Source organism: Notolepis coatsorum (assembly GCF_963971535.1).
Source record: "Notolepis coatsorum genome assembly, chromosome: 1".
NCBI classification, from domain to species: Eukaryota; Metazoa; Chordata; class Actinopteri; order Aulopiformes; family Paralepididae; genus Notolepis; species Notolepis coatsorum.
Genome location: NC_140165.1, coordinates 233569467 through 233692409, shown reverse-complemented (window position 1 = coordinate 233692409; position 122943 = coordinate 233569467). Strand labels below are relative to the sequence as shown.

General features: G+C 45.8%; 1 protein-coding gene across 2 annotated transcripts; it reads left to right on the top strand.

The window, feature by feature from the left end:
- The first annotated feature begins 1379 nt into the window (after positions 1-1379).
- LOC311238291 (alpha-actinin-4) lies at positions 1380-99627 on the top strand. Of its 2 annotated transcripts, none has more exons than XM_084326318.1 (22): positions 1380-1769; positions 66450-66564; positions 71367-71486; positions 76296-76382; positions 76988-77075; positions 77453-77531; positions 77775-77856; positions 80574-80659; positions 81722-81814; positions 82317-82442; positions 83472-83576; positions 83778-83925; positions 86387-86537; positions 88617-88725; positions 88860-89000; positions 89936-90118; positions 91119-91253; positions 91688-91867; positions 92592-92738; positions 94429-94509; positions 96305-96463; positions 97271-99627. In XM_084326318.1, exons 1-22 carry the CDS (start codon positions 1629-1631, stop codon positions 97427-97429), a joined length of 2715 nt encoding a protein of 904 aa, XP_084182444.1. In that variant the 5' UTR covers positions 1380-1628; the 3' UTR covers positions 97430-99627. The 2 variants fall into 2 exon arrangements, with proteins under 2 accessions (XP_084182444.1, XP_084182443.1); XM_084326317.1 differs by lacking the exon at positions 80574-80659 and adding an exon at positions 79157-79242 and having other exon boundaries at positions 1382-1769.
- The last annotated feature ends 23316 nt before the right edge of the window (positions 99628-122943 follow it).

The window sequence follows — 122943 nt, the reverse complement described above, 5'->3', positions numbered from 1 at the left end:
ATAGCACCGAACAAATGAATGGCAGGTAGCACGGACACAAAAATGGCTCAGTGGTGCACTTCTCATGTTCAGAGGCGTAGTCCCGCTGCATCGTCTTATTGGGTATTCATGATCTGGGCGTGGCGTGTTATATTTACTGACATTCCATAGAGTATAAATAATGTATCGTTTTTATTAGGGAAACAGGTCGCAAATTGTTGACCAATAACAATAAGGCAGAATTCTTGATTTTTCATATCGCAGTCCGCAAACGTCTGCTTTCTGTATAATCATATAAGAGTGGAAGCACTGCGTCATTCATTCACACTGTTCCACATGTGTAAGGATTAATATATGAGACTGTAGCCACATAATCAAACAACGTGTGTATGTGTCTTTGACTTTGTATGCACGTGCCTGGCAGGCTGGCACACTTGATCAGAGTCAGAATCAGAAAGGTCTTTATTACCAAGTAGTTTTTTTGGTGGCAGACAATTACAGTAGAATAAAATAAAAAGGTGGAATAAAATTTAATGCGATATAAACCAAATTTAAATATAAGTACAATAGAATATAATAGAAGTATTAAATTAAGTTTCAAGTTTCAAGTTTCTTTATTAGTTGTCATACAGAAGTACAGAATACTTTTATATAAAATGTTTGGCTCCAGATATTGTGCTAGATAAAAATAGATAAGTATAAAATAAGTATAGTAAGGTTAAAATAGAAGTCAAAGTACGTAGACAAAAGTGTTCAATATATACATATATACAATGTACAATTCAGAGTAGAAAAGTAACTGAGTTACAATACTATATATACTATACAGTACAATGCAGAAATGGGATGAGGTACAATTTAGGTACAATTTACAGTAAGGTGTAATGAGGTATGGGTTGTAGTGCAAATTCTTTGCCAATAAATATAAAGTGTTAAGCAAAAAATTAAGCAAAGAGAGTATTGCACAGCCCTGCTGCTAAATATTCCATACCACTGTATTGTTATTTGATTTATTTGTATTCGAATGAGTGTATAATATACTTGACCACATCGGGCACAGTTGTGTACAGCCCTGGCGGCCTGGCCTAGTTTTATTTGGTAAAACCTGCCCTCTGATATGATGAAACCCGAGAGTGAGGGAGTAATGGGGAGGGTAATACAGTGTGGAATGGTTGAGCAGTAAAGTATGAACAGTGCATTAATGTGTATAATGGATGACGTGTGTTTTCTATAACCATTCGGGGGCAGTGTTCTGTCGGTTTTAGGTGGATATAGTTTTTGTTTGAATATTCATGAGCCAGTCGGGCCACTACGTAGGCTGGCGGAGCTTGTAGGAGCGGCTCGTCCCTCTGGTTCCTCCCCACCACACCGTTCCCTCCCCGGGTGGAGAAAGCATTCTTCCTCCCAGCAGCAGGGGGTTTCTCGCTCTCTCTGCGCACACCGGACCGGATATTCCTGACCGATAAAAAAAAAAAAAAAAAAAACGTTGAAAGCGAGCGAAGGAGAGTCGCCGCCGCAGTCGCCGCGCTCAACCGGGACGCATCCCACTCTCTTATCTTTTAGTTTTGTTTTTTTGTTTTTCCCCTTTTCAGAGATCATTATTTAGGCTGTAGCTCTCCGGTTCCGCGCACTCTGGTTTTCTTGCTGACATGGTAGATTATCACGCTGCCAATAATAATCAACCTCAATATTCGGTCGCCGAGCCACCAGCGATGGAGCTCCATCTACAAGAGAACGACTGGGACCGGGACCTCCTCCTGGACCCGGCGTGGGAGAAGCAGCAGCGGAAGGTGAGGCGCCGAGCCGGGCGTGAGGGAGAGCAGCGAGGAGGGCGAGGGGAACGGCAGGGGAGGGATGGAGGAGAGGTCGGGGACTGACTATGGGCCCTGGTTTTACTGTCTTGGTTGCTCTGTGTTACAGTTGTTACTTACTGCCGAGGTATAGGGGGATGATGATGTGATATACAAAACATATTCGTGTAAATAAATGTGTAGTTATGACAAAAACACCCACGCCTGGCTTGGACTATACTCACAATGGGCGCGTGTGAATGGGGTCGTTTTCCAACAAGCCAGGCGTGGATGCTTTTTGTAATAACTACACATTTGCACTAATGTGATAAACCTGTATTTTCAAGTGGATAACCCCCCCCCCCCCCCAGTTATGAATGAAACAAAGTATCCACTTGTCTCGTGTGAAGCTGCTGTTTTATATTCCAGACGCTCGGTTTCAGCACCTTCTGAGCGATAACACACAACGCCACAAACATAGCAAGTGAATCAGCTCTCGTTATCAGCCCCCTGCTTCGAGGCCGATAATCATAACACTGAGCCGAGTTGCTCTGTTCGGTAGGAGCGTGGAGCTTTTGGAGTCTACTAGCCTACTTCCACTGCAGCTGCATCGAGGCCTTTTCTCAAAACACAAGGCTAACCCGAACCCTCTTGTCCACTCTTTGCTTAAAACCTGCCCTCTGACATGATGAAACCCGAGAGTGAGGGAATAATGGGAGGGTAATTTGAAGTAACATTGCCTAACCGTGTGGAATGGTTGAGGGTGTGTGTGGTGCTAACTAGGCTACGCACCTTATCTATCTGACTAGCCAGATGATTAGCATTCCTTCTAGTGGAGTGACGGCATACCAGGGGTTGAATAGTGCGTTTTCCTTTTATCAGGCTACTTCTATGTTTCCACAGACAACGCTGGTTGTTCCAGTGCCAACATAATGCAACAACAGGTTGAAACTTTCACTCTCCTCCACCCCAGAGCGGCCTACCCTCCTTTGTACACATCATGTTTGTCCACAGAGGACACGCACGGGACAAAGTCCCCCCCCACCCACCCATGGCGAGGAAGGAAAATCTGTCCCGTCAATCATTAACAAATTACAGGCTTGTTCAAACCGGGCCCGTGTTAATTCCCTATGATCTCTATTCTCCCAACCCCACACTGCGGTAGAGTGTTCTAGACTGGACATATAGCACACTGGGCAGTGCCACTGCCATGACATACCCAGAGCCCGGGGACGTTTACCCCAGCCAAATGTGAGCTATGCCGGGTGGGGCGGGGGAAGCAAGGGCAAATTCCTGTGGTGTATTCACCCTTGCCGTGCCAGTTATTGCATAAAAGTTACTGAGTGCCTCCCTTGAAAAATGTCAGAGGGCCATGTGTGTAATGAGTGTGTGAATTTGACTTCTCTTTGTGTCCTGTATGAAGAGGGGGGAACACACGGTCCGTAGCCGTTTGTCTGAGACAGGAGCGCGAGTCAAGTTTGTCCTTTTTTTTTTTTTTTTTTTTTTAACTGTGTCGAGGAAGCTGCCAGTTGTCCGTTTATTACGTTGAGTAACACTTCTCGGCAGCTCCCGGGTGTAACTCGGGTCAGTCCTGCCTCCCTGCCCCGTTAAGTCCAGTTGACTCTCCACCTCATCAGCCTCCCCCAGAAGCAGTGAGTCGTGCCTGACTAACGTGTCATTAAGCTGATCCCCAGTGCCAAGGCATTGACCGCACGTTGAAACATGTCGAGGTACGCACGGCGCCTCCGAGTAACGTCACCGCTTTTTTAAAAGTGTTTTATTGTGACTCTCGGTCGAGGGCTCGAGGCGGCACAGTCCATGCAAGTCCACCGCTCTGACAGTTTTACTGCTGCAGCATTATAGTTCTCATGGCAAAACGGGAGCTGCAGCCCAGTTAAGCGGATAGACACTGTAGTGGAGTTGTGTAGATGCTATGGTAGAGTTAAGTAGATGCTATAGTAGAGGTAGGTAGACTATAGTAAGTAGAGTTGGGTATAGATAGTAGGTTTGGGTAGATAGTATACTATAGTAGAGTTAGGTAGATAGTTACTATAGTAGAGTTTGGTAGATAGTAGAGTAGAGTAGAGTTTGGTAGAGTTGGGTAGATACTATAGTAGAATTGGGTAGATAGATACAGTAGTAGAGTTGGGTACATTTTATAGTAGATACTAGTATAGTAGAGTTAGGTAGATAGATACTATAGTAGAGGTAGGTAGTATAGTTAAGTAGATAGATACAGTAGTAGAGTTAGGTAGATACTATAGTAGAGTTAAGTAGATATAGAGTTGGGTAGATACTATAGAGTTAAGTAGATACTATAGTAGAGTTAAGTAGATACTATAGAGTTGGGTAGATACTATAGAATTAGGTAGATACTATAGAGTTGGGTAGATATAATCAAGATAAAATGATTATTGTGCTGCATGCTGTGTTCTTATTTTGTGTTGTAAACGCAGTGCACCCTTCCTTTACATGTCACATGCTGTTGCTTACTGTATCTTTTCTCTACAGTCGTCATGATAACTTATGTCATTTTAGGATACGGTCCAGGATTGTGTCTGACGTATTCTTCTCTAAACTGACCAGCAACACGCATCGCAGCAAAGAGAGATGCACTGATACGAGTTGTCTTAGTCTCTTGGCAAGTGACTTGAGTTAAGAATCAGCAGGACAGTGTTATCTTGTGTCATTTCCCTATCGTAATGGCTGGTTCAAAGCCGCCGGCCTGTTTGCATAATGCATGGCTATGATTTGTGCTGATCTGTCTTCCGTTGCACACTATTTTAGGATTTATGATTAACACATTTTCAATGGGTTAGGTGTTAGTGTTCAATGTCACATTTCAATCACTCCTTTACCTGTGTTCAGACCACTAGTCTACTCTAGATGACTGTGATCAGACCACTAGTCTACTCTAGATGACTGTGATCAGACCACTAGTCTACTCTAGATGGCTGTGATCAGACCAGTAGTCTAGATGGCTGTGATCAGACCAGTAGGCTAGATGGCTGTGATCAGACCAGTAGTCTAGATGGCTGTGATCAGACCAGTAGTCTAGATGGCTGTGATCATACCAGTAGGCTACTAGGCTAGATGGCTGTGATTAGACCAGTAGGCTAGATGGCTGTGATTAGACCAGTAGACTAGATGGTTGTTTATTTTATCTATTTATTTTATTTAACCAAGTTTGTCCCATTTAGATCCAGGATCTCTTTTACAAGGGAGACCTGGCCAAGAATAGCAGCAACAAAGAGTTTCATAATAAACACATACGACATTACAGATAAAAGTAACATTACAACATGATCAGATAAAACATTTGCACACAGAAAACCTGGTTACAACAGCCTTCACCACCAGCCTTAAATACATGCAGGCTTACCAAGCTTTGCATTTTAAGATCAGACTCAACATTGTTCCAAGCAGTGGGTGCATAAAACCTAAAAGCTTTCATTCACATTTCTGTTCAGACTTTGGGAACAAAGTGCAGAAAGTCCTTCGAACAGAGATGACATTTCCATCGTTCAAATTGAAGAGAGACGATAAGTAAAATCGCCGGAACCATAGCCAAGAATGGCCCTGTATAGGTCAGAACATACCAGTGACTTGAGCCGGCGTGCTCATGAGGAAGACCAGTTCCCTCTTAAATATAACACACAATGGTTGAGTAAGAGATCCACACAGTTTGTAATGCATCTCAGAGCCCCACACAATACACGCTATCCGGCACGTGGACGGTGAGCATTCAATATAGAACACTATAAACGATCACACGCCAGTTTCCCCTTTTATACTTCTGCTTATTTTATGTTTGTGCTTCTGCATAATAAGCCGGGCGGATGACAACATTAGTTGATACAGTTGTACTTGTCTTGCACACAGTGTGGAGGTGCCAGAGTGGTGTTATCCCCATTCTCCTGACACACCCTGCCACTGCCCAGACTTGTAGCGCACACACATGAGCGTGCGCACAGACAGACAGACAGACAGACAGACAGACAGACAGACACTTGCACACACAACCCAGCTTTCCACTGCTGCCAAGGTGGGCAGCTCGGCACAATGTTAGTTTGTTTGGTCCCCGCCCACTTTCACATGCTTTTCATCTGACTGGCACACTGACTCACTACAGATGGCCCAGGTCTGCTTCTGTTGGGATGTGCAGACACACAGTGACACAACTGTGCATTGTTCTACCGTCGGCGCAACAGCTTTGGAATCTCGGATCCTGATTTACCAGTGAGGTTGAACAAGGTTGACCAGACGGCCCGCTCCCCAAACAGGAAGAGAATAAGGAGGCCCTGGAAGTGTCTATATTCTCTGATTGGCTATATATATATATATTCTATTGTCTAAAACGTGATTGGTTGATACCGCATAGCAGGACCGACCTGATTGGAGGGTGTGGTTGATATGGCAGGAATTCGCTCCTCTCCAGGAGTCAGACCTGTAGTCATAGCAGGTGTCCTTATCTATCGGGTTTCTATGGGCTTGGCACTTGTTTGGAAAGAGAATTGAAGATGGTAAGATACCAGTTTTACATGGGAACCATTCAGTCATTCAGATAACACCACTCTGGCACCCTCCCCCCCCCCCTCCTTTCGTCATTTCCGTAGTGACACGTTACAGATTAACCTAGTTCTGTGCCTCATTACTTAGGAGTAAGGTTGCTCCACCTTCAGGATACAAAGTAACTAGCCCCCCCCCCCCCCCAACCGTGAATGAACAATCCTGTGTTGTTGATCCCAAGACCCTCTTCACACAAGATCACTGGATATATCAAGCATGGGTGGTATTATGGGGGGTGGGGTGGGTAGGGTATCGATGGATCATAGTATTGAAATTGCAAAACGATTGACAATCCCATTTTGCTGCAATAAACATTATTGAGGTGAACAGACTAACATTATCACACTAGATGAAACGGATGTTGACAACGTTTTCAATATATCACAACATTGCAATACTACTGTATCGTGACTTAAAGTATCATCATGGTGATATTGCATCATGGGGCCTCTCGTTCTTAATAGCCAACAGTTATATGGATTACAATAGTCTGTATGAATTTAATGAAGTTTGCGCTCAATCGTTGCATCATGGCCACTGCCTGTGTGCAGTTTGGAAGACGCGCCGATGGGGAAATGGTGGTGTTATGTGGTTCCCCCGGCTCCCAGCTGTTCCTGGGTCAGCTGTGGACCAGACCTCAGCCCCACAGCTACACAGCTGACCCTTATCCAGAATCAGCTTGCGTACAACTAACCCGTCAGTCAACCAGCCAGGCAGTGAAAGGACAGAACAGAATGGAATGCAGCCCCTCTGTTTCTCTCTCTCCTCTCTCCCTCTCACCCTCGCCCCCTCTTTCTCTCACTCCCTCTCTTTCTTTCTCTCTTTTCTCCCACAGGCCACAGTGAGGGAGAGTATGCAGGGGGAAACATTCCATTGGTGGCCCATTTTAGCCTGCTAGGCCAGGGGGAGGGGGCTTTTACAGAGGGGCGGGGTGTCCTGTTTTTCGCCCGACAAAAAAAATTGGGGGGGTTTTGCCGGATTGCAGATGTGGAGCTGGCGGGTGGAGCTGGTGGGTGGAGAGAATCTCCTCTGGGGCAAAGGGGGGGGGGGGGGGGGGGGGGGCTGTTGGGGAAGTTGTGTAGTGATGCATTTCCAGAAGGATACAACAGAGATAATAATGTAATGCATCTATAAATCCTCCCGGGAGGTCTCTCTGTGATTGGTCGAATGTGTCTGCCCCGCAAACAAGTGGTTTCAAAGGCGCAAACCTCACCTCAAAACGCCGCGCAGCGGAGGCGTGGCGCGAACACTGAGAGCGTTTAACCCCGGGGTGCGTTTAATATCCATCCTCTGTCGTCCTGCTTGTTTGCGAGGTGTAGGACATGAAGGAGGCAGGCAGGCTGTCCATGTGTTTCTGTGTCGAAGGGATTGTTTCCGGTCTGTTTCTCCCTCACTCTCTAGTCTCCACCCCTCCACCCCCTCTCTCCTTGTGCGCAAGGCGCTATATTTCAGGGGGGGGGGGGTGAGAGAGAGAGAGAGAGAGAGAAAGAGAGCGAGAGAGAAAGAGAGCGAGAGGGGAGAACGAGGTCCGTAAGAGCGTTATGAGAGCAATAAATCCCTTGATGCCCTTAATGGTGGACATGCGTAACCTCGGTTGTCTAGCTAATTGTTGTTGCTTCCTTGCCATTATGCATAGCTGTGCGGATTACCGAACGGCATTTCCCCACTGATGCATTGAAATTGGCGACAATAGGGAACTAAGAATTTCCCCTTTGTGCTTCTGCCAATAATGTTCGAGGGTTCAACTTGAACCACAGACCTCCCTCCTCCCCCTCCTTCCCTCCCCCAATATTTCCGCCTAGTTAAACTCCAGGGCCCTGTGCGTATTATGTTAGAATAGCAATGCTTTACCGTCAACAGTTTGGCTATTAACCCTTTCACTGCCACACAGCAGAAGGTTAACCCTTTACTATCGCACAACTGACGCTCACCGTCGGTTGTGTGATGGTAAAGCCGGGTTAACCTTCTGCCGTGTGGCAGTGAAAGGGTTAACCGGCTGTCGTGTGGAAGTGAAAGGGTTAACTTTCTGTGTATTGTCACAGTGAAAGGGTTAACCGTTTTGGCAGTGCGGCAGTGAAAGGGTTAAGTCATAGTGGAGTGGATGCCGTCATGTCACCCCGACCAGTGATCCTAGATCGCTTATTATGGCGTTCTTCAATACCGGTGTGTGTGTGTGGGTGTGCCGGTGTGGGCACGGTCCCGGTGATCGTACCGGGTCGTTTCACGCTCCTTGCCGGGCAGACGAGTGACTAAAAGAAACGGGAGTGCACGTTCCGTCACCATAGCGACGCTGGTCTGACCGCATTGTTGGGAAAGTCGGCGCGGCCCACAAGAAGCGCGATACAAGTTTTGTACCCTCTTTACTCTCCTGCTGGCCTGCGATTAAACGCCCCAGTAGACCGCTATGGAATTAATCCTGATCCTCGAGTGTGTTTTTTGTCCTCCTTTTACCTGGTATGATGTCCTTTACGCTGCAGAGGAGAGAGAGAAGGGTCTCCTGCTACTCTGTATCACCTGCTGCTCTGTATCTCATTCTACTCTGTATCACCTGCTGCTCTGTATCTCATGCTACTCTGTATCTCCTGCCTCTCATTTCCCACGACGCCCGACCTTCTCGCACGCCTCGCCTGCAGGTGATGGACCCCGCTGCCTCGTTGTGCTTCATCCTCTGCTCTACTTCAGTTTACACACAGAGATGATGGCGGCTCGGCTCGGCGCCAGCTGTTCTCCTCGTGGCTTGTAGGGCAGAAACATTTACGTCATCACACTACGGCCAGGCCATTAATCACATTTTTCCGATTACGATTTTGGCTTCCCACGATCATGAAAACAAGATGATCAGGATAAAATGATAATTGTGCCGCACGCCGTGTCGCTCGAATTGTCTTGTGTTGGAAATGCAGCGCACCCTTCTTTCACAGTGATGTGCCCCCCCCCCCCCGCTCAAGCCCAAACGGTAGTTTCAGCTCGCCTCGTATTGAGACGGAGGAGGGAGCGAGCCACGGTGCGTTTCTCCAGTTATTTTGAAACGTCTTTGGTAACTTGTAGAAGATGACAGAAAGGCAGCCTTTGTTCGAGAAGGAAGGTAAAACTAATTCAGGCGTCGTCATGATGTTCTCAAATCAACGAGTAAGCGCGTTTAATAATCGTGATTTCAATAAAATAATTGCCACTATGATTCTTGCCGTAATCGAGCAGCCCTAGTGGGTTGTGAGGTGAGTCAGACCTGGGTTATCTTAACCCTCCTTTTTGGCATCTTTCAAAAATGCCAGAAATCAAACCCAGGTTGGCCTCTGCCAATAGAACCTGGCGTAAATGCTCTCTGTGAAGGCGGCATTAGAAAGTCTTGACTCATATGGAGCCAGGCAGGTTACATTTTTTTTTTACAAGCATCTGGAAGGAGCTGTAATAATCACCACTGCCTTCTGAGTCGTTAACGCGTTCCACGGATGATGCTGGAAGGGAGACTGTTGGTGATCTACCGCGTATTAAGATGACGGACGCATGGCGATCACGGGGGAAGAGCCGAGAGCACGGCCCTTGGTGCTCGCTCTCCCCTCGGAGCCCATGTGGTTCCTATCTGCAGCGGCGTGTGTCAGCGTTTTGTATACGTAACTTTGGCATGAAAAACTATGGCTGTAGTAAGTGTGTACTTGTGTACATGGCATATGCATGTGTGTGTGTGTGTGTGTGAACATTTACAGACTCAGGGTTTGTTGGAGGAGGAGGGGTGTGTGCTAGCATCCAGGCTATGCTTTGGAAGAAAGGAATGTGTGTTTAGGTGTGGTGGAGCAGTGTGTTTAGATGCCTGTGTATGTGTGTGAGGGGGGGGGGGGGGGGTTATTATATTGTGTGTCTTGTCGAGGGGGTGGGGGGGGGGGGGGTGGGGGGTGGTATTGAGTCCTTTCCACTCATTCACATGGTGGTGGTTCCTCTGCCTGGGGCAGCTGGTAAACACCGTTTGGTTAAATAAACACGGCCCTCCCTCTAGTTGCATGTTTCAGCTTACGGAACCAAGTGTGTGTGTGTGCGCGTGCGTGCATGCATGCTCCGGCCCGTGTGATTGTGTGTGTGGGACTGTAAGCTGTCTGTCCAGGTCCTTCCTCTGTGTCGCAGCACGTTGCAATTCTCACAGTGGTGTCACCGTGGTCGTAGTGTGTGTCTATGTGTGCAGGTAGTGTGTGTCTACAGCGTGCAGGTAGTGTGTGTCTACAGCGTGCAGGTAGTGTGTGTCTACACTACAGTGTGCAGGTAGTGTCTTCTGCAGTGTGTGTGTGTGTAGGTACACTAGGTACTGGTAGTGCAGGTAGTGTGTGTAGTGTGTCTACAGTGTGACTGTGTAGGTAGTGTGTCTACAGTGTGTAGTGTGTGGCTGCAGTGTGTAGTGTAGGTAGTGTGTGTCTGCAGGTAGTGTGTGGCTGCAGTGTGTAGGTAGTGTGTGTGTAGGTAGTGTGTGGCTGCAGGTAGTGCGTGGCTGCAGTGTGTAGTCTTAAGTAGTGTGTGTCTACAGTGTGCAGTTGGTGTGTGTGCAGGTGTTGTGTGTGTTTCTACAGGGCTCTGCTACAGTTCTGGCCTCTGCAGGTGGTATTTCTGGCAGCACTGCATCAGAACAGTATTGTTATTCAGCACCTGAATGAGGAGAGAGTGAAACAGACGCTGAACGTACGAGAGAGGAGATGAAAGGGCAGAAAAGAGTGAAAAAAAGGCAGGAAATGAAAGAAGAGTGTTCCTCTGAAAACCTCCTCTACTGCCGTCACCTCTGCTAATGCTTTGACTCAGGAACCTGACACCAGATAGAAACGTAGCCTGTTCCATTACTAGAGTACCTTTTATTCATCATGTCATAGAAGATCCAGTCATAATCATGACTCAGGTAGTCCGTGTTCTGCTTTCTGTGCAGAGACTTGTTGTTAGAAATGTTAGATTTTTTTAATGGAAAAATAATTAGGCTATTATTTATATTAATTAACCCTTTCTTTGGTCAATCCTCCTTCCAATTTGCTGCTCCCAGCAGTTGGAACGAGATGCCAACGATTTTGAAAATGAACAAATTGATGCCCCTCACTACTTTTAAGTACTCTATCGGAGTTGTTGACACACACCTGCAACTGTCACCCAGCCTTTTAACTATAATTTCTCTGTTCTGCTTCATGTATTGCATACCTTGTAATTTTATTAGTTTGTTTGATGCATGTTTTAATTATTTCCCTTACCTCTGATGTATGTATCGTCTTGTCTCTTTTCTATTTTTCTTTGTCCCTCTTCCCTGTTGCCCTTCGAGGGGATCAGGGGACCCCTTGTCCTCTCACCACACTGTCATTGTAAATAAGAATTTGTTCTTAATTGACCTGCCTGGTCAACCATTTTAGACAAAATTGTATCTTAAGAATCCCATGATTCAATAATGGATAAGTAAATAAACAATAAATATGAGTATATTACGCAGCCCTGTTATACCTCTCGGCTCAGATGAATGGAGAGTGAGATGTGCCTCACACACAACGTTTGTGTAGTTATCTTTCTTCCAACATGGCTGCTTGTTGTAACCACTGGCTTTCAAAAGGAAATGCGGCTCATTTCTATGCAGTGGTGGTACTCTCTCCAGTGGACTCTCTGGTGGCACCTTGAGAGGCAGAAGGCTCGCTTACGTCCGTATGACGACCGGCACGCGGCTCTTATCCCTCACTTCCACACACCGACTTGTGATTTATTAGTGATTCAACAAACTCTCAGCGCTCGTGATTCAGCGCTCTCTCAGATTTATTACCGGCATGATAGATATGATGCCCACCGCTGCTGCTTCCTGTATGATAGTCTTCTCTGGAAGAGAGGCGAAATAAATATTGGTAGCCGTTTATCTTTAAGGCCCTTGCTTCATCAGTTCAATGCTACCGTTACCCCCTCCAGAGGGTTACTGGAAAAGATTACACTCCTCCACATACAAATTTATTTGGAATAACAAACCACCACGTATAAAAAGATCCACCGCACAGAGAAATAAAGCAGACGGTGGCATGGCAGTTCCAGATTTTTTCCAATATTTTAAGGCGTACACATTAAGACCATTGACAATATGGTTTGATCCCCAAGCATTAGTATTAGGGATGCCCCGATCACGTTTTTTGCCACCGATACCGATCACCGATCGTCGTGAGCCATATCGGCCGATACCGATCCGATACCGATCGTTTTTGATTAAAAAGATTTTTTTTTTTCTTTTTTTATAAAATATATATATTATATACCAGTAATTAGACTTGTACTTGTATTATCTGCAAGACATCGCCACCACGCAACAAGCTCCACTGTCTGTGTGTACTCTAGTAGCCTCCAGCTACGGCCAGGATTCTCCGGAGCTGCAGCTAGACCCTACATACTCGAGTAGCCTGCAGCTACGGCCAGGATTCTCCGGAGCTGCAGCTAGACCCTACATACTCGAGTAGCCTGCAGCTACGGCCAGGATTCTCCGGAGCTGCAGCTAGACCCTACATACTCGAGTAGCCTGCAGCTACGGCCAGGATTCTCCGGAGGTGCAGCTGGACCCTATTGATCAAATTCAACAACATGCCCTCAGCTCGAATATGCATCGAATGAGTGTTATAAAACATTGATATCAGGAGCTATCTGTGGCTACTGCTGGCCGGCTATATAACGTTGATACAGCGCCTCTGTGAACTATTTAGTTCAGTGGGACATTTCGTTTTGAACAGTGAGCTGGCGTCAGCTAACATGAGCTAGCTGAGGTATCAATGATACACGTCTCTATACTAGACTTGCTGGAGAGTTTGTTGATGTCAGGAGCTATCGGTAGCTGGCCGGCTAGATACCGTTCGGTTAGACAATGCCTCATCATGTATTGGACTGGAAGTGAATGGTTGACTGGGTCATTTTGTAACGGTAGCTAAGCTAACGTTAGCTAAGGGAGACGCCGTCCTCCCGTCACACGAGACTAGACTAATAGACCCGTGTTTACATGCGCGCTGGAGGGAGGAGCAGACGCCGCACAGCTCCCGGAACTCCGAACTCAGCGAGACGAGCGAGTGAGATCGGTTTTGACGCTCGGTGAAAATAAAGCATTATCACCGATCACCGATCGCATATTTATACTGATTATCGGCCGATAACGATCGGTGGCCGATCGATCGGGGCATCCCTAATTAGTATCCTGGAGAAAATTGGAAGAAAACATAGTAGCCCCACATAGACTGAAGGACATAGCACACACTAAACTACCAATCAAGCATTGTGAGCGGAAATTTGGCCCCATAATTACCCATGCGATCCGGAAATGGCGTGAAACACAAAAAAAAATATCCTAACCCACAAAAATGGCACAATCACACTCCCTTATTCAATAACAATGCACTCTTAATTGAAAAACGTCCTATAAGATTCCCTATATGGGAAGAGCAAGGCATACACTCATTAGGGGATGTTTTTAACAACCAGGGTTTTTGTAGTTATGGAGAAATATGCACAAAATGTAATCTCACAGAGTCCACATGGCTTTTTTACATACAGTTACAGCTATGTTTGAAGTCTCACGGTGTTCCATTAGACATACCAGTTGAACACCACAGATACCACAAATTCTTCTATGAAAGAGACATCGAGAGGTTTTGTATCAGGTTTTTATTATCAATTACTAACGTCCTCGTATGAAACCCTCCAACTAGACTCTGTCTGGAGGAGGGATATACCAGACCTGGAAAGTGACTTTGATTGGCAAGGAGCCTGGGCAAATGTCCGTCTTACATCAAGGAACCCGGACCATCAACAAATCAATCTGAACTATATTCACAGGACATACTTGACTCCTATAAGACTGAACAGAATGGGTCTTAAACAAGACTCAAAATGCTCCCAATGTACAAATGGAGACGAAGGAACATTTATGCACATGTATTGGGACTGCCCACCAGTTAAGGCATTCTGGAAAGATGTGACCCATCAATTATCAAAACTCGTATCTTGGAATATACCAGTACACCCCTCTGTATTACTATTGAATGATGTTTTTGAGTTTGCAGTAAATCCACAGCTAAAGAGATTGGTTTTATCGGGTATCACAGTAGCTAAAAAACTGATCGCATCACGCTGGTTTCAACCGGAAAAAATGTGCCGGAAGGTTTGGTTTCTTACATATCTCGATGTGATTTATCAAGAAATATCTACAGCAAGAATTCTGGGACTCAACGAATCCAAAATGTCAATGTGGTTAGAAGTGGTGGAGAGAATAAAAGCTAGCTTATAATGGTGGTGTCTGGTTAGGAGTGGGGGATAATGGAGGTACTATCCAAGGAGGGGTCCGGGAGGGGGGGGTTCGAGCTGGAGCATATGTGTGTAGGGTTTTAGATAATAGGTATTAGGAGTATATCGGTATTAGGAGTATATCCTGTATAAGACATTGGTACAATTGGTAATTTCGTTGGATATACACTGTATACGGTCAAATATTATTATATACTTTTTTTTGTTTTCTGCTACTGTACTTGCATGTCATTTTAGCCACCTTAATTGTTAATTTCATTATGCATTGTGTGTTGAGTACTGACTTTTAGCAATTTTGTTTTGCAATAATAATAATAAAAAAAAATAAAAATAAAAAAAGGCCCTTGCTGGGAAATTACCACCTTATATCACAAGATTGGATTGGATCTACGGACTCCTGAGCATGACGTAAGAGCAAAATGGCTGCCGTGCACTCCATAACTAACTACGCCGTCTGACTCCGCATATCCATAACATGACTTCTGTGTCCGTGACGGCACCGTCTGCAACCCTGTCATTACTCAAGAAAATAGACTTGGATATAGGCTACACCTACAGAGCCACACCTAGACGGGTTCCCCCCCCCCCCCCCGCAAGCTTCACTTACTGAGCTGTATGAGTAGCGGAGTGTAAGTGACAGGCCATGACCCATATCCCACAGCACACACACACACACACAAACATATATATATATATATACACACACATATACATACACAAGCTGTGTCTCAATTCAGCTTAACTGGGAATCTCCGTTCAACATGAGGTTTAACTATCGTAAACCAATCGTCCTGCTATATTCCTTCATCTGACATCTGACATCTGTAATTTATCAGTCTCCCCAGTTAGTACTAGCTAGATTAATACATTTAGTGGAAGTGGCAATAATCTGGTTAAAATCCTTGCTTTATTCGTCTGATTCAGATGACGGCCATTTTGAGCCTCTTTTGGTCCATATTTAAGCATTACATCACACGCAGGAGTGGTTTGTGACCAATAAACCATGCCTAGGGGTGGTTGTTAGGCCCGAGGCGCAGCCGAGGGTCGTTAGACCCCCCTAGGCATGGTTTATTGGTCACAAATCACGACTGCACGTGGTGTAAAGCTTTTATACAACTGCCAGATTCATCCAACCTTATTTCTATACAATAAACACACATTAATCGAAGATTTATTGAAAAAACCATCCGCCAGAAAAAGTTGTTCCCACAACTCCATGTGGAAGCAGCTTGAAGTGCATCCAACCAAACTAACACATCCAACTGTGTATTATTGGAATGATTGAGAGAAGTTGCCTCATGTGGAAGCAGCTTGAAGTGCATCCAACCAACTAACACATCCAACTGTGTATTATTGGAATGATTGATTGAAAATTTATTAAAACGTTTTCTTTGCCCTATAGGAAAAAAACGTTTTCTTCGCCCTATTTTTTTATTTATTTCTTTTAGCCTAAACTTAACCAGTTGGAAACCAGGGGTACAGTAATAAAATTAGCAATCAACCAATCAATCAATTCAATAGACCATGCTCACTTAAAACAGCGCTGCTTCTCTCTCAGTCTGACTCCCCCGCTGTTGCAGACAGGAGTGTGTGTGTGTGTGTGTGCGTGTGTGTGTGTGTGTGTGTGTGTGTGTGTGTGTGTCACAGTGTGTGTGTGCGTGTGTGTGTGTATGTGTGTGTGTGTGTGTGTGTGTGTGTGTGTGTGTGTGTATGTGTGTGTTTGTGGGTACGCCAGCGTCGGACAGTGTGAGAGAGAACGCTGCAGTCGGAAAGTAGGAAGGAAGAAATTTAAATCAATCAATTAATCTATCAATCAATCCGCGATTTTTCTTTTGTTCTAGATTGAGTCAAGACCCATCAATTACATCATCCAACATTGTTTAAAATACTAACACGTTCCCCTTGACAGAATCGCTTTATATTTAGTCGTTATGACGCTATCAACATATCCATTTGTTAAAGATTATTGTCCGCCATCTTGTTTTTTCCGACGGAGTGATCCGGCGGAGTGATGTGATTCGGTGGTGGGCGGGTCCTGGGACCAGGAGCGTGGATTATGAAGGATACATACGTGTAAATGGACTGTTTCAGCCAATCAGAATAGAGAAATTTGCATGCCGTTGTATAAATGGACATACGTGTGTGGCGTGATGCAAGGGCTTCCCCCGACCCTTTGAAATTTTGGCACCAAGAGGATTCCTCCTTTTTTAAATGGGCTTGCGTCAGCCCCAGACCGTCTCATTTAACGACGCTCAGTTCAACCTTCGCTCTCCACAAAGGACCGAAGGATAAGGCCCCTGAATTGAGGGAGAGAGGGAGAGCGACGGAGAGAGCATCTGGAGTGAGGGGTGGGCAGCTGGACCTGGGGCTTAGCATGGTACAGATGTAGCCTTCATCCAGCCTCAGCCTTTCCTCTCAGAGTGGATTAGACTGGCATTAGCCCTGTGGTGAGAGGGCCAGCCACAGTCTCAACCAGAGGACTAGTAGGTGCAACACTGCACTGTTCTGCCCTCGCATAGCAAGACCCCAGCCCCTCTCCACCACCATACAACATCTGCTAGCTCACTATTCAGCTGAAAGCACTCTTCCATACTTTAGCAACCTTTGACCCTGCCTTATTGACATTAGTGTGCTTTGTCCTTGTATGAATATTCAAGATCTTCTAGCGTCCAGACTCCAGACACACGCTTGTAGAAGTCATACACCAGTCAGTTTCTTGTCTATTAACCCCCCCCCCCCCCCCCCCAAATTAATGACTATTCAGCTAAAGTCATCAGCTGCTGTTCAAAGTTCAGGACCCAACATGAAGTAGTTGTGTATATGTTTGTAGGAACATCTCTCACGTGACCCCAAACGGGCGTACGCCTCGACTGAAGCCGGGTAACTGCTTGGTTTAGTGTGACATCATGGCCTCAGGTGTTCAGCCCACTGCTTGGCTGTGGAAATGAGGGGTATGTTGTCGTAGGCCTACGTACAGTCATGTCAGCGCTATTGGCTTTAACCCAATGCTTATTATATAAGCCCAATGATATTACATACACGCAGCCACTCTGTGAGATGAGGAATTGGAGTGGGTATTTTATTGATCGAGGTGAGTGATGATGCTTTTCACAGCGCACTTCATCAGCAGTGCGGGGTAGTTGGACTCACGGTGCATTGAATTGTGTGCGTGCGATGCGTGTGTGTGTATGAGAGAGAGAGAGAGAGAGAGAGTGTGTGTGTGCGTGCGTGCATGTTTCCTCCAAAGCATCTCTGATTTCCTCATTGAAGTTGTGTTGTATTATTAAACAGTAGGCTAGCAGGGCCACTGTGGTGGAATGAGGTGAGGAGGCTAAGGCCTTGTCCAGACTAAAACGATTTCCGATCTCTTTCGCTTTCGTTTTGTTTTCATTTAAAAAATGAAAAAACGATTAAGTGCGTGCCACAAAGCTAGGCCCACTAATGCACACGCATACACTCAAAAACAAACAAGGCACAATAGCAAACAACATACATGATACATAGGCCTGCCGCGATAAGCAATAAATCGATTAATTGCTGCGATAATTAAAATGAATGCAATGATTTTGACGGGCGCGATTAATTGCTATTTGCGCGTTTGTTTTAATGAGGCGGAACCAGTGCCCCTTGCAGTCTCTCTCCGTGTGGGTTGGCCGCTGGCTTTACTACAGAGCACAGCACGGGAGCTCCGTGGGGCAGTAGCAATGCCACATATAGCTTAACTACATTTCTCAATAGTGTTGCTCCTTTTAACCAAGTAGCGTTATTTGTAGTGTAACGTTAGAATAACACAGAATAACGTTAATACAATTACATGCATCATTGTTTACAATGAACGGGTGGGGCTAGTCAAAGCACTGGAGACGGGGACAAGTTAAACATGAATTAATTTATTATAACGGGTCGTTTTCGAGTCGTGCTGCAGTGCCTACGCACCACAGCTATTCTATTATATACTGCTTTGACGCTTCCGTCTCATCGTTGATTGCCTGTAGTAGCTGCATCTAACGTTAGTAGCTAACGTTAAAACTAAAAAACACAACCGGACGAGACAAGTTGTCGGCTAGGATAATCACAACAATACTTCCGGTCCGGTCGGTGGGCTTCAAAATAAAAGTCTTAAACCGGAAAAGACGGAGCGGTGGGCTTCAAAATAAAAGTTTTGGGAAATAAATTTCTCAAGAAAATTCTCTAACCGGTCGCAATAATATCGCTTATCGCGATATTTTCGGGGGCAATTAATAGCCCAGCAAAATGTGTTATCGTGGCAGGCCTAATGATACATGTTTGTTCAAAGACGGATACAACGCATGAGACGGCAGAGAGGCCTGTACACCTGATGCTGGTTTTGGTCGCAGGGTTCATACGGTTCTATTAAATATTTACTGTTTCTGCCTGGTAGCCTCAAGGTCCCAGTGCGCTCAGAACAAAACACACTCTATACTCAACCAGCTCTCGCTCTCTCTCTGCGTCAGCGTTTCCGTTAGCCGGTAATTACCGGTATTTGTCCGGCAAAATCTCCTGAAGTCCGACATATTTAATTTCTCCGGTCTTAATGTCCGGTGAAAATAATTCCCTGAGTCTAAGCACAATTTGATTATTTGAATTGTATTAAAATAGGCTAAAATTAAATAGCCTATGCGATGAACGAAACGATCATTACATTTGTTTCCTCGTTGCTTCTAATAATGACAACGACGTTGTCAGCGAGAGCTTTAAAAACGTAGGTCTCGGTTCGCTTCATCGGACCAAACGCGAACCAAATATAGGAAGTGATTATTATTACCACTGCTCGCAGCACTCACTGCAAAACAAGCACACTGCATCTAATCTCTCTATCTATCTATCTATCTATCTATCTATCTATCTATCTATCTATCTATCTATCTCTCTCTCTCTCTCTATGTCTGTGCATCTTGGGAAGAAGGAAGAAAAAACGCGGCTTATTATTATTACCGAGGCGCGCGGCTTATTATATTATTAAAACGGCTACTTGTGGGCACTCATAAAAACACCGTGGTCTACAAGTTGTTTAGCGAGAGGATGGTGGTAGGTAATGTGCTTCAATAGAACAATGGATCAATGCCATGTCAAAACTCGGCTCCGCTGATCTGGGCTCCGCAGTACACACACAGACACACACACACGCGCGCGCGCACACACAGGATCGCAGCCACACACACATTTCCACTGTCCAATAGACAAGCGCCCTTTTCGACCGCGTGACATTGAGGTGGAGAGAGTAGTCACGCAAACCACGATAATGTTGCAGTCTCTCTGCTTTCTCAGTTCTTCGCTTGATATAATTAATACAAATGTCCAATATAACGGAATTCGTTAGCTCATAAAAATGTGATTATAACAGACTGCTGTTCAGTGTCGGACCGACTGCCACATACGCGGTCTATTTTATTTCAAGTCAGCAGCAGCACGGAGACGGAGTATCGAGGGACTTATTTTATTTGGAATATATTAATGACTGTATACGCAAAAGTAGCCTAGTTTTAAGTAATAATATTATAAATCTACATGCCTTGAGGATGACATGAGCCTGCCTATCAATTGTTTTAAAGCTCAATAAACTATGACCGGAATTAATCTCATTTGTCCGGTAGTTGAAATCTTGCAGGTCACGGAGACCGGCAACAATTTTTTCTAACGGAAACCCTGCTCTGCGTGTGTCTCTCTCTCTCTGTCGGTCTCTCTTGCTCTCTCTGTATTGGTCTCTGTCTCTCTCTCTGCCTTCATCTCTATCTCTTTCTCTCTCACAATCTATCTCTCTCTGTGTGTGTCCATCTCTCTTAGTCTTTCTCTCTCGCTCTCATACTTTCTTGCTTTCTTTTTCTGCTTTATTTCTCGCGTCCTTCCTTTCTAGCTTACACTCTCTTTCTCCCCATGTGTCTTTGTTTGTACATCAGCCCAACGTGTGCAATGTGAGCCATTAAGAATACCGGCTCAGACAAAAGGGGATTATTGTTTTGCCTTGTAGAGCAACTATTTTTAGGGTATGTTTTTCAGTTTTCTCCCCAGTGGCGGTGTGGTGTAGAATAATTTGTGTGGTTTAGCATTTCAGCTGCGGTGTTCTTCCCTGTATTTGTGTGAGACCAATAGTATTTCTAGTCAGGCACGTAGAGGGCCATCCCAGGACCAGTCGGGCAGCTAAAAGCACCATCTCTTTGCCTCATCCACCCAGGGGCCGTTGCTTCAGAGCTGGGCCCTAAGAGAGGCCCCTGGCCTGCAGCACAGACAGACGTCCACATACTTTCATAAAGGGTGGATTTATGAACTTTCCTCAGGGCATTGCAACGCAGGGAGGCACTCTGGAGAGGATTACCTTGCTATATTATGATGGATGGATAGATGGATACCTTGCTGTAAGATTGATTAATACAGATATTTAAAAAAAAGAGATGGAGCCCTTAGAGATGAGCTCGGAGGACAAACAAAGAGCGAGCCATGAACAGACTGCTTTAGGCAGAGAGATAGATGGATGGATGGATAGATAGATAGATAGTTGGATAGATAACAGACCTAACTTTAGGTTGAATAGCAGCTTATGCGGCTGAATAGAAAACAAGATCTAAACATGCTGTTAGCCTCGGGGGGAGGGGGGGGGGGGGGGGAGGACCAGAGAACAGCAGTCTGTACCAGGCCAGTCTCTCTGCTGCTACTCGGGCCCCGATATAGACTGTTCACACACATTCTCACATGAGCATCTTGAGTGTCACGGAAGGACTGTGTGAGTGACGAACCTCTTGAGAGATGACTATGACGAGGCAGAGGAGAGGAGGATGAAGAGCAGAGGGAGGAGACTGGGGGGACAGGAATAAAGTGAAGGAGAGAGGGAGTTGAGCGAGAGGTAAAGAGAGGAGGGTGCAACAAAGCGGGGATGGGAGACGAGACGATGAGGCATCAGGGAGTGATGAGAGCCGTGTTGCCTCGTCTCTCTGGCGAGTCGTAACGGGCCAAGAGGAAGGAAGGCTTTGAGGTTTCTGTGGTTTTTCACTCCTTCCCCTTTTTCAAATAGAAAGACGACACACACACACACACACTGACCCATGGGACCCTCACTGAGTCAGGGAGAGACTGTAGCGTTGTCACCCATGCTATGTCTGCCAAGCGGTGGGTGAGTCCAGGAGGGAAGCCTCTCATTCGTGGGGCGGCTTTGGCTCAGGGGTAGAGCGGGTCGTCCAATGATCGAAGGGTTGGTGGTTCGAATCCCGCTCAAGCCCATGTCCATCCCATTGCCGTTGTGTCCTTGGGCAAGACACTTAACCTACTTGCCTCGTATGAATGTGTATGCATGTGAATGAATGTTGGTGGTGGTCGGAGGGGCCGTAGGCGATGATTATTCGCCACGCTTCCGTGAGTCTGCCTCAGGGCAGCTCTGGCTGCAATTGTAGCTTACCACCACCGGTATGACTGTGTATGAACGAATAATGGACTCTGTAAGCGCTCTGGGGTCACTGGGGTGTCATGAAGAGTGCTATATAAATCCAATCCATTATTATTATTACACACCAGAGGCCAGGGTTTAGTGATCCCCCCGCTGTTCACCCATCCTCACAACTCGGGAGCAGCGGGGCAGCGGGGCGCCCGTGGGACCGACTCTGGTTGCGATGCCAGTACCGTGGTCATGAGCAACGGCAGGAGTGTGTACTGTACCTGGCATGCTGCTGGTGTGGGAGGAGGCGGGACTCTCCCCCCCCCCCTCCCGAGAGGAAACCCACACGAACGCAGGGAGAGTTAGTAGCAAGCGCCATACAGAAAGGGCAGACGTGCCATATGTACCTCACCACCACACTAAGGGAAGGACCGCCCTCTACTAGTAAACCTCACAACAAACCGCTTCTTTCCACGTTCAGAGTTTAGGGAAGTCTGGAGTGTCGCCGGGGATACAGATTTCCTCGATCCTGCGCGACGGCATGGGCACGGTGACGTCACGTACCGGACGGTATCGGTCCCCCCTGATGTGGGGGTCGGGAAAGCACTCCCATCTCCTCTCGTCCCCATTGGCCGGCGGGGGAAGTCAGCGAGACTACTATCCTGTCTGATCCAATCGAACCCGGCCTGGGGGGATTATTTAGCGAGCGGGTCTGGTTAACAAAGAGGCCTCTGTCTGTCCGGCTCAGCGCCGACTCCGTGCGGAGTGCGCGTCACTGTTGTGCCCGTGGGGTCACCTTGCGCCCTGGTACCCTGCAGCATCACACTGCCTCAGAGCCGCACAGATGTGCAGAGGGCTGTGTGAACTGAATAGCGTGTGTGTGTTTGGACGGGTACTACTACTATATTTGTGAGGTACAACAAAATGAATGTCCTTGCGAAGATGGAAATATAAGGTAAATCTGTTTTTTAAAATGGGTATTTTAATTATGAGCCAATAGGGCTTGGTTTGGGGTTAAGGGTTAAAGCGGGGAATGAAATGTACTTCCGCTATCAAGGGAAAATTCAGATGCCAAGAGAAGGGAGCTGACTATTAGCAGAAGTCCCATGTCATGGTAGATTGTCACAGATAATTCATTTAATACCACGTTCTCTATTGTTTTGGCCCTCTGTCAACACATCTGTCAGCACGGTTGTTGTACACTCGGTTGAATTAAAGAGGCACGACATGAAACAGTTTATGTACTGAAGGAATGCATTCATCTTACACAGACATGGGCAAAGTTTAGGTCGGTAAGAGATTCATAATCTGTACATTTTCGGTATATGGCACAGTCCTATATGGTGCCTCTTTTGGGTTAGAATTCAAGAAGCCACTTGAAGGGAAAGCATGGCCAGCTCAATACACACTTGTTATGGGGATGCGGACCAGAGAAAGACTTTCGTCTTGTTTACATCAGGGTCCCCCTGTTTATCTAGCACCATAATTGCTGATCTAACATATAGCTTACTCTGAAAACAAGGATTTAACTTTGTCTAAATATGCACTGGATTTTGGCTGTACAGTAAGTCTACTAGGCTAGTGTGCATACTAAATATTCACTGGTTATTTGCTCTTGACTAGTACATTTCTATTGCAGCAAAAGACATCGATACTTATTGACTAGTGAGCTAGTGTTCATGGCAAATAGGTTCTTGGTATTTAGCTTGACTAGTGAGCTAGTGTGCATAGTAAAGATGCTCTTGGTATTAGCTGTGGCCTAGTAGGCTAGTGTGCATAGTACTGCAGTGCATAGTAAATATCCTCTTGGTATTAACTGTGGCCTAGTAGGCTAGTGTGCATAGTAAACATGCTCTTTGGTATTAGCTTGACTAGTAGGCTAGTGTGCATAGTGATAGTACTGCAGTGCATAGTAAAGATGCTCTTGGTATTAGCTGTGGCCTAGTAGGCTAGTGTGCATAGTACTGCATAGTAAAGATGCTCTTGGTATTAGCTGTGGCCTAGTAGGCTAGTTTGCATAGTACTGCATAGTAAAGATGCTCTTGGTATTAGCTGTGGCCTAGTAGGCTAGTGTGCATAGTACTGCATAGTAAAGATGCTCTTGGTATTAGCTGTGGCCTAGTAGGCTAGTTTGCATAGTACTGCATAGTAAAGATGCTCTTGGTATTAGCTGTGGCCTAGTAGGCTAGTTTGCATAGTACTGCATAGTAAAGATGCTCTTGGTATTAGCTGTGGCCTAGTAGGCTAGTGTGCATAGTAGGGTTGCACGGTATACCGGTATTGGTATAGTACCGCGGTACTAGAGTGTTTGAAATGATACTATACTGCGTTTGGGGAAAAACTGTACTTTTTTATTTATTCATTTATGCATGCGAATGCCTTCCTATTGGAGCACAGCGCTGCTGTCAGTGGTGACGTTGCGCTAGTTTACCGGAACCAACCTTCTGGAATGAAGAACAACAAACTAGTTCGGACGGGAGCTGGCATGGCTCGTCCGGCGAGTGTTTGCATCGGTGGCACGACTGCAGTGCTGATGGGGGCTGCTGTGGCGTGCAGCGTTGGTTGTCGTGGCCATCGGCAGTCGCGGTGAGGATCTTTGTTGATTGGCGGTGGCTAGCTGGCTTTGGCTGGAGTTGTGGTTCGCTAGCTGTGTGGGCTAACGTTGGCCGAGTTTACTCTGGCAGCGTGTGCTGGCTAGCTGGCATTGGTCAATGATCCTCACTGCAATTAGTTAGTTATCATAACCATCGGCAGTTGCAGTGGGGATCTTTGTTGATTGGCGTTGGCTGGCTGGCACATTATGCATGGGGAGGAACTCGGCTGACGTTGGCTTGTGTAGCTGGCGAGCTATGGTTCTGGTTGGAGCTAGCTGGCGTTGATCAGTGGAGATCCTCGCTGTGATTGCAGATGGTTGTGGTGGCTGGCGTTGCGTGCTGCGGCGGCTCCTGTCGGTGCTGTGGTCGTGCCGTTGATGCCAACGTTCGTTGGATGAGCTATGCTGGCTCTCGTGACTACAGTTCCTTATACGAGCATTAGAAAATTTCCACAATGCTAGTCGCAAGAATAGAAAATAAATTGAAAAGCCTAATAAGCTATACATAGCCTAAACTGCCGTGCTGAAAGCTAGTAAACGCAGCATGTCTATGGCTTAGTCACAAACGTGATTTATACAGAGACATTTGACAATTGCCCATTAATGGTTCATACATACTGTATAAAGACAACGGAAATCTATTTTATTTGTTAAACAGCTAGATTATGATAGGCTATAATCAGTCTCACTCATCAAAAATCAAAATGTTCTAGGTTATGGTATCTCAAACTAATTAGGCCCTCTGCTATCTATGACAAATGTATAATAATACAACCATACTTTTTCTACCCCTTGAATGTTTTTTTAACTACAGAAGTCTGCTGCATTTGGCTCACAGAGTGACTCCCCCCACTCAGAAGCAACCTAACCTCCGCTTTTTTTTAGCAGCATATAAAGTACACAAATTAGTCCAAAGATGATAAAAGGCTCAACAGGGCAGTCGCAGAGTTCATCTGTAGGGACCAAGTTCCAATATATATAAAGTTGAGAAAGCTGGGTTCAGAAACCTTGTACAGCAACTGTTGAGTGCAAAAAAAGTTCTCCAGCATTTTGAATGCCTCCTCTTGGTATTAACTGTGGCCTAGTAGGCTAGTGTGCATAGTAAACATGCTCTTTGGTATTAGCTTGACTAGTAGGCTAGTGTGCATAGTGATAGTACTGCAGTGCATAGTAAAGATGCTCTTGGTATTAGCTGTGGCCTAGTAGGCTAGTGTGCATAGTACTGCATAGTAAAGATGCTCTTGGTATTAGCTGTGGCCTAGTAGGCTAGTTTGCATAGTACTGCATAGTAAAGATGCTCTTGGTATTAGCTGTGGCCTAGTAGGCTAGTGTGCATAGTACTGCATAGTAAAGATGCTCTTGGTATTAGCTGTGGCCTAGTAGGCTAGTTTGCATAGTACTGCATAGTAAAGATGCTCTTGGTATTAGCTGTGGCCTAGTAGGCTAGTTTGCATAGTACTGCATAGTAAAGATGCTCTTGGTATTAGCTGTGGCCTAGTAGGCTAGTGTGCATAGTAGGGTTGCACGGTATACCGGTATTGGTATAGTACCGCGGTACTAGAGTGTTTGAAATGATACTATACTGCGTTTGGGGAAAAACTGTACTTTTTTATTTATTCATTTATGCATGCGAATGCCTTCCTATTGGAGCACAGCGCTGCTGTCAGTGGTGACGTTGCGCTAGTTTACCGGAACCAACCTTCTGGAATGAAGAACAACAAACTAGTTCGGACGGGAGCTGGCATGGCTCGTCCGGCGAGTGTTTGCATCGGTGGCACGACTGCAGTGCTGATGGGGGCTGCTGTGGCGTGCAGCGTTGGTTGTCGTGGCCATCGGCAGTCGCGGTGAGGATCTTTGTTGATTGGCGGTGGCTAGCTGGCTTTGGCTGGAGTTGTGGTTCGCTAGCTGTGTGGGCTAACGTTGGCCGAGTTTACTCTGGCAGCGTGTGCTGGCTAGCTGGCATTGGTCAATGATCCTCACTGCAATTAGTTAGTTATCATAACCATCGGCAGTTGCAGTGGGGATCTTTGTTGATTGGCGTTGGCTGGCTGGCACATTATGCATGGGGAGGAACTCGGCTGACGTTGGCTTGTGTAGCTGGCGAGCTATGGTTCTGGTTGGAGCTAGCTGGCGTTGATCAGTGGAGATCCTCGCTGTGATTGCAGATGGTTGTGGTGGCTGGCGTTGCGTGCTGCGGCGGCTCCTGTCGGTGCTGTGGTCGTGCCGTTGATGCCAACGTTCGTTGGATGAGCTATGCTGGCTCTCGTGACTACAGTTCCTTATACGAGCATTAGAAAATTTCCACAATGCTAGTCGCAAGAATAGAAAATAAATTGAAAAGCCTAATAAGCTATACATAGCCTAAACTGCCGTGCTGAAAGCTAGTAAACGCAGCATGTCTATGGCTTAGTCACAAACGTGATTTATACAGAGACATTTGACAATTGCCCATTAATGGTTCATACATACTGTATAAAGACAACGGAAATCTATTTTATTTGTTAAACAGCTAGATTATGATAGGCTATAATCAGTCTCACTCATCAAAAATCAAAATGTTCTAGGTTATGGTATCTCAAACTAATTAGGCCCTCTGCTATCTATGACAAATGTATAATAATACAACCATACTTTTTCTACCCCTTGAATGTTTTTTTAACTACAGAAGTCTGCTGCATTTGGCTCACAGAGTGACTCCCCCCACTCAGAAGCAACCTAACCTCCGCTTTTTTTTAGCAGCATATAAAGTACACAAATTAGTCCAAAGATGATAAAAGGCTCAACAGGGCAGTCGCAGAGTTCATCTGTAGGGACCAAGTTCCAATATATATAAAGTTGAGAAAGCTGGGTTCAGAAACCTTGTACAGCAACTGTTGAGTGCAAAAAAAGTTCTCCAGCATTTTGAATGCCATTGCTTTTAATTTTATTTATTTATTCTTGTCATTGTTCATTGTTGTGTTTTAAAATAAAGAACAATGACAAGAGTTTTCCCCTGATTTTGAGAAAGTATCGAAATTAATATTGGTATAGTATCGAAACTAAAATGTTGGTATCGTGACAACCCTAGTGCATAGTAAATATGCTCTTGGTATTAGCTGTGGCCTAGTAGGCTAGTGTGCATAGTACTGCATAGTAAACATGCTCTTGGCATTAGCTGTGGCCTAGTAGGCTTGCGTTCATAGAAAGTGGATCAGAGCAAGAGTCAGTCACTGATACACTGTGTAATACTTGCACTGGATTGGTCCATATGGCCCAGAGGGGGGAGGGGGTGGGGCCGTGTATTAATTTAGAAGGGATTACACTGATCTGGCCTTATGATCCACCTGCACACAGTGGTACCCTCCATCACTTAGCCCCAAGGCCCTCAGAAGGGGGAGGGGTGTGGGTGATGTCTCTGCAGGAGTCCATCTGGGGCATCAGGATCACTGCATTGAGTTGAACTAGGGATTTAGGGGTGGGAGGCGGCATGCATGTAGAGGTTGAATTTTTTTACCATGTAGAATGTGCAGAAGCAGGCAGTGTGTATGTTTGTGATGGGGGGGCTGTTTTGTGTGTGTGTGTTACATCTCTAGCAGTGTGTAGCTGTGTCATTACAAGTGTCTGGGTGTCTTCAGAGTGTCTTCTCTGTGGCTCTTCAAGGCCCTCCTTCATCTCCCCTAGACCCCCCCACACACACACACCTCACTCTCTACACTAGGCCAATCGCAACATCCCTGTGTCCAAAAATCTGATCCCGTCAGTCCGTCTGTCTATAGTGTGTGATAAGACAATCTCAGTGGTTAATCGATGTCCATTTGCATGCTAATTTGCCTCTGCATCCATTTAGTGTGTGCGGACTGCGTGTGTGTCAGACAGGCGTTGGGCCAGTGAGTCATAAAACCATAAAGGGCAGGGGGAGCTGTGGAATGTGCGACGGAGATGTGTGTGTGTGCTTCTGCATGGGCCATCAAGAAACGGAAACTCAGAGGAACAAACAAGAGTGTCGTTGCTGCTGTCTGGACCCTCAACACTTTTTATTTTTTACAAGCCGCCCCCTCCCTTCTCTCTTTTCTCTTCCTCCTTTCCCCTCTGCTGTTCTCATACCCTAATGACACCCAGGGCAGTAGAATTAAACTCTTATAGAAGGCTATCTAAGTCCACACACACACACACACACACACACACACACACACACTATTGGACCTGAGTAGTATTCTTCAGAGGCAGGAAGTTGGGTGGTCTCTCGCTCTCTCCCTCCCCCCCCCCCCCCCCCCCACCAATGTGAACCTGGTTCTGGCGCCGGTTCTCGGTTGGTTCAACATGCTAACCTTGTAGGAACCAGTTTGTTCTCCAGGGGCCCGAGAGCCACGTCACTGTATAATATTATGTCTCCATCCTGTTTTGCCAAAAAACTGAACATTGGAATTACTTCACCTATAAGCACAACCCTGCTCAGTTTAAGAGATTTACTGGAAAAGATCATCGATTTTGTGCATAGATTGCTAGATTCATCATTGGCTTATAATACGCATTTCCTGGTTGAGGAGAAGATGACCGAGGGCAATTGGACAATAGTGAACATTAAATACTTAACCTACAAACGCAAGACTGTTCTGACAGCACAATATTGATGATATTGAGATTCGCTGGGGATTCTTTTAGGTAACGTTATATCAACAACAATCCGAGGTCTGCATCGCAGTGTTAATTTTGGCAGCTATTTTAGTTTTAGTCTTAGTCATGTGTCAAATGCTCCTTTTTCGTTTTCATCATATTTAGTCACCTTCATTTATTTTTCGTTGAGTCGGTTTTATTTTTAGTCTCGATTTAGTCTTTTTTGTTTTAGTCTAGATTTAGTAGCAGAAAACTTATGCAATTCTTCTTATTCTTTAAGTATAGTCTAGCTAGCCAAAACCCTATCAGCTGATTAACAATAAGTTCTGTATAAGGCTAGAAGCCCAATAGTAACCAAACATTCCTTGAAATGGTCAATAGATTTAGAAATAGTCAGACATGGAATGGAACATATTCTGATTTAAATTGCTTATTTAATTTTTTTTAACCAACAAAGCAACAATAGGATAGTGTAAATACACAGTACACACTGATTGCAATTCTCACAGGGACCTACTGTACAAATCTCACGCACATCACACACGTATTCCCTTTTGTCCATCGAGTCAAACCGTAGATCGCTGACGTCACTTTAAACTTAAAACGGCGACCTCCATCAGAGCATTCGGCTAACAACATTAGCTTAGCGAACCTGCCACTGCACTTCTATGTGCATAAAGTGTGCTAACAAAATATCACAGCCCCTAAGACTGGGAGCGTTCTAACTCTACTGAGCATGTACCCAACATTATATATATATTTTTTTGATCCACTTTTTCTCCCATTTTCTATTTTTCTCCCATCCCAATTTCGTATCGTCCAATTCAACCCTCCCCTGTCTCGAACGCCGTTTCTTGCCTCCCACAAGCCGGCTGCAATGTGGACGAAGCCATACATAGCACGAGTCCCCTCCGATACTCGAGGTAGCAGCCGTCGCATCTTTTCACCTGCGCGGCACGATCTTTCAGCGTCAGGGGTCTGCGCTTTGGAGCGGCGCCGCCCCCATCGCTTCTTGATTCTACTGCACAGGCGCACCAACCGACGTGTAGGAGTCGCTGTTCACAACGTCCGATCCCCACCCCTCAGTTTTCCCTCCCCCTAATACTGCCAATTGTATTAGTACGGACGACCAGCCAAACTGAAAACAATGTGGAGAGCTGGGCTCGAACCCAGCGTCTCCAGCATTGGTGGTGAGTGCCTTGCCCACTGCACCACCTAGCCGCCTACCCAACATTATATGAAAAATAAAAAGTAATTACGATGTTTTAGTGCGCTTCAAGCACTAAAGGGATTCATTAACAATGTATACTAGTAGGGTCCATCTCACTCTGTGTTAGTACTTGTCTGTGTCTTTTCATACCAACATTACCTTTTTAAGTGAACGTGGTCTTGTCCTTGTATCCATGTGTAATGTTGATAGTAGTGGGTGTACACAGACGAAAGAGTATCTAGGGTGGAGAGCAAGTCTGTGTCTGGGATATAGGTTCCAGGCTATTAGCTCTTCTTGCAGCCTAGCCATCCTCTTTAGCCTCCGTCGTCTTAAATGCTATGTTCTTTTGGTAGAACTGTTCGGCTGAGTGTTGAGAGAGTAGCAGATTCCATTCATGGTTATTGGTATAAGCTGTAGTCACGAGAGACCTGGGACGCGGTTTTTAGCCTCACGTAGCTTGGCTTTTAGTAAACTGTGCGGAGCTTAGCTATCGATTAGCCGGAAATGCTGAAATAATAACGTGAATTATTCTAAAAGTTATAATTATTTTGTCATCTTGTTTTAGTCAACATAAATTAAGAGAATTCATCCTGTTTATTTATTTTTTTATATACTTTTTCTTCCATTTTCTATTTTTCTCCCATCCCAATTTCGCATCGTCCAATTCTACCCTCCCCTGTCTCGAACGCTGTTAGGCCATGCCTCCCACAGGCCGGCTGCAATGTGGACGAAGCCTTGCATCACGTGTCCCCTCCGGTACACGAGGAGGCAGCCGTCTCATCTTTTCACCTGCACAGCGCGATCTCTCAGCGGCGAGGGTCTGCGTGGGAGGGTCACGCCGCCCCCTTTGCTTCCTGATTCTGCTGCGCAGGCGCACCAACCGACCTGTATGAGTCGCTGTCCACAACGTCCGATCCCCACCCACCAGCTTCCCACCCCTAACACTGCCAATTGCGTTAGTATGACGGACCAGCCAAGCTGGTAGCAATGCCGAGAGCTGGGCTCGAACCCAGCATCTCCTGCATTAGTGGCGAGCACCTTGCCCACTGCGCCACTTAGCCGCCCCTTCATCCTGGTTTTTGTAAACTACATTTTTGTGTCCTCAGTTGTGGTCAACAATAATTAATTAATTAGTCACGTTAGTGTCACATGGTCCGCATTAACGTGACGTCTCGTTGCCGTCGTGGGGAAAAAGCTTTGTTGACAAACATATTTAGTCATAATTTTTGTTGACAAATTTAACACTGCTGCGTCGATACTGAAGCTCTGTTTTTAACAATGGCGTCCAGTGGGTCTTGTTGTTCTTGATAATCCCGCCCCCCAGCCCCTGATGGACTCTCTGCTCGGTTCCAGACCAGAAAAGGGCCGGTGCTGCTCTGGAACCAGTTGGCCGAGAGCCGTTTTTTTTTTTTTTTTATATATAAATATAAATCCCCCCCCCCCCCCTTGTTCCCGATTTTTCTCCCATCCCACTGTTAGTCCTTATGCCAATTCCCAACCCCCTTCCTGGTTGTTGCGCACTCCCATCCCACTGTTGGTCCGGGAGGCCGGAGACTGTCAGTGTCACATTCTTTCCTCCGACGCATGTGCAGCCAGCCTGGCAGCGCAGATTCTCACCGGGAGAGTGTAACGTGTGGAAGGTCACACTACCTCCCTCCAGATCCTACCCTCGCTGTGCAGGCGCCCCGACCGAACTGTAGGGGTCGCTGTCCACAACGCCCAGGACCCACCTATCAGCTTTCCCACCCCTAACAGTGCCAATTGTGTTAGTATGAACGACCAGCCAAGCTGATAGCAACGCTGAGAGCTGGATTCGAACCCAGCGTCTCCAGCATTGATGGCGAGCGCCTTGCCCACTACACCACCTAGCCGCCCCCGCGAGAGCCGGTTCTTTGGCGATCAAAACGTGAAGAACTTGTTGGAGATCAGGCACCGGCTCCGAACCGGCCCTCAAACCGCCTTGGTGCAAAAGGACTATCTTTGTAGCTTCCTCTCTCGTCTCTGGTGCCGGTTTGTTTCTGCTGCCTCATAGGAAGCTCCCTATCGGAGGGGAGAAGGGTGGGGAGAGTCGCGTTTCACATTCCTGCATTTCAGAATGAACAAACACACACACACACGCACGGGCACGCGCAAACAAACGCACACACAAACTCGTACAGGACATAGATGCATAGCAAGGATGTATGCCACTAGCCAGGCAATCTATAAACTAAAGATGTGGTTCATTTCAAGAACCAAACTCTCGCTCTCTCTCTCTCTTCTCTCTCTCTCTCTCTCTCTCTCTCTCTCTCTCTCTCTCTCTCTCGTGCTCGCTCTCTCTCTCGCTCTGGGACAGAGGTGTACTCACTATCGGGTGATGACGACAAACAAATGTGAGCAGTTTCATGTGTTTGTCTGTGTATGTAAGAGTACTTCTATCCCGGTGTCTTTCCTAACTGTGCCTTTTCTCTATATTTAGGGTGTTACTTTTCTTACTTTGTGTACGTGTATTCTGTGTGTATTGTGTGTGTGACTGCAGGGGGTGCACCTTACAGCTCTGTTACATCACCGTAGTCGCGGTGACAGGCAGTTAAGTGCGTTGCCTTATAAGGTAAAAGCGCACCAGGCGGGTGGGGAGGGGAGGGGCAGGAAGAGCTTGTTACCGTGACAATGCTGTCTGCTACTGGGCTACTGGGCCGTCCTGAAACACCCGTTTAGCCACATTGTGACACACACACACACACACACACACACACACACACACACACACACACACACACACCCTCTATGATTTATTTCTTTTGCTCTCCCTCAAAATGTCTTTAATTGTTTAATTATTTAATTATCTCATTTCTACTTACTGTAAACTCAGACATTCAGAGCTCATTTTTCCAACCTAATGGTTTTTAGTGACTTCTACTCCTTTCCTGTGTGTGTGTGTGTGTGCATCACTTAAACAGCCCTGCGTCCTGTGCATACTATCTAGGTTGTATATTTATTGGCCTACATACTGTATAGTACATACAACTGCATAGTATCTAGGTTGTATATTGGCCTACATACTGTATAGTACATACTGCATAGTATCTAGGTTGTATATTAGCCTACATACTGTATAGTACATACTGCATAGTATCTAGGTTGTATATTAGCCTACATACTGTGTAGTGCATACTGCATAATATCTAGGTTGTATTAGCCTACATACTGGATGTGTGATAGATCAAGGGCACATTACCCACTCCTGCTCTAGTTGGAATGTAGGCTAAGGAAGTGAGTCACAGCTGCAGAAAGTACTTTATACTGATTGGTGAATGTCTACAGTAGTACTTTATACTGATGGGTGAATGTCTCTATAGTCTACTACACAGTAGCACTTTATACTGATGGCTGGGTGAATGTCTATAGTCTACAGTAGTACCGTACTTTTCGCACTATAAGCCGCACCTGAATATAAGCCGCAGCAGCTAAATTGAATGATGTGTACATATATAAGCCGCACTGGACTATAAGCCGCAGGTGTTTTAATGTTCAATTACCATATGTAATTAGCATTGGGACACAATACTGTCAGACAAATAACAAGAATTAACTCATTTACAAGTTGTATTAAGTTTAGCAAATAAGGGAACAGATGAATAACATTTCAATGCAGTCAAAAAAGCAATATTTTGATTTTTACATTTTCGGGTTTGGTCACGTCGAGTCACATATAAGCCGCACCGTTATATAAGCCGCAGGGTCGAAAAATGGGGGAAAAAGGTGCGGCTTATAGTCCGAAAAGTACGGTACTTTATACTGATGGGTGAATGTCTATAGTCTACAGTAGTACTTTATACTGATGGGTGAATGTCTAGAGTCTACAGTAGTACTTTATACTGATGGGTGAATGTCTATAGTCTACACTCTACAGTAGTACTTTATACTGATGGGTGAATGTCTATAGTCTACAGTAGTACTTTATACTGGTGGGTGAATGTCAATAGTCTACAGTAGTACTTTATTCTGATGGGTGAATAATGTCTATAGTCTACAGTAGTACTTTATACTGATGGGTGAATGTCTATAGTCTACAGTAGTACTTTATACTAGTGGGTGAATGTCAATAGTCTACAGTAGTACTTTATTCTGATGGGTGAATAATGTCTATAGTCTACAGTAGTACTTTATACTGATGGGTGAATAATGTCTATAGTCTACAGTAGTACTTTATACTGGTGGGTGAATAATGTCTATAGTCTACACAGTAGTACTTTATTCTGATGGGTGAATAATGTCTATAGTCTACAGTAGTACTTTATACTGATGGGTGAATGTCTATAGTCTACAGTAGTACTTTATACTGATGGGTGAATGTCTATAGTCTACACTACAGTAGTACTTTATACTGATGGGTAAATGTTTGTCATTAGTACTTGTAGAAAATGATTGTAAAGTCATGTCAGCGCTCGCTCTCTCTTTCTCTTTCTTGTTCTCTCTCCCTGTCATGTCTTTCTCTCTGTCTCTCTCTGCCCCCTGTTTCTGAAGAATTTCAGCAGAGAGGCGTATGATTAACCGTAAACCTTGTGTGACCTTGTCTGTCTCACTGGACTGATAGTGTGTGATGCGCTGATGATGAAGCGGATGAGGTGTCTCTGCTAACTAAGCTAGTTTTGTGTGCATGCGTCGTGGGAACAAGGCTTTCTGATGATTTAGAAGAACCAAGCAGTCGAAACTGCCCAGTTTAGCAGTTTCTAGCATGTCCTTCTATTATCAAGAGTGCGGTGTACACACACACACACACACACACACACAAACGGACACTAGCCTGGCTACCACTGCAAAGTTTTTGTGAGAGTGTGTGGTTTCGCTAACGGGTGTGTTGTTGCTGAATCCCACTCGGTTGATCGTTAGCCATCTCTTGTTCGTTTTCTCTCTAATGACTTCCTCCAATACACTCAGTCATCATGGCCATAGAAGGACAGAGCGGTGAAGCGTGACGTTTAGCCTGCTGGCGCTCTGCTGTGACCTCTGAGGGAAACCTGCTGTGGTTCACGTCGGGCTCCGCTCAGACCGCTACGCAGGCTGGCCGGAGTTTCAGTGCGATCGCTGGTTGGGAGCTGGGCTGTAGACTTCACGGTGAATTAGCGCACGCCTTGAGCAGCTCCTACACTCGGTGTAGCTTCCACTGTGTGTCAATGACCATGTGCCAGTAAATGGGGTTCCTTTTCGAATGTAGAAATACCATGAACACTTCTCCAAATTGCACCAGCGACTTTAGGTGATGATCAAATGGTGAGAGCGGTTAGGTGATGATCGTAATGGTTGGTGATTGGTTAGGTTTTAGTTGGGTTAGGGGACGATCGTAATGGTAACGGCTAACGGGTTAGGTTTTAGTTAGTTGGACAAATGAGAGCAGAGGAGGTTGATCAAAGCCACTTCCTGTAGTTGTGAGTTGTGCTTTACTGGCCTACATCTGGTTCTCTGCCAGCAGCTGTTTCACTTTGGGTGTCATTAGACAGCATCCTAGTGACCGGTTCCATCACGGCTTAGACACCCACGCGCACATGCACATGCACACACAAAGAGGAGTATATATGCATGTCTGGACAAAGGTCGGAATACATTTTAAGAACCTAAATTAGCTTTCCCTAAACTAAATGAGCATTTCCTTACTAGCAATGTCATATCAAATACTCCTAATGTTTTAAAAACCTATTTTCATGTAGTTATTTCTCCAATTGTGTAACAGCAGCCAACGCGGGATCGATAGAATACACCGACAGCTCTGATACACACACCTCAACTCCGGACCTGAGCCTGAACTTCTAGAATGATTTAACCAGAAAAGAGTTAAAGCCTCTCTCCCTGCCAACCCACTATCTGGCCTATACGCACACACACACACACACACACACACACACACACACACACACACACACACACGCACACACACACACAGGCGTGTAATAATGACCTCAGCTCATTCAGTGATTGGGCTGTAGCTTTGTAAATGCAAGGTCAGAGCGTGCTGAAATGAAAGCAGCTTCTGGAAGGGAACCCAGACTGACTGCTGGCTGACCCTCGTCTGGATATTAAAGCGCGTTATAAATGACTCAAAAGGCCAACCGCGGTCACGCCATTGTCAAACTCAACACGTCAAGGTCGCTGGAGACATGATTGTTTTGAATGTTCCAGGCCCTGATTAGCTAATAGTCGTCGTCACTTCTCTCACTTCTCTCCGTGGAGACTTTTGATAAATCTCAGCTTTGACTCGTCAAAGTGTTTTACTGTTATCGCGGGTCGTTAATGGAGAAGTTGTTGTGTTTTAAACTACTCCCCCCCCCCCCCCCCCCCCCCTCTCTGTGAACTATGGTAATGTTGTGGTTTGCATTCGGGGCCATACATGTACCTTACTTCCCCGTGGAAGTATTTCACCTGATACTGACGACTAAAGTCAGTTTATTGAGAGTTTTTTCCTGAGAAACCATCCCTTCAGTAAGTTCAGATTAAATCAGCAGGTCAAACTCGGTGCGCTTGTCTTCACTGTAAATTGTACATTTTATCTGTATGTCTCCCCTCCCCCTTGTCTATGTGTTTGCTATAGAAAAGGTCTAGTAGTTCCATTGTGTGGGATTGAATGGTCGTTTCCAGGCGTTATCCGCGACCCTGGCTTGGTTTCCAGGCGTTAGTCTGGTCTGAACAGGCGCATGAATAGGATCCTTATCTAGGCAGCAAACCCACACTGCCATTTACACAACTAGGATAAGAAACAGACCTGTCGGTGCTCGTGTGTGTGTACACACTGTGTAGAGATACAGTACAGCTGTGTGATATGTTTCTGTGTGTATGTGTAGATGTACAGTACAGCTGTGTGATGGGGAGTTTTTAGGGAGTTGGAACAGAATCAAGAGTTTGTATTTCCTGTGTCATAGATTATCAGTGTCATATATTATAGCCCCCCCCCCCCCCCCCCAGAACCAACAAGATAGCGTGGACTGACCTGACTGACCTCACCTGAATGATCTGACTGACCTGGCTGATGATGATGGGAAGAAACCCACAAAATTGCTATTAGATATTCACTGAGAACTATTTGATTAATATTAATCAAAACCCCCCTGCCCACGTTATAATATGATTTCACTTTGGATGCCATGGGTCCTGTGGTTTAAAAGCAAGCGTATGCCACCACCCACTTCAATGATAGAGCACTCGCATTTGTGAACGCATTTACTATATCTTAAATTATGGCTGTCTAATCTGGCCGTCGCTTATCAATGACTTGTTTGCAGTCAACATTGTCGAAACCAGGTTTCGAAATTAACGGGGGCTTGGGGCAAAATGCCCTCGAAAATTGACCAAATGCCCTCGAAAATCAGTTAAGGGGGGCAATAAAAGCCCCCGACAGTTTACTAATTATATATATAATTATATATATGCTCTACAGTGCGAGCATTTCCCCCGTATTTGCCCCTAATAATATGTGTGTGTGCGCGAACCGGAAAAATCATTTACTTGCAGAGTGAAGATTACAAAACAGCTCCGCTGTTAATAGTTAAGAAACTGGACTGAAATTCAGTTTTTGGGTGGAATGCAAAGAGGGAGGGAGGCGGGGCCCGCTGCGTGTTAAGGGTGCTTGAGGTGCGAACACAGACAGACGGAGAGCTCTGCTTTTCAGCAAGCATGCATAGTGCTGTGTAACATTAAGTTACACTGCTATCTTAACGTTAGCAAGCTAAGCATCTGCATAGCGCGACCTGTGTAACGTTAAGTAACTTGTGTTCGGCGGGGAAAGACCGTTCCATTTGTAACACAACTCCAAAGAATAACATCCAAATGATACCGATGCGCATTTCCTTCATTCCACAGCACTGAGCGCGCAACGTATTTCATTGATCGATCTGACAACAACACAACTTGCCCTCAGGGACAATCATATTTAATCTATTTATAGAGTATGTATGTATTATTTACAGATAATTGAAGGTACCTCAAAACATGAAACCAAGCCATGTCACACATCGTGTGTGTGTGTGTGTGTGTGTTACTTGAACAATTGTCACTCTGCTCCTAAATTTCTGTGTGCTCCTAAATTTGTATTTAGATTTTATTTATTAACATTTTATTTAGGAGCACATGTGCTCCTTGGGAAAAAGGTTAGCGTAGAGCCCTATATATGGAGACATTAACATTACGTTATCAAACATAGGGACGAAGACTGTAAAAAAAAGTGTCAACAATGTTTTATAATCTTTATGTTAATTTTCATTATAAAAATGTTGTGCCCCCGAAATACAAAAAAAAGCCCCCGAAAATCAATTAAGGGGGGCAAAAAAAGCCCTTGAAAAAAAATGTTAATTTCTAACCCTGGTCGAAACGGATTGTTTTGTAATCGGTTCATTTCCGTTTTATACCATTTTGAAAAACGCTTGTTTCTTGAAACTTTCAGAAGATTCTGTGATAAACGCCCTTTACTGTAATACACAAAACACGTTATTTTTCGGCCTATTTATGAATCGTTTTCAAATAAACGCTAGATTATCGATAGTATACTTGTGTACTTATGCACGTTATAGAAGCGGGCTGAAAAATCGAATCTCTTATTTCCTGATCGCACACACACACACGCATAGGGCCCACGTTGATATCTCTGTGAAAAAAGCTCTGATTATCCTAAGACTGGTAAAATAGATTCCTTACCTCAGATCAGATGTTCTCCAAAAAGATTATTCCAATTCCTGATCGCCATTCCAAATATCGATCGTGTTTATTGATCCAACGCTGGGTGGTCGAAACACAGATTCCACGCTGTTCTGATTAGGGATGCACGATATTGATTTTGACACCGATAACTTTATGCTCCTCAAGCCGATAACCGATATCGATAACCGATATTTATTGTATTATAATTTTTTTTTAAATGTATATATATATACCGGTATATATATATTTTTTGATCAAATTTTAATTTTTTTTTGTATTTATAAGCTTCGACGTCATCGGTACTGCTATCGGTACTCGAGAAATTATGGAGTTTTTTTTTGAGGAATTTAAACGTCGCAAACTAATCTTGTTGGCCGTTTTCTATATCTCTCCTGCCTCTGTGTCTCTGCCTGCGCGAGGAGCGGGCTGTGCTCACACACACACACACTCACACACACGCACACGGTTGCTGCCGAGTACAGACAGCTCTGCTCTCATCATGGCGGACGGAACGAAACGTTCAAAAGTCTGGGTCTATTTTACTAAAGTCGATGCTGACAACGCTCGTTGCCACAAGTGCAACAAGACATTTGCCAGTAATGTATAAGCGCTGGTACTTGTCCATGTGGCTGGCGGGGAGCTAACGTTATTAGCCTGAGCTCCGAGTAGAATAATGGCCGACAATCCGGAGGTAAATAAACGAACGAGAGCTTCTGATTGGTGGTAAGAAGAGGTGGGTGCAAGCGGTGGGACGTAATTGGCAGATCGACTGTCTGCCTCCGAATGTAACGTGACTACGTCACGGGCCAAGAAAGGGAGCGCTGGATTTGTGAAAAACTCCCTGTTCCTAAACCACACGCTGTCAGTCGTACCACAGTACTGGCAAAACGGGAGGAGGCTATAATAAAAACAAGCGCCCTTCATCCAAATCCACCCACACCGGATTTCTTTTAACCAAAAAATGTATTATATATTATCGGAGCTATCAATAACGTTATCGGGATGACGTCATAATTGCTGATATCGGCCCGATAATTATCGTGCATCCCTAGTTCTGATGGTCCAGAATGAATCCGATCGTCTCGGGCAGGGTTCGAAATTAACGGGGGCTTGGGGCATAATGCCCTTGAAAATGGACAAAATGCCCTCACATCAGTTAAGGGGGGCACTTAATGCCCCCGACAGTTTACTAATTATATATATATATATTTATCCGGTAATGGAGTGTCTGTGTATCGTACGGTTCAGATGACGCGCAAATAAAAAAATTCATTTGGCGGAGCCATTCTGCACTGGCTGCAGGCAGCAGCAGCACTGCAGCCAGGTGCTAGTCAGTTTGTGTAAAAATGGCACGCACAATATAAATCAATCTTCATTACGACTTTAAAAACATAGCCATTAACATTACATAGGCCTACACACATCTTGCCATAGCGTTAGCAGTTTGTAAACACAACGCACGTTTTAACTATGGTAGCCCGACGCAGCCCGCAAGCTAATACTGTACAGTCAATGAAATGTCACCGTAGCTACTGTAGCAGAGGAGGAAATGGGAGTCTGAGAGGCGGGGTGTTTAAAGACAATGATAGGCGTTTATTCAACATCCAAGAAGGCTAACATACAACTGTGTTTTACTAACTCCAACCGGGACTATTGCCGCTGTCCCACTGCATGTTGATGTTATGAACTTCTCCTAACGTTACCGGAGCTGATAATAACATTGCCTGAGCTGGTGGTCCGTGACGCTAAAATGTCCGTGGGGACCCGGCGCCAACCCATAGATAGTTCCAACTCACCGAATTACGTAATCCACCACAGTTGCACTCAATATTTAAATAATGTTAGTCCAGGGCTGTACACGGCGAAATATTATTTGGGAGCAACGTTGCGAGTTGTGATTTCAACCCTTCATTCGCATTTCACTCCTAAATTAATCCATACAAATTGGATACATTTTTTTAAAAACATTAGCCTACAACCAAGGCTGTACAGTGCGACACAATGTCGTGGTGCTATGAAAGAATCTGTCGGCAATGAATGAACTTACTGCGATCACCGATAGCCTGAGTGAAAAAAAAGATTTGCGTGTGGAGTGAATCTGGGTCACGCTATATACTTGGTACTTGTAGTCTATCGTGCGATTAAAGACCATGTCCCTATCTGCGTAGTCTATACATCCAACACCAAATCCCATAATTCCTAGCAAAACGAAACTGAATGTGGCCTCTCTTCCTTTCAAATATGGGCTATTGCATTGCCAAAGAAGCACCTCATTTCAATACATTTAAGACGCAAATTTTGCTCTGCAAGAACAACGGAGTGGATATCAGTCCATCTTATGACAACCACGTCCGATGTGGAGAGATGATAAGATGATGATGATTGACGTGATGATTGATTGACGGGGACACGGACACTTCTAACCTTCAGGTTCAGCTATGCATTAGGTGAGTAGTCCTACCGTAAGAGCCTCATACGGGTCAATTAAACCTTTTTGATTAGTCTTTCCTTCCAGCTAAGTTGGACTGAACATTTCACTGTCAAAAGCGCAAATGTAAATAAGGTTGCGTCGCAACACGGTTTTCAAAATAAAGGTCACATATACAAATACCTCTCAATTCTTATTAAAAAAAGTCCCGGATATACATAAACATTAATTGGCATAGATCTCTATAAACGGCCCAACACATTGATCACTTTAGGCACACACTGAAACCAGTAACATCACAAATATAAAGCAGGTAATTACCCATACAAATAATAAACCTTTCATGGGGTTATTTACAATAATAATTCATTTGATTTCTAAAGCACTTTTCATTGTGAAACAAATGTATGCAGAGTTTCTTGTCCTCCTGATTAATGCAATGGTGTGTGTGTGTTGTGGTGATCTCATTCAAGGAGCACTACACAAGCGTGCGCACACACACACACACACAGTTTGTTGTTTTTGTTCTATTAGTGATTTACACACTTTCTCAGTTGGTTCATTATAAAAGATACAAACCTGAAAACAAACTCACTTAAAAGGACCACAGTAATGAGGCAGGAGGAACATATTTTTTTAATAATGGTAAAATTGTTATTTAAAAGTTGCCCCTAAAAAATATTTTTTGCCCCTAAATTTCTCATTTAGGGGCAAGTGTGCCCCTAGTGAAAAAGCTTAGCGTACAGCCCTGTAGTCTAAATAAATGTAGACAGAAACATAATAATTTCAAGCAGAAAACGAATCTTTCCATTAAGAACTGACAATCAGGGAATTTAAACATGGTTGACATTGTTTTTGTGTGTTTATATTAAAGAAAGGAAAGTCTAGTGCTGGCTGAGCATATTGTTTGTTTGCACTAAGTTAATACTTTGACAAATGTAGCCTATATTTTTCAGTCAGTTCGGTCTTTGTGTGCCAAACATTATTTAAGGCTGTAAACACTGTAAACCTTTTATTTTATTTTTAATAAATGAGAAGCATGTTTAGATTTGAGTGTTAAATTTTTTTTAATAAAAATTAACGTATATCGAACTGAAAACCGTGACCCCAAAATCGTGATACGAACCAAACCGTCCATTTTGTGAACCGCCCCACCCCTACCGTATATCGTAAAAATGCAGTGCCCCCGAAATACAAAAAAAAGCCCCCGAAAATCAATTAAGGGGGGCAAAAAAAGCCCTTGACATTTTTTTTTAATTTCTAACCCTGGTCTCGGGTGACTTGTCTGAGAAGTAAAATGAGGAAGCAGGATTTTTTCCCCCCATGCTTTTCATTCAGTCTAATCCAATGGGGTGCAGTACGATAGGGGGCGGTATTTTTCCAAAGGAGCTCAGAGAGTTCCAGTGGTAACGGGAGGCTAGATTGATGAAATATGAATGGAAATCGCTAATAAAAAAAACGATTAACGAGATCTCTCGTCTCTCTGGCACTCAACGGTTGGCATGAACTAACGAGAAATCTCGTTGTTGGCACTCAAAAGTGTTAATAGCGAATGTGAGACAATCAAACAAGCAAGCTAGCTGGCTACTGTCATTTCTAACGGCTAGATATTTAGGAGTCGCAGCAGGCTAACGTTATTTCCACGAACAAAAGCATTCATTATGAAAGTTACATTGTTGATGCTTGAAATGTCTGAACTTCCACGTTAATGTGTGGTTTTGTTTTTACTTAATGGCAAACATGATATAATACAATAAGCGAGCTAGCTGGCTGCTGTCATTGCTAGCGGCTAAAGCTAGTGTACCAGGTGAACGTAAAGCATTCGTTCTGAACGTTACATCACTGATGCTTGAAATGTGTGAACTTAGTGAAACAACATGGTAAATGTACAAAATGTTGCTACCATCTTAACACCTCCAGTCTCTTTCTTCATCTTTCTTTTCTCTTCTCCCAGCTACCTGGCTAGCTACCTGTAGCCTACCCAGCATGCCGTTCAGCGGTGAAACGGTTAATGGGGTCCCCTCTCAAAAACAATACACATTGTAGGTGCCGGTAAAAATTAGGGAAAATGTATCTTTTAAGACTAAACCATTATTACATTTAAAAATAATTGAATGACTAGTAAAAAAAATCAATGCCCATCCCTACTGGCTGACCTGACTGACCTCATCTGGTGTCATCGAAATGTATTACATGCTGTATAGCGGTACATATTTCAGCCACCGTAAGGATCTAGGGATATATTGAAAATGGGGCACTATAACCCCCCCCCCCCCCCCCTTTCTAGATCTAGCGTGTTTGTTTCGAGTCCCAGGGTGTCGGGGAGGATGCGTTCAGTTGATGACGAAGCAATTATTTAGTCTGGAGATCGGTATCGGTCTTCCTGAAGAAGCTGGTTTACGTTAACAACCGCCTCGCTGAAAGTGATCAGGAAGGGGACGGTGGTGTGAGCAAGGCCTGGGTTTAGTCATCCGCTTCTGGAACCTGGAGACACTGGGATTCTGGAGAAATTAGATTGGAGAGTAAGAAATGGTATGTCTTTTTTAAAGAGTACACATTGTACCGCCAGTGGCTCAGGTGGTAGAGCGGTCGTCTGGTAATTGGAAGGTTCCCGGGTCGATCCCGCTCCTCCGCTGTGACATGGTGACTGTGAGGCACGAGCTGTAAAGCGCTTTATAAAATGCAGTCTTCATTCTTCAACCGTATCACTTCATAAGATGAGATATTCCTTTATTGATATTGAGGAAATTCAGGCGTCATAGCAGCATGGGGGAAAGGGGAGGGGAGGTACAGGTGTATGGGCAGCGTAATGGTGGAAAGACGTAAATATAGGCAATAACGGCACATAACTCAAATAACGATATAGTTTTTGGTATCCGTATAGAATCCTGGGTATTGGTATTGGCACCGGTATCGAAATTATTCACACAATACCCAGTTCTAATTTATATTTCTACTGCCGGTTATAAAATGACAGCCTTTGTCAGTCGTCCAGGTGCTGTTATTTGTTATTGGCTGTTGATTGCTCTGCTCTGTAAATCATTTCAACACCTGGACTTGTTGAAATCTTCAACTGCCCTTTTATCTGTGTTGGTGGAGGTGTGATAGTTGGTAATCAGGAATGTATCGAGGGAGACAGAAGTGCTACTTAACATTGTTATGAAACTGTGATGAAAATGGTTAGTGATGGAATGATTACTCTTGTCTGTCACATCACGCCGGCCCTACTGTGTTTAATTTGTTTTAGACGGGACTATCAAACCATGGACGAGGAAAGTGGATAGACACGCCCGCAGCATTCAAAACCACTCTTCATCTAGTAGGCAGACTATTGAAACAACACTGGCCTATTCTTCAGTGTGTTGCTGTGATCGTAGCCAAAAGCCATTGGTTTTTTACAGAATCAAAGGGTTTCCTCTTTACTGCTCCTTTTCCAGCTGCGACTGTATAATATTTCCATTTGTTCACCAACTGCCGCAGGGCTTTCTTAATGCGAGTGGAACGTGTGGTGGGTCGCCTATGAGCTCATCAATGTCATCATCAACTTTGGATTTCTTTTTAGTTTTTTTTGTATGTTCTAGCATAATCTACTTAGAAAACGATAAGAATGTAAGTATAGGCTGGACTGGAAGGCTACTGCTACCTTCTGGAACATACCAAACGACACGCAGCCTAGCCAGCCCTCCGTGTACTGAACCCAGTGACCCCTCGGAGCAGATTCTTATCGGTTCGCTGGTAACCTCTGCGTGAGTTGTCGGAAAGTCAGCCGGGCTATTTTTGAACCATTCTTCCGAGAGAAATGGCGGGAGATCAGGTTTCTGTTGACATCCTGTGTAGTTGGTTAGTTTCCTCGTTGAATCGTCTTTAGTAAGCTGCGACGTCATCCTGGGCGGATGGCTGCTATCTTGATGATTCACTTTTATGACTTTCCTCTCATGCCAACCTTTAACAAACAACTGTGCCACGTCCGGCAATCTGGTTGAGTTGGTTTGATTCGCAGAGCGGCTACATGGTAGATGTGTCACACAGTCTGCATTCCTGAAGAAATAACATGGACTTCCCCTCCCACTCCCACCCCAACTACCCCCCCCCCCCCCACACACACACACACACATCTACCCAACCGCTCTACACCAACCTCATGCTCCGTTTCCTATCTTGTGCCTCTAAGGACAGGAAGTGGATTTACTAGCTTCTGCTGATTGGATATTACAAAAAAACAGCGATGGGTGGAGGGAGAGTGGTTCCTGACTACTCTCTCTACCTCTCTTTGTCTCTCTCTCTCTCTCTCCTCACTGTCTCTTTCTCCTTGTCTCTCTTTCTCCTTGTCTCTCTCGCTCTGTGTGTCTCTCTCTCTGTGTCTCTCTCTGTACAGTGTCCGTGTCTGATTGTCTCTCTGTACAGTATCTCTGTGTCTCTCTCCTGTCTGTCTGTCTATCTGTCTCTTACTCACTCACTGTCTGTCTGTCCTCTCACTCGCTTTGCTTTGTCATGTTTCTGATGGAGGAGGATGATGAGGATGGCAGGAGGAACGGGGTTGAGATGGAGAGCGAGAAGAGGAAGGAGAGCAGAGGGATAGAGGGATAGAGTGGTAGAGGAAGGAGAGCAGAGGGATAGAGGGATAGAGTGGTAGAGGAAGGAGAGCAGAGGGATAGAGGGATAGAGTGGTAGAGGAAGGAGAGCGGAGGGATAGTGGTAGAGGAAGGAGAGCGGAGGGATAGTGGTAGAGGAAGGAGAGCGGAGGGATAGTGGTAGAGGAAGGAGAGCGGAGGGATAGTGGTAGAGGAAGGAGAGCGGAGGGATAGAGTGGTAGAGGAAGGAGAGCGGAGGGATAGTGGTAGAGGAAGGAGAGCGGAGGGATAGTGGTAGAGGAAGGAGAGCGGAGGGATAGTGGTAGAGGAAGGAGAGCGGAGGGATAGTGGTAGAGGAAGGAGAGCGGAGGGATAGTGGTAGAGGAAGGAGAGCGGAGGGATAGAGTGGTAGAGGAAGGAGAGCGGAGGGATAGAGTGGTAGAGGAAGGAGAGCGGAGGGATAGAGTGGTAGAGGAAGGAGAGCGGAGGGATAGTGGTAGAGGAAGGAGAGCGGAGGGATAGAGTGGTAGAGGAAGGAGAGCGGAGGGATAGAGTGGTAGAGGAAGGAGAGCGGAGGGATAGAGTGGTAGAGGAAGGAGAGCGGAGGGATAGAGTGGTAGAGGAAGGAGAGCGGAGGGATAGAGTGGTAGAGGAAGGAGAGCGGAGGGATAGAGTGGTAGAGGAAGGAGAGCGGAGGGATAGAGTGGTAGAGGAAGGAGAGCGGAGGGATAGAGTGGTAGAGGAAGGAGAGCGGAGTGGTAGAGGAAGGAGAGCGGAGGGATAGAGTGGTAGAGGAAGAACATAGCAGGCATTCCTTGCATCCCTGTCATGTTTCACTTAGATGCCACTCATTCCATTATTCCCTCCCTCCCTCCTTCATTGTCTTTCATTACTTCCCTTCCTCCCTATTTTTCTCACGGCGACGGTCCGGGTTACGCGCAGCAAACGGTGGTCACTCATCCGCTCACTCTCTTGCCCACCACCCGGCGGGGACGTGTTGTCAGCGCTGTCGCTTCAGCGTTTCATTCCTTCAGGGATCATTCGCTGAGCATGTAGGATCTTCCTCGGCAACGCCCTGCTTCACGATCCTGCGGTTCCATACATTCACACCTGGCGGGTGCCTGGTGGTACGACCAGTCTTTTACTGTCTGGTCACTGAATAGCTCCCCTGGTGGTTGAGTGCCTTGCTCAAGGAGAGAGGGCTTCTTGTGCTTCTTGATTCCCTGCCTGGTTCAGGGAAGCAAACCGCTGACCTTCCGGTCACGAGCTTTAGGCTCCAACATCTCCATCTTTATAACCTCTCTCGGTCTGAATTCACCACCTCCTCAGCTCTGCCCGTTTTCTCGCTCCCTCCGCACCCTCTCTACTCCTCCCTCCCCCCTGGTCCTCCTGCATCCATCTATCCTCCTTGCCCATCTTCCCTTCTGCCTCTCTGTTCCAGAGCCCTGATCAAAGGCTTCAGACCCATCTGGGTGACTCTCTGTCTCCCCCTCTCTCTCTGTGGCTCTCTCTCTCTGGCTCTCTCTCTCGCCCCCTTAAGTAGCTGACAGGCAGAGGCCTCATCATTCCCTTCCCCTCCTCCTCTCCTCCCGGTACACTTCACTGAACTCCCCGTGACTCCTATTAAATCCCTCTGCCGTCGAGTGTGTACATTGACATTTAGGCGTTGAGCCTGCGTCTCGACGTCCAGGGTAGCGGCTCGGCCCTCTCTCTCTCTCGATTGGTGACACAAAGTGTCCTTATAAGGTAGCGAGTCTTCAGGAAGTTCCACGAGCCCTGGGAGTGCACGCATACCTCCTAGGATTAATGGTTTTAATCTGCGAGAGATTTTCATTTTGATCATATATAGTCTTGTAGGAATGTGTGTCTGTGTGTAACAGGTTACAACATGAGTCCTGCGACACATCTGATCTGGCTTCTGCGGTTGCGTGTGTGTGTGTTGTGGCGCAACTTGTCACAAGATTGACAGTCATTATTGACACACGGGAGGATGACAACATAGACGCACAGAGTTGTCTTTTATGTTTGGTCAGTGAGAAAAGACAAGAGGACAAATCATGTATTCGTGTCTAGTAATGCCTTCCTTCCTTCGTAAGTGGATCTCACTGACCCCAAAGGGGTTAACCTGGCGGGTTGGTTGTGCAAACCACACACACACACACACACACACACTCCCCCTCAGGGGCAGTGCAACCCGACCCAGAGGTGGATTCTTTGAGCAACAAAGACAGGAAAAGACGTAAATAAATGAACAAATGGCCACATTGCCTCACACTTCTCCTCTCCCTCCATCTCTCCTGCTCTCCCTTCATCGATCCCCCCACCCACCGCTCGGGCGAAGACATGACCGTCGCTCATGTCAATCTATACGTTTAGCTCAAGGCACTGTGTGACCCTGTAGGAGACACCGATATGCAACAGTTGATGTTGGTTTCATGTTTCCTCCATGCTCACACATGCACACGCACACACACGCATCTCTCTCTCTTACACACACCTCACACACATCTCTCTCTCTCACACACACACACACACACACACACACACACACACACACACACACACACACACACACATCTCTCTCTCTTACACACACCTCACACACACCTCTCTCACACGCACACACACATATCTCTCTCTCTCTCACACACACACACACACACTCATCTTACACACACCACACACACCTCTCTCACACACACACTCATCTCACACACACAGATACACACACCTCTTACACACACTCACCTCTCACACACACAGATACACACATCTATCTCTCACACACACACACACACACTCACACACGCTCATCACACACGCTCATCACACACACTCATCACACACACTCATCACACACACTAATCTCACTCACAGCTACTTAGTGGAGGTGATGGGTTGATATGAGTGATCACCGCCGTGTCTGTGTGAGCGAGGGAGGAACACGGTCACTTTTCCACTCCTCCCCCCTCCTCTCCTCCTCTTTCCTCCACTCTACATTCTACCACATCCATCACCCACTCCTCCTCCTTCTCCTCCTCCCATTTCCTCTCCTCTCCCCCTCCCTCCCCTTCCTTCATCCTGTCGTTCCTTTGTTTTGTCTGTTTCTATATTAAGCCGGCAGTAGAACCATGGTGGTCTGCCTCCTCTGTTTGGCTCCGTTGATTACAGCACCGAACTGTTGATGCATGATGATGGCATGTTTGAAAGAAGCATACAATGAATTGCACTTTTCTTTTTAGCTTCCATAGGTCTCTGTGTGCGTGCGTGTGTGTGTGTGTGTGCAGTACACGGTGGTGAGAAACTCTCACATTAGAGTTCAAATGTAGTTGCTGCCTGTTGCCACATGAAGAGGCGGGCTCCTTTACACCGTGTGTTTGTTTTAATGATCACCTGTCCAGACTTGAGAGGATAATGAGAACAGTGACCTCAGCATCTTCTTCTCTTCTTCTCTATACTGTCTTTGTTCCTATAGATGACTGCAGTACTCTATATAGTGACTAGTAGGAGTCCTCACCATGTCACTGATAATTTGTGAGTTAGAGATGCTACTGTGTGTAACTGTATGAGTATGACCTTGAAAGACTGCAGACTTTGTCCAAACAGCTGTTTATTCACTCTGCTGGAGGTTTCTCTCCCCTGCTCTCTCTCTCTTTCAGCTCTGAAACTCTTTAGACACACACACACCACACACACCCAGGTGGGAGCGAGCCTGACTGGGTTTCACAGCCTGCCTGTGGGACCAGTGTCATGTTGCTGTGCTGGTCCGTGCCCCTAGACCGGCTCTCTCTCTCTCTCTCTCTCTCTCTCTCTCTCTGCTGGTAGAACCCGTCTCCAGTTCCATTCGAGGCCTGTATGAATGGAGCCGTTTGAAGCTGAAATGTGTTGTCTGGCTCTAGAATTACTTGTTGTGGTCCTAGATCGGAGTTTCTAGATGTTTTCTTGCAGTTCTAGACATCTCTCATTCTGGACGTTTAGTGTGGTTCTAGGCATCTGTCGTTCTTGATGTTTAGTGTGGTTCTATAGAGATCTCTCGTTCTAGACGTTTAGTACGGTTCTAGTAGAGCTCTCGCTTTCACATGTAGTTTGGTGGACTCTGTCCGATTCGGGGGGGGTGAAGTTGCAACATTGTTGCATTCTTCATTTGGTTAGGTTTGCTTTCACACTGCAATTTGTCAAGTGCACCAAACTCTCTGAACAATGTCACACGATCGAAAAGGGCGCTCTATTGGATATATAGAATCCCAAAAACAGGCTTCAGGGACAGCTCTACAGCGCACAACACACACACCACATTATGCTGCGAAGCAGCCCAGCGCACGCACATACACCACATTATTCTGCGAAGTAGCCCAGCGCACACACATACACACCACATTCTGCGAAGCAGCCCAGCGCACACACATACACACCACATTATTCTGCGAACCAGCCCAGCGCACACACACACCAAATTATTCTGCGAAGCAGCCCAGCCCAGCGCACACACATACACACCACATTATTCCCCCGGAGCAGCCCAGCGCACACACCAGCGTTTCCGTTAGAACATATTCGTGCCGGTCTGAGTGTCCTGCAAGATTTCTATCCCCGGACATATTCCTGAAATTCCGGTCAGAGTTTTAAACAGCAGTCTGTTATAATCACATTTTTATGAGCTAACGAATTCCGTTATATTGGACATTTGTATTAATTACATCAAGCGAAGAATGAGAAATTGATTTGCAGAATCAAATTACTATCTCTCGCCTCCCAAGTTAGTGCGATACGCTGATCCAGCATCAAGCTCCCGCGCCGCAGGCTCGCACTGCAGCAGCTGTCACACGCACCCCCAAATGAATCTCGAGTCGACATCGCTTCACCTTGTTGTATCAGACACGTCACGCATATCATAATGTTCAACTTCACACACGGCAAACTGTAGTTGATCATCACATTGCCTCGTTTGCATGCAGAGAGCGAGAGGACGAGCCACATGCTCGTAATGCGTTTGTTGATTTCATTATAGCCTACATTTAGTTATAATCAATTATATGCATTACTATGTGACACGGCAGTCAACCAACAGTTGCATTAAGATTAAAAAATGTCAACACTTACTCACCCCGTCTCGTTCTGCCTATCCGTTTTGTACCTGCGACTAGATCCCCATTGCATTGGAACAGGTGGACTTCTGCGAGGCTCGCAACGGTAGCAGCAGACTGGGGATGCTCTTTGTGGTTCAATCAATAAAGTGTACTTTGTGTACGTTCAATCAATGTTATCTCTCGTACATCATAGACGCTAGACTACTAGACTATAATGTCGTACCTCAGCCAGGAGAATTTAACTTTCCACTCGGGCCGCCGCCTGAACGCTCGACATTTGTTTATTTTCCGCGGGAGCATCGGCGGTCTCTGTGACTTCAGAAGACTCATCTTCGTTGTCAATGTCATTATTATTAGACCTGCTTGTGCTTGGTTTCATGAAATATTTGTTAAGTTTAGCTTGTTTGGCCATCTCTCTCTCTCGCTCGTATAGCTGTTTGTCGTTATTATGGTGGCCAGACAGGCTCAAAAAAAGAAAAAAAAAAGATTCACATCCGAGCGGCGCCATCCGCGCTTTATTAGAGCGAAGCACAATGAAACAAATGTAATGATTGTTTCGTTCATCGCATAGGCTATTTAATTTTAGCCTATTTTAATACAATTCAAATAATAAAATTGTGCTTAGAGGAATTATTTCCACCGGACATTATGACCGGAGATATTTAAATATTCGGACTTCAACATATTTTGCCGGTCAAATACCGGTAATTACCGGCTAACGGAAACGCTGGCACACACATTATTCTCATATATTGCTGAAATGCTAATCTCTGTCCTCGAGACATGTTCCACGCATGCTTGTTTTGCATTTCCCGCCGCAGTGTTTGTTTTGTTTCCTTCTACTCAAGATGCAGTTTATCGGGTCACTTCCTATATTTGGTCTTGCGTTTGGTCAGATGAGCATTCACACCACAAAAGTATGCACCAGGGTTCACTTGGAAGCGAACCGAGACCTACGTTTTCAGGCGGACCAGAGTTCGCTTTTTTGGTCCGCACCAGAGTTTGAATGAGCTTTCACACCAAAGGCCCAAACCAAGCAGAGTAGCGGACTATCCGAGGAAACGACCTCTGGTGCATTTAAAGCGTACCAAACTGCTCTGGTGTGAATGTGACCTCGTTCTGGATGTTTAGTGCGGTTCTAGAGATCTCTCATTCTGGACGTTTGGTGCGGTTCTAGAGATCTCTCGTTCTAGATGTTTAGTGCGGTTCTAGAGATCTCTCGTTCTAGATGTTTAGTGCGGTTTAGTGCGGTTCTAGAGATCTCTCGTTCTAGATGTTTTAGTGTGGTTCTAGATGTTTAGTGTGGTTCTAGAGATATCTTGTTCTAGATGTTTAGTGTGGTTCTAGAGATCTCCTTCTAGACATTTGGTGCGGTTCTAAAGATCTCTCGTTCTGGACGTTTTGTGCGGTTCTAGAGATCTCTCCTTCTAGACGTTTGGTGTGGTTCTAGAGATCTCTCCTTCTAGACGTTTGGTGTGGTTCTAGAGATCTCTCCTTCTAGACGTTTGGTGTGGTTCTAGCGATCTCTCGTTCTGGACATTTAGTGCGGTTCTAGATGTTTAGTGTGGTTCTAGAGATCTCCTTCTAGACATTTAGTGCGGTTATAGTGATCTCAGCCACAAACCTTTAAATGGTCTTGGAAGGAAAAGGTAGAATGAAGGTCCACAACTACAGTGGGAATTGTGAACCCCTGATCCTGACTGCGTCTACGCCTTGCTCTGGTTCTGTGGGAGTCGATGCATGCATTTCTTGTTTTGCCATAGTCACTAGGCGTTGCTCGCAGCCAGGGGGCAATATTCAGTGTCATAAAGTCCCAGCTAATGCAGGATTGTGTTGAGCGTGTGGCTGGCATTTTGTTTGTAAATCTGGTTAATACATGAATAATGTTGTTAAATCAGGTGTGTTAAGAGGATTGCGGTGTGGCAGGTGTTCACTCCCCTTGTTATCCGTAGCTTAATTGGATCAGACTGTCTATTTGCCTTTTTAATGATCTTCTTGGCAGCGTTGATTAGCAATTACCAGACCCCCCCCCCCCTTGTTTCAAACCCAGTTGTGTGATGTCCTGCATGTGCACACAATCATAATCTGTTGACCCGTTCGGCCTGTTCTCACTGCAGCTTTCTCGCCCCTGGGTTGTGTGAACGTTTCCACCATGACGTTGCAGAGAAGTCCTCTGTTTACGCACGGCCCGGGTGTTCAGTGAAGTCGAAGCGGTCAAACTGATCGGGTCGGTTTGATGGACGAGTTGTGTTCCTGTGTGTTTGAAGCAGAACTGTGTCGCAGACCACAGCCCTTTCTAATTGGTGCGTCTAAGAATAGGTGGCCTTGTGTCGAGCCGGGCCAGACCAGACCAACACACAGAGCTTCATTCACACGGCCAGGGCAGCATGGTTTTGGCCCATCCCAGTCCCGCACAGCACAGCACAGTCAGCCCAGTGTAGCTTGGCTCACTCCAAGTTCCTTGAGGTTGTGCATCCTGCCAACAGGCCCTATATAAATGTTTTTAAACAGCTGCTCTAGAGCAGCAAGGCATCTTCTGCTGGTTTGTGTGCTTCACCCTTTCTATCTCTCGTTCTCTGTCTCTCACACTCTCCCTGTTTGACTCAGTATTTTTCCTCTTCTCTGCCTTCTGTTTCTCATTCTCCCTTGTATGCCTCTTGTGCAGTAGCCTAACCATTGTCCCTTAAGGCCTAATGTCTTAATATAGACTACATAGTAGTAGGAGGTAGCAGCAGCATCTGTGCAGTAGCCTAATTACTATTACTAGTCTGTCTCAGCCTCATTATCAGCTAATTACTACCACTAGTAGCACCAGGCTATTAGCCTGTCTCAGCCTCTATCAGCTAATTACTACTATACCTGTCCTGTACCAGGCTACTAGTCTGTCTCAGCCTCATTATCAGCTAATTACTACTATGCTACTAGCCTGCCTCAGCCTCAAATATCATCTAATTACCACTAGCACCAGGCTACTAGCCTGTCTCAGCCTCATTATCATCTAATTACCACTAGCACCAGGCTACTAGCCTGTCTCAGCCTCATCATTATCTCCCTGCACTGGTCTGAGCTGCTGCATGTCTCTGCCTGCCTGACTATCAGTTTAGCTGCTTTACTGGCCTTCTCAACTGGGAGAGCAACCGTGAGAGAGGGAGAGAGAGAGTGTGGGGTGGGTGTGTGTTAGAGTGTGAAAGTGCAACTGACGGTTATAGATTGCGTAAAAAGCATGTATTTAGGTGTGACTGTCGGGTGGGTTTGAGATGCAGAGCGCGATGCTGCGCGTACAATTAGCATCTTTTAATCTGCAGAGTAAATTCTTTGCATACATATCTTACCAGGAACGTACCCTGCATGTAACCGTCCTAACGATGTAGTGGACGACGTCCAGCTCTAATGCCTGTGCTGTGCATGCAGTTCTACTGTCATGCATGTGTTTCATGGTGTGGGAGGAAACCGGATCACCTGGAGGAAAGGAAAGCCACTCGGACGCGGGGAGAACCATGCAAACTCCCACTCCCGTCAGATTAGAACCCAGGACCTTGCTGTTGTGAGGGGACCGTGTTAACCCGTTCACTACCACACTACAGACGGTAAAGGGTTAACCTTCTGTAGTGAAAGGGTTGACACAGGGGTTTTAGTGTCTACTAGATATATTAGTGATTATTACTGCATGGTGAGACTGAGTTAGAATTGTGTGTCAGGGGGGTGTGTTCTATGCGTTCTTGACTTGGCGTGTCGTGTGACTAACCTGTGATGAAAGCGATTGGTTGTGAAGTGATGGTGAAAGAATGAGCTCATCAGTGTCAGGAAGAAAAAGGGTGTGAACTGGTGTGTGGCAACACGTGCACACACACACACACACACGCACACACGCACCATGATGAAGTCATGTGGAGAATGCTTGGCAGTTGAGCAGTAACATTGTCTTCAAGCCTGGTTCATTCTTTCCAAGTGCATAAAGACACACCCTTACCTGTCAGGGCTGCTGAAACGTGAAATGTGCACGTGTGTGTGTGTGTGTGCGTGTGTGTGTTCACGCTTATGTACATGAGGCAGTGAAGGTGGCTCTGCAATTAGAAAATTGTACATGCTTGAAAACATTGTGTCAGTGTGTGCGTGCGTGCGCGTGCACAGTTGGTTCTTGTGTTTCTTAAGCATTCCATTCCTTTCCAAGGAGTGGTATTGGTTGGTGTGTACGTGAGACGGAAAGAGAGAACGACAGACCGTCTGTGCTGTTGGTCTGCATGAGAGACAGGTGTGTGGTTGTTGTCCCAAGACAATGGCTTAAATCTCACGTCTTGGGGATACCGATAACCGATATTAATATTGCTGTTCTGGCCGATACCGATATTTACCGATGTCGATATCTCTGTATCTAGAAAACGCTTTTTTATGAGAATCTAATAATAATAATAATGATAATAATTTATTTTCCAAAATGCATTTTTACTTTTGTAACTTATTTTCAGAAATGATTGATTATTTAAGGCCAAAACATGTAAAAAGAAAAAAAAAGATTAAAAAAAAAAAACTGCCCTATCTTGATATCGGACCGATACCGAAAAAACTGCCATATCGGCCGATATTATATCGGCGGCCGATATATCGTGCATCACTAGTCTACAGCCCTACTCCTTCCTGCTCTTCAGGCCAGTGTCTCCTCCTCTTCCTCAGCGTTCTCCTAGCTGGTCAGAGTGGAAGCTCTCCTCTTCCTCAGTGTTCTCCTAGCTGGTCAGAGTGGAAGCTCTCCTCTTCCTCAGTGTTCTGTCTCCTAGCTGGTCAGAGTGGAAGCTCTCCTCTTCCTCAGCGTTCTCCTAGCTGGTCAGAGTGGAAGCTCTCCTCTTCCTCAGTGTTCTGTCTCCTAGCTGGTCAGAGTGGAAGCTCTCCTCTTCCTCAGCGTTCTCCTAGCTGGTCAGAGTGGAAGCTCTCCTCTTCCTCAGTGTTCTGTCTCCTAGCTGGTCAGAGTGGAAGCTCTCCTCTTCCTCAGTGTTCTGTCTCCTAGCTGGTCAGAGTGGAAGCTCTCCTCTTCCTCAGTGTTCTGTCTCCTAGCTGGTCAGAGTGGAAGCTCTCCTCTTCCTCAGTGTTCTCCTAGCTGGTCAGAGTGGAAGCTCTCCTCTTCCTCAGTGTTCTCCTAGCTGGTCAGAGTGGAAGCTCTCCTCTTCCTCAGTGTTCTCCTAGCTGGTCAGAGTGGAAGCTCTCCTCTCAGCCCAAGCTCATCTGACCTGTACATTGTACCATGTGTTTCACCATTAAACCTATATTGATCATGAAGATGTGTCCACGAGCATAATTGATGAGTCCGATTCCACCGGTGTTGGTGTGTTGGTGTGTGTGTGAGACGGGTGTTGGTGTGTATGTGACATAGGTCTTGGTGTGTATGTGAGACGGGTGTTGGTGTGTATGTGACATAGGTGTTGGTGTGTGTGTGAGACGGATGGAGAGAACGACAGACTGCATGGTGGTTTGGGTGTGCGAGTTGACTGAGTTTCATGTTTTATTACAGCATACCAGTACTGTATGTACAGTGTGTGCCTTTAACATTTTAGTGTCATAGGAAGCCGTGTGTGTAGCCTAGCCAGAGTTCCTCTCCTCCCTGAAGCGGTAATGTCTACCTGACCTTTGACCCAGTACACCGGTTGGAGATCAGACTTGAAAGACTGCTGCGGTCATATTGATGACCACTAGTAGTGTGTGCGTTGTGTGTTGGCATAGTTAGTGAGCGAATGATCAAACGGCTGACCTCATCACACCCCGTTAGACCCGGAGTCATATACCTGTCATGCTGACGGAAGGAGGAATGTCGGGACTCTTCTTTCACTACTTCCAGACACGGTCACTGTGGTCACACCTACGCAAACCCTCCTCCACCCTGCATTCTTGTCCTTTACATCGACATCGTGGAGACGGGCTAGGCGGAGGTGGGGACGGGCTAGGCGGAGGTGGGGACGGGCTAGGTGGGGACGGGCTAGGCGGAGGTGGGGACGGGCTGGACGGGCTAGGCGGAGGTGGGGACGGGCTAGGCGGAGGTGGGGACGGGCTAGGTGGGGACGGGCTAGGCGGAGGTGGGGACGGGCTAGGCGGCGGTGGGGACGGGCTAGGCGGAGGTGGGGACGGGCTAGGCGGAGGTGGAGATGGGCTATAGTCTTAGTGTGATAGTCTTCAACCCTCCCTAGACCGGCAAGTGGGGGGGAAATGCGCGCAACGACCAGGAAAGGAGGGAAGGGATTTGGCATAACGACTAAATTTGGATGGGAGAAAAATACAGAAAAGGGGGAGAAAAAGTAGAAGAAAAAAAGTAGTCAACGGAAATGATGACTAAATAATGGTCGTCAACGAAGCTTTTTCCCCTGACGACGAGACGTCACGTTAATAGAGATCATGTGACACTAACGTGACTAAATTATTCATGTAATGTCGTTGGTTAAAAACGACGACACAAAATGTAGTTTACAAAATAAAATCTTGCTGAAAACTCTTAATTCTAAGACTAGACAACATGAATTATTCTAACATTTGCTATGTGTGCAGCGCAAGAGCTTTGAATAATTTCCTCACTTGCCTTATTTGTTCTTAGCCAGCGTTCTAGAACAGCATGGGTTTAATGTAACAATGGCGGGGGGCAACGGGGTGTAACCGAGGAATAGTCCGCCGGCGCCTATACTTTCGAACTATAGTAAAATAAAATCACGGGATAATTGATATTTGATCATCAACATAACTGTTTTATTCACCTTCTTCCTCTTTCCACTCCACAACAACGGACCTGTCACAGGCGCGTGCCCCACTCTTCCCCAAAAACCCCAAGAGGGCGCGCAACTCCACCTAATAACGTCAGCATCAATAATAACAAGAAGAATAGGAGTCTGAGGCGGGGTTTTGAAAGACTACGCTAAACATTTATTCAACATCAACTTAAACGTCAACACTGTTTACTTGCTAGCGAACAGGAACTCGTTTGCCGACAGGAAAGTAACAAACAATATTGTCCGTGTGTGGAACCCTTATCCCCAACACGTAGTTCTGTGGGTGAATTATGTTGATTCACCACAATATAACACATTAAATAGCTTGCATAAGTCTAACCAGATAGCACTAACGTTAGCTTGTTTTTGTTTAGAAAAAGGCAAAAAGCTCATGCTGGGGCGGCTAAGTGGCGCTCGCCACTAGTGCAGGAGATGCTGGGTTCGAGCCCAGCTCTCGGCATTGCTACCAGCTTGGCTGGTCGTTCATACTAGAGATGTTCCGATACCATTTTTCCCTTTCCGATCCGATTCCGATACCTAAGCTTTGGGTATCGGCCGATACCGATATTTATCCGATACCAGTGCATAAAAAAAAAAATTAAAAAAAAATTATATAAATTATACTCTTTTTTTTTTTCAGATACTGTTATACTGTTTTTTAGTAATAACTAGAACGTATGGTATTTATTCAACAACAGGTGATTGTATAGATTTGTATTAGTATCATTAATCAATGAGTATGGGCTGCAGCACTGCAGATATACCCTACTCCAATGATCCACACGGACATTAAACGGTGTTGCACTCGCTACTCAGTGGCTCTGCAGATATACCCTATTCAGTCTGTAAGCTAGTGGCAGATAGAAGTTCGTTCATGTTGTGATTTTTGATGCAAAATAAATATTCAACATTCTCTTTTGAAACTCCGCCTCAGACTCTTATCCTTTGGCACTTGCTGTACTTTGCTTGCAGGTCTGCAGCCATTATTGCTGGATTATGTGAATAGCACCAACTTTAGACACGGTAACGTTATCAAGCTAAGCTAACTGACCTAGCTCGCCTTCCCGCATCGACATTAAGATAACGTTAGTAATAGTCAGCTAACGCTAGTCCGTAGCTACTTAACTTAAATACAATTCACCGTGGGTGCATTATTGTTGATAGACGGTCACGGACAGTGTTAGGTCCTGGAGAAAGGACAGGCGATCATCTGATTTGATGTAACGTTAAAAGCGGATGTTGTTCCAACTAGCTATCTTTCCAGCTAATGCTATCATAACACCAGCCAAACACATCCCGATTCCCGTCCGAGCTCCCTGTCACACCGCACTGTCGGGGACAATGGAATTTAAGAAAGTGTATCTGCTGTTAAAGTGACACAGCATCACACTTTAAAACATGTTCATTTTATAATCCTCACTCTCCGCAGGACTCGGCAGGAGATAAATTACATCATGGGATCGGAGGCTAGAATTTACGTGTACTCGCCGATACCGATACTAGCATTTTAGGCAGTATCGGCGGCATTTCCGATACTAGTATCGGTATCGGAACAACTCTAGTTCATACTAACACAATTGGCAGTGTTAGGGGTGGGAAAGCTGATGGGTGGGTCCTGGTCGTTGTAAACGGCGACTCCTACAGTTCGGTCGGGGCGCCTGCTCAGCGAGGAAAGGATCTAAGGGGGGTAGTGTGATCCTTCCACACGTTACACCCTCTCAGTCAGGGACCGAAACTAAAGCCCGCCGCCCGCCAGGGGCGGGCTGTTTTTACCTTTGGCGCATGACACTTAGAGGGCTGCCCGCCGTGTGGCGTGTAGACGTGTAGTTCATAACTTCATAACGATACTCTTGTGCGAGTACAGATTATAGCCGCTCGTCTTTTTTTTCTCCGCCGTGAGATCGTTAAAAAACTACAAGTCCCACATCGCACTAGGTCCAATCACAGTAGAGTGACGTGACTGGTTTCACGAGGAAAAAAAGCAAATGACCAATCGGAAGCTATCATTTGGCTTGTTTACTTCCATCTGCTCTAGTCTATATCGGACCTCCAAGAGTCTAACGTTACTGTTTAAACAATGACCCAGTCAACTATTCACTTTTAGTTTAATACATGACGCGGGCATTGTCTAACGGTATCTAGCTGGCTAGCTACTGATAGCTGCTGATATCAACAAATGCTCCAGCAATAGTCTACTCGAGTGCATAATACCTCCGGTCCCTCGTTAGCTAGCTTAGCTAGCTCACGTTGATCCATATGTCCCAGTAAACTAAATTGTCTTAACGTTATCTACCGGGCTAGCAGTAGCTACAGATAGCTCCTGATATCAATGTCTTATAACATTGATTGAATGCGTATTCTAGCTGAGGGCATGTTGAATGTGATTTGACAAAAGAACGGTAACGTTATAAATAGGTCCAGCTGCATCGCCGGAGAATCCTTGCATGCTGAATGTAGGGTCTAGCTGAATATAGGGTCTAGCTGCAGGGCCGGAGAATCCTTGCTCGAGCTGGAGGCTACTCAAGTATACACACAGACAGTGGAGCTGTTTGCAGATAGCAAGCATTTTGACTTATTGCGTGGTGGCGATGTCTCGCAGATAATACAACTACAAGTATGATTATATAATATATATTTTATTAAAAAAAAACTTTTTATATAAAATATATATATATATTTTTTTAATCAAAAAAAATTTGGCAGGTAAGAAATATGCTTGGCGGGTAGACTCTTCCCATCTACCCGCCACTGGCCGGTGAGTCAAAAAGTTAATTTCGCTCCCTGCTCTCAGTGAGAGTCCATGCTGCCAGGTGAAAAGAAGCGGTTGATTGGAAGAAGCATGTGATAGCCTCCACTCTCCCAGACCGACCGTAGGGGGTAGGTGCGCAGCGACCAGGAAGTGTGTTGCTTTTTAACAGCGGAGGAGTGCAAGAATGTGACAATGTGACCATGTGACCGCGGCAGCGCGAGAGAGCGGCAGTGCGGAAATAGGCTGTCTATTGCCATTCTCTAAGACAAACGCTAACCTTAACCAGCTCCTTAACAGCGCCTAAACTTAACCTTTCTAACCTTAACCAACTCCGAAACAATGCCTAACCTTAACCTTAACCTTAACCTTAACCTTAACCATGCCTAACCTTAACCTTAACCATAGAAAGAATATTGCCATTCTCTAAGACAAACTCTAACCTTAACATGACTAGACTTAAGACTAAAACTAAAATGTAAAATAGCTGACAAAATGAACACTGTTCACAGGCCACCTCCACTATTTCTCTAAGCAAATAGGTCTTTAGATTAGAAAAAAGAAAGCTCAGAGTGATTGTTGGTTCTCCGCCAAACTGGCTGGTTGAGTAGACGGGCTCAGCAGCCACAGCAGCGTTGATGTCCCACCGTGGCTCCGGGGCCTGGGGGCCTGCGCACTGTGCGCTGGGGATGGGAGATGATTAAGGGATTGCCTCGAGCCACATGGTGGGAATTCCACCCAGCTTTTTGAGCTGTCATTACGTCACGACGCCTCATCACACTATTACACCCCTTCCCCGCATTGTAGCACTGTGGTTTACTGCGGCATCGCCTTCGATTCCTGCTTGAGACTGCAGCGAGTACGGGGTTGATATGAACCGGGAATGTTACAATTCATGATCCATGTGAATAAAATGTTTTATTGAATTTTAACATAACTCTGTGAAGGAATAACTTGGCGTAAGCTTTTAATCTAGTTTTGACTGAATTATTCCACTTCCAGGAAGTGTAACAAAAAATGTATCCACTTTGGACACAGAGGGAAACGACGGTTGCAATTGGAGGAGGGAGAAAGGAGGGCGGGGCTTGACACGGGTCCATTGTTTCCCCGTAGTAAAGGGAATCTAGCCTTGTCAGACAGGGTTGTTAAACCCGCAGGACTAAGTGGCTTGTTGTGCAGGGCTTCTCCTTTGTGTTGCTCTACTACTTAACTCCGGGCCCACACAGCCGCTCGGCTCGTCATCCGTGTCCTCGGCTCGGGTCACAGATCCTCTCGTCGTAGCCCATCTGACCTGTCGTGCAGAGAGACAACGGAGGGAACACGTGCTCTCTGGCTTAAGAAGTTCCAACTGAACTGGAACCAAACAAAGGGAGGGAAATCGCCATGTTCAGTCTTGGAGAGTAGAGTAGTTCACGTTCCAGTTTCTGTGTATTCATCTGGGAATGTTGTCTGTGCTCTTAATTTAGTTTAGTGTCGGACCGACTGGGTCTGGGAGGCACCGTGATGGATCCATGCGATGCTGTTGTCAGCCATGTACTGTTTCTGTTTGCTACACAAACCGTACAGTCTTCCAGTTTTAATACAAGTTAAATATTTATTATTAGAATTCTTTAAATAGATAACCTTTTATTAACATTATTCATACTGGAAAAATTAAACTCTCACAGAGATATTGTTCTACCATCAGAAATGATGGTAGAAATGATTCTGACTATCTCCTCCATCTCTAGTACCAATTCTCAGGGCCTGGTATCGGCACTGATTTCCTCGTTCCCGTTCCATTTACAAGTTCCCGATTGAATTGAATTCACTTAATTAAATTTGATACAGATTCAATTAGGCCAGACGGCGCTGGTCCCAGGGGGTCAGAACATGCCATTGATGACCCAAAATGTCATTGGGTCAAGTGAGTTTCTGTAGTAGTAGAATTTGCTCTCGTTATTAAATATGTTTATGCATGTTCTCGCAAGTGGCCCAGTCTGCCGCCGCTGTTGTTGACGTGCATGTTGACAGACAGGTGGTACATGTTGACAGACAGGTGGGGTGGTACATGTTGACAGACAGGTGGTACATGTTGACAGACAGGTGGTACATGTTGACAGACAGGTGGTGCATGTTGACAGGTGGGGAGGTACATGTTGACAGACAGGTGGGGAGGTACATGTTGACAGACAGGTGGTGCATGTTGACAGACAGGTGGGGAGGTACATGTTGACAGACAGGAGGTACATGTTGACAGACAGGTGGTACATGTTGACAGACAGGTGGTGCATGTTGACAGGTGGGGAGGTACATGTTGACAGACAGGTGGGGAGGTACATGTTGACAGACAGGTGGGGAAAGGCGTTGGACTGAGCATATTTGCTCTCTGGGCTGTTATTCAACATTGAGCAACATCTGTGTGGTCCAGGGGTCATACAGGTGCGTGTGTGTGTGTGTGTGTGTGTGTGTGTGTGGCAGCACCACGCCTCCCAGTGTCCCCGAATGACTCGCTTCCTCAATATAATCAAATTCAATTCAGTCAAATTCACACGGAGCCAAGGTATTTCCCTTCCTCGTTTTCACTGACGTGAAACATTTTGACAGGCGTTGCCGTCGCCGCGAGCGATAATGAGGAGGAGGAGGAGGAGGAGGAAGTGAATGAGGTGTAGGTGAAGCTCTGCAGGTCCAGACCTGCTGCCCACCGTTGTGTTTCAGCACTCGACCTGCCGGGTCACTCCCCTGTTCCCAGGGCTGCTGTTGGAACGCGGTTGACCTCGTCCTCCACGTCGCTGCTCCAACATGTCGCCGACACTCGCGCTCCTCACGTCGAGATGCACCCCAGTACTCTGTGTGACCGAACCGCTGGTTCCTCCGACTCCCATCGTGGTCCAGTGACTACATGGTCGTTTCACCTGAGGTGTCTGTGTTACGTTTACATCATTTAGCTGACTCTTCTATCCAAAGCCACTTACACATTGTGAACAACAAGTCAGGAGGAGGGCTGCACCTCTGGCAGCTAAGGGTCAGTGGCGGTGTTCAGCAAATAGTGTGGAACTTGAGTCTTTACACTCGATAGTAGTATAGATAGTAGTAGTATAGACATATTGGCATGATGGGTAGTAGTATAAATATAGTAGTGTAAGGTACATAATGGTACAAGGTTTATTTTACTAGAATTAGTGTTGGAACAGAGTGGCCATAAACTCCTGTGATGTGATTATTATATTTATGACAGGGTTATATATTCAGTATGTCCGAGCGGAGGGTTGGTTGTTTGAATCAGTGGCGGTGAGGCGGTCAGTGACAGTGATTGGTGGGAGGAACTTCCTCTGCCCGCCACTTCCTGCTGGGGGAAACGCGTCCTTATCGTCGCTCTCCCGGTGGCAGTGTGGTATGGGTGGCATTGTCTCGTCTGTTTGTCTCTCTCTCTCGCTCTCTCTCTCTGTCGCTCTCTCTCTCTGTGTCTGCCTCTGTTCCCACCCACCCGCTCGTGTCACTATGTGTCTCCCTTTCTGTTTGTTTGTATGAAATGCATCCTCCTCCTCCTCCTCCTACTTTCCCAGCTCCTCCTTGTCTCCCCTGTCCCCACAGTGTCTCTGTGTGGTTTGGGGTCTGCGGCGGGAGGAGCAGCGAGAGAGAGGGGTGACAGAACAGAGGGGGAGAGAGAGAGAGAGAGAGGGAGAGAGGGTGGGCTGAAGGGAGCTATTATCCGCAGGGCTCAATGGCTCCTTTGTGCCGCTGGACACAGTGGAATGAAGGGAGAGGACCAGGGCTGCAGCAGTACCCCGTCATAATGTTATACATTACCCACCTCCAAGACCCTGTACCCCCCCCCCCCCAAGACCCTGTCCCACACACCTACACACACACCCCAAAGACCCTGTACCACACACCTACACACACACCCCAAGACCCTGTACCACACACCTACACACCCAGAGACCCTGTACCACACACCTACACACACACCCCAAGACCCTGTACCACACACCTACACACACACACCCCAAGATCCTGTACCACACACCTACACACACACACCCCAAGACCCTGTACCACACACAAACACACACACCCCAAGACCCTGTACCACACACCTACACACACACACCCCAAGACCCTGTACCACACACAAACACACACACCCCAAGACCCTGTACCACACACCTACACACCCAGAGACCCTGTACCACACACCTACACACACACACCCCAAGACCCTGTACCACACACGACACACCTACACACACACACCCCAAGACCCTGTACCACACACAAACACACAGTCACACACCCCCCCCCGAGACCCTATACCAGTAATACCACACACCTACACACACACCATTTGGGGGATGAGATGGGTAAGGATGAATCTCTATTAACAGACATCTGTAGGCAAGGGACAAGATTTTCATATCTGAAGCGTTCTGGTTTCCGTTTGTAGTCGGAGTAGTATCGACCACTTCACGTTTGAGGGGGGGACGCCACTTGAAATGTAGGTGGCGATTTCTACAGGGACATGCAGGTTAACAGTCTGTGTGGGAGGAGCCAACAAGGTGGAACACATTGGCCAAAAAGTCGTCTGGATCTAAAACGCCTACAGAACGTATTGATGTTTGTGTTTTGTGTGGAAAAACGCTCGACTTGTGTAAGAAAAGAAACGCCTCTTTCAAAGTCTGACACGATTTGCTTTTGAAAGAACGACTGGAGTCGTTTGCTAATCATATCAGAACTGTAAGCGATTGCCGGAAGAGGAAGTCTTGGCCAACAATACGAAATGTCCCTTCAAGAGAAAATATGCCCGTCTTCCACTATTCTGCAAATGACATGCCTGTCCGTGCCACAGGGATTTGCAAAATAAAATGATTAAAAACACATTTCCCAAGAATGCTGGCTTACCAGAAGCACAAAAGCAAAAATTCCAATCAGCCCTTGATGTGTATTTTCTCCCCGGATGGTTGTTTTCTTTTTAGAGCCATTATGATACTTGGCTAACCGGAGCTATCAGTAGTTTTGTGGGCTGGTGTCCATTTGTCCAGAGATATTGATGGAGCAAACAAACGAGATGGTGTAGTGATTGTAATGGTACATAAGTCACCCACGGAACTAGTGTTAGGAACATTAGTTCCGCCCGAACATTCTGGAACATTTGTGATGATGTCATAGCCGAACATTCTAGAACATCAAACATTCTGGAACATTGTGGTGATGTCATAGCCGAACATTCTAGAACATCGAACATTCTGGAACATTGTGGTGATGTCATAGCCGAACATTCTAGAACATCGAACATTCTGGAACATTTTGGTGATGTCATAGCCAAACATTCTAGAACATCTAACATTCTGGAACATTGTGGTGATGTCATAGCCAAAACGTTCTAGAACACCGTATGATGTCATGACCAATGTTCTAGAACATTTGTGTATATATGTATTCGGCAAGTCAGTCGACTGCAAGCTACGTAGCAGTAGCATGTTGTATTTCTGTGCTTAATTTGAATGCTATTCGCTCTGCCTCTAGCCACCGCGCCGACTCATCTCTCGCCACTACAATGGTCTATATGTATCTTGTCCATTTGGAGAATAACTATAATCAATATGAAATAATAAAGGTATACTGGATCATACAGCGTGCGTCGCGCCTCATCCTGTTTTCCCGCATGTTCCTGCGTTGTCACTCTACCTCTCTTGACCTTCCCTTCCTGCCAATTCAATTGAGATTTATTATTTGTTCCCTATTCAAAGAGCTTTTCTGGCAACGGTGGGGAATTGAACAAACCGTTCAAAGCACGACGAGCGCAAATAATCAACATCTTCCTGTCTCTCGTGTTTCCTTGCAGACTTTCACGGCATGGTGCAACTCCCACTTGAGGAAGTCCGGCACGCAGATCGAAAACATCGAGGAGGACTTCAGAGATGGACTCAAACTGATGCTGCTGCTGGAGGTTATCGCAGGTAACTGACGCACAGGATGGGAGTAATGTAGGACGCTCTCTCGCTCTGTTTCTCCATCTGTTTCTCTCGCTCTGGCTCTGTCACTCTCGCTCTTTCGCTCTGTCTATGTCGCTCTCTCTCTCTCCCTCGCTCTGTCTCCGTCTCTCTCCCTCTCTCGCTCGGTCTCTCCTCTCTCTCTCGCTCTGTCTCTGTTGCTCTCTGTCGCTCTGTCTCTGTTGCTCTCTGTCGCTCTCTCTTTCCCTCGCTCTGTCTCTCGCTCTCTGTCGCTCTCGCTCGGTCTCTCTCTCTCGCTCTGTCTCTGTTGCTCTCTCTCTCCCTCGCTCTGTCTCTTGCTCCGTCTCTGTCTCTCTCGCTCGGTCTCTCCTCTCTCTCGCTCTTGTCTGTCGCTCTCTCGCTCTGTCTCTGTTGCTCTGTCTCTGTTGCTCTCGCTCTGTCTCTGTTGCTCTGTCTCTGTTGCTCTCTCGCTCTCTCGCTCTGTCTCTCTCGCTCTGTCTCTGTTGCTCTGTCTCGCTCTCTCTCGCTCTGTCTCGCTCGCTCTGTCTCCGTCGCTCTGTCTCTGTTGCTCTCTCTCTCGCTCTGTCTCTCTCTGTCGCTCTGTCTCTGTTCTCGCTCTGTCTCGCTCTCTCGCTCTGTCTCTGTCGCTCTGTCTCTGTTGCTCTCTCTCGCTCTCTCAGTCTCGCTCTCTCGCTCTGTCTCTGTTGCTCTCTCTCTCTCTCTCGCTCCGTCTCTGTTGCTCTGTCTCTGTTGCTCTCTCGCTCTCTCTGACTCTCTCTGTCTCTCTCTCTCTGTCTCTGTCTCTGTCTCTGTCTCTGTCTCTGTCTCTGTCTCTGTCTCTCTGTCTCTCTGTCTCTCTGTCTCTGTGGTTTCCTGGTCATGTGGTTCTTGGTCTCAGTGTGGAGTCCTCTGCAGTCTGCAGCAGTATCCACAGGGTATTAAAAAACCTTAAAGTACAACATTTATAATTCTCAATTTAAGGCCTTGTATGTAGGGTATTTAAAAGTCTTAAATTTAATTTGCACAGGTATAAAATCTTTTGGGGGGCAGCCCGGCTGTTGGGAGATTAAATATATGAAACGTGAGAATTTAAATTGGCAGCCGCCAGTTCAGCGTTGCCATGTGTTTTATGTTTTTTTGCTAGTATGGTCAGGAAATTGGTATTAAAAAGTCTTAAAATTGAACTTGTTGAAACCTGCAGATACCCGGAGTAATTCTGTTCAGGTTTAGGATGCTTTTTTTTTTTTTTTTTTTTTTTTATATATATATATATATATATATATATCTTTTCCCCCCCTCCTTTTTCCTCCGTTTTTCTCCCATCCCAATGTTAGTCGTTATGCCAATTCCCAATCCCCTTCCTGGTCGCTGCGCACTTACCCCCCACTCGACTGTGGGGGCTATCACGTGCTTCCTCCGACACACGTGTAGCCAATCGACCGCTTCTTTTCACCTGGCAGCGCGGACTCTCACTGAGAGGGTGTAACGTGTGGAAGGATCACACTACCCCCTTAGATCCTATCCTCGCTGAGCAGGCGCCCCGACCGAACTGTAGTAGTCGCTGTTTACAACGACCAGGACCCACCCACCAGTGTTCCCACCCTCTAATACAGCCAATTGTGTTAGTATGAACGACCAGCCAAGCTGGTAGCAATGCCGAGAGCTGGGCTCGAACCCAGCATCTCCTGCACTAGTGGCGAGCGCCTTGCCCACTGTGCCACATAGCCGCACAGGTTTAGGATGCTTTAACAAAAGTGTTGGTTCTTAAAATTGGTGAAATGCTTTTGTTTTGTGAGGAATGTGAAATATAATTTCTCCCCATTTTCTCTGGCAGTGTGTATTGTGGAAAAACAGTGGTGTGTGATATCATATGAGACTGTCCAGTGTCCATACAGCTGATAAACTAGATCTAACTTGAATCCCATGTGGTCTATAGTGAGTTAAAACAGTGGTGTGTGTGATATGAAACTGTCCATACAGCTGATACACTTGCATCTAACGTAGATCCCATGATGTGGTCTATAGTGAGTTAAAACGGGAGAGGACTCTGGATACGGGGGAGTAGTGGATTAAAGTAGTTTTCTGCCTCAATACATCTAAGTGTGGTTCTGTAGACCTCAGTAGCCTCCCTTTAGGTTAGAGGGACCTCACTTAGCTCTGCCGTGTCCAAATGGTAAATGGACTGCATTTTTTTTATATAAGCTTTTATCCAAAGCGCTTTACAACTTTTTTTTGTATCCACTTTTTCTCCCATTTTCTATATTTTCTCCCATCCCAATTTCGTATCATCCAATTCAACCCTCCCCTGTCACGAACGCTGTTTCTTGCCTCCCACAAGCCGGCTGCAATGTGGACTAAGTCATACATAGCACAAGTCCCCTCCGGTACTTGAGGTAACAGCAGTCGCATCTTTTCACCTGCGCAGCTCGATCTCTCAGTGGCGAGGAGTAACGCGTGGGAGGCTCACGCTGCCCCCGACACTTCCTGATTCTACTGCACAGGCGCACCAACCGACCTGTAGGAGTCGCTGTCCACAACGCCCGATCCCCACCCATCAGTTTCCCACCCCCTAATACGGCCAATGTGTATTAGTATGAACGACCAGCTAAACTGAAAGCAATGTGGAGCCCTGGGCTCGAACAGGCGAGCCCAGCGTCTCCGCATTCGTGGCGAGCTCCTTGCCCACTACGCCACGTAGCCGCCTAGCGCTTTACAACTTATGCCTCACATTCACCCATTCAATCACACATTCACACACTGACAGCGAAGGCAACCATGCAAGGTGCCAACCTGCTCATCGTGAGCAGTTGGGGAACCTTCTGATTACCAGACGACCGCCTCTTACCTCCTGAGCCACTGTCGCCCCACACACCTGAATTGAAGAAGTGATCGCATGTCCAAATCACAGACAGCTGTGACGACGCCAAACTCCCATGTAGATTTATTAGGAAATCAACATTTCAAGGTATAAACCAGAAGTCCAAGAAATCCCTATAGCTGTCAAGTCTTGTAGAGCAGGAGAGCTTCAGAAACATTCCAGACACATGCAGGAGGTCATGGAACTGATTTGTAGATCATCTGGACAGGCAGGAGTCATGTTAAGGGCAAGACCTTCCAGAAAACCATCTCGGACAAGGCAAAGACATTTTGTCATGGTGACATTTAAACTTACAATTAACTTATAATTCAAATTCAGGACATGGATTTTCTCAAAATATTGAAACTCTTTAGGCATCATAAAGGTCGTCTCATCCAACCTGAGAGATAAATTAGTATGAATGCCTAAATGCTAATATTATATCATAACCAAATGTAATTGATTGCAATTTGCATGACCAAAAATAGCATTTGCAAGGCTATTTCCATTTTTAATTGGCCCCTATTTTCAATTGGTGGGATTAGCTTGTTAAAATGAAAGCCTATAATTAGTAGTTCTGGAGGCCATAAGTACAGGTAGGACCCAAAAGACCACCCTAGGTTTAGCTCAGTCATAACATTGCAACAGTACTTAAATGTTGGGATTGACTTGAGACCATCGTCATGTTTCCTGTCTTCCATTAGGTTGAAGCTATGTGATGTAGATTATGGCAAAAATCATAATCAACATCATACGACGACGACGACTGAATTAGTTTGACCTTTCTTCTCGACGAAAGGCTGCCTTTTCGGTCGCCGTCTTCTTACTTTTAAAACAACAGGAGACACGTGCCGTGCCTCCCTCCTCCCTCTCGACACTGAAACTACTGTTTGGACTCGAGAGTGAAGCTGTGAAGGAAGGGTGCGCTGCCTGCGTTTACAGCACAAGACAAAAGAGAGCAACACGGCATGATGCGGCACAATGATCGTTTGATCTCGATTGATCTTGTCCTCGTGATCGTGGGAAGACTACAATCGCAATTGGAACTGAAAGTGGATTAATCTCCCTGAGCCCGTGTGACGATGTGACTGATGCGGCTGCTGTGGCTTTAAGCGGAGCTGCTGTTCTCCCGTCTGTTATTCTGCTGAGCCGGTGGAAACATGCTCCCTTGTCACCGCGGAGCCGCCTCGCTCACTGTTGTTTGCTCCCCTGTGTGTGCGCGTGTGTGTGTGCACATGCTAGGGCTGCACATGACACAACTCTATTCTTGTTGTTGATCATTTTTGTATAACGACATTTAAATTCTTTGAATTGAATATTCAATTGTTTCCTTCCCCTTAGTTTGTTGGCACTATATACATGACATTATTATTATTAATGAGAAATCTAAAGTTAAAACGTTTGCACTCTGCTACTAAGGAATCTACCTTGCCTATATTACTACCTACTATGCTAATACCGTAGGTCTATAGATACTACTACCTACTATGCTAATGTCTATACTACTATGCAGCACTCAAGTTCGACACTGTTTGACGAACAATCTTCCTGACCCTTAGTTGCCAAAGTTGTACCCTTCCTGCTGACTTGTAAGTCGCTTTGGTTAACCCGTCAGCTAAATGACTGAATGTAAATATCTTTGTTCAGGTGTATTACTTAGCCAACTTACTTTGGTTGGCCTGTAGAGTAATTATTTGGAATACAGTTTGGTTTGTAGTTTGCATGTTATCACTGTGGGGCAGGAAACGGCTTTTCTGTCCAGTAAAACACATTTTAACAGGCTAGTTCAACGTTTAAAGACTGAAAAACGTAATTGGAAAATGTATTATGAAGCTTTCAATTAAATGATCGGATCAATTATTTTAATGTGCGAGAGTGATTGACTAATATGCCTCTATGCATATTCTGTATGCAATGCATGCATCTGTAATATTTGTGTGCGTCTCTGCAGGTGAACGGTTACCTAAGCCAGAGCGAGGAAAGATGAGGGTCCACAAGATCAACAATGTCAACAAAGCCTTGGACTTCATCGCCAGCAAGGGAGTCAAGCTGGTGTCTATAGGAGCAGAGGGTCAGTACAGACACAAACACACACACACACACACACACGCATACAGTACTCGCACTCGCACACACTCGCACACAGACAGACGGAGAGATGTATCTCATCCTCAGACAGACAGGCAGGCAGACAGACAGACTGACATCTCTCATACTCAGTCAGACTGCGGAGCCAACTGGCCACCATCACCTTGACTTGATACTGTATGTGAAATCTGCCATTTCAAAAAAGCATTATTGAACAAAACTTGACCTATTTAAGAAATATGATATTCCTTCATTGATCCCCTTGCGGAAATTCGGGCATCAGAGCAGCATGGGGTAAGGGGGCATGCCAGGGTAATGGTAGAAAGACATATAGGCAATACAATTGGATCTGAATATTAAAATATAAGAAATATAAAGTGTAAACAAAGGTGGCAATGATGGTCTGTATGCCCCATCTGTTATATTATACGTTACAATAGATAATGAGCAATAAAGAATTTTAATCTGAACGTATATACTATGAGTAAGAGTAAATAAAATGGCTCCTTAGGGGGGGAAAGATGGCAGGCTTAACATGCAGCAAAAGCCTGTTTGCAGTAATAACCGGCTAGTAACCTTGTGTCCAGTGACCGTAAGAGACATTTCATATGAGGCTAAATGTGGAAGCATCAGTAATAGCACAGGAAAACAACGGAAACGGAGTAGTTTCAACAAACTCAGTGTAGACGCATCATCGAAGATACCCGAGATGGTTTCCTTTCGTAGTGTCATGGTTTTCCAGCGTGAGCGCTGCTGCATCGGCTCTTCAGCTGCAGACTTAACACTCTCCCACCTCGTTGAACTTTAGCGTTACAGCTGGGCAGGCTGCACTAGTTAGCCAACGCTGGTTTGAAGAATGTGGATCATTGTTGTGGACTGGTAACCTGCTCTTTGCTTAAATCTACAGCCGACCGTGTCCCTCTCTGCCCATGCTCATGCCAGTTAGGGCACCTTGTGTATCCTGCACCTTGTGTATACTGTTTACTTTTACTCTTACTCATATACTATATTATTCTGATTCAAATTCTTTATTGCCTATATTTATTGTAACATATAATATAACTGATGGGACATACAGACCCTCATCTGCACCTTTGTTTACAGTTTATTTAAAAAATAAATTATATTCGGATCAAATTGTATTGCCTATACGTCTTTCAACTATTACCCTGCCCATACCTCCCCTCCCCCCTCCCCCACGCTGCCATGACTCCACATTTCCCCAAGGGGATCAATAAAGGAATATCTTATCTTGGTTTGAACGTGGATCATCGTAGTGGACTGATGACCTGCTCTTTGCTCAAATCTACAGACGACAGTGTACCCTCTGCTGAGTCTCGCCATGTACTGTTAAGTGAAACGGCAGAAGTAGTAGCAGTTGGCACGTTGCTACCACAACAAAGCTAGTGGCTGCAGAGAGGGGGCGTACTGAGGAGGAGAGAGCCAGTTTTGAGAGCAGTAACGCAGTGGCACTCGACGTGTGCCAGAACACAACGCAGAGTCACAACGCCCACCGTGGCAAACCCTGACGCACACTACAGCTACATTCTCTCTCGCTTAACTCCTCTTTCTCGCCCATTTTAAAGGCAGAATTCATTGTGCGTATGTTGCAAATACCGAGCTCCGACTAAGAAACGGACATGTCCCGATCCCACACACAGAGCGAGAGTGGGCGAGAGCGATAGAGAGAGAGAGAGGGCGAGTGAGCAGGGTCACAGTCTCTCTAGTCTCCTGCCGTCCAGTAGATCAGGTTTGACCGACGGAGACGATGACTTGTGAGAGAGGACAGAGGTCCTTTACTATGTCACTAAATCAGCGGGGAAGCGGCCCTGAGTCTGTCTGCAGCGGCCCGCAGGACGATGACCTTTCTGCTGCTATATCACTACTAACGACCTGCGACCCCCCCCCCCCCACCTCATTCCAGCTGTATGACACAGCCTAGAATAATGTCCCTCTCACAGACACACATATATACGTACACACCAAGAGACAGACGGACACACATACGCACCATTTCACTCCAAGCGCACGCTCACTCACTTTCTATCCTGGCATAAACCAACGGCCCACAAAAGGTCATCTGCTGGAAAAGTGACTGATGGACAGAAGAATGCAGACCCAGGGAGAAAAAAAGTGAAGGGATGAGAGGAATGGAGACTCTCGAGTCTGTTGAGAAAAGGAGAGACTCTCTGTCGTCTGTTTAATTGAGCGGGATGAGAGTAAAGGAGAGAGTGATTGATGAAGTGAAAGTACAGTATGGAGAGATTAACTGATATGATCATGACAGAGGTGAACGTATGGAGAGATTAACTGAAGTTATGATCATGACAGGTGAACGTATGGAGAGATGAACTGAAGTTATGATCATGACAGAGGTGAACGTATGGAGAGATGAACTGAAGTAATGATCATGACAGAGGTGAAAGTATGGAGAGATGAACTGAAGTAATGATCATGACAGAGGTGAACGTATGGAGAGATGAACTGAAGTTATGATCATGACAGAGGTGAACGTATGGAGAGATGAACTGAAGTTATGATCATGACAGAGGTGAACGTATGGAGAGATGAACTGAAGTTATGATCATGACAGAGGTGAACGTATGGAGAGATGAACTGAAGTTATGATCATGACAGAGGTGAACATATGGAGAGATGAACTGAAGTAATGATCATGACAGAGGTGAACATATGGAGAGATGAACTGAAGTAATGATCATGACAGAGGTGAACGTATGGAGAGATGAACTGAAGTAATGATCATGACGGAGAGGTGAACGTATGGAGAGATTAACTGAAGTAATGATCATGACGGAGAGGTGAACGTATGGAGAGATTAACTGAAGTAATGATCATGACGGAGAGGTGAACATATGGAGAGATTAACTGAAGTAATGATCATGACGGAGAGGTGACAGTATGGAGAGATTAACTGAAGTAATGATCATGACGGAGAGGTGACAGTATGGAGAGATGAACTGAAGTAATGATCATGACAGAGGTGAACATATGGAGAGATTAACTGAAGTAATGATCATGACGGAGAGGTGAAAGTATGAAGGGATGAACTGAAGGTATGACAGAAAGAGAAATGCACTCCAGGTATGTTTGTAAGAAACCAGTGGAATGTGAACCATGCTACAGACACGTCTGACCTGCTAGCATACCACATGCTGTACCCGTGTGTGTGCATGCGTGTGTGCACTTTCCTAATCAATCATCTATGGATTGTGAAACTTGAGATCATGATATTTGATAGCGACACACCTGTTTCTACCGACCTACTGGAATATAAATCAATATATCAACACAATGCATTTGACTTGATTGGATGAATGATTGACCACAGAAAGAAAATGCACACAATGGATCAAAAGCAGCTCTCAGGTTTTTAATGCTGAGCTTTCAGTGCAAGTGAACCATTATGTATCCAATCACTGAGACTGCATTGAGAGTGACTTCAGCCGCGATTCAAATCTGAAAGATGTATCGATGAAAGTGTGTTGAAACCTTTTGTTGTTATTATAGATGTTTCCTTCTCTCCGGTGCCTTGGGGGGTGTATAGTCTCTCCGGTGCCTTGGGGGGTGTATAGTCTCTCCGGTGCCTTGGGGGGTGTATAGTCTCTCCGGTGCCTTGGGGGGTGTATAGTCTCTCCGGTGCCTTGGGGGGTGTATAGTCTCTCCGGTGCCTTGGGGGGTGTATAGTCTCTCCGGTGCCTTGGGGGGTGTATAGTCTCTCCGGTGCCTTGGGGGGTGTATAGTCTCTCCGGTGCCTTGGGGGGTGTATAGTCTCTCCGGTGCCTTGGGGGGTGTATAGTCTCTCCGGTGCCTTGGGGGGTGTATAGTCTCTCCGGTGCCTTGGGGGGTGTATAGTCTCTCCGGTGCCTTGGGGGGTGTATAGTCTCTCCGGTGCCTTGGCGGGTGTATAGTCTCTCCGGTGCCTTGGGGGGTGTATAGTCTCTCCGGTGCCTTGGCGGGTGTATAGTCTCTCCGGTGCCTTGGGGGGTGTATAGTAGACCAAATGAATGACTGAATGTTAAAGTAATGGGTAGTATCCATTTCATATGGATAATAATGTCTATATTGTAAATGTTTCATCGCATCGGTTTGACTGTTTTGTCATATAAACCATGAGGTGTCTTAAGTGGAATATCCATGCTCCTAATGATTTATATGGTGGTTATAATGATGTTGGTGGGTGTGATGTCATAATCGTAACATGCCTGGTAATCGATCGTTATGGAAATAATGTGATCTGTTTTTGTAGAGAGACACACTACCCTGCACTGACGACTAGAGAGAGAGAGAGAGGGGGGGGGGGGCGCGAGAGAGGCGTCTCCTTGATATAGTAGGAGGATGAGGCTAAGATCAATCACTGTATTAATGATATGCTGTTCTGCCAACATTGTGGACAGAATTATGGCTGGACATTATGAGAGATTATGAGATCAATATCATGATAATCATCTTGAATCGTTCCCCAATATCGATATTACGTCACGATATCTGTTCACACAATGCAAAATCACAAGACGAATAATTAATCCCAGTTGCTCGTTTGTGGCATTGAACCGCATGGTAACGTAAAGTGTCATTATCAAACTGAAACTCTTTGTTATTTTCAAATAACCCCCCCCCCCCACAAATGTGGTTGTTATAATTAATTTAGATGACCAAATGATGTGCAGCAATATCACAATGATATTTTAATCACAATCTCGTGATATTGAATTATGGTCCAACCCTAAATGGAAGCACTGTAATCTTAGTGATGTGATGTTGTGATGTGTAGAAATCGTGGATGGGAACGCCAAGATGACCCTGGGAATGATCTGGACCATCATCCTACGCTTCGCCATCCAGGACATCTCTGTAGAAGGTACACGCGCACACACTCGCACTCACACTCACACTCGCATGCACACGCACACACACCTCCCCTTTGGCCCAGCTGTGCATGCTGAAAGATTCCTCTGGGAACTGGAGTGGAATTAACAAAGCTTCAGCCACACACACACGCACACACACACGCACACGCACATGCATACATACAAGCACACAAGCCTGGTGGAGTGTATCCGAGATAGTGATGATTGGCCTACTTGACTGGTTTTGGACCCAGGTCTTGGATGGGTGAGAACGAAAGAGCGTGTATGTATGTAATGGAGCCATTTCATGGCGGTCTATCCACTGACCCAACGCCATCTATTCATATCATTAGATTCCGGCTCAAATGTCTCAAATGATAAGTAACATTTTATTTGTGCACCCACCCATTATCCTCTTCTCTCTCCTCTTCTCCTCCTCTCCCCTCCTCCTCTTCCTCCTGCTCTCCTCCTCATCTCTTCTCTCCTCCTCCTCCCCTCCTCTCTGCTTCCCCTACTCTCTTCTCCTCCGCTTTTCTCCTCCTCTTCTCTCCTCCCCTCTTCTTCTCTCTTCTCCCCTCCTCTCCTCTCCTCCTGCTCTCCTCCTCTTCCTCCCTAGAAACCTCTGCTAAAGAAGGTCTTCTGCTGTGGTGCCAGAGGAAGACTGCTCCTTACAAGAATGTCAATGTGCAGAACTTCCACATCAGGTAAAACACACGCACACACACTCATAATACCAATGTGCAGAACTATTAAAGTTGATTACAGATGCTGAAATGAACACAAGCAGTCTGGTGTGAGGAGAGATGCTTTTCAAATGACCATGGATTCCAATGCAATGTCAAAAGCTCTTCAGGAATATTATAATGTTGGCACACTTTTCTTTTGGGTCATGGCCGCCCCCTGGTGGATATAAGGGGAAGATGTGTCACTAATATAAGATTTTGTCTTATACTACAGTGGTGTTACATGGTCTACGGTCAACTCGCCACACTGTCAACTCGCCACACTGTCTGTCTCCATCTGTCTCTCTGTCTCTCTCTCTCTCTTTCTCTCTCTCGCTCTCTTTCTCTCTCTCGAACAGCTGGAAGGATGGCCTCGCCTTCAACGCTCTGATCCACAGACACAGACCTGAGCTCATCGACTACGACAAGCTCAGAAAGGTACACACACACACACACACACACACACACACACACACACACACACACACACACACTGTGCCAGTAACATCTTTCACCAGTCTTTCTATTTTAATATGACCTCATTCAATGTGAACATAGCGCTCACATGGGCTAGTTCGCTGCTCCTTCTCAACGCTGTGATTGGCTAGTTCGCTGCTCCTTCTCAACGCTGTGATTGGCTAGTTCACTGCTCCTTCTCAACGCTGTGATTGGTTGTTTCAGGACGACCCGGTGACCAACCTGAACAATGCCTTCGAGGTTGCCGAGAAGTACCTGGACATCCCCAGGATGTTGGACGCGGAAGGTATGACTTTTAACATGTTCTCGGCTGCGGACGTGTGCCCGTGCCCGTGAGAGCGCCTGGGGGAACGCCTGAGTGTTCTTCCTCGTGTTACTGGTGGTATGCTCATTAGTTTGTTTTCAGTGTGATTTCACTTGAGAATGCATGACAGTGAATGTATTTAAAGGGGAATGTGGATATATTTAAAGGGGAATGCCACCTATGTTGAGCACGTTTTTCCTCTGCCCCGGGACAGTCCTCTGGAATGTTTGAGAGAGAATCAGGGGTGGGACGGGTTTACCTAGATGTCCAAATCTAGCGGGGCTGTCCCGTCCCGTAGACGTTGAATGGGGCGGTGGCTTAGGCGTGGGATGTTTTCTTGATCCTCCAATCCCAACTGTTGCTTCCCTGACATTTAGGGGGAGCAACAGTTGGGATTGGAGGATCAAGAAAATAGGGTGGGGCTTGAGATACAGTAGAATTGACCCATTATGTGACGTTTGATATGAATCCTGTTTGAGTAAGTGAATGAGAGTTAATGAAGGGTTTTTCATTTCAAAATGTTATATATATTTTAAATAGGTATGTTGGTACTTGAAAGTAGTCTTTTAAAATATCTTTCTTTTAAAAATGCAATTTTGCGAGCAAAGGGTTTAAAGTAGCTAATAACTTAATGACAACCCATTGCTATACTTTCATGATAAAACTCTTTGAACTATACTTCATAATCATGTATATGATGACTGTGCATAACTGGTTCTCCAAGCCCATAATTCAACACAGCAGATGGAATGAGAGCGAGACTCATCCTTCAATGAGGACAAGGCTCATCCTTCCCGCCCCCATCTCCCTTTATCATCCCTCCCTCCCTCCCTCGATCATTGTAACATTCATCCTCGCCCCCGTATCTTCTCCAGCTCTTCAAGCTGCAGTGCATCTCAAACCCGCCCTCTTTTTTCGATCCTCCAATCACAACTGTTGCTCGATGCAACAGTTGTGATTGGAGGATCGAGAAAAGAGGGCACGGCTTGATTATAGGCCCATTAACTGCCTGGATGTGCCTGTAGTTACTGTAGTCTGTGTCCACCTTGTTGTCGTCTGTGTTTTTGTTCAGTGAAACCGTGTTTTTGGAATGTCCTGTCTGGCCTGCCGTACGGATAACCTAGAGAATACGTGTCCGTCAGTCTGTGTACTGTCCACTTGTGTACTTGTTTTATATATAACTATCTGTGTCTTGTATCCTGGTTGTATAACCATGTGTGTGTCCTCTGTCCTGCTCGTGTCTGTGTGTATAACCGTGTCTCCCCCCCCCCACTCACTGTAGACATTGTGAACACTGCTCGTCCCGACGAAAAAGCCATTATGACCTATGTGTCCAGTTTCTACCATGCCTTCTCTGGAGCGCAGAAGGTACCCTCTGACCCCGTGACCTCCAACCCCTGATACTAACGGCCCCCGTCCATGTGCGCTGCCGCTGCTGCTTCTCCCCAGCATGGCTTCCATCTCTCTCTCTCTCTCTCTCTCTCGTTACAGCGTTGGGATTGGCCTCGCCCAGGAGACGGGTTGTTGGGACACGCATACACACACGCACACACGCACACCCCTGCAAGATCTTGAATGAATTATGTTGGTAAAAGCAGTAAATGTCCCCTTATATAGTGTAGTAAGGGCATATCAGTATAGTCGTATAGCTAAGGTTGTGAATACTCCAGTATTACCACAGCACAGTTAGTGCAGGCTTAGTGCTTAGTCTTCCTACAGTAGATCTCTCTCTCCCTCTCCCTCTCTCTCTCTCTCTCTCTCCCTCTCCCTCTCTCTCTCTCTCTCTCTCTCTCTCTCCCCCCCTCCCTCCCCCCCTTCATTCCCATGCTCCCTCATATTCTCCTCCTGCTTTCCATTATCCATCCCCTCATACTTCTCTCTCCCCCTCCTCCTCCTCCTCCTCTCCCTCTAGGCCTCAAACAGGAAGCGAGCTGATACGTCTCTTGTTTTGCTCTTCTTCCTCTAATTAATTTCTGTAGCTCACTCAGAACTTGTTTGCATGCTGCAGTCCCAGGAGAGGTGTGTGTATGAGAGAGAAGTGTGTGGGCGTGTGTGCCGCTTGGTGCGGTTGCTCTAGTCCTAGCAGTATTGACTGTGTAGTTGCATAAAGGCAGATGGGACAGTTTTGTTTTGCTACTTGAATCAATTTAGCAACAGAATCTTACTGCTCTTACCAGCGTGGCTCATGATCACAGCTTTTAATATACCAACAATATAAACCACATTTGATCCCATTCACCCTCGGATATATCCCAAATACAAATAAATCAAATGGATACAAACGCAATAAAGCCCTAAGGCTTATTCACAGCGTGGTCCTTTATGAGTGTGTGTATAGTGTAATGTGTGTGTTCGTGTGTGTAAAGTGAAGTAGTGTCCCAACCTCATGCTCACAGCTCCAGCATCCCTTCTGTCGAAGTGGACGTGCATCTCTCTCCCTTCCACCCCCCCAAAAAAAATACCCTCCTCACATCCCACCCCCTCCAGACTACCAGTGAGGTAGTTGTATGGAGGGGCTTGGAGCTGTGGACCATCAACCTTCTCTAACGCCTCCACACACAAAAAACTTCGCTCTCACGCCCTCTGCTAGGGAGTGGGGACCTCCTAGCTTTGGGTAGCTTAGCTTCACCCTTTCTCTCTCTCTTCTCTGTCCATCTCCCTCTCTCCCTCTCTCCTGCTGGTTGCTGGGTGGTGCATAGACATCGTGGGCACGCTGAGGCCGGATGAGAAGGCCATTATGACCTATGTATCCTGCTTCTATCACGCCTTCTCTGGCGCTCAGAAGGTGAGCTCTGCTCTGCTCTGCTCTGCTCCACTCCACTCCATGCCGGTTCTTCAGATTCACACAAACACTTCTCTTCTATTGCTCCTAATTCTATGCTACCCGTACAGACAGGTCGTTGGCAGTGCTTTCCCACGGGGCGATTTATGCGACGCGGCCCCGTCTCCCAAAATCACTGTTAACGTTTTAAATGCCTTGCAATGGAACTAAGAGGATCTTAGCGCTAATGTGCTTTTGGGAAACCAGGCGCCGGTTGCCATGACTGTGGAAAGCACTGTTGACGTCGCTCCAATTTCCTCCTCGGCCATTAACACTTTCCCATTGGGATGTTTGATGTTGAATATTTCATGTTTTTATAATGTGATTTTTAGAAATGTTATGAATATTTTAGCGTAACCAGACTACCGTTTTCGTAAGTAAAAGTCAAAGCAAGTATTGAAAGTAAGTTTACTGAATCAATAAAACTGTACTGTTTCTTTATTCCAGTGGTACAGTAGTGTAATATCCTAGGCAGACCTACCGATATGGACTACAGCTCTACAGAAGGTGTAACTAGAGTATGCACTCAATGCTCCTGGGTTGTGACTGGAGACGCATGGAGTTTAATCACACTGAGAGTGTGACACTGGCATAACTAACGGCATGTTCCATTAGCCTAGACATCAACCTTATGTTTGAAATATTGTATTTGTGTTCCCCCGTGGTTTTTCAGTAACCCGTGCCTGGCTGTGTGTTTAAAGATATGAGTCACTGCTTGCGTGTGGAGTGTGCGTGCTCACACCGGTCTACAGGGCCGAGACGAGAGTCACTGATCTAACGATCGGAAATGCCAGTTAAGAGAGGCACTATTTACAGACCAACACCAGTGGAAAGCTGGCACTAGAGAGTAGGAGTTGCCTTGCCTTGGTTTGTGACAAACTGTAGGTTCAGTGTCTCACCTCGGAATGTCTTAACCTTGTTTTTGGTAGAGACTAACTTGGGCTCTGGGTGCAGTGACTAAAGTTGATGACGGCAGACTTTTGGCCAATCCGTGCAAGCGTTACTGACTGCTGTTGTCTCTGATAGGCCGAGACAGCTGCTAATCGTATCTGCAAGGTGCTGGCTGTCAACCAAGAGAATGAACACCTGATGGAGGACTACGAGAAACTGGCCAGTGATGTGAGTACAACACAAACAAAATCAACGATAAACCTCAGCAGTCTACACAATTCCTCCACATTTTACTTATCATTATACAGATCATCTCACACCGACACGAAGGCCATCTCTTCATTTACTTATCAATTACATTATAAAGGGGCGACAGGAGGTAGAGCGGTCGTCTGGTAATCTGAAGGTTCCCAGTTAGATTCCGGCTCCTCCTGGGCAATGTCGTTGAGTGTCCTTGAGCAAGATGATTAACCCCTTAACTGCTCCTGATGAGCAGGTTGGCACCTTGCATCATTGCCTCCGCCATCGGTGTGTGAACGTGAGGCACAAGTTGTATAGTGCTTTGGATAAAAGCTGCTATATAAATGCGTCCATTTACATTATAATTAGCCTGTATGCCACAGGCCTTAAACATCTCAAACCATACTGGGCATCGTTGCACCTTATCTCTGCATTATGTCCCATTTCTTACCCATCCTTTCCTCCCAACTCCCTCCCTCCCTCCCCCCAGCTGTTGGAGTGGATCCGTAGGACCATCCCCTGGCTGGAGAACCGTAGCCCGGAGAAGACCATGGCTGAGATGCTGCAGAAGCAGGAGGATTTCAGAGACTACCGTCGTACCCACAAGCCTCCCAAGGTACAACTGAAACCTTTATCTCAACCTTTTTCAGTGGGGGAACGGCCTGGACCCACGTTATCCTGTCGAGCTATTGATATTAGCAAACATAGTTTGCTAACGTAACATTTTTGCTACTTCTTGCAATGGAATAGGTTTCCCAGCGGTGCCGGGGAAGCCATTTTCCAACGTTTCTATGACGACCCTAACCCATCCACTTAGGCCAGTTCTAGTATTGCAGAAACGGGAAATAAACTTGAGTCCATTTAGAATGTTTTTGTTGTTGTTTAGGTTGCAGCGGTCTATACCCCCCCCGGTGTCGTTGCCATGGCAGCCGTGATACCTGCATACTGGCACCTTTTAAGACTGTAACCTCAATAGATGTGATGGAACACACCCTAGAACTCTTGTTCTGCTTACTGTCGCTGAAAGACAAACGGCACAGCAGCACGGGGTGTGAGGCTGCACTTTATTATTCACATCATCCCCCGGCACCACAGGGGGGGTAGATACATGAGTGGTCTGTGTGTAGAACAGTGTTTTCATCTCCAGGTTGCCTTCAAGACTTTATTTGTATATTGGAAAAACAGGAAGGAAGTCTTTTCTGGCGCTCTAAGCATACATACACATGTATGTCGATGGTTCTAAAATGCAATAGCTTATAGCCTACCACATACATTTTTGCTATCAAGCACTTGATTCATTTGATTTAATATCATGTATACAGCATGACATAATACTCAATTACCAAAATGGTTATTAGTAACGGCCCTAGACTCCCCTGGCATGATTTGAGCCCCCCCAAAGGCCTCCTAGACCTCTCTGGTTCATTAGAATTGATTGTTTTTTAATGGCCATATGGAAAAATGCTAGTGGGCATGTGGTGTGCCTGCATGTCTGCGTGTGTATTAGGTTACAGCGTCGTCCTGCTGTACGACTGGTGACCGTGTGTCTGTGACTCCATCTGTCTGTACGACTGGTGACTGTGTCTGTGACTCCATCTGTCTGTACGACTGGTGACGGTGTGTCTGTGACTCCATCTGTCCGCAGGTCCAGGAGAAGTGTCAGCTGGAGATCAACTTCAACACCCTGCAGACCAAACTGAGACTCAGCAACAGACCTGCCTTCATGCCTTCTGAGGGACGCATGGTGTCTGTGAGTACACACACTACACACAAACACACACACACACACACTACATACACACACTACATACACACACTACACATACTACATACACATACACTACACACACATACACTACACACGCATGTACACATACCCACACACACGCATTACATACCATAACAACCTTCAGAAAACCCCCAGTGAACATGCTCCTCCTGTTGGGCGCAGGACATCAATGGCGCGTGGCACAGCCTGGAGGGGGCAGAGAAGGGCTACGAGGAGTGGCTCCTCAACGAGATCCGTCGTCTGGAGAGACTGGACCATCTGGCTGAGAAGTTCCGGCAGAAGGCCACCATCCACGAGTCCTGGACTGATGGTACGAGATCTGATTCATATATGTGTGGATGTGTGCATGAACATACGTAGGGCTGCAACTAATGACTAATTTGGTAGTCGACTAATCTGCCGATTATTTTTTCGATTAGTCGACTAATCGAAAACCAATATAAACAACAACCAAAATTTTTTTTTTTTTTTTTATTACCCATCTTTGTGAAAGTGGCTTCTCAGCTCTGGTCCAGCTGAAGACAGAGCAGAGGAACAGATTGAACATTGAGCATGACCTCAGAGTTGCTTGTCTACCATCACCCCAGACTTTGAGACTCTTGTCAGGACCAAACAACAACATCATAACATGATGATCCCATAGCAAATTAAAATAATGACTCATGAAACATTTGAATTTGGATCTTTAAGCCACTTTAAATGAAAATGTATTTGAAGAACAATACAGCAATCACTCATAACAAGATAAATAAATTAAATAATACAAATTAAAGTGGAAGTGTACTTTAAATAACTTTTGTTTGCTGTGTGTGAGAGGAGTCTGTGTGTGTGTGAATGTGTGTGTGTCTTACTCTGATCGCTGTGTGAGAGAGAGGAGTGTGAATGTGTGTGTGTCTTACTCTGATCGCTGTGTGTGAGTGAGAGGAGTGTGAATGTGTGTGTGTCTTACTCTGATCGCTGTGTGTGAGTGAGAGGAGTGTGAATGTGTGTGTCTTACTCTGATCGCTGTGTGAGAGAGGAGTGTGAATGTGTGTGTGTCTTACTCTGATCGCTGTGTGTGAGTGAGAGGAGTGTGAATGTGTGTGTGTCTTACTCTGATCGCTGTGTGTGAGTGAGAGGAGTGTGAATGTGTGCGTGTCTTACTCTGATCGCTGTGTGAGAGAGAGGAGTGTGAATGTGTGTGTGTCTTACTCTGACCGCTGTGTGTGAGTGAGAGGAGTGTGTATGTGTGTGTGTCTTACTCTGATCGCTGTGTGTGAGTGAGAGGAGTGCAGGCCCGGACTGGCCATCGGGAGCACCGGGAGTTTTCCCGGTGGCCTGGCATGCACAGATTAAAAAAAAAAAATTATAAAAAAAAAATATATATATTATTATTATTTTTTTTTTTTTTTTTTTTTTTGCCAGGCAATTGTTTCTAGTTGTGGCGGCGGCGCGGCGCGATATTTAGATAACCTAGATGGGTGGGGAACAACCAGGATTTCACTGTCTGCCACAGAGTTGGAGAACTATCTGACTCTCTCTCACGGGCCGGCGGATCACACACACACACACAATGGAGCCGTGCTGCTGCTTGTGATTGGTGGAGGCGGGACCAGGCGATACAACTGATTGACAGCGGAGGCGGCGAATGGAATGGCAGACGGCACTCAGATGCAGAATAACAGCCAGGCAATGAGCCAGGTAGTGAGGGACTCGGGAGAGAGACAGTAGAGCGAAAGTCAATTAACGTTGATGTCAAGATGGACAGTGGAAGAAAGAGAAAGGGTGGAGGAGAGAGGGATAAAACAAAGAAAAAGAAAGGCCCTTACAGGAGAGAGTGGTTAACTGTATTATAATAGTAAATAGAAAAATATGTTGTGCTCTTGCTTTTTTCTTTTTGAAGGTGGAGAGAGTAGCATTGCTAGTGCCACAACAGTTTTATTTGAGGTCCATAACAGTACATTGTACTAAGCAATTGTTGGCTCATTAGTTTGTGATTCACATGCACTAAAATTCACCAGAATGCAGGAAATTAAGTCTTTGTAACAAAAAATTTCCTGGTGGGGGACCCCCAGACCCCCCGCTTAAAAAGTGGCCTGACTGGGGCTATATTTCACGCTATATCTCCCGGTATGAATTATTTCCCCAGTCCGGCCCTGGAGGAGTGTGTATGTGTGTGTCTTACTCTGATCGCTGTGTGTGTGAGTGAGAGGAGTGCGTGTGTAATGTATTGTGTGTCTAGTCTGATCATCATCTCCTGCAGGGGAACAATGTTTTCAATGTCCAACATTTGCTATGGGATCATCATGTTATGATGTTGTCTGGAACCCTGAGAAGCCACTCTCACAAAGATAGGTAGAGCACAAATTTTTTATTTTTTTTTAATGACTAATCGACGCAACAATTTCTCGTCGACGATTTTTTATAATCGACGTCGTCGATTATGTCGACTAATCGTTGCAGCCCTAATACGCATATTGATATTATTATTATGTATATGCTATATTCAGTATGTTTGTATGCCAGTGGTGATGCTCTAAACCCAATTTCGTTGTACCAACAATGACGATAAAGTTTCTATTCGATTCTATTCTATACACACATACGCACATACGCATGCACAAACACACATGCAGTCATGGTCTAAAACACATTGACTTATTCTTCCTCCATTCGTGAGAACCAGACTTTTGCCACAAGGCTTTGCTAGACCCTCGTGATGTGTGTAATGTGCGTGTTTGTGTAATGAGTATGTTGTGTGTGTATGTAATGCGTGTGTGTAATGGGTGCAGGTAAGGAGGCCATGCTGACGCAGAAGGACTACGAGACGGCCTCTCTGTCAGAGGTCAAGGCGTTGCTACGGAAACACGAGGCCTTTGAGAGCGACCTGGCCGCCCACCAGGACAGAGTGGAGCAGATCGCTGCGATTGCACAGGAACTCAAGTAAGTAAGAGTGAGGGATGGGAGGAGAAGGATGGATGGGAGGAGATGGACAGGGTAGCTGTCTGTCTGCTCAGCAGGGGAGAGTGGGGCATGGTCGTTTCTTCTCCCACGCTCATTGAAACATATCAGACATATTACTACTGTAGTCTTGTGGGGACCTACTGTACCATGTTGTGTCCTGGCCCACTGTTTAAGAAACCTGGCTGTAGAGAGAACCTTTGATTGAGTGGGTTATATTGGGATAATCTAGTCTATTATGTGTTGCTGTTGGCACGTAAGGCTTTATTAGTCATGTAAATGCTGAATATTCCAGATAATAATAATGAATTGCATTTATATAGAGACGGGTGTTGTGAAGGGCCAGATTAAACCGAATATATATATTTATTTATATATATATATTTAATTGTATTTGTATATTCTCTAATATTCCCTGATATCCCTTGTATATTCCTTGTACAATATGCATTGAATATCCATTCTAGCCTACTGAACATCCCATAATAGTCTCCATTCTACTATTGGTCGAGACCTTGGTGCCAGGCTGCCATACCCCTCAGACCCAGTTCAAACGTACCGCTCGACATGTACGAACAAGTCCTAGTTCCGCGTAGGAATTTGGCTACCGCACCACTAATGGGACTATTTGTTCATAGTGCGTATATATACTGCGCTACTAAAGTAGGACTTTCTTTTCAGTCCAGTTTCTTACCCTCCAATAGAGTCACAGACGTAAAGCCTCCCCGCGACGCCACGTGTGGGAGTAAGGCCAAGTTCGCCTACCATCGGTATTGAGACATCGTGTATATTAATATTTGAATAGTCATATTTGGCACTATATCGTCGAGTTGGACGTAGTCTATTAAGCTAATAATAGTCTGTTAATATATAGTGCTTCGTGCGGTGAGAATACTACCGTAGTCAGTACCCCATCGTTTCGGGCAGAGAGCTGGCTGCTTGCCCAGGGTGGTTGACCCTATGTGAAGCTGCACCCGAGGAGCCCCAGAGCCGACGAGCGAGTGGACCTGTATACCGGATTATTCTACCGACGACAGCCCGCCTTCCCAGGCACGGATTATGCTTTGGATACTTTGATTATTCCATGGATAAAGACCCCCGACACTGCCGTGTGTTGGAACCCCCCCCCCTGGAGAGGACGCAAGGTGAGGAGACGCTCTGCAAGACGAGGTCTCTTCACGTCTCTCCCCCGTGGACCGGAGAGAGCCGGCCCACAAAGAGTCCACCTGCTTTCATCTGTGGTCCAAGGATCGCCGGCGCATTGAACGGCACTACAGTGGGTTCACCTGGGATACCCTTGGCCGGACGAGGCAGCTGGATTCTACCCCCCCCCCCCCCTCCTACTCCTGTCGGCTTACAAGCGACCGGATTAACCCCCTCTAGTGTATCCAGCCTATAATCATTAAAGTATCATTGCTGTTATTCCTTAACTATTCCAGGTCGTATATTTACCACCTGCGCCTTCAGAGATTGGACATTCTCTATTGATATACCGACGAATACTCCTTGCCATAAAAGTGCATACTATTTCAATTCATAAATGTAATTAAGTGATTAAGTGCTTATTCTACACACCATCGCTGTGTAGGAAATAAAGACCTGTTTCTAATTCGTACATTTGTGTTGGATCCGTTTCATCTACGTGAGAGTGTTCATGATAATATATTTATGCCGTGTACTGGGTGGCCGAATATTAAGTACAAAGGTAGTGGTAGTAAGTATCATATCTAGTAATACAGTCAGGGAATTGTACCCCTCAGTTACAACGGGGATTGATATCAGTCAATTACGGGGAAGGGATGATTAGGTGGCCTTGATGTCAGAGACCTGATTGGGAATTTGGCCAGGAACGTCGGGGAACCCCCTACTCTTTACGATAGGCGTCCTGGGTTCTTTAACGACCGAATTCAGTCAGGACCTCGGTTTAGCGTCTCATCCGAAGGATAAGATAGTATCTCCTCTGCAATTTGAATATAAATAAACATTGAACTTTGACAATATAGCTACGTGGTGTCCTGTATATTTACTGTCTCTTCCCTCCTGTGTGTGTGTGTGTTACAGTGAGCTGGACTACTATGACTCTCCCAGTGTCAACGCTCGCTGTCAGAAGATATGTGAACAGTGGGACAGCCTGGGGTCCCTCACCCAGAGCCGCAGGGAGTATCTGGAGGTACGACACTCCTCCTTCACTCCCCCTCCATCCCATAATGCCTCCATACAATCAAAGAATGTAAACTAGAGTTTATTTTACCAATGTTGACAAGTTTAGTGAACCTTTGCCAAATTCCGTTTGTCCACCAACAGAGAACAGAGAAGCAGTTGGAGTCGATAGACGAGCTGTACCTGGAGTACGCCAAGAGGGCGGCGCCCTTCAACAACTGGATGGAGGGAGCCATGGAGGACCTGCAGGACATGTTCATTGTCCACACCATCGAGGAGATCCAGGTAGAGGACAGAAAAGACGAGGTGTACGCATTTAGCAAACCTGGACAACGAGAGTAGAATTTACTATGTAGCCTCCTCGACACCAACGATTTACTTAGAATCAATTTGTATGTGTGATGAGGCTTCGTTTTTCATTTCCCAGTACACCGTAAAATCCTTACCCCTAGTGTCGGGGCCTAGAGTCGGTACATAGCAACCTGGTTTAGAGGGGTGGTCGGTACAGTGTGTATGTCATCGGGGTTATTAGATGGGCACCTCCCATCACAGATTAAAAATTAAATGCATACAACATATATTTAAAATGTTTGAAAGTGGCCGGCCAGTAACCAAAAGGCAGCTGGTTCGATCCCTGCCACTGACTGAAGGGTGTATTCCAGCTGTGAGCTGGTGACTGAAGGGTGGCTGGTATTCTAAATCAAATCAAATCTATGTGTATAGCCCGAAATCACATGGAATTGACCCCATGGGCTTTACAGGTCAAGACGTAGATCCAGAACAAAAACCACCATAAAATCCACATATGCAACACCCCCAGACTTTCCTACATGTATGGTGCCCACCATATCTGCCCTTGAGCAAGGCACTAAACTCCAAAAATGCTCCAGGGGCTCTGATGAAACGCATATAATTTTTTTTTTTACATTTAGTCATTTAGCTGACTTTTATCCAAAGTGACTTACAAGTTCTGTACGACAAGCCATCAGGAAGGGCACAACTCTATCAGCTGAGTAACAATGTTCATGTGCTACAGTGTAGGTTAGTATATTAGGACATGTGCATGACAGTAAGGTTAGTTAGGGTTAGATAGATATATATATAGATAGATAGATAGATAGATAGATAGATCGATATGTGTGAGGGACTGTGCATGTGTAACTACGTGTAGGTATGCAGTACCAGTACATAAACCCCCCCTCATCTCCTCTCCTCCTCAGGGTCTGATAACGGCACATGAGCAGTTCAAGTCCACCCTGCCTGACGCCAACAAGGAGCGCGAGTCCATCCAGGCCATCCAGGCCGAGGTGCTGAAGATCGCCCAGTACAACGGCATCAAGCTAACTGGAACCAACCCCTACACCACCATCACACCGGAGAGCATCGACAACAAATGGGGCTCGGTCGGTTCAACGCTTATGAGTGACATGTCATGATGATGATGATGATGTTGTTGTCTTTTGTGGACACAGCTGGGATTCATTTCTCATAAGGATGTCTGTTTTCTGCACTTTCATCCCTTATTTAATTTTTTATTGTCCTTATCACATCCTTAGACAAGAAACTGCTCCCTCTTTATTTAATGATCACATCCTTAGACAAGAAACGTCTCCCTCTTTATTTAATGATCACATCCTTAAGACAAGAAACTGCTCCCTCTTTATTTAATGATCACATCCTTAGACAAGAAACTGCTCCCTCTTTATTTAATGATCACATCCTTAAGACAAAAAACTGCTCCCTCTTTATTTAATGATCACATCCTTAGACAAGAAACTGTTCCCTCTTTATTTAATGATCACATCCTTAGACAAGAAACTGCTCCCTCTTTATTTAATGATCACATCCTTAGACAAGAAACTGCTCCCTCTTTATTTAATGACCACATCCTTAGACAAGAAACTGCTCCCTCTTTATTTAATGATCACATCCTTAGACAAGAAACTGCTCCCTCTTTATTTAATGATCACATCCTTAGACAAGAAACTGCTCCCTCTTTATCTCATGAACTTCATATACACGTATCCCACATTTTCTTGTTTAAAAAACATTTAACTAACATTTAAACGTTAAACTTACTGTACTGAGCTTCTTTTTCGGTTGTTCTCTTTAAGAAACCTCATCCAGGCCAATAAATGTGTACTCTGTTTGCTTGATGTTGTCTCCACCTATTGGTTTATGCGTGTAGGTGCAGCTGCCCCCCCCCCCCCCCCCCATTTGTAATCAGGCTCTTTATTGTATTCATGTTGGCACTATTAAAATGCAATTAGATGCCAGAGAACACTTGGGGAGCACATACAGTGCAGGCAGGGGGTAAGCGCTCCGTTTAGAGACTATTCACTTATCTGTGTTGTGTTCCAATAGTGTATAACGGTGTTGGTGTTTGTGTGCGTGTGTGTTTAGGTGCAGCAGCTGGTGCCACAGCGTGACAAGCTCCTACAAGAGGAGCTGACCAAACAGCAGAACAACGACCATCTGAGACGCAAGTTTGCTACCCAGGCCAACGTCGTGGGCCCTTGGATCCAGACCAAGATGGAGGTGATGAACCCGCCCACACAGCTCTCCGCTCGGATCCGCTCGGCGGCGTCTATGAGCTCAGCTGCATGTCATTTAAGCACACTGTTCTCGGGGCCAACATCGTAGGAGGCTGGATTCACACCAGAACAGTCTTTAGGGGGAAACCGGACGTGGATGAATGCGCCGTTTGTGACGTTTTGACGCAGAGTAGAGCCGTGCTCTGCTGCACCTGGAGAGAGCATCTGGAACTAGAAGTAACTTGTGAAAATAAATAGTCGTGGCCAGCGATGTTAATTGAGGTCAAGTCGGTAAAAGTGAAAGTTATTTTCCCGCGAAATCATCTCGGATCTACTGCCGCCATGTCCTTTTGTATACGTCTCCGCCATCTTTATTATAACCCTGTTGCAGATGGGCAGGATATGTGTTTTTAAGTGTACCCGTGTGTGTGTTCCCAGGAAATTGGCAGGATATCCATTGAGATGAATGGCACCCTGGAGGACCAGCTAACCAACCTGAGGGAATACGAGCAGAGTATCATCGACTACAAGCCCAACATCGACCAGCTAGAGGGAGAAAATCAACAGATCCAGGAAGCCCTCATTTTCGACAACAAATACACCTCCTACACCATGGAGGTAACGCACACGCAAGAACACAGGCTCACGCGCACGCACGCACACACACACACACTGGATCTCTAAACTGTGGATGTCGCTCAGACAAGAAAGCAGCCTTTTCTTACCATTTAAAAAAAAAAATCCCATCAACATTCTCTGTAAGATCATATTTAATTAAATTTGTATTTGTTCCGTTCATGGCAATGCACAGCTCCACAAAAGCACAACAGCATCATTTCATAATAAAAGCACCTCCCAATTTGCACATTCCATGAGCGAAAAGGAGCAGGGAGAATACAATCTTATTTTGCCTGCCCCCTTACCTCAAAACCAATAAATAAACAATAGGAATAGATGGTCTGCCAATTCCACATACCGGTAGTTAACAATCAATACTTGCAATAACAGAAAATGGTCATAGGGAAAGCTATTACCCCTCAACTTCATAACATCTAAATGTTCTTTCTTTATACATTTTCTTGAACTGAAAGATATTTGTATAGTTCTTTAAATAATTCTGTAGAGAATTCCACAGTTTTACGCCACATACGGAAATACACATCGTCCTACATGCTGGTGCTTAAAATTACATTTCTCGTCCTCGAAACTAGAAACGGACAACTTCTGCAGCTTTCTGGTTTTTGACTCATGCAGAACTAATAATATCTGTATTCAACATTTGTGTAGCAAATACTGTGTAACATAATTTTCTCCCCCTCTCCTCTCCCCACCTCCCCTCCAGCACCTGCGCGTGGGCTGGGAGCAGCTGTTGACCACCATCGCCAGGACCGTCAACGAGATCGAGAACCAGATCCTGACGCGTGACGCCAAGGGCATCAGCCAGGAGCAGCTCCACGAGTACCGCGCCTCCTTCAACCACTTTGACAAGGTCAGGGCGCCTGGCCTCGCCGCTCCAAACACACACACTTGACCTGCTACAACGTGCTACTGTTGGTACACAGTCAGATGCACCATTGTATAGCTTAGAGATGAAGGACTAATATATGGTATTTTTTTTGTGAACATTGTTTTCAAACCTTAATCTGAAGTTTATTTGAGTACTTTCGGGTGATGTAACATTATTCACTCCCAAGTGATTTGGATACATTTTACAACTGCCAATACATGGGCTGTCCAAACGATGTCAAAACGGACCTGCATAATACGGCTAGTCGGCCATTATTTGTTTGTCGTCATTGTTTCAACATGGAGGCCAACAAAGACACCGTAGATGACGGCTCTAGATGGATCTAGCCAGTAAACAAGGCATTTTATTCAATGATCGAGAGCAGCCCAAAGAATCATCTTTTCATTTTATTACTCGTATGAATATTTAAAGGTCGAGAGCAGCCCAAGGAATCATCATTTCAGTTTATCACCAATATGAATGACTGAACCCAGTTTGAACAGACATATTGTGCCATTATTCAGTGTTTATGACTTTTTATTGATGGATCCTGATACGCGGTATGAATATACAGACCTATTCAGGAGCGAGGGAGAGAGGAGCTGGGCACGTGCAAGTATCTGTTAGACACACTGTAAGCATACATGTATTTATGTATGTACGCTTTATGGTAGTGGGAGAGCACTAAATACACAGACCCATCTAGTATGCATCTAGACACGGGAGATAATTATGTCCAGGTGTTGGCAGAGGGGAGATGGGAGACGCCGTGGGTTAGGGCTACGTCTGTGAGAGCTAGGAGCACTCGGAGGGTTGACGGTTTGGGTGTCATGACGATGTACCAGGAAGAGGAAGTCACCCCCCCCCCCCCCCCTCCATCCACGATTCCACGCCATGATGTGTTGCATATCACCACCTGCCTCTGTGTTGCTGCATGCTACTGTCTGAACTGCATGCCTGGTTACAGTCAGTGTAAGGGGTGTAACAATACGCACATTTTCTTATTCAAATAAATGTAATGTGTTAAAAATATATTCATACTAAAGAGCTCTAATTATAGATTATTTACTGCACATTATTTAAGAAAAATTTATTTCAAAGTCATAAACGTTGAAAAAGAGCCTTAAACATTATGCTAATAGCAGTAGCCACACCATACCACCAGTTAAACATTATGCTAATAGCAGTAGCCATACCATACCACCAGTTAAACATTATGCTAATAGCAGTAGCCATACCATACCACCAGTTAAACATTATGCTAATAGCAGTAGTATGTTTTTGTTTTAATTGTGTATCGAGATCGTTACACCCCTCATCAGTGTAGTAGTCTGCACAGCATGCACCCGTAGTACCTCACCTCTCCAGAAACTACTGATCGTTGGTTCATCTGTCTGTCACACTGCATCCTGGTAAAGAATCCTTGATCTCATGGTGAAATCATGAGTACGGGTTGCCTTGTGTTGTTCTGTTCATTGTCTAAACATCCATGAATGTCTTGTCTTGTCTGTGTCGTTCCGTCCTCTGTGTCTCCATCTCTCTCCCTGCATGCCGTGGTCACGCGATCACCATCCACCATCGTGTTGTGATTGGTCCATCCTCATGACGTGGTGCTCTGCCATTGGTTCCACTGGCTGTGTGTTGTGTGTGGCCCATGATTGACCCATCTCAGGACCATAGTGGGGCTCTGATGGCGGAGGAGTTCAAGGCCTGTCTGATCAGTTTGGGCTACGATGTGGACAACAACAAGCAGGTAGGCATGCCAGGACAGGAGCTCCAGTATTTATCAACCGTCTCAGACGCAGAGGGCTGATCTAGGATCGAGGTTTCCATTACCAAGGTTTAGTTACAGCAGAAACTAACCACTAACGGGCTGTCACAGGACCAGTGTTCTACAGCATAACTGCTTTGTCTAAGAAAATGTTATTCTGGTCTGTCCCGTGATCAGTGAACTGCGTTGTTTTTGAGGAAACCTGGACTGAAAGTCCAAACTGATCCTAGGTCAGCGTTCCTAATCTGAGCCGCTTGACGAGCACCAGGACAGGGTCAGTTAAAACATATGGCTGCTATACCTCTGTATGGCCTTCAGGGGGCGCTGCCGCTCCACGGCGCTCTAGCTTCATTCCCCCGACAGACCTCACTCTCCCAGCCTCTCTCTACCTCCACTCCCTCTCGGTTTGGCTTTTACTCTGCTGGAAAGACACTCTCTTAACTGGTTTTGCTTTTTTACCCCCCCACCCCACATACACCTCCCCTCACATTACTCACTCTCTCCATACCTCGTCTTTCCTCTTCTTCCCTGTTTCCGTCCGTCCCTTCAATACATCCAACTTGTCTTTGTCCTGTCGTGTGCTACTATTCCAGTCGCTTCCTCCTACATGGCTTCCATCTCCATCTTTCTGCCCGTTTCAACTCACTCTCTCACCTGCTCTTACTGTTCTCTCTCTCTCCTCTTCAACCCACACTCACCTGCTCTTACTGTTCTCTCTCTCTCCTCTTCAACCCACACTCACCTGCTGTTCTCTCTCTCCTCTTCAACTCACTCTCACCTGTTACTCTTCTCTCTCTCTTCAACTCACTCTCTCACCTGCTCTTACTGTTCTCTCTCTCTCCTCTTCAACCCACACTCACCTGCTGTTCTCTCTCTCCTCTTCAACTCACTCACCTGTTACTGTTCTCTCTCTGCTGTTCTCTCTCTCCTTCAACTCACTCTCACCTGCTGTTCTCACTCTCCTCTTCAACTCACTCTCACCCGTTACTGTTCTCTCTCTCCTCTTCAACTCACTCTCCACCTGTTGCTGTTCTCCTCGTTACCAACCTCAAATTTCCCTCCTCATCCCTGCCACCTCTCTCTCTGTCCCTAACTCTGTCCTTACCACCTCGTACCTCACCCCCGCCGCCCCTTCCGCTCCGCCTCCCCTCTGTCCCTCCCTGCGCTGTGCCGTGCTCTGCTGTGCTGGGCTGTGGTTCCGGCTGGGTACAGAAGCGGACAGGACAGATGGTCGCGGATGATTTCCAGGCTCTGCTCATTGCAACAGGAACCAACCTGGTACTGCTGCCCTGACTGATGCGCGCTCTCTCTCTTTCCCCCTCTTTCCCCCCTCTTTCTTTTCTCTTTCCCCCCTCTTTCTTTCGCTTTTTTTCTCTTTCCCTCTCTTTCTTTCTTTCTTTCTTTCTTTCTTTCTTTCTTTCTTTCTTTCTTTCTTTCTCTCTTTCTCTCTTTCTCTCTTTCTCTCTTTCTCTCTTTCTCTCTTTCTCTCTATCTCTCTTTCGCTGTTTCCACTCTTTCCCCTGTACCTTCTTACCCCTGTTGTAAGATGCTGTTGTACCTTCAATTTAAAATTAGAACCATAAAGCTTTTTAAAAAGAACATGTTATGTCATAAATAAATAGCTCTAGTTATGTACCGGTAGATATCAACCTGCGATCATTTGAATGTAATATATATTCTCCTGCCCCTTCTCTCTCTCTGTGTGTGTGAGAGACCATCCGTTCATACAACACGTCTGCATATGTTCCGGGTTAACCTGTTGTTTCCCCGTTGCCAGGGCGACGCCGAGTTTGGCCGCATCATGGGCATCGTGGACCCCAACAGCAGTGGGGCGGTCACCTTCCAGGCCTTCATCGACTTCATGTCCCGGGAGACCACAGACACGGACACTGCAGACCAGGTCATCGCCTCCTTCAAGATCCTGGCTGGAGACAAGGTGAGAGGAGAGGCCCGGGCGGATACACATCCCAAAAGGTCCTTCAGAAAACGGAAAGACGATGTCCACAATAGGGCTGTCACTTTAACAAAAAATCTAATTCGAAATAAGTTTCAGAATTGTAGACTAGTTCGAATTCTATTTCAGTGTTAAAAAAAAATAAAAAATAAGCTATTTTCAAAGTTTTTTACCATGGTATGTTTGGTATCATTCTTTTCAGCACAGTCTCACCTATATGACCGGACCATTTTTTCTTTAAATAATAATATTATAAAAAAATAAATTAAATAATTCAAGTTCGAATCTCGTGTTTGTGTGTAAATTTGAAATTAAATTCGAAAATAATGTGACAGCCCTAGTCCACAAGCATTGTCCTGTGCTTTATTTCACCAAACCAATTTCTAACAAACGTTTTGTTGGCGGCTACATCAGGATCCAGACAATCTCCACAAGGACTTGTGAAAGAAACCTCCCCTTTCTGGGCACAGTGTTATAGTTTGGTTTGGTGAGATTTATTACCAGCGGACATTACCTCTCTTTAATCAGACCTCATGCAAGAGCAGTATTTCATAAGTGGGGAGGACAATTCTGTGAAGGGTGCTCCAATTTTCCTCAAGTGCTGCTATTCTAGCAGGTTATATTAATAGCCACAAAAAAACAAGCACACAATGAAGTCAGTCATCGCATAAATGCAATTTTTGCTCCTGATGATCTCTGTCTTACATAATATATATACAAATGTAAAGATCTGATATTTGCACGGAGAACACGAGAGCTGAGCGTTCCCTCTCCCCTGTCCTCCACCAGAACTTCATCACGGCAGAGGAGCTGCGGAGGGAGCTGCCACCCGACCAGGCGGAGTACTGCATCGTCCGCATGGCGCCCTACGCCGGCCCCGATGCAGCGCCCGGAGCCCTCGACTACATGTCCTTCTCCACCGCCCTCTACGGAGAGAGTGACCTGTAGAGGAGAGGAGCGAGGGATGAGGGAGGGGAGGGAAGTATATATATATAGAGGGAGAGGTCTGCTCTGCGTAAGAGGAGGCTCCCAAGTGAGGGACCGGAGAACGTGGAGGAAGGGGAACAGACAATAACGGCTCTGTGATTGGTTTTGTGTAGAAGTGGGAGGGACTTCCTCTCGGAATTATCAGCTCTTGAGGTGCCCCTGCCTGTGCCGGTTGCTGAATCATTTGAAATTTGCGACTCTTTTGAGCTTGTTGATTGAACTCTAGTTAGGTTTGGCGTTTGCCAGGTGTTATCTAGCTCTACCTTTTTAAAAACAGGTCAACAATAATCGATGTTAATCTGTCATTGTAAGATTACGAACGGGTATATCCAGGGGCATCTATGGGCTAGGGGGAAGGTTTCTCCGTAGTGCGAGTCCTTAGCTTCACCCTCTCTGCCTTTTCGGGGCAGTGGGAGGGACAGGGGAAGAAGGGGGGGGGGGGGGGGGGGGTTGGGGGGCACAAGCTAATCTGATACTTATGCTATTTTTGTTTATTTTATTTTTTTCTCTTGCCAGGGGGTTTGGGTGAATGGAATTGGGCTGTCAGGTGTGTTGGGTTAGGAATGTGGTAGCAGAGGGTAGGGGGAGGGGTGATAGATTTGATTTGTCAGCTGGCGAGGTTTGTGTATTAGAACGCAGAGAGATATATGATGTGGTCAGCGATTGGGAAGGGGGGGGGGGGTTCAACTGACCAGAGAGATATATGATGTGGTCAGCGGTTGGGAAGAGGGGGCGGGGGGGGGGGGGACCAGAGAGATAAAATTACATATTTACCCATAATTCCCATGTTGCTGGACAAGGTGAACTCTGATATCTAACCTCAGCTCTTTCCTCTTTCTGTTATTGTTTTTGTTTATTTTTTGTTTTTCCTCCAGCAGGTGGGCTGTAGGATGGGGGATAGGGTGGGAGGGTCTCAGTGCTGTACATACTTATTTTTCCAGTACAACAAAATGACACACACAGTCCCAGTTACTCATAATCATCAATCGCAGGCTTTCCAGTAGGGGCAAAAAAAAAGAAAATAGTGGAATTTTTTTTTAAACATCGCAAGAAATTGAAAAGCCAATGATAATAAAAAGCAGAGAACGCAGTTTCACCAGTAGATAGGTTTGAGTTTCCGGGAGTCGAGATTTTTTTGGATTTTCTTAAGAGTTGTTTGAACCATGGAGATATTCAGAATACTGTGTTTATGGAATAAACTGGTAAGCGTTTAGTCGAGGGGAGTGCACCCAAAGGCCTTCATTGATGTAAACATCACATGACACCGTTGTTATATATATACATTTATAAATATCTGCTTCTGTGACATATATCTGTCCCAGGTGGTATAAGGTGCTTATTTAAATGAAAGCTAGCTCTACATTTCTATAGTAGTTTAAGACTCTAGGATCAAAAAGTAGTCTGTTTATATACCTGAAAGCACATGTCGGTAATGGACACATTTGATTGGCCGAAGGTTCCCGCACTTCCTGGACTGAACGGTTACCGCGGTAACAGTGCTTTTTGAGAGCTTCCCTTGTGATTGTTGGAAAAAATGTGAGAGTACTAAAAATGTGCCTGTTTAGTGGCTACAGCCCTGTCCCTCTCTCTCTCCCTACCCCTCTCCCTCTCTCTCTCCTTCTTGCCCTCCTCCGCATCCCTCCATCCCCTCCTCTGACCACGCGTCCGCAGGACGGGGCAGGGAGGACGGGGTCCTAAGGGGAGGGGGGGGGGAGGCAGAGTCTTTATAAACATTCCATTATGTCTTAAATAAATAGATGGGAAAGGAAATTACTGTCTACAAATCTATGCAATCATATTGTATCCAATATCACAGAGTTCTGGGTGTAGTGGCGGGAATTGGTGAGACTAATCGATTTTGAGTAAAAAAAAAATTCTAAATTAAACGTGAGAAAAATGTTGGTATTTGTAGGCTAAAGGGGAGAGGTGGAGAGAGAAAGGAGCGAGGAAGGGACGGGGAAGGAACTAGAAGAAAAGACTTGGACCAAAAGCTTGTTGTTTTTTCCTGCGAGGTTGGAGAGAAATGAACTCTGGAATTGTGATTTCTTTTTTGTACTCTTTAATATCAAACCTTATCTGCTGTACTGGAAACTGCAAAGCCTTCTGTCTCTAATGATAAGTGAGTTTCACAAGCACACATAAAGTTTCCTTACAAAATACTACGTTGTCTAGTTTCTTTTCTTTTTTGTCTCTTGCGTTACTTACTGTACTGTGTTACTTACTGTACTGTGTTACTTACTGTACTTAGTGTGTTACTTACTGTTCTGATTCACTAAGTTGAGGTCTGGAGCCCCAGGTGTCCTTGATCCTAAGTCACAGGTGTGGACTCAAGTCACATGACTTGGACTCGTGTTACAAATTTGATGACTTCAAGATTCGACTTGACAAAATCATGAAAGACTTTGACTTTAACACCAACGACTTGTTACTTCACTCTGCCTCATGACTTGAAAGACTTTATACTCTCCCCAAGCCCAACATTTTGAAAAAATGATGCCATAAAAAGTGTAAAGTGAATCAACTTAATTTCCCTGATTTCAGTACTTTGGACCAATCCATCAGCCACCAATCAAGTTGTGCAGAATCATCTAAATATAATATACCTGTACTATAACTATTACTCTGTTGATTTTTTTTAATGGCTTTACCTTTGTAAAGAACATGCATATTAGGATTTTCTTTAGGACTCAAAACCCAAAGTTTCATACTTGTGACTTGCCTGCCTTGACTTGTGACATGCCAGCCTTGACTCTTGCTAAATCACAACAAAATTCTTCTATGGGCGTGAGGGGAGGGGGCGCTAAATGTTATCATAGGGTTCCATGGTTACTCTATTGCATATCTATTTTTGGGGTTCGAGGGCGACATGGTCGAGATGGGAGCATGTCTATGTTCCCCGGGTCCTATGGTCCCCGGTAGTGATAGATAGTCAGACCACCAGCCCTGATTCCAAACTCTAACCTTAACCAACTTCGAAAGAGTCGCCAAGCTTAACCAGTTCGAAACGAGGCGGACATTAATAATTAATAAAATAATAAAAATTAATAAAATGATCAATCAATCGGGGAATATAGGGATGATTGACCCCGTCGAGACCCCATGTGATTTTATAAAGACTAATTATGTATATTACCATACCATCTAAATTACTGTTCGCTGCTGAGGTATGGATTGACAAAAACGATCTCATATTGTGCTTTTACGAGTTGTTTTTGTTGTAAGTAACGGAAAGGGGTTGGACATTTGGAGAGGGAAAGGTATGGCTTTGGCACGAGGGTTCACTTCAGACCCTCAGACGAGCTATTCGTGATCCTCAAACAGGAGCGTGGAAACACGAGGAGGTGGTTTTAAGAGATTTACCATGTAACTGTTTTATCTGTTTCCGTGTAGCTTTGTTTTACGCACGTGGAGGTGTCACGTTGGACGTACTCTGGAATCTGCGGAGATAATTCCATCGACAACAAAACGAACTACTCATAAAATGGGAAGGGATTTCAAAGTCGTATGTGATCTGAGTCTGCTGAATAATTGATCTCTAAAAGGCTGGCTTTATCCGCCGCGTGCGCACCACCGCGGTTTGGAACCACAGACGTCAAGAAGCGCGCGACTTGTGTGGCGGCGGAGCCTCGCACCTGGGCCGTGGCGGCGGGAACGATGCTCGTGCTCACCTTCGTCTCCCGCGTGCTGCTCGTCTTCCTGCTGTCAGAGGCGGGTCATACCGACAGATCACCGGTAGGACCCGAATGGATTCAGAGATCCGACTGTCAAAACTATTGATGTTGACCTCTTTTTAAGTTCAGTGTTGAGATACTTTTGCATTCATAAGTAATTTTGGTGATTGGGTCATTATTATTAGTGGTCTATTTTATTAGCTTTTTTTGGGGAGGTGGGTGGCAAGTGTGATTTTTTTTTTCTTCCGTAGCCGCATTTCTCGGAGACGCTCTCTGATTGGCCGACGCCTGTTTATAATTTATAATTTAGGACCTGCTCCGAGGTCATCAATTGGCACACATGCGATGCATGCATGCAATTCGTATCTGCGATTAACCCATCCCGTCGCCCTTCCCCCCCAAGGGCAGCCGGGAGCAGACAGGCGTCAACGTGAGCCGCGCCAGGGGACCAATCCAAGTGCTCCTGTCCGTCTTTGTCAAGGACGCCACAGCGTTAGCGATCTTGTTGTGCATGTTTTTCCATTGGGTTTATCTTATCGGGGGGGAAACCCTTCCGAGCACGGGGAGAACATGCAAACTCCACACAGAAAGGCCTGGGAGATACCCCACCTGGGTAACTGGCATCATGGAAACCTGGTCCCCAAGCGGGAATCGAACCCTGGACCTTCTTGCTGTGAGGCGACAGTGTTAACCACTACACCACCGTGCCGTTCTACACTGGTTAAGCTTAGGCACTCTTTCGAAGTTGGTTAAGGTTAGAGTTTGTCTTAGAGCGTGACGGCAAGTTCTTTCAACGGTTAAGCTTAGGCACTCTTTCGAAGTTGGTTAAGGTTAGAGTTTGTCTTAGAGCATGGCGATAGAACGCCAGGTAGTTTGCAGGCTGTTTGACGTGGAAATGGGCAAAGACAGCTCGTCACGCGATTGGGCAAACGTGTCAGTGGCCAATCGGAGAGCGTCACGGCTCGGGCACATAGCACACGAATGAACACGGATGGACGGGCGGCTGCCGCTTCACTTCCGCTCCCATGTTAACGGAAGCTAAATTTTATTAACAGATTGCAGAATGGGTACAATACAGTACAGCTCTCTCTTTTTCTCTCTTTATTCTCCCTGCCTTTCTTTCTTTCTCTCTCTCCAGTCTCTTTCTCCCCCTCTTTCTTTCTTTCTCGTTTTCTCTCTAGAGAGCGAGAGAGAGCTCGTGCTGGTTCTATGGAGGGCAGCGCGCTCTGAAGTCGGCTGTGTCTGGCCAGGCGCGCGATCCCACTCGTGCAATTTGTGTGCGTTCTATGTGCCCGAGCCGTCAGTCAGTGCCAAATAATCAGAGAGCGTCTCCGAGAAATGCGGCTACGGAAAAAAACCACGCGGGTGGCAACAAAAAATAGCTTTTTCTATTATGAACTGGCTTTCCAGGCACATTCTCAGGTGTTATTTTGACTACTATGAACAGGCTTTCCACTATAACATACCCAGGTGGTGTTTTGACTACAGTGTAAAGGCAACCATGATTTTCAACGTGAATATATTGGATTGCGTGTTTGATTAAATATTGTCCTTGGGGTGTGCAGGGTCTCTAGAGAGGGTTCCCTGTAGAGCAGGCTAATGTTGGCCAACAAGACCTGACCACAGCCACACACACCACCGCCAAGTCAATATTTGACCTGCTACTCGAGGGAAAACGGGTGTGTGTGTGTCTCCACTCAATGCTGAATGTGTGTGAAGTGCTGCTTGTACACAGTGAAGTCCATAGAGCACGTCTCCCCTGGGACTACACCTGTTGAAGTTGTCGTCGTCCGTATGTTTGCATGCACGCTCCCATTTAACCACATTGAACGTCTATGGCCGTGACTAATGCTATGTTCACACTGCAAGCCTTGGTGCTCAATTCTGATTTATTCCTCAGATCAGATTTTGTTTTGATTGGCTTTTCACATATATTTAAAAAATGTAACGTTTCACGTTATGGACTTATTGACTGAATATAAAGGGGCATACGTTGGGGACTAACGTTACACACACGTTCGGATAGAGGTGAAGACATGCTTGGATCAACGCAAGATTGATATCATATAGCCCTTACCTTGACTAGGATGTACCCCAAAAAGAATATTTCAATTATCTGATCGCGATTCCAAGTATTGATGTCCATCGTGTCGCCAACATAATCCACCAGTGCCACCACACATCATGCATCGGGAGCATTTGATTCTTCTCAATCTGACCGTTATAACCGATCCCCCTGCACAAAAAATAAATAAAAACGGAGACATTAGATTGATGCACAGGCCAAGATACAAGGTTTCAAAGGGTGCTCGATACCGCCGTCTAGCTGGATGCGGCCGGTATTGCACTTTGGTGACCTCAGACCCATTCCCTATGGTAACACCAGGCTCCCTGGATGGATAATGAATACAAATGATAATAAAAAAAGGAAAAACTACCCAGAAACATGTGAACATGTTTTTGGCACTCAACGGTTGGGGCCCAGAAATGTGTTAACACGTGATTGGCACCCAAAGTGTTAAAGGTCCCCTATCTTATAAATGGCCTTTTCCAGTGGTTTGCATTGTTTTCTAGCAATGTGGGGTTGTACCCAGGCATGCAGTCGTGCACAAACGCGGTTAAACACCGTTTAGGTAGGTCACTGAGGCAGAAGTGCGCGCAATGATGTGCACGCACGCACACAAAAATGCATTCACAATTGTCACTGGACTCCCCGCCGGCACTTATCACCTATACTTTGCATAATAATAGGATACCGATAGCATAACAACGAGAAGTGCCAAACCAAAATACAAGCCCTGTAGGCTACCAATTGGTGGGGGGTTGGTGCCCGACTGGAAGGATGAGACAAGTTGTGCTTCAGTCTGAAGGAAACTGTCCTTCTGTAAACTAACTCTAAGTTACATTGTTTATTTAGTTTGTATTTACTTTTCTAGTTTAAGTTAATTCAATTAAAGAAATTGTAACTACAATTACATTTAAAACATTGTTATGCATAATAATCATCTGTTCTGTGCGCAACCGAGGGAACATGTATGCGCGCACGTGGCGTTTGGGCAGTTTCCATATTACGACTGCATCACTGGTTGTACCAACACTGTGACCAGATGTGAAATCTCTACCCAGTCCCATTTCTCCAGTTCAGCTGAGACAAGAACCTCCCCCACTAAACCAAGCCATTCTGAATTTACGCAGATCTGTGACGTGAGAATTCTGATCTGCCACCACCCGACCACAATGGAGGAGTTAGCGTAACGTTGAAAGTATGAGCAAAACCAAGCGAGTGGAATTAATGCGGAAGCGGTTTCCCTGTCAGCACTTCCTCAAAAGTGTTCGACAGTGTTCCTAATCATTTTCCTAATGATATCGTGCTCCACAAGCAATGAACCAGGGCAGTGGCAGTTTTTGGACTACACGCTGTTCAGGACTCGCGGCGCGCGCAAGAGTAGTCTCTCCCTCAGAATGCAGTGCACTCGCGGTGCACGTGTATGAGTCTCTCTCTCTCTCTCTCTCTCTCTCTCGATTGCTGTGAGTGCTCCGTAGTATGATCATTCATCATGATTGACTGGAATAAGAAAAGATAGGTTTACTACTTACATACTGTATTTGTCTCCTTTGTTCATTAATGTTACCTAAATGTTATAAGTGAATTGTATAGAAACAACTCACCAAAATTGACCAACTGATTTAAAAAAAAAAATCCACCAAGGTATCTGCCAGTGCAGGTGGGTGACTGTCACTCAAAGTGCATTGCGAGTATGGGCGGAGCCCACCCTAAAACAGCTTGGATTTTGTAAGGGGAGAAACTGGTGCACCAAAGTACTTGATAAAAAATACAAAACAATGCATTTTATTGAAAAAAAAACCTTACAGATGTGTTCCATAGACTCACAGGAATTGTGTAGAATTGCCCAAATAGTGAAAAATAGGGGACCTTTAAACTGCCACAACCCCCGCCCCATACAAAACGCGGTCTTGGGCCTGGCCTCTGGGGCGAGAGGAACCTGGTAATACCCGCTGCGGAGGTCCAGGGAGGAGAATCAGGAGGACCCAGAGACCAGGTCCAGGGACTCGTCAATGTGAGGCAGGGGGTAGGAGTCTTTTTTTGTTACCTCATTCACGGGCCGGTAGTCCGAACAGAGCCGCCAGACCCCAATCTTCTTGGGGACCATGACCCACGCCTGCTACCCAGGGGCTGTCTGATGGTTCGATGATATCTGCCTGAAGAATGTCTTCAACCGCCTGGTCGCATGCCTGCTGCCAGGCCAGAGGGAGGCGACGTGGGCGGCACTAGATCGGCCGCGAGTCCCCCGTATCAATCTCGTGCTGCACCAGATGGGTTCTTCCCACCACCTCCTCACTCATGGTGAAACTGCCTCGAAACTCTAGGAGCAGCTGCCACAACTGCTCCTGCTGTCTAATTGTTCACAATTCCTTCCCCACACTTCTCTGATCGCCGCCAGTTCCCCCCCCTCCCCAAGCTTGCGTGGTAGGGCTGGGGAGTGTGTGACAGTGGGTGGAACGGCCCCGTAGTGAATGGGGAGAACCCCTCCCGAGGTGAGTGTCACAGGGTTTGGGGTGAGAACGTCCACTGCCTAGGGCCTCTACTGTACCCACGGCGGTCACTAATACCTGTGTTTGCGGGGTGGGGGAGGTGCCCCCCAGTAATACTTCAATGACAGCCCCTCCTAGGAAACTCACTCTGCCCTCCCCTAAGTCCAACAGACAGCCTGTGGCTTTTAAAAAGTCTAGCCCCAGGATACAAGGGTCCTGTACAGCAGCTATCCACACTGGATGGCGTACTGACCTTCCCCCCACAGTTACAGTCAACATGCCCTTACACTTCAGAGGTGTCAACTCCCCCTTACTGTGAGTAGCTGCACGGTGGTGGGTTCATACTGCGTCAGGCTGGGTATCACGTCCGGCTTCACCAATGTCACTGTCGACCCTGCTTCCACCAGGGCGGAGCACGGCACCCCATCCACTGTGACAGGGATATACACTGAATCACTTACGCAGGTGCGACCCACCACTACCACCGCCGGTCTCTCGGCAGTGCTGTCGTCTGCTTCTGGGAGGAGTGAGGCCTGGTTCCCCCGGCTGTGCTGTCGGGCCCCTGCACACCACTCCCACACAATCTCCCTCTCGGTGGCCATCTCCAGGGCTGCTTGTAACGTCGCAGGATGCTGTAGCTGCACTTGGACCCGCAGGTCCGCTGGAAGGAGGGACCGTATGAACGTCTCTCGCCAACTCGCCCTGTACACTCGGGGGCATATGTCCGTATGCTCGCCGGGTCATGCTTTCAATGACATTGGCCAACCCCCTCAGTGTCTCCCCGGGTCTTCTACCCCGGTTACTCAGTTCATTTCGCAGGAGCTCAGGCCGCGAACACGGTCCGAAACGCCTCTGCAAAGCTCCCACCAAAACCCCATAGTCATTATCGGCGCTGGCTTCCATGCTGCCGTGCTAATACTGATGCTAACTTTCAGCTAAGCTAGGCTACACTGCGCTAGCTCACTCCTCTCCCGACACTTTTCCTTATAATTCCCCATATATTTGTTTTACTTCTGACACAAGTGTAACGTTTCACGTTATTGACTACTCACTGACTCAGGGGGTTAGTTCTCACTTTGCTGTTTATTCACCATTAGCACAAGTACAGCGTATCAAGTCTGGGTGCATCACCTCTCATTGCTTCTTGTCGTCTGCAGTCTGCACCTGAACAGGGTCGCTACAATGTGATCAATATCAGATTCTAGTGTGAACTGGCCATGCTCCTTAACTCATTCTACGCCAACCACATAATATTACGTGTTTGCTCGCCAACTTTTATTTTACATTCCACAGACCAGAAGACCTGACCTGACCACGTTCAGGTGTTTAGACAGATATCTCGTGTTGTGCTTATAGACGGTTGTGTTCCCTCTCAAACAAGCACTTGCCCGGTCGGGCAACTGGAAAGCAAACTCTACCTGCCCGAAAGTTTTATTTACCTGCAAGGGGCAGGTGGGCAACCCTTAGTGTCAACGCCTGCCATATGCTAATGATAACACTGCTTTGGTACTTACCAGCAGTAAGCAGGTAGACCATGACCAGAGAACACAGCCATGAACAGGCTTTGAACGGAGAACAAAATCAACAGAACTTTATATGCTAATGATAACACTGCTGTGATACTTACCAGCAAGCAGGTAAGGCTTTGAACAGAGAACAACATGAACATGCAATCAACAGAACTGGAACGGGCCATAAACAGACAATAGGCCATGAACAGCCCATACGAGTCAAGTCAATAACGTGACTGACGAGAGCACCCACAGGGCTCCAGAGGGCACCCATTTGGGAATCAGATGCACCCCAATTCTTATTTTTAATGCATCTAAAAATTATAATTGGTTGCACCAGTGCACCTTACATTTAGCAGGTCTGTCTATGTGTGTGTATGTATAGGTGCACCTGAATTATGCATTACATGAAAAAGTTAGGCGCACCGTGCAACCAACTAAAACGTTTAGTACTCTGGAGCCCTGAACAAACACCGCCCTTCCACCATTTTACCCTATACTCTTAAATTGTGGGGCTTTTCATTCTTCTTCAGTGACCTGTAGCAACAGGCTCTGATGCTGACTTCACCTGTCAGCTTGTCTTTATTTGAAACTGTCAGGCATAAAACATGACATGATGAATAACAAGATAGTTTGACTTTTGATTGATTTAATACTAGTTTGTATACAAAAAGCACATGGCAGTACAGTTCAATACAGGGTCTGCTAAGAGGATTTAAACCCAAGAAAGCAATATGGCTTGTTTACATTGGGGTCCTTTGTCAACACAAATTGTAAAGGAAAATGTTCAACACCTTCATAATCGAAGATATTGCTGGACACATATAGTTTAAAACCCTTGCCCAGCAAAGAGTTAGATGCTTTACTGCTCCGTCACTTTCATCCTTGGTAGCTCTTCTAAGCATCTGGTGTAAAAAAGGGGAGCATGTCTATGTTCCCCGGGTCCTATGTTCCCCGGGTTCTATGTTCCCCGCTTTGATTGATTGATAGATTGAACATTTTAGACCACGAGCCCTGATTCCAAACTCTAACCTTAACCAGTTCGAACGAGGGCCTAAGCTTAACCGTTCGAAACAAGGCGGCCATTAATAATTAATAAAATAATACAAATTTATAAAATTTTCAATCTATTAATCAATCAAAGTGGGGAACATAGAACCCGGGGAACATAGGACCCGGGGAACATAGGGATGATCCCTAAAAAAGAGCCATGCTGCTGGTCAGGGATGTTGAATGAATGCTACTCACAGCAGGTCCCTGTATGCAAAAACGAGATGTGAAAGGATTAGATTTTCATAAAGAATCAAGTCTATTTTGAGAATCACACATAAAGAATGCTGCATTCTTTTAGGTACAATGTCTTGCACATTTAAGTACATTTGACTTGGTGAGGTTGGTGATGTATAATACAGCCTGCCGATAGCATTACAGATAGCATTGCATGCAGGTAAACAACAGGAGAAAAGACATGCATGCAGCATAATAACGCTTCCCAGATCGGCATAACATGATAAAATGTCTTCTGATTATCAAACAAGTCCATATGGGGGTCTAACAAACGCGATGGTGACAACAGCAATTCATTGATCATGTCTCATAATATTAGCTAAAATGCTAATTTGGCTAACTAACAGTAAACGTTTTTACATGAAATACAGCCCAAAAACCCTGCTGACAAACGTTTGCTTATTAAATAGATTGTTGCATTCTATAATATAATAATACAAACGTTTCATTACCTCTCTGTGACGATAAAGTTGTTTAAATAACGGGAGAAAAGTAGCTGAAGACAATGTATTGTGATGGGACCGGAAGAACCCTATACTCAACCCGGAAGACCTACCGGAAATGCCTACTTCACGTTGTGCAAGTGGAGAATAACTCAGCTTTTCAGGAATTAGCCCAGATCACTCCTAAACTATACAATATTCACCACGGGATAACGCGCAAACATATACATGAAAAGATTATCTCTTTTTTGCATGTTCGACGGGAGAAAGTGACTGTCAAATTACCATAGTATTGTCTCCATAGCTATAATATAGAATATAGATATAGCTCTCCAAACATAGTGACGCACAGTGAAAATAGGCTATGGAAAGCTGGCGCATTAGCTACAGGGATAAGGGTAATGGCTGGCGCTGAAAGTGTTAACTGACCCACATACGCAAATTAACAATAAAGAAGATTGATGTAAACAAAAACAAAAAGGACAAATGTCATTCTAGACTCTCTAGATAGAGTGACGTGACTGTTCAGACTGAGGTCGCATTGAAAAAAGAAAAGTCAGACCTGTATCTGATTTAGGACCACATATCAAAGTGGCCCAAATCAGAATTTTAATAGATCAGATTCCATGTGATTTGTACTGTTCATACTGTTGTGAATTAAATCTGACCTGCAAATAAATCATATTTGGGTCACTTTCGTCTGAACGTAGCCTAACGCACATACACATACACACACACACACACACACACACACACGTACGTACGTACGCACATGCACATGCACATGCACACGCACACGCACACGCACACACACAGCATGGCCTGTCCAGCCCTTCAGCCATGCCATAGAGATTAATGGAGAAAGCTGGTTTTTACAAGTGACTGATTCACTCCACGCTCCACGGCGCGCCACTCTATGACAGGACAGGGAGTTTGTTCAAACACTGCATCCCCAGATGTACATGTCAAGACTGTTTTCGGTGGTGTCAACGACCATTCAGAGGGCAAACATATATTTCTGTCGACCCAGGCAATGCTCAGGAGTGTTCTTGTGTTTTCATATGCAGTTATATATTCAGTCTATCAGGAGGGGTACATGAGGCGACAAGACAGTGGTGGCTTGTTCGCTCTCTCCCTCTTTTCTTCTCTCTCTGCCCTCTCTCCATCTCTCTTTCTTTCTCTCCCTCCCTCTCTCTTTCTCTCCCCCCCCCCCCTCTATTTCTCTCTCTGTTTCTCTCTCCCTGCCCTCCATATTTATTTCTTTCTCTCCCTGCCCTCTCTCCATCTCTTCCCCCCCCCCCCCCTCTCTCAAACACACATATGGCTGAAGGGGTATAGGCCCAGAAACACTGTTGCTAATTGTTGTAACACTGAGAACATTGTAACCCTGCCGCGGTACCTGACACACAGGAAACTAGTCTGCTCAATACTTTGCACCTGGACACCCGCCCACCCTCTACACTTCCTCCCTTAACGCCCCAACCCCCCCCCCCACCCTGTATTTCTCCCCTTCTATATCCCTCTCTCTCTTACCCACCCTGATCCCCCAAACCCCCTATCTCTCTCTCTTACCCACCCTGATCCCCAAACCCCCTATCGCTCTCTCTTACCCACCCTGATCCCCCAAACCCCCCCTCTCTCTCTCTCTCTCTCTCTCTCTCTCTTACCCACCCTAATCCTCCCATACCCCTCTATCTCTCTCTCTTACCCACCCTGATCCCCCCAAACACCCTCTCTCTCTCTCTCTCTCTCTCTCTCTCTCTCTCTCTCTCTCTCTCTCTCTCTCTCTCTCTCTCTCTCTCTCTCTCTCTCTCTCTCTCTCACCCACCCTGATCATCCCAAACCCCTCTATCTCTCTCTTACCCACCCTGATCCTCCCTAACCTCTATCCCTCTCTCTCTCTTCTCCTGCATTCCTGTATGTATATATGATACAGTATTAAACTGAAATGTATATGATGCTCTAATACAAAAGAATATTTTAGACAACAAAATAGAGTGGTTATCAAACTGTGGTACGCGTACCACTGGTGGTACTTGGTGGTACTGCTGGTGGTACTTTAAAAAAAATTGTAAAAAGAATATTAAAAATATATTATAATTATTATTATTATAAAAATTTTTGTGCAGTCAGGCCTGAGACCACTGAACTTAGAAGCAGGCCAGGCCAGTGTTTTATTTTTTATTTTTTTAAACTTAAGTTTTTATTTTCATTTTTTTCAACAACATACATAGACGATACATTTCAGCATACAAAATTATAAAGACTCATCAACAAGAAATAAAAATAAAACATATACAAAAATGAGAAAAGAAAATGTGTGGCATGGGTCCTTCGGTCCATTCTATATTTGCATCCTTTATTTACATTTTTCATAATTTCCTTGTATCCTTTTCAATCCCCTGTGATGTCGTTCCTTCCCCTCCTATATTCTTCTCACTTTTCCCATTTCAATTCAAACTTCTCTTCTTGCAGCGTCAGCAGATGTGTGATTCTCTCCATTTCCTGTATCCCCTCTACTACCTCTATCCATTGTTCCTTCGTCGGCACTTCTACCCTGTACCACAGTTTAGTTAAAGCTTTTTTGGCTGCCACTATTAGTATCTTAATCAAGTATTTGTCTTCCCCTTGAATTCCTTCCTGTGATAGGTTCCTCAGATACAACACTTGGCCTTCCTGGGGTATTTCGTATCCTATTATTCCATTTATTATCTCTCCTATCTCTTCCCCAGTAGTGCCTTATTTTCTGACATCTCCAGAATATTTTATTTGTGTGGTTCGCTATTTCTTGTCCACACTCCCTCCAACATAGTTTCTTTGCTGGTGTGTAATTGCCCTGTATTTCTGCTGTTATAAAGAATCTAATTGTGTTTTTCCACCCAAACTCCCTCCATATCCTTGATCCTGTGGTTGATTGTTGTGTCTTACATGTGTTATACCATTCCTCCTCTGTTATCTCTATTTCTAACTCTTTCTCCCACTTTTCTTTTATATACAATGTTGTATTCCCTTACTGTCCATTATTGCCTGATATAGTGCTGATATCACCCTTCCCTTCCTTCTTTCGTATGATTTTACCATTATCTTAATTACCCCATTCTCTTCTTTGTCTCTGTCTTGCTTTATTTCCTTGTTATAGTAGTCTCTAATCTGTAAATATCTAAAGTGGTCCCTATTCTCCAGGCCAGTGTTTCTAGTTGTGGTGGCGCGATAGTTAGATAACCTAAGTGGGGAACAACCAGGAGATCACTGTGACAGAGAGTAATGCAGTCTAAACAGTCATACATCTTTTATTCAACGTCAGCCCTGATCATAACCATTTTTATATGTCAGATAAAAATGAAATACTCCCACTTTTCTGAAAAGAGTTGTTGTTAAATCTGACATTACAAAAAACAAAAAATCCATCTAAATCTGTGTTGTTGCTAATCATTGACACATGCCTAGCCTGTAATAATCCCCCCAGAAAAATGTACTTTGCATTTGATATATTGAAAATGTTTTACTTTTTGTGTTTGTTTTTTAACAATAATTTGTGATGCCATCACACAAACTGGCACATAAACAAAGCATAAAGTCTTGGCTGACTCTGTGTGTGTGTGTGTGTGTGTGTGTGTGTGTGTGTGTGTGTGTGTGTGTGTGTGTGTGTGTGTGTGTGTGTGTGTGTGTGTGTGTGTGCGTGCGTGCGTGCGTGCGTGCGTGCGTGCGTGCGTGCGTGCGTGCGTGCGTGCGTGCGTGCGTGCGTGCGTGCGTGCGTGCGTGCGTGTGTGTGTGTGTGTGTGTGTGTGTGTGAGTGAGAGAGATAATGAAGGACAATTGCTTGCTGTGTGTGAGAGAGAGAGAGAGAATTAAGTACATTTGCTGAAATACAGTTGTTCTTAATTTTCTCACTTGCTATGTGAGAATGTTAGTTATTATGTTCTCAATACCCCTTGCATTGTATGAGTTATGTGGAAGAGTTTGCTAGTTCAAGTGCTACCTTTGTACATTGTGGCTGTGTCTGACAAAAGTTAACAATAAATAATGGTATTAGGAATACATTTGCCTCCTGCGTGAACTGTGCATAGCTGAATAGACTGTATTTTAACGTCGGTCATATGGTGGTACTTGGAGAGCCATATACGTTCTCAGGTGGTACTTGGTGTAAAAAGTTTGAGAACCACATTATGATTAAAAATAAAAATAAAAAAACATGATACAATACTAGATGATAAATGATGGATATGTTGCCCAGTCCTAGTTTGACCTCAAAACTATTACCTCTTTGTACAGCTGTTGAATTGGACCAATTTCCACATGCTTTTGTATTGTTCTATTTAATGCTTTATAACTCCAGATGTAAACATCCCAGAACCATGGATAATGGCTTAAATTAAAGAAGGCAGTGAAAACACACTTTTCTTGAGGAAAAAAACCCACAAGATTTACAAATCTTGTGTTTGCAGTGAATCTCGTTGCAAAATGGGTAAAACTTCTCTGGTTCACACACTACTTGTCCACATGTGTACCAAATCTGCAGTTGACATGTACAACTACTGATGTTTTATACGGTAACTAATTACGTCTCACTGACTAACATCATCACACATGATTACAGTTGGTCTCATTGGATCCACAAGAGTTTCATCTTTCCAGTTATACCCAATTTGATGCAATCCTAAGACCCCAGTATGCAACACTTTTTTAAATACACCATTTCTAGGCGAAAATAACAATTTGTACTTGCAAAAAGTTGCCCAAAGCTGCATGGGGATAGAATATGGTGGGCATGCCTATAAAGGGGAGACTTGTGGCTTCCAATATAACACATTTTCATAAAGATTACCTGAGGTGAGAGGTCAAGAGACCCCTTTGAAAATGGCCATGCCGTTTTCCCCCTCGCCACACTGTGCCCTTCGCGACGAGCTAGCATGACGCGCTCGGCGTGCACAGTCGTATAGTTTTAATATGATTCAGGGAGGATTCAGTGGAGGAGGCTTACGAAAGTAAAAAACTTAGATTTGGCAGCAGAAACAGAACAGTGAGGACGGAAAGCTAGGGTTTGTCCGGTAGAAGTAGGATGCGGAGAGTTTATAGCATGATCGACTTTATGATTATTGGGAGGGTTGAGGATTAGTTGGCGGAGTTCGTGAAAAACAGTAAAGGAGATGTCAGAAGAAGCATTGGAAGGAAGTCAGTGGATTTGGTTGAGGAGAAATTATGTCAGCTGGGGGCCAAAGTAAGCAAAGGGTGAGAGTATTCTTTTTCTTCTCTGTTGTTTCATGTGTGATATTGTTATTAGGAATAGTACTATTTTCAACACAGGATAACACAAGGACGTTCTGCATGTGGGTATCATGGTCAATGAGAGCCAGCATGGAGGGGGGTGGTTCTGGGACACTGGAACTAACTGTTGAGCCTTCCCGAGGTGTCGTGGGCCTAACTTGACTAAACACCAGCAAAGGGAGGTGCCCACTTGATAACCCTGGTGATGTGCGGCTCTCGCTGCCTATCTATCTACACTTGATAACGAAGGTTATCCTATAACCCTAGTTATATGAGTATAGCGAGCGCTCTGCTCTATTGGAACTGTCCCTTTAATCATATGCTATCATGAAAACTTTCAACCACATGCACGCACCCCCACACCTGCCTGGCCACGCCCACATCCGCTCACACATAAGCGGGGCCATGGCCATACTACCAGCTCCTTCCCCAGTCTTTTACCGCCGAAATGGAATACACATGGGGTCCTCAGTGAGTCAGAGCAGAGCACTTGCTATACTCATATAACTAGGGTTATAGGATAACCTTCGTTATATTTCGTATAGCTTTGCGCTCTGCTCTATTGGAACACAAGAGTGGAGCAGAGCGGAAAGCCCGACAGATGTACCCGCTGAGGTCCCCTACAACCATCCGAATACAGAGGAGGATCCGGGCCCCCCCGCCCCCCCTAGTGAGGGACGGGAGGGAGACCCTGGCGACACCGGTTGGACCGGCGACACCGAACGCCACTACCCAGTATATTGCTATCCAATGTACAATCAATAGACAATAAACTGGATGACATCAGAGCAAGGATTCAATTCCAAAGAGACGTTAGAGATTGTAATGTTCTCTGCTTCATCGAGACGTGGTTGACGCCGGACGTCCCAGACCACGCTATTCAACCGGCCGAACACTTCTTCATCCACCGCAAGGTTCGTACAGCAGAATCCGGCAAGCAGCGGGGAGGTGGAATAGCCTTCATGTTGAACAATAACTGGAGCGATCCAGGCAACGTGAAGGAACTTTCGAACCACTGCTCCCCCAACCTGGAATATATATCCATCAAGTGTCGGCCTTTCTTTCTCCCGAGGGAGTTAACATCGATCATCCTGGTCGGAGTGTATATTCCACCACAAGCGAACACAGGTGACACGCTCTCGAAGCTCCACGACGAGGTAAATAAACTCCAGGCAGCTAACATTGACGCCGCCATTGTAGTAGTGGGCGATTTCAATAGCGCCAATCTGAGAAGAGTATTGCCGGACTTCTATCAGCATGTGACTTGTAACACCAGAGGCGGTAACATTTTAGACCACTGTTATTCGCAATTCAAGTGTGGATACAAGGCTCATTCTGCTAGTGGCTTCGGGAAGTCTGATCATGCGGCCATCTTTCTTTCCCCAAAATATAAACAAAGAATCAAGCGCACCCCGGTAGTCTCGCGAGAGGTGCAGAAATGGTCTGTGGAGTCAGAGGAGACGCTACAGGCTGCGCTTGAATGCACAGACTGGAGTGTGTTCTGTGACAACACAGATAACATTAATGACTACACGGTGTCCAGCAATGACAGTGCTGGACTTTGTTCGTACTTTGGTGGAAGAAACAATCCCCACTACCACAATTAAAGTTTACCCAAATCAAAAGCCCTGGGTAGACAAATCCGTCCGTGAAGCTCTGAAAGCACGCAACACAGCATACAACACCGGGCTCATGGCAGGCAACATGAATGACCACAAGGTGGCGAGATACAACGTAAGGAGGACAGTAATAGAAGCAAAACGGCGCTACAGGAATAAAATTGAACTTCAGTTTGAACAGGCTGACTCCAGAGCTATGTGGCAGGGCCTCAAAACGATGACAGATTACAAAGGCACCTCCCTCAAACTGAACAGTGACATCTCCTTAGCAAATTATCTCAATACCTTCTATGCAAGGTTTGAGGCTGGGAATAACAACACCAGCCTACAAGCCACGGCAATGGGGTCTGCTGATGGAGACTCAGTGTTCAGGGTAACAGAGCATGAGGTGAGGAGGACCTTTTAAAAAAGTGAATATCAGGAAGGCAGCAGGACCAGACGGCATCCCCGGCCGCGTCCTAAAAGTCTGTGCCGACCAACTGGCCCCGGTATTCACTGACATATTTAACCTGTCCTTAGAACAGGCTGTCATTCCCACCTGCCTGAAGAAGTCCACTATCATCCCTGTACCTAAAAAATCCAAGCCTGCTTGCCTCAACGACTACCGCCCTGTAGCTCTCACCTCCATAGCCATGAAGTGCTTTGAGAAGCTAGTAAAGGGCTACATCTGCTCCTCCCTCCCCATCAACCTGGACCCCCTTGTTAGATCCTGATCAATCTGGCCAGTACCACGTCTTCGTCTGTTTAGCTCTCCATCCAATTCCTCTGCGTTTTGTCATTTTAATGGTCCTGACGTCTCAGATACTGGCTGATAAGATCCTTATCTGTCCCCGTTAGTACAATCCGCAAACCATAATAATTCTCCACCTCCGTAAGAAACCGACACTTCGACAACGTGAAATACCTTACCAGGAAAAGCGTGGTTTATTTGATAAACAGAAACCTCAGCTCAGATGTTAACAGATGTTATTGTCCTTGTCATGTACAGAGGTCTAACGACCATGCAGGATAGTAACTGGGCAGGTGGTACATGAGCAGAAACAACCCCCTCAGTAGAAAATGCTTTTCAAAACAGTCCCGGGTAGGCAGATAGTAAACAAAGACGTTTTCAGATGGTAAATTGTATTTATTAGGTGTGGGGCTTCCAACCCACGGCCTGTTCCCCAAAGGGGAAAAGGGGATGTTATTAGGAGATTTCAACCCTAGATCACACAAAGGGAAAAATGTAAGGGGAGAACAAACAAGGTAGATATAAATGGACAAACAGACAATACTAGGGATTAAATGATAAGGCCAATAATATAGACATGCTCCCCCATGAATATGTCAATTAACACAGAGGCCAATCTATATATATGTCTCTATATGTTACCTGGTAGCAACGCTAGCTCAGATACCTACCAGTGTGAACAGGACGAACACACAGTCTCATACAGTTATGGAGACAAGGCCAAATACACTACAACAAGGGCAAATTAAATACAGTTCCACCACAGTGGCAACCACAGGCAACCTCCGACACCGTGATCACCAGCAAGTGACACAATGAGGCGCCCCGACGTGTGTGTGCTGTCAGCTACTTGTGCACCCGTCCCTCTTGATGTGATTGCCATCAGCTGTCCCTCATTAGGCAATCAGCACCCTTCAGTATAGGGACGGGCAGCACCTGACAGGAAGAGAAGAAGAGATATCATTAGCTCTCATGTTCACACACACACACATACAAACGATACTAATCTGATGTTCACATGGTCTTCCAAATACAGTAATAATGATAATGACCAACCCACGTACGTCACACCTCCCCCCATAAGAGCGAACCCGCAGGGTTAGCAAAACATTATTACTTATTATCAACCAACATCCGATTAGCACCAACAGAACAAAAATAAATAGAAATCACACTCCATATAGGCCACATGCCCCTATTTTGGGCCCACACGGTCAACCACCACCTCACCCAATACGAGATGCATCAGCCGTCGGACGTGGCTGGCACATTCCTCATACCGAGGCCATGACGGTATACTGTAGTCAACCATACGCGAATTGCTCAATGGTGTTCGCACTCCCAACATCAACCCTGTGCGTCCTGTAAGGCACATTAGAACACAACACAGCATGTGAAACAACAGTCCTGTCACATCTCAACTCCGACGAGACGCGGGCAGGACTTTTCATTAGCCTATTCACATGACACCAGCGTGTCCTCCTCCGCCGCCCGAGCGTATGCAACATATACTTAGTGGCAGACACCTTTCCTCTTACCACATAAGGTCCTGAGAACCGGGCAGTGAGCACCGCACTAGGCGTGGGCAGCACAATAAACACCTCATCCCCCGCCTCAAAATGCTGCGTCACCGCCAACTTGCAAAACTCACCACAGACAGAGTCACCCAACGCTAGACCTTGGTCTCGCTTCCGCTCCTGTGCCCTAGGGACAGCACAAATAGAAGGGACATTGGGGTGATTATCAATCAATGCATCACACAATAAGTTAGTAAATGGAGCGTCTCCAACCTCCAACACAGGGACGACCTTACCCCCAGCGATATCATTCCCCATGACGAAATCCACGCCCTTTACGGGAAAACATGGGCGAACCGTGACCGGAAAGCAACCTGTGATCAGTGCAGACTGTACATGCACCTTATGCAACGGCACGCGCACACACCCCATGTCAATACCTCTCACCAATCCGCTCGACCGACAGGAGTCCACATCCAATGGTAATACATCAGCCAGGATGAACGATTGAGAGGCTCCTGTATCACGGAGTATTCTCACCCGTTGGTAGTCCCCAACTTTACCCGACAGGGACACACAACCATCAAACAAAAAGGGCTCGAAAGAGCTATGCTGGTCAGGACATGACACCGTACCAATCAACCCCACCCCTTTCGGTTCCTGGGCCGACTCCCTGGTCTCCTGTCGATCCCTTAGCGCATGACAGTCCTTCACAAAATGCCCTTCTTTTTTACAATAATGACACACCTTTTCAGACGGCGGTGAGCGTGGTCGGAATGCTCGCTCGTCACCCAAGGCATTTCGAGACGGCGGTGAGCGAGGTCGGAATAGTCGCTCGTCACCTCCCCGAAACGGCGACCCCGACGGAGAAAACGCGCCCCCTTCTACATACACATCATTTCGTACAGAAATATATTTGTGGGTCATTGTTAACTCGTCACACAAAACCGCAGCTTCCTGGAGGGTAGAAACCTTTTGCTCCTCCAAACACACAATCATGCGTTCGGGCACAAATTTTTTAAATTGTTCAATGAGGATCAACTCGCTCAAAGCCTCGACCCCATCCACTTTACATGCTTCACACCAACGAGTGAACATTGTCCGTTGTTCCTGGGAAAATGCCACATGTGTTTGCGAGGGAGCTTTACGTAGTGCTCTGAACCGTTGCCTATACGCTTCCGGCACCAGTTCATATACGCGCAAGACAGCACCCTTCACTTTCTCATATACCATGCTGTCCTCCTTTGATAACAACTGGCATGCCCCCTTAGCCCTACCTGTGAGCTTATATCGCAATAATAGTGCCCACTGGTCCTTCGGCCACTGTAAAGCCCACGCTATCTGCTCAAAATCAGAAAAATATGCTTCCACCTCAGACTCCCGAAAAAGGGGCACCATAGAAATATGCTGCCCAATATTAAAACTGCCCTGGTAACTTTCAGATGAGGGAGAAGAAGAGCCACCACTCTCCAGTTCCATCCTCCTTATTGTAATCTGGAGCTCTCTATCCTTCTCCTTCCCCTCTTTTCTCTCCTCTCTGTCTCTCTCCTCTCTTCTCTCCTCTTTCCTCTCCAATCTGTCTCGCTCCTCCCTTCTCTCCTCTCTGTCTCTCTCCTCTCTTCTCTCCTCTTTCCTCTCCAATCTGTCTCTCTCCTCCTTTCTCTCTTCCCTGTCACGCATAGCAGCTCTCTCCTCTGAAACAGAGGCACGTCCTGAGTGTACAGAATTATCACTGTCAATCTCCTCAGCCTTGGCACCGCTACCCCTCCGTTCCTGTATAGCACCACCTGTTCCCTCACTGGACTCACCAGACGCCTCGTCATGCGTGACGTCCGCCGAGTCATTTCCCCCGGCTACGGGCGAACTTAATATCTCCCTATCAACCAACCCAGCGAGCACAATTGCTTTCACCTCCTCTTTACTTTTTGAACTTTGGACCGTAATGCCATAATGCTTGGCGACCCCACACAATTCAGCTTTCGTGCAGTCATCAATCTGATCCCTCGTAGGATCCGCCACAAACAAATCCAAAGTAAAAGCCGCCCCAGCCATAGTCCCTACAGAATATGACTACACCACAAATAACCTACGCAAAATAACACAATAATAATAACGAATCACAGGTGACAAGAAAATACCCCCTCACCTACTCCACAATATCCGTGCGTAACACATTTAATCATTACATTCCGTAGTATACAATTCAACCACTCTGATCTACTGCCCACATCTACCATCTATGAAAACAATAAATGCTGGTCTAACCACCTAACTAGGATCACCCACGTCACTCTAGCATACCCCAGCTAAACTACTCCCCTGCCGGGATGAGGCTACACATATCTTCAGTCGCTTACCGATTTCATTGCGCACTCCACCGGAATTACGACGCGTGCCCCCCACCCGCTAACCAAGTAGGCGATCCCCCTGTTACCTATGTGGCAGAAAAAACAGATTAGTTCAAGCGTATCACATACAACAATGGTTTACATCAATCAAACTGTGTAGCACGGACAATGGAACCACACTAACTTACCAATTAGAAAACACTATCTTATCTCACCTGACATGCTTCAATCGACAAGTCACCGCGTTATTTTACCAACAAGGAACCATACAATTGCGCAAACTAACGAGCCCCCATGTCATGTACAGAGGTCTAACGACCATGCAGGATAGTAACTGGGCAGGTGGTACATGAGCAGAAACAACCCCCTCAGTAGAAAATGCTTTTCAAAACAGTCCCGGGTAGGCAGATAGTAAACAAAGACGTTTTCAGATGGTAAATTGTATTTATTAGGTGTGGGGCTTCCAACCCACGGCCTGTTCCCCAAAGGGGAAAAGGGGATGTTATTAGGGGATTTCAACCCTAGATCACACAAAGGGAAAAAGGTAAGGGGAGAACAAACAAGGTAGATATAAATGGACAAACAGACAACACTAGGGATTAAATGATAAGGCCAATAATATAGACATGCTCCCCCATGAATATGTCAATTAACACAGAGGCCAATCTATATATATGTCTCTATATGTTACCTGGTAGCAACGCTAGCTCAGATACCTACCAGTGTGAACAGGACGAACACACAGTCTCATACAGTTATGGAGACAAGGCCAAATACACTACAACAAGGGCAAATGAAATACAGTTCCACCACAGTGGCAACCACAGGCAACCTCCGACACCGTGATCACCAGCAAGGCGCCCAACGTGTGTGTGCTGTCAGCTACTTGTGCACCCGTCCCTCTTGATGTGATTGCCATCAGCTGTCCCTCATTAGGCAATCAGCACCCTTCAGTATAGGGACGGGCAGCACCTGACAGGAAGAGAAGAAGAGATATCATTAGCTCTCATGTTCACACACACACACACATACAAACGATACTAATCTGATGTTCACATGGTCTTCCAAATACAGTAATAATGATAATGACCAACCCACGTACGTCACAGTCCTTGAAAAGTCTATTCTAATGATCTTTCGGTGTGTTCGTCTATCGTCCTTTTGTTATTCAGTCCAATAGTGTTCAGGCCTGGTCGTCAGCCTAACCCTCCTCGCGTTAGCCGAAGCTAATGATGATGTGGCATTCTTCCTCCCCCCCCCCCTCTCGATGAGAGGAGAGAGTGTCTTCTGTGTGATCTCAGTCCTACTCGCTCTTGGTCTGCCTTACACCCGGAAACACTGTTCGACTTATAGATCTTCGTCGTAACAACGACGGCCCCGCCTTCTGGTTGTCATGTGCTGCGCTGTCATGACAACTGCTAAATAACCTTTACACACATCAAAACGCAGTTACTGTCAAAACCTCCATCGCGCTCTGCCCCTGTGGCCCCTTATCTTTGTTTTGTCTTCCAATCGGAATTCAAAACAAAACACCCTCGCTGGCAGTGTGCTTGTGAAACCTCTTCTTCTCCACCGTCAATATCATCCCGTGATGATAATGATATTACCCTCTTAAAGCGTCTCTTTATATCAGTTTTATAAACCAAATATACATTGAAAAAACCACAATTTTCTCTCAATCCCCCCTTGATTCTTATCACCCCTTCAGAATCATAAATCATTATTTGGATTTTTAATTAATTATGCCAAAAATAGCCTGTGGTTGAAGCAAACCAACCTCATCTCTCGTGCACAAGAAATGAAGACGGCCCACGGTCAACCCAGTGATCTTGCTGCCTGATGTCTGTTTGCGCCCCCCTTCGTGCACAAAGGGAACCGAAACCGACCACCAACACCAACAACATCCAACGACTCATAACAATTAGAGCTCCTCTGTCTGCTCCCAATAATTCTATCCTGTTGTTTTACTGTTTTCCCTCTTATCTACCTTCTATATATATATATCCTTCTATACATATATCTTCTATATGAATCCTCCATTTATATCTCATACTCCTAATCAATGAACACAGGACTTCTCGCTGTTGTCTCGTCTCTCGATCTCCTGATTGACTCTGAAAGGAAGTCCCTGCTTGTCCATGATTCACCGCCCGTGCTCTGTTGTTTCAAAACGCTCTCTAAACAGCGTCTCCGCAGGGAAGCCCCCTCCGATGTCCGCCTCGTTCTCCCCTGGGCAACACCGCCTGCGACCGCTGGACTCCGCCCCGTTGGCCGTCTCCGCCCCGTTGGCCGTCTCCGCCCCGTCGGTCATCTTGGTTGAGGCTCATCTCCACCGCCGTCGGCCCTCTCCAGACTCTGAAAGCAGAAACACCATGCCAGCAGTTTTTCTGTACACTCGACCCGGTGCTTTCTATTAGTCTACCGTGGCTTTGGGCCTGCAGCTCGTTCCATGGAGTTATCTCCAGTTCTCTATATATTTTTTCCTCTGCAAGCCCCTGCCATGGCCACGCCCTTTCAGACTGTTGGACGG

Bases quoted from the DNA above. Each gene is read 5' to 3' on its own strand.
- LOC311238291 (XM_084326318.1), top strand. From the start codon at position 1,629: ATGGTAGATTATCACGCTGCCAATAATAATCAACCTCAATATTCGGTC. The intron at 66,565-71,366 runs GTAACTGACGCA...GCGTCTCTGCAG, and splicing joins GCTGCTGGAGGTTATCGCAG to GTGAACGGTTACCTAAGCCA. The intron at 77,857-80,573 runs GTATGACTTTTA...GGTGGTGCATAG, and splicing joins CAGGATGTTGGACGCGGAAG to ACATCGTGGGCACGCTGAGG.